Raw genomic sequence first — 117,369 nt, 5'->3', positions numbered from 1 at the left:
CCCCTGCCCCTCATTTATTTCTTTTTTTTTATTTTTAAATGATGTTTGCTGAATGACAACACTGTTGGAATGCTAAACGTGCTGTTAACCTTTAAATATACAGTATTGTTCTTGTAAAACTGTGACATTCCACAGAGCTACTGCCATGCTCCTGTCTTTGGGTATCATGATGTTTAAGCACTTAAACCTGCTGTCTTCAGTTATTCATTGCCATGATCTGTTGTTATGATTTCATGATTAGACAATGTGGAATTATATTACTATAACAAGCATTGCACTAAAAAGTGATGTGATTTATGCATTTATGCATGAGGAATAAATAGACTTTTAGACTCCTACTTAAACAAGACTTCTCCCATGGCAGTAGCACACCAACAATGACAACAAAAGCATGCTCAGTATTCGGACTCTTTTGGGACTATGTTATACCAGCAAGTTTGCAGTCGTGCCACTTTTTTCTTGTTGATATATATATAGTTATTAATCATGTTCATTTTTTTTTTAATTATTAAAAAAAAGAGGGATTTGGCACTCACCATTTAGCCATTGCCAGCAAAATAAAAGCTTGGCTGAAAATATGTCAAAGACAAAAAGAAATAAGTGTAATATATTGGGTTTGTCTGCTGCTTTTGAAGACTATCTTTTGGAGGAAACGACTACCATATGAAATGGTGCAAAGAAATGTAATTTTTATAAGGCTCTCTCTTACTAGTCGCTATCCCCATGTGGTTTGTTAATCGGTACAGTTCTCTGTTGCTTACCTAGAGCTATGCACACCAAATCGCTGAGATGTTTAGTAGCTGACTTAAATAAAAAAATAATAAAAAAACCTAAATGAATGAAACTCTAGATAAACTGTGAGATAAATATCATTTACAGCATGTAATATGAAATTCCTTATGTCTCCTGTCAGTTTGTGAAGTGATTGACATTTTGTAGCTAGTTTAAAAATTATTAAAAATTATAGATCTCAGAATCCATGCTTGCTTTATCCATTTGTCATCCTCCGTGTCAGTGACAACTAGTTATTTGCCACTTACCTGGGGAAAGGAGAAGTGCAAAGACATAATCACAAGGTTGGAACAGACCTTTAAGATCATCAAGTCCAACCATTCCTGTCCTCTACTAAACCATATTCCTGAGTACCTCATCTACCTGTCTGTTAAACACACCCAGGGATGGTGACTCAACCCCCTCTCTGGGCAGCCTATTCCACATCCCCACAATTCTTCCAGTGAATTTTTTCCTAACATCTAATCTGACCCTGCCCTGGTGCAGCTTAGTGCCATTTCTCCTTGTCCTATCTCCTGTCACCTGGCTGAAGAGACCATCGCCCACCTCTCTGCACCCTCCTGTCAGGTAGTTGTAGGTAGTCGTAAGGTCTCCTCTCAGCCTCCTCTTCTCCAGGCTGAACATCCCCAGACATCTAAAGACTCTTTACAAACCGATTCTGTATTACACATGGGAAACAGAAGATTCCTGTTTGCAAGACTGTGTAAAAATAACTACTCCAAAAATAGCATCTTAAACTCGGCACATTTCAAGTGAGTATTATTTGAAATAATCTGGCTTGGATTGCCAAACACTGAATGAGTCTTTATTCTCTCGTTCAAGTGAAAGAAAGAGAAATTAAGTGATTGTTATGGTCTGGAAGGATACAGTTCTTTAGTCAATAAAATCTATTCCTGTGGTGGATCTAGCCACATACCTCTTTTCAGGGAACGCTTTGAACTACAGAGTTTGTACAGCCTGCTAAAAATACTTTTCTCAAATGACTAACAACAACTAGTGTTTACTGCCAGTGAAAAGTGTTATCATATTTTCCCAGTTTGGGGGGGGAGGGGGGAGGAGGTGGTGTTGTGGGTTTTTTTTCCCTATATGGACAAATTATAATTAATTCTGCATGAGTGACAGTTCACTCATGTGTCTCACATGGCCCTAAGTCAAAATACACAAAGAATATAAACACTTGCATAATTAAACTCACATGATAATGTAAGACAAGCTATATTTTCTTTAGCAGCTTTTTATTTTTAGTGTCTATTAAAAACTCATTTATGCAAATGTTTTCCCCCACTACTGCAAACCAAAGAGTAAACTTCAAGGGAATGTTTTTAATCCGCTGACCATTTCCAAGCCTGTTCATTCAGGGATTCTAGTATTTGCTGCAGGACTCTCATCCTGCAATGTCAAAGCCTACTGAAGGCAGGCCATAACCATACTGGAAATGCGTTGGTACGAGAACATGCAGATACAAGAATATTTGAGAAGCACAAGATATATGTAAGAGAGTAACAAAGAAATTAATGGAGATCTTATTCTCATCTGCTTGACAAGAATGAACCCTATCTGAAGAAGATCATGCATCCAAAAGTCATTCTAGCAGATGAAAAAAACCTCTTTCACCCACTGCTGTGAAGGAAACCACTACGTTTTGACAGCAGGTTTTGTCTTGAACAAAGATGAAAAAACCAAACTATCAGAAACTTCTGCCAAATGGAAACTTTAAAATACAGGAAAGCAATGAAATGTTTCATTGCATTTGTCTTTGTCTCCTCCTGCACCGCACCCAGGGTCTCTTAAGATTTGGATACAAATTACTTAAATAAGTTTAATATATTGCATTTCTCTGATGCTTTTTGAAAATTGACTTTTCCAGGACCAATTAATCTCAGGATAACTCAAAGCAAGGCTCAATCTCCTGCAGTTTGTTATCAGAACAATCCACTTCTGTTTGTTAAGTATTTTGCACACCAAATCCCTTATTTGCATCTGATTCTATTAAAAAAAAACCAAAAAAACCCAAAAAAAACCCACCAAAAAACCCAGCATTGCCTCAAATATGGCATTTCTCTTTTTTCCACACTTCCCCCTCTGGCCAGCCCCTGTTTCCCATGAGGAGCTGCAGGCTTCCCCTGAGGCTGAGAAAGCACAGAGCATGGTTACCCACTTGGGAGGCAAGGCTCGTGAGACAGAAAGGGACACGGCAAGGAGCTGGAATTACAACTCCCACGAGATACAATGGTCACACTGACCACAGAAATAAAACCCCTTCCATTTTTCTGAAGGCAAAACTACGCTATATTTGCTAATCAGTAATTTCTTGCACTTCAGTATGAGTATCATCTGGAAATCCCAGTTTGAGAGGAGAGAAAAAAATACAAACATGAGAGTACTCAAAGACACAAAGTTTCATGAAATACCACTTATTTATAGAACTTCAGTGTGATTTTACCATCAGTTCATAACATAGTAAGTTCCTCACATTGGTGTTGATTTGAGGTGGTCGCAGAGAAAAGGGGTTCTGCATATTCAAGTGTCACAACTGAATGAACTTCCCAGGTGGATTACTTAAAATTCTGTTTAAACACCCAAGTCCAGCTAAAAGGCAAACTTCTGTTCAGCTTTATAAATCCACAACTAATGAATTCTGTAATATCATGCGTTCTCCTCTTTTCCTAGTCTGGGCTGGAAGTGGAAATATCAAAATAATCCCAAAGAAGGCTATTTGCATGTTATTCCTCATACAGAACTAAATTCATCAGCGTAATATCTCATGCAAAATGACTTTGGTTAAATACCTGGCCTGATTTAAGCAGTGAGAAACTAACAGAGAAAACTGGAAAAGTGAAATAAAACCACGGTGGCTTATCTGAAAACAAACCTTAAAACTGGTAGGATGCTGGTTTACTCCTAAAATTAGCATAAACACACAGCTTCTAAACTCAAAGGCAACTGTTACAACTTTCTAGATTGACACAGAGGCAAGAAAGAAAACAATGAACTGTACACAGCTCTGCGTGGTTTGATAGTGCACATCTTATAAAAAGTAGATGGACTTTATGTAAAGGCCCAGGGTCAAAAACAATTGATTAATATTCCTTGAAAATTTGGAGGTATTCTAGCAGAAAATGGTAACTCTAGAAAGACAGTGATGAGTCCTTCTATTTTTTTTTTTTTTAAGAAATGTGAGTTTTTTAGCTTACATAGGTTAAATGTGATCCATCCTTCATTTCTGAAGAAAATTAAATATGCCAGAATGCACGTGGCGATCTGTAAAGCATCCCCTTAGGGAGATCCCACTACTGCATGACACACAGCTATACTTTAAAGCCTGTAGAAATATAGATGAGAATTAAACTCCAAAATATTTTGCATGCCCCTCTTACTGGTAGACACCACAGGCTGTGGACCTAAATCTGGAGAGACTGTTCAATGCTTTTGAGGGATCTAGAGGCAGACAAATCAACTCCCATGGGGTTTTTTTCCCCCCTCCTTCTTTCTTCTGCTGTGTGTACATATGTACACATAAATCTTTTATTTTAAAGGCACTGAAAAGGGAAGAGACGAGTACTTATTTATAAGGCAAATTATGTGTGTTAGAGACAGCTTAAGTATATGCACTGCTGCTGTGTGCGCCTGTGGGCGTAGGTGCGCAGGATGTGACTGCTGTCTTCTGAGCCATTTTGTTGCCTTGCCAGAGAGAGAGATGAGGACAGTTTGTTTGGAAGTTAAGAAGAACATAAATAGAGTATTTTTAAACCTGCAAATAGCTACAAGGAACACAGACACAGAAGATAAACCCTGCTGAGAAGTTAGGGTGTTGGGCTGGTTTGATGGGGGTGAAGGAGGCAAGTTCAAGGTGATTTATTTTGCCAAGAAGTGTTGGATACTCTCTGTAACAGTACTCAGAGGTTATGTTTGTGTTGTAAAACAGCAAGCCATTTTAATGTGTTTAGCTTTAAATATTATTTTGCAATTAAGCCCCACACACACACCAATCAAACCCCACACAAGATGGCAGTGAGAGAATCAGAATAAATCGATCCTGCGGGACGATGCCGATTCCCACACATTCGGGACCTGTTCCAAGATCACCGCTGCCCCTGCAAAAGCCACATGTAATGGAACAAACAATTTGGTCAAGCAGTGGGGAGCAGATGGAGGGGGTGCTCATTTGCCTGGTAGGCTTCACATCTGCTTGCTGAAAGCAAAAAGCAGCATCTAAGGTTCAGCTATTACCTTGGTTAAAGATAATGCTGTGAGGGGTCTTTCATGGGCCAGGCTGGGCCTGTCTTCCCAGTCCAAGATTGGGATCATCTTTTCTCCCCACCTACCAGACCACAGCTCTCGCCAGTGCTGCAATAAAGAATGCCAGCTTAATAGTCATCAAGGCTATCGAGTTTTGATTCCAGCTTTTCAAGGCTCCACTACTCCAGCACACCCTACACCTCTGCCCCCTCCTCCTCTGACTCCGCTCAGCTCTCCTCAGTCCCTCCTATGTCCACCAGCACATACCCAACTGCTTGTTCCCTCCCCATTTTTCTTGTGCTGCATTAGCTTGCCATCAGTCCTGTCCCTCACATCATTTTTTTCACAGCCAGGCTCTGTACTCCATGGTTTGAGCGGGAGAGGCACTGAAGAAACAAACAAGCACTGTGCCAGTGTCACCCTGAGGGACACCCACAAGAAGGTCTTGCCCAGCCCTGACAGTCCCAGCAGGCACCGTGCATGTTGCCAGAGGGATTTTTCTGGATAACATATCCAAAAAGTCTCTGTAGGTTAATGCAACCAAAAGCATTTGGACAGGCAGGCACTGTGGAGGATTTTCACAGGGAGGCAACAACTGAGAGGCCCTCCAGCATGCTAAATTTTGTGTCTCTGATCCACAGCACTAATGGGCGTCAATGCTTCTCCTCCAGACATCTGGAGGGCCTTTTCAACACAGGCAAAGCAAGTCTCCTTCCCTTCTTCCCCAAATGTCCTTCATTAAAACTATTGAGATATTTAAAATATTTTAGCTGAAGCTTTTAAAAGCTGTGTTTTTAAAAACCAGGTAAAGTACATTTTCCTTACCACACCTGGGAGAGCTCTCCAGTGCTGAGTTCTTTAATACAAAACCCAGAACAGCTCAAGTTGGTGTGAGAACGTTAAAATGAAGCACTCTATCAGAATGATTTAGTAAACTTTGCTACAGGCAGTCCTAAGTTAATTTGCTAACTTACAGCACAGTGGGTTATCCACCCAAATTCTGAGAAAAAGTTTATTAAATGGAACAAAATGGTTCTTTTCCACACTCATGGGGGTTGATTAGACCTCCAAAGCATGAATATGCATAACCTCCCCCCTGCCACTAAGGGTATTCTTGGGTATCACAACCAACAATATGCAAGCATGAGGAAAACATCTTGAAGAGCCCTCACCTAGCTTGAGTTTATCATACAGTACTCCCAGGCTTTATCAACAATAAAATACTGACATTGGCTGGACTTACTCTTAACTGTTTTTGATGTTCTGCCTAAAAGCCTAGGTGGCTCTACAGTTAGGTTTTAAACTTCATGGAAACACATGGTGAAAAGTTAATTTGGAAGAAACAGCACCTATAATTCTGAACATTCTGCCTCAAGCCCTTATCTTAAAACATATTTTCAGTGGCCACTGTGCATTTCTGTTTCTTGGATCAAATTAAAATACGGTGGGAAACTAACCAGAAACAGCAAATTTAATGAACTGCTGGTTCTTTCAGGCAATCCTTATAGCCTGACTTTCCGAAGTCAACTCATATTCACTGCCTCTTGCTGGGCCCCAAGGTGAAGAAGAGAGAAAGACTATTTGCCCTCAGACTAAAGTATAATGAAGTTTTCAACCCCTGTACACGCGCCAGAATTGCCGGTAAGTCAGACGGCAGGAGAAGAGGAAAAGGGCTGGGGCCAGGGAGCAAGAAATCAAAGCTGAAAATGGACACGATCAATCACACGCTGCAAAGCAGAGCTGCTGTGGTGGATGTGAGGACACAGCGGGAACTGAAGCCACAGCCCTCCCTGCAACAGCGTTCTGCTCCACGGTGACCTCATTTACAGACACAGAAAGCAAACAGAGGGTAAGGACTTGATAATAGAGACCACTGTAAACACAGACAGTTACTTGAACGAGCAAAGACTTCAGTTAAGATCAGGGGCTCGACTGAAACTAAGTTGGAAACCTACAGGCTATGTATTAATGCATTGTGAAATTAGAGTAGCTCTAATTATGCTTAATAGTAAAAATAAAACCAAGAAAATGAATCTGGAGGAGGGAAAAAGCTCTATTAAAGTATTTTTGTAATTTATTCAAAGTATTTGCTTATAATTCCTTTCAAAATATTGCTGTTTAAAGCAAATCAGAAGTAAAACACAACCCCCAACTTATTTCAACTTAAGTCAGTAGCAGTTTACTACAGGAGAGAGTCAGACTTGTTAGGGATTAAGTGCCAGCCAGATGTTCTCCCTGCCAATCAAATCCTCTGCACCAACAGCACTTGTGTCACAGCAGCACCTCAAGGCTCTTTCTGAGCTCAGCACCCCTTTTGGTACAGGCACACACAGCCCATCACTGCCCCAGCAAGCCTACATCCTACTCAGGCATGACAGGCACAGGTGTAGTTACAGAAGAGAAACCGTATGTAGGCAGTTTGCTCAGCAGCCAATATCCATACATGAGAGGGAGAAACAACTGGCACAGGGCTATATCTACTTTCCTTACAGTCATCTCTATGGATAAAGGTTCATCTTTGTTGAGTCAGGCTGGCAAATACATTGACAGCACAGAAGTCAGAGTGAACGCCGTTCTTTTCCATGGCTATCTAGAGACACAGCAATAATGCAAGTCATCCTACCCTAAACTAAATCTACCTGGGCCAGCACACACACAGCACATTGCTGCAGAGTCTTAAAAGTGAGGATGGCTGCTGAGAATTGATCTAATCATTAAAGGAGTAATATATATATATATATATATATATGAAAATGTATAATTGCTGTGTATCAGCTTCGATTGTCACCCTTTATTTAACTAAAACAGCTAAGCATGTTAGAGTTCCAGCCCAACAAAACACTAAGTAAAAGCTGGGAAATTATGAGTGGGGTTGCAGTCACCACAGAAATCTTTGAGCTGTACCTTGCCTCCTGCCAGCACCAGTTCTGCACTGCTTGGAATTGTTCAGTTACATAGGTCTCGCCCAAGACGAGGATCTGATTATCACGAGGGATAGGAAATACTTTAACAACATTTCAGAAGTATTTCCATAAATCCTTTGAAATACAGAAAATATTTGAATGTAGAAGATGTAAGATGAGGGTGATGGGACTAGAGATTTTATGGGGTCTTATGAAATCACAATGGAGTGAAAAGCAGAACATTCATTCTCCTTTATTTCCTGCGTCTCCTGACATCGACCACTAGTTGAATATTCCATCCTAAGCAAAGCAGCTGCACTATTAAAACTGAAATTGGGTTCCCCAACCATGTTCTACTTAAAGGGAAACACACAGCTTCATGAAGTGCCACAAGAATACAACAATAGAATTAATCTGAAAAATCAAAGGAGATGAAGGTCCATACCAGCTCTGGAGCACATGCATCTTCTCAAACAAAAACACATTAAAAAACTGTCACTGATCCACAAAACCTCTCTCGGGTTAAGAATACACTTTCTGTATGGTACAGCAGTGGGATAGAGCCAGCTTTCTATCAAGTTAGTGATTCACAAAGTGCCCGAAATCAACATATCATGGAAGTTACAAGAATTAAATATGATGGAAATGTACAAGTGAATGGTTGTGTGATACAAAAGGACACTGATTTGTTGCCAGTGAGTCACACAAACACAGAAAGAGTTATTAACTGAGGCAAGTTAAAAAAAAAAAAAAAACCAGAAAGCAAGGTGAGCAAGGGACAGCTCTCTAAATAAACCATGTGAATCCTTTCACTAAGGAATGGCTGGCAGAACTTCTGTTGGAATTGAACACTTCGGAGGCAACACAAAACCCCCAAACCTATTGGGGCTGGTATAGTTTTGGGGTTTGGCCCATCTCTTACAGAACATCCTTGCAGATATTTCCCCCTGCCATGGGTGGTACTTTCTATGTCATCTCTTTCTACTTACTTGAATGACCATACATGTTAAATCTATTTTTACACTAAAGAAATTAAGACTTTTGAGCAATTCTTTTTCTTGTAAGAAATGTTTCCCCATGAAGAATTTTCATTGTTCTATTAAAAAAACCCCACAAACCCAACAACAAAAAATAAAACACCAACACTTTATTTAGGTAAGCCTAAAAAAGTCTAGTGATTTCCAAATTTAAAGTACCACCACTGATTCTTGTTCTATTGTCTAAGCTGAATTTCAGTGCTGATGGGATATAACACAGTGTTGGTAATCATAACTAAGTACTAAGTAGTACTACGTGACAAGGAAAATAATGGTGGGAGAGTGGGTGGTGTGAGGAATGATTTAAAAAAAACCCAACCAAACAAAAAACAAACCCATCATCACCCATTCCCAACCCCACCTGAAAATCCACACCCCCACAACCTCCCCCCCCAAAAAACCCCAACCAACAAAACAACCAGAAACCTCCACAAACCTCCAAGATCAGAAAGTGCACAAAAAACCTGGACAGCAACTTTCACAGAACAAAAGGGCAGCGCTTCTGGATCAAATACTGTTGTGGGTTTGGTTTTGGGGGTTGTTCCCCCCCCTAAATTTTATCTTGGTTTCTAGCTAAATGATAAACTTTTTTTTTTTCTCTTCTTTAAAATCCAACTTTTCAGATTTTTTTAGGAAAAGAAGAAACATTTTCCAAAGTGTCCCTCTATTTTTCAACCTCCTCTTTCAAGAAACACACACCACCTGCAAAGGCATATACTGCAGCATCTGATTTTGACAGCTGAAAGTAACTTTGGCAAAAAGGTTATTTTGCAGCTCTGAGAGTAAAGAAAATATGCTGTCAAGACAAACTACAGCTGTTTAAATCGTTCCTCTCTGAAGTGATGGTTTCCCGCAGGGAGAAGTCCCAGAAGTGTATTTTTGCATCTGTAAATGCCTTAGCACAGCACAACACGGAGGAGACCATGATGATGAAGTCATGTTTCCATGGCTTGTAGTTTGGGTTGCTGGTGCTGGTGTTTTTTAACAGCTGTTTCAAAAGAGGAGAGCATTTCTCCCAGTGTCAAGTAGCCCCATGAAAATCAGTGTGGCTCTACAAGCGGTATTAAGTGTTAAACAGAGCACATACTCACTGGCTGACAGTGGTTTTCTGATATCATAACCATGCGGATGTAAGGGGAGCAAACAGCAACACTGAGAAAGCACTTAAGGATAATTCCATCTAGTTTTGTTCCAAGGGGCTTAGGTGGTTGGGTAGGGGACACCTTCAGGAGATCCCTATGGCTCTGGGACAGATGCTATTCCAAAATGCACCAAATCAAGCTGGAATTGCTCCTGACAGCAGGCAGTGTAGGATAGTGATTTCTTCTGCACATCCGTGGCACAGCTTTATGCCAAGCTATGCTCTCTTGACTCTGTGGGCATAAGATTGCACCATCATCTCCATCAGAGCAGTATCAGGACAAAAATCAGACCTATACATCTGTATTTCTCAAAAAAAAAAAAAGAGAGAAAAAATAGAAGTAGTAAGCTTCATTTTTTTCATTTTTGTACTCTGCATTGGTGAGGCTGCACCTTGAGTGCTGGGTCCAGGTCTGGGCTCCTCACCATAAGAAGGATGGCGAGGTCCTCAAGCAAGTCCAGAGAAGGGCAACCAGGCTGGGGAAGGGGCTGGATGGCAAATCATATGAGGAGCAACTGAGGGAGCTGGGGGTGTTCAGCCTGGAGAAGAGGAGGCTGAGGGGAGACCTTATCACTGCCTACAACCTGACAGGAGGGTGTAGAGAGGTGGGCGATGGCCTCCTCAGCCAGGTGACAAGAGATAGGACAAGGGGAAATGGCACTAAGCTGTGCCAGGGCAGGGTCAGATTAGATGTTAGGAAAGAATTCTTCCCTGAAAGAGTTGTGGGGATGTGGAACAGGCTGCCCAGGGAGGGAGTTGAGTCACCATCCCTGGGTGTGTTTAAAAGACAGGAAGATGAGCTACTCAGGGATCTGGTTTAGCATAGGACAGGAATGGTTGGACTTGATGATCTTAAAGGTCTGTTCCAACCTTGTTATTCTGTGATTTTGTGAGTCTTTCCAGAGAAGGACAAGATGTATAGAGCCAATGCCAGGAAAGTAGGGCCATATAAATACTTGTGTAGGAAAGAAAAAAAAAAAAAGAAAATCAGTCAGAAATACAGACTTAAGGGTAAATTTAGAAAAATACCAGCTTCAGGTCTGCAATTTTCAACAAAGAGGTGCTAAGACCTGTAATAGTGAAAGAAGGGGCTCTGAAGCAGCAGCCTGCAATTCAGCAGTTTCTGTGGGAGTACAGCCTGAGCTCTTGGCTCTTGCTGACTCCACTTGAGGAGCATATGTTCAGGTGTTCACTGCCATTTAGGAGAGCTCCCTTTCTCCAAATGCCAGGAGGCATCTCCCAACAGCAGAGATATAAAAAACCCCAAACCAAAATGCAAATAAAAATCCCCTCAACTTTCACACCCCCAAAAAAGCTATATTCTTGCAGTTTGCAGAAATTACCATGGCTCCCCACTCACCCTCAGGGAAACAAATATATATATCTCTGGATAGGCATTGGATTTGGCCATGCAGGGATGCAAGGACACATGGCATTTCTAGAAGTCACCGACACAGACTAGGGGCTCTGCTTGTCTTGGTACATCAGCTCTTTGCTTCCAGCACTGGCTCTCCCAGGCACCATGTCTACTTGTGTTGCTGTAGCCTCTGCAGACAAGAAGGCTGAGGAGCAAATCCAGCAGCTTTCTGCTGCAAGCCTTGTCCTGGAGGGCTGCGGTCATCGGGGATGAATGGAGACTGGTGGCTCTGCACACCCTGGGCTTGACCTCCTCTGAACTCTGTGCACCACATGCTGTCCAGTGGACCACTAGCCATTAAGGGCTGAGCTAAAAATGCTGAAGCAAGATTTGTTAATGCATCTCTCCAGGGAAGTGCTGGATTAGCCTGGATTAGCAGCAGTCGAGATTGTGGTTGCACATAATGAATTATGTAAAATGGTCCTGTTGGTGTAAATCTGATATACTACCACATGACTACAGCTGCAGGCACAGCTAGGAATAAAACAGGCTGGAATCAGCTGGGGGGAGGGAGGAGAGAGGGTGAAAACAACCCCCCAACAAACAAAACAGGGATTTCGTATACTTTCCCAGCATGCTCTGTACCATATCCCTTATTCCAGCGACATCTGAAAACAAAACAATACAGTGATTTCAGCGTGGGAAGCAAGACAGAGTTCACCACTTACAATTAGGGGAAACCATTTTCCTTTGCTTTTCTGTATGTGGTTACACAACCCAGGAAACACCGTATGAGATACAGCCTAATCATTTTCCATTTAAACAAAAATGCTTTCAGCTAATCAGATTAGCCAGTGCATTTTGATAACGTGCTTCCTTTCAGAGTCAGGTCTCCTATCAACTTAAATGAACCCAACTGCCAATTAAACGACAAGCACAGACATTCATCAGCCAGCAAGAATAAATATGGGAAAATTAACTACCGGGTAAAAGGAAAGAGAGGACAGCTAATGTTTTCAAAACAAACATAAGTGAGATTAATTTAGATGGAAATGTGGTCAACATCCCCTTTAGATATTACACTTAGAAACGTTAATATTTGGAGAATATAAACCCTCAGTGCAGTGATATCTGACATTGCTTACCACAAACAAGGTTCACACGAGCAAGTGCTACCTGATGTGAAGATACACAAGGAATAATTTGTCTATGGTGACTTGATAAAGCGGCAAAGGCATCTAGATATATTTTGCACAGTCAGATAAGGTAAAAAAATCATGTGATTTAAATATTCAGAGAAGACCCCTTCGCTCCCACTGACAGTTTTGCTAGGCACATCGGTCACAGGGAGCTCCCCAGTTGCTGATTACGACCAAGGTTTCCATTCCCAAGCAACCTCATAATGGATCTTGCCAAACCACAGCCACCAGTTTGCCTAAAGCATGTATTTCAGGCCTGCCACAGTCTGGGTTTAGGTTGAGGCACAGAACTGAAGAGACATTAATATCACTTATGCATGATGTGCTGTCAAAGGAGAGAAGACAGACTCCCATCTTCATCTTCTGCGATGCTGCTGCACCACCCAGCAGCAGGAACAGCGAGAACCTGCTGTGAATTTTACCAGACATAAGTGGCAGGGCTTCAGAGGGGAATGTACTAAACCAGTTCTAGCTCTTCTGGTGAGAGATTCCTTCCTGTGAAAAGGATGCACACACCTCCGCGAGGAAACTCACTCACTGATTCCACTGGACTCCAGCCTCTTCCTGCTCTTTCAGCGCTTCCATTCAGTCCCTGGATGAGATACACAGACTGAGACTCCACTGGCAGCTCACATCGTTCTCCTGTTCCTCTGCGTTATACAGTTTACTGCTAACACTAACCATTTAGATAAGATCAGCTTGTGGATGGAGAACAGACAAAATACCTGAGGCTGGTGGGAGGAACACAGAAATAAGCTCAGTGCTTGCTTTCTTCAGCCCGCACTTCATGCTAACGGGAGATACCAGTGGAGAACCCAAGGGAGGCTCCAAAGATGCATCCCAGCCCAGCTGACTTGATTTCACATACTTTGCAGTATGTTTATACACATTACCTGGCATGGTACCATGTTAGAAACAAACTAGTGGCTAACTAGCACGGGGAACAAAGCCAGCATCAGCACAGCAGTCATTAACCAGCCAGGACGCTGGTTAAAAAGCAACAACCCAATAACCCTGTATGGCACACTCACATGTCTGATAGATATGGCATACACAAAGAGCGACCAAAACAACTCCAAAACCTCAACAAAAAACCCCAAAACAAAGGGAAAGCAAAATGCTCAGCAGTCTGAGTAAGACAGTCATCGTATCTGTTTGTTAAAATAAATTGTGAGAATAACCTGTTTTTTCCATGCCTTAAAAAAATTTGGATTTATTTAATTTTTTTTTTTGCCTTTTAAATTGTTTTCAGAAGAATGTATTTTATATTTTCAAAGTGAGCATCATCCCCTGTAGGGGTATGAAAGAGGAAATAGAAAGTATTATTAACGCTGCTCAGTTCAGAACCTAGATATTCATCTGAAAAAAAAAAAAGAATAGCACTTTGATTGAGAAAAGATTTATGAACAAGCAACTCAAATGGCACGGAAGCTGCCTAGAAATGTACACTGCAGCGTTTTATATTGCAGCATTCTGAGCTGCCTGTGAGCTCTGTACATTTGGGTGATTTTCATTGAAATTCAGCACACTACGTTGCAGGCAGGGAAGGCTGCCAGTGATTTTATTTTTAAGATGCAGCAGCTACATGACCCATTTATGCCTTCAACAACTAGCAACTTTTCCCTCAAAAGAAAAAAAAGTAAATAAATCAAAACCAGTGTAGGTTTGAGTACCTGCCCCGTGCTTTCCTTTCTACCCTTGCCACATCTTCTGAGATAAAAAAACATTAAGGAATGACAGTGGACAGCTACAGAGATCTGGCTGGTTTCCTTCTTTTTTGTTTATAATCTCCTCATGTTGAAAAGAAAAAGTGAAAGACCATAAAAGAATCTACTTTTGTTAATTGCCAGATAAATTAGCATATGGCTATTATTTGATGAAGCCCTAACAAAACCAGAGCTTTTGTCTGACAGCATCAAAATAACAATGACGTTCACTGTCCCCCCTCAGAACAGCGGGGTCCTTCTCTACCCACATACCCCCAAGGTATTGCTTTGGCCACACATCAGTCAGCTGGTCCTCTCTCTCACTGCAGAGATGGCAGAGGTCTCAGGAGTCCATTATTTATATAACACTACAGAGGAGGAGAACAGACTGTTCCTTAGGCTTCCTATGGCTCCCACTTCCAGGAAGAATTGTACTCACTGCCCACAGGAAAGAAAAAGAAGGTGGCTTGTCCAATTCCTCAAGCTGGGCTAGACACGGCACAGTCAGAAAGCACAAGGGCTGGGGGAGGAATAGTTACACACGCACACTCCAGCAGCTACAGAGCCAACAGACATGACCAACTCTGTCTCTCTATGCACATCAGTGAGGAAAACAGATGTGCTTCTGGGAGAAAACACATCATGACTCTGCAGTTGAGTCCTCTAGCACATACACTAATCTCACCCACATTTTTTAAAACCAATACTAGTCATGTCAGACCTTTACTCCCCCTTCAGCGCCCACAACACTCCCCCTCTTACAATAAGGCAGCCCAAAAGATTGCTTTTACACTTACAGTTTTTCACCCACTTGGAAACTGTCAGATACATATTTTCAAGCTTCTCTGCGCTGCAAGCAGTAAACATGGATTTTTTTTTTTTATTACTTTAACTGAGAACTGGAACTCTTGAGTGTTTGTAACTGCAGGAAGAAGCCAAGCTCACTGAAGTTTTTTGCAGGAAGAGCAGGTATGCATGTTCTCCACTAATTCAAGGCAGAAATCAAGTTCAATGTTGTGTCTGCTAAGTGTAAATGGTTGATAGCTGATTTTTTAACACTGCAGTGGAAAAGTGCTTCAAGTCTCCCTAGACAAGAAAAGCAGATGCCTGCACCACGATTTACAAAGAATTAACCAGACATACAGTAAAATTCCTGTTGCCAAAGCTGGAATTGCTTGTGGCTGTTTATGCACACTCAAACTCCACTCCAGTAAATGAGCATGAATGCTTGAGTATCTTAGCGGAAATTAAGGTTACAAAGTGTCCCAAAACTAGGGATTTCTGTCAGGTTTCTTGCTGCACGATGTGGCACATACAATATCTACACAATAATTCATTAGCTGCACAAGCACACATATAAATGAAGAGCTTATTTATGACCAAGTACATCAAAAAGAAGATCGCATTTTGGAGCAGTTTAAGAACAGACTACTTATTTGATTTTCCACTGTACTTCTGTAGAGATGATTCAGACTCAGTTTGAGATTAATAATTCATGACAGCCACTTCTCTTGACTAAAGCTCCAAGCAAAAAGCCCTTGATATACATACAAATACATGCACATATATGAAATCAAATTAAAACAAAAATTAGGAAGGTCATCGCAGCGTGTAACTCCCCAGGAATGGGTTTAGCTGATGCTGTGAAAACTGACAGGACAACATGAAACAAAGCTAAAGCAAAGCAGTTCAACAGAAACAGAGGTAGCCCTCCTAACTAAAATGAATCTGAACTAACTTGTTACACCTTAGAAGTCACTTTGGATCTTTAGCATTTGTTTCTATCATTTAAGGACACAGGTGTGGATTTTAGGGGGGAGAGTGTGTGTGAGACTTTTGGTGGGGTTTTTTTAACCTTAGAGTACAGCAACCTTTTTTTATTAATCCAAAAGGAAGCTTTCTTAAACGATTTATTTTGTATAATAAAACACCAAACTCAGAAATTCACCGATTTCCTCATACAGGTCTCAGACTCAGTGTTCATCCTCTACCCAAGCTCTCAGGGCTGTCCAGAGGTGTACCAGTCCACATGCTACAGTCACAGTTGTGAAAAGTCACTTACTGCCTCATATGTTGCTATGTATTAAGTGGAAAGTGCCTGCATGCTGTTTCTCTATCAGATTTCAACCCCCTAATGTGTTTGCCACTATGATGGTTCAGAAGTAGTTTTCCTAGGATCAACACTATAGACGTGCAATGCACAACTGAGAATCCAGATAGACCAAACACATCCTGAAGCAGTTACCTAAAAAGATCAAGAGACATAAAGATCAGTACAACAGGGCTTGGACTAAGAATAGGCAATCCACTTCTGGGATGAAGTGAATCAGATCTTCAGAGAGCTCTAACAGTTTTTCAGACTTTATGAAAGACATTCAGCAGTAGAGAAAGTCAGAATAATGCAAGGTGGAAAAGGATAACACTAAATTTTGGTTCAGAATAGGAGCTACCAAAGTCCCGAAATACAGACAAAACTCCTTGGTCACTTTTAAAAAAAAAAAGGAGGGGATGTAGAAGTATGTGCCTAAATTTACAAGGTCACTGCCAGAGAGGAGTATTTTGAAAAGCTTAGATTAATCTGGATAGAAAGCAAAAGTAACAGAGGCAACCACTTGTAATAAATGAACTGAAGAATACTCAACAGCCGTCCCTCTAACAAATCAACGGGGCTGAAATCCTGGTAATTTATTCTGTTATTTCCCATGAGTTATGTCCCTTGGGATGCAAGCCAACAAATTTTGGGGTCTTTGTGCACAGCAACCTGAACAAACGATCCCCTATGTATTTTTAAGAGAGCACTTGCTCTTCTTGTTTGCTGTTTTGAAATGGAAGAAGGCAAAGAAATCTTAATGGCGCAGACTGTGGGACAAATTATTTTGGTATATTGTCTCCAGCAAACAAAATCATCCATGCTTTGGCTAGCTAAGCCTACAAAGCTCTTGATTAACTGCTGGACCAAGCATGCTAACATGTCCTGTGAACAGCAAAGCTATGACAATTCTGTGTCCTATCATCTCTGACCATTCTTTCCATTCCTGTACAATTCTGCTTTCCCCAAGTTTCTTGCTTGTTTTTAAAGAGAATTATAAAGACTTGTCATTAACTCCATATACACCTATGAAGGATGTTTTAAAAAGGAAAAACCTCGTAATTGCTAGATAATAACTTAAGACAGCCACTTAATACTCTCTTATTGAGTAACCTTTAATTTAATGAGCCCACTTCAAGTGTTTAAACACTCAAATTACAGAGCATCAGATCTCTTCCTCAAAAACTCTGCAGTAATCCTATTTTCATCATATCCTTGGGTGATCAAGTAATGTTTCATTGTATTTTTAACCTAAAATACACTCTGAAAAAGGAAGAGATCACAAATCAATAGTCTCAAATGGATTCAATGAAGTTTCTGCAGCGAAAATAATTTAGTTAATGATTAATCTTATCCATGCATGCGGTCACATTAAACGTTTATTTGCTCTATGCTACTAAAACAACAACAAAAAGGGCTTTGCTATTTTGCTTTGCTTTTTTTCTTCTTTATGCAAAACTCCCACATTTTCATTACAGGAGCTCTTCGGTAACTAAAATACATTTTATTCCCGATAGCACTTTCTTTAGGCAAGCAGATTACACCATACCATTGAATTCTGAAACCTAGTTGAAGAGTTTACCTCTATAAAGTGGACCTTTGAGATTCCCATGTTCAATTAACCAAGCAGGTGGAATGAGATATCCAGGTTAAATTTAAAGACACCTCTTTCCTTGTTTTGTAAAGAAATTCTACTGACACAACCCACTGATACAGAAGACATCCAAGCACTGGATCAGCTACAGATGTCCTGGGATCACTGGAAAATAGCAAGTCCATGCAAAGAACACATACAAGAAGTTGGAGGGTAAGAGTGTGTTTATTTTTTCCAGAGAAAACTGTTGTCTGGTCCCGCTAACTGCAAGAGATAAAAAGCAGCAGGGACAGCTCATTAGCAAGCAAAGAGGCTGGCAGAGGCCCCCTAACAACTTCATAGCCAACACCTTCCTGTTCACAGGAAGCTCAGGACAAGCACTAGCCTGTGCAGAGCTCAGAGCTGACATCAAGTAATCAAAACATATCAGAGCCAAGGCGGCTGCCTAGATGTGAACTGACAAAAATACAATGACCAGCGTAGCTCTAGGCCAACCACAGAAGTGCAGAAACACTCTTGCTGTTGAGTCACAGCAACAGGGAGTTGTGAGTAGCTGTGAAGCAGATAGAAGCCCACAGACCTCAAACAGGATGACAGTTTTCAGAGATGACTAGTGATATTTTGCTGTAAAACAGTTAAGTCACCAGTTCAAAACTCCCAGTGCTGCCATTTGTTTTAAAAAGATAATGCTTGGCACCTTTCAGAGATCAGGTCCCTTTGGCTGTGGTAGGTGACTATAAAATCTTGGTCAATCTACCTGTAAGATACAAGAGGTCAAGATGACTCAACGTGAGATGTCTTACCAGGACTTCCAGCTTGTGACCAATTGTACTATGCAAATTTTACTGTTGAACCACAGTAACAAATACCTGTCAAAGTGACCCAAGACTCCTTGTAGCATTGAAGGATCCATTTTAACTCAGAAAACAAGTTATGGAGTAGATGGATAGGATTTGCTAGAAGCATGACGAGGCCATATGTGAGATACTGCTTGCTCCATGTTACACAGCACTGCTCTGAGATCATATGACTAACAGAAGCATTGAACATCCATGTAACTTAGTCTTTGGAATGTCACAACACTCCTGGCTGTGCAGTTACAATGAGTATCAACAAGGGAAAAAAAATCTCAATTTCTCCAAGTACACAAACCACACCTTTGGCTTTTTCCTGCTGGAGATCACTCCTGCTAATCCCACCAACACTAGCACCGACTGGTAGGTGAATCTAAAAAATATATTAGAAAATAAAATAATTGGATCATAGTACAGGATGCTTTTCCTTGGATAGGGAAAGCAGCTTAAAGTTTTCTCTTAAAAACAGAAATCCTAAAACAGTCATGGACAGACATGAAGAGGAAACTGATGATTTGATGATTTTGGTAGAAGATGTTTTAGATACTGCTTTTTTAGAAGTTGAAACCATTAGATACTCATTTTAGATTTAAAGCTTGCTGTACAGACAAAAAGAAATAGTGCCTGGCATCCTAAACCAAGATGCTAGCTTAAGTTTATTAAAAAAAGAGAAAGAATAATTCTACCACACTCAGTCATTATGGAAAGAGCTATTTGCATTTATTCTGGATGCACTAGTGCAGCAGAAAATCCAAACAAACCTGGATCTCAAGATTCAGGCTTTTAAAACCACAGAAAGACAGTTCTCAGAAAAGTAGCATCTGGATACACTGTGCATGACTTTGTATCTTACTTCTACCCACTGAAAAGGCAAAGAAAAAGACTAGACATTTCATAAGATGCTTTTCAGCCATGAGGACTTGATACTAGGATTGTTGAAACATATGGCATAACAGTACCTCCTAAACAACAGTATTTATTAAAGAAAATGGTTATAAATATAGATGCAAGAAAACAGCTTTCAGTGTGAAAAACCCTCCAGCTTTAGCTCCTTTGTTTACCCCATCCAGCTCTTCCTTGGAGCACAATGTACCACACAGATTGCTAACAGCTGAATATTAATTCAGATCATTACAGAGCACCCACCATTACTTAAAACTGACTTTATACTTTCCCCTGTCTCTGACTGCTCTGGCTTCCCTTTTCCAAGGGCAATCTTTGGCTGTCTCCTCATGCCCCCAGGGTTACTTTCAGTGCACTGGCTACTCTTCTCTAACTTAAATGCATTTCACTTAAAAAAAACCCCAACAAGCAAAGCAAAAAACCACCAAACAACACAAGAACCCAAAACACTGTTTATTCCAAAGGGGTAATGAGAAAAAGGAAGGACAGACTGACTGCTGGCATGGGTAATGGCTTGAAGATACCTATTCCATGATCAGCTGTGGCACTGTGACTAAGGTTAGCTCCCCCATCTTGCTGACCAACAGCTGCTATAATATCATGGACTGAAACTGACAAATTAGCTACTGAAATACTAAATTTATAGCACATTGTGTTAGCATCATGGGCATTAAAAGGCAGTGAGTTGAATGGTGGAGTTCATAAATGAAAGGAGAAGGACAGGATAGACCGCTGGCAGTTTTGACCTCTTTGGTCTTGCTATTCCCACCCCTCCACCACAACCAAAACTTACAGACAATCCAAGTTCAACAGCTTGGTTTTTAAAAAACATTTGCCATGACTTGCATATTTCACTTGACAGTTTTGTGAAGCAAGGTAAGTAAGACTGCAGTGTTTCACTGGTGTTATTGGGAGAGGGGGAGGAACACTGCTAAAGCCCTGAACTTCTCTGGAAACAGGTATGTCCAATACCAAGGGAAATTCAAAATGCACATCTGCAACCCAACTTCATCATCATTCCAAATTTTACAAGCTAAGCTAAAGGATTGGAGTAAGGTGTCTGCCTTACCACAGCAGCCTGACTGCAGTCCCATGACAGCACTGCAGCAAGCCAGAGTAATTGATGACTTAGCCTATCATAGCAACCGATTTGATTTTATTTTTATTTTATTTTGCTAAAATGGGATTGGGTCTGGAAGGATTGGACACCTGCCACTTTCTGTGTCCTTCACTTATTGCCCATCTGCAGCTGACAAAAGTGTTAAAAGTATACAAATAGCAGAGAAAAGCAGAAAAAAGCAGAGAAGCTGATTTTTTTTTTCTGATTTGCATTTACTTCAGACAAAAAAACCCCACCACTAAACAACAAAAGGCACAGATTTCCTCTCTCATGCTTGTTTCCCTAGTTCAACTATTTGACAAACCCTACTTCTAGAAGAATGGAGCTGCTTACCCTTGGTATCAAGGGCATCTCAAAGGTTTCAACCTTTAGTGTACTGTGAACTTCAGTATTAACTTCACACACGGGTATAGGAGAAGTAATATGAGCAGAGCTGCAAAATCCCAAATGTCGAGATCAAACAAGCCCTTTTTACTTTATAAAAGATATAGAAGTAAAGCAGAAGATCTCAGGCCTTCTGTAGACAAGACATGAGTTTCGGCCTCATGAGACAAAAGATCAAATGCCACCTCTTGTGACATAACATGCGACCTACAACATCTTAAGCTGGGCCTCCTCTTCTAGTCTGTCTGGCAGCTGCATGTCTCTACACTTGCCATGTTGTAAGGATTATCTAGCAAAGCGTGCTTGGCTCTGCCCTATTTTATATACAGACAGTTCTGACAAAGTTTTTTTGGGATTTTTTTAACTAGAAACAAGAAATATACATGTTTTTTTCTTCTCAAAATACTCAACCTGGTAGTTAGGGCACTTCCATGGACTCTGGGATGCTGACTGTGGTGGTTTGACCCTGACTGGAGGCCAGATGCCCACCAAAGCCACTCTATCACTCCCTTTTTCAGCTGGTCAGGGAAGAAAATATATATTGAGAGGCTTCAGAGTCAAGATAAGGACAGGGAGAGATCATTCCCCAGTTAGTGTCATGGGCAAAACAGACTTAACTCATAATACAGGAAAGAAAACTCTAATTTATGACGCTGCACACCCATGCTTTTAACAACTCAGGGCATTGTTTTAGAAAGAACAGCATGGCCATTTCAGCATCAGGAACCTGAACCACATTAAGTACTTGCTGTTACAGAATTGCTATCCAGCCCGATATAAAACAAACTAAGCTACTATAATTTACTATAAAATAAGCTCCCTAGACATCTTCACCTGTAAATCTTTCACATTCAGCACTATGACTGTTACCATCTTATTTGGTGAGCTACAGAGGAGGTGGCAATCATTGTGGGTGGGCAGAAGAACCTTGAGAATTCAAGAATACAACAGGTAGAACTTCTATATTTCCTTCCCTGCTGTCACATAAGCCTGTTTGGCTCATAAGCTCAGCCCTCCTGCTCTGTCCCTGCCATGAGGTCACTTTTATCCCTGACTCCTATGACCAAAGCAGAGCCTTAATCTCTCATTGAAGCACAACCTGATGCCTCAGAGTACCCACGGAAATACTTCTGCATCTTTTCCTGCCCTTCGAGTAATTTCACTGTGGCTTTTAGGTACGTGTTAGTCAGAACTAGCTCAAGCCTTAGACATAGCCCTTCAACAGACCTGAACCCTCAGTTGAAGCCTTCCTTGCTTTGTCCCCTTATTTTCTTTTGAGACAGATTTTTAAATAGCTGCTCCAAGTATGGACATACCTAAAGAAACACATTTTGGCTCAACTGAGAAATAGTCCTAACAACGCTTATTAAAACTGACAATCCAGATGCAGCCTGACCCAGAAAGTCCTTAAACTGCTGACTGCTAGAAGCTAAGAGATCAGCCCAGAAGCGTTCTTGCTGTTCTTCCCTCAGCGCTCAAAGGCCACAGTAAAGAACAGAGATAATTGTACTTCATCTGAGAGCACACTTACTTTGTCTCATCTCCAGTCGTAACTTTTGAGGGCAGGGACCACCTTTTTTGTCTGTACCTTGCTTTGTGCCTTTTGTACTCAAACGGGGTCAAGGAACAGACCATGTGGTGGTAGGGAAATGACAGACCTTTCCCCACTCCGAGGAGAAAGACCAAACAGAAGTCTCCCTGACATTCCTAAGATCTGGGCCAAATTTTTAATATTTCCCTCTTAAAAAAACAGAATAAACTAGGATTTACAGTTTTTCTTACCACATAAGTCATAGTAATCCTCCTCATCTTATGCAGAAGAAAAACATGCTGGTTTTCCAAAAGGCCTGAATCTCAGCAATTCCAGCTCTTGCAAGCTAAGCTGAGTGCACAACACTAAGACAATATACTCCTTGCACATTCAGGCCTAAGTAAAGCCTGTTCACATGAGCTCTGGGAGTGCAGAAGCTCCTGCACCTACCATCTGGCTAAGACTCAGAATCTTCGGAAGAAACTCTTCAAAAAATCTCTAGGATCTCCATGAAGGTCTGCATGCAGAGCACAGCCTGTCATACTCTGATGATAACCAGAGCCACACAGAACTTCAACTGTCTTCAAATTTATCACATTGAGATAATTTCTTAAACACAATTTATTATTGATCTACCCTGAAGGATACTGCCAGGAAGAAGCAGAAGCACAGCTCTGGCTTCTGGACATCTGCTTATGACAAAAGGTTTATATCTAAATTACTTGCTCACAAAGATAAACATCACGCTCAGCTGGACTTCCACTGATAGTCAGATTTCCAGGCAGGACTAATCCTTTTTTTCCTGTGACAGCTATAAGAAGTATGTCTGTGTAGGAATTTAGACCAATTCTTGATTAAACATTACTGAATGCAAGTGACAAGCATACTGAACATAGTTTGTTGATCTTCACCAAGCAGACTTTAAGCTTGACAGAAAATATGTGTGTTTTCTGTACCAGGTTTTCTTTCCACTAAGTGCACAGTAAAGACCAAAGTGCACTTGCCACACAAAACCCTCTGGCTTTCTTACCTGGAAATATCAATCTAATTCTTCATGCAGGGAGTCTTTCTACATAATTATGATAAAATTGAGTGTGTTCTTTCCCCCCACGTACAGGAAAAGACTTCGGCCCAATTCTCTCGCTCCTCCGCATTTCTTGACTGTTTGTAGCCTTGTGCTTATTACAGCTATGGAATTGATTTTGTGCCTTACAATTCCTGCTGGGGTTGCTAGTCACTATGCCTCGTCATCATTTAGGCTGGCACACATTCTTTATCTGGAGCTACGAATATAAATAAGAAAGACTTGCAATTCTAGCAACAGCAAGCCAGTGATGAATTGAAAGCAAAACTTAAGAGTAAGCCAGGCAAGCCTTGCCACAAGGTCTCACAGCAGAACGAAGAAATACCTAACTCCCAAAGCAGATTTGCACATTTTGCTTGAATCCCTTAGTATCACCTGAGTGGCACCTTGCAACAACTAACTTTCAACAACTGACCAAATCATCATGGCAAAGGAATTCCTATTTCCTAAAACTACAATTAGTCCTTGTAAGGTTGGTAGGTATATTTCAAGAGAGGTAACATGTTACAGAGGTAACTGGTTAATATTAATTACAGGTTAACATTAGTTACAAGGGTAATCTGTGACATATTTCAGTATGCAAAGCTTCAGGCAAAATGTCACACAGAATCATGGAACATTAGGAGTTGGAAGGGACCTCAAAAGATCATCTCGTTCAAGCCCCCTGCCACAGCAGGATCATCTAGACTAAATCACACAGGAAAATGTAAACTCACCTCTGCTTTATCTCAGAGATGGAACTATTAGTGCAAATCTTGATGAAATGTTAAGCCTTGGGGTTTTTTGCTCAGTTCACATGGACACCTCTCTTGAAGACTTGGCATTTCATCACTAGCAATCCAGTCTTCAGATACTGCTCACAGGCACTTCAGGGAGCTGTCTAGAAGCACTCAGTGAATTCCCCCTCCCCAAAAATGTCTAATGCCCGAGAAAAATTTTCTTACAATTCCTTTTCTTGAAAAGGTATTTTCAGGTCTTTTTAATCACCTGTTGTTTATAAGAGGAAACAAAGAAGGGAAAAAGAACCAGAGTTATTTCCTTCCCAACCCTTTCAAAATAACCACAAGATTAAAAAATGTTTCAGGGTGGAAAGGAAGAATCAGTAATTTAAAAAATTAATACCTGTAGTAACAGAATTCAGATAGCACACTAACTGGAGCAGAGGTGGTACATGCTTGCAAAGCTTTTAAAACAGCAGACGTTAATATTTCTAAGATTCAAGTCTCAGGAGAAAATCTAGTAACTAAGGATTGAACTTGCTGGTAAACACACATACAAAAAAAATCATACTTGTATAGTGCCAAAGACTTCTATAATTCCTCAGCATTGGTCTTCTATAACAGCAAAGGCTTATTAAGTCTAATTTTCTTGAAACAGAATTATGTGGGACTATAGTGTTGTTAAAACCCCCACCAAACACTCAAAAACCAAACCATAAGACCACAGTCTCTTCCTGTAAATTACATTTTGATATTGTAAAACACCCCCTCCATCCCCACTGTAAGTGCAGTTTCACCTTGCTTCCCCTAACTCAGGCAATGGGTTCAGATGCAGTCCTGGGTGACTTGATGGCTAAGAGTTTTAAGCAACAAAGAATAACATAGACAAAAAAAAAAATCTTGCTTTTTACTCTGATGTCTTTAGAGCTTTAGCAAAGTAGCCCCTAGATCCCTTCCAGCTTACAAAACCAAACCAGCCACACACTGAAAACCATGCTGTGAAGATGACACTGAGCACTCACAGCATCTACTATAGAGTTTGTGGACACTTATTGGTCCTTTGTTTAATGAATGTGATGCAGAAACCAATTTTGCTATCTCACCATGAGGTTTTTGGCCTAGATTTTGCAGCCCCACACTACAATAAAGTCATACAAGACGTACTGCTTAAATCAGCACTACTTCAATAAACTCCAGACTTTCATTCTAGGTTTCTAGAGATAAAAATATATTACAACTTTAGCAATCGTAATGACCAAGCTAAGGACACTGAAATAAACTGCTCGTCCAAAATATTTGATTAAAATGTTAACTTCATCCTGAACTTGAGTAATGACAGAACTAAAGCAATTGCTTAGGACAATTCAGCTGTGCAACTGCATTTTTTTCTCAGTTATTAACTCCACTGTCTTAAACATACACCATGCACTAGAGAAAGGTATGTGTCACTACTCATTGCCCACAATCTCTTCATAAACTGGTTCCACCATATGCCAGCGCAGAGATCCAAATGGAGACAAGACTAGAAACAAGAATTTCTCTAGTAAGTAAAACAACAATCCATGGTTAGCCTCAGAAATTCGGTAACATCTGTTATCTGTTCCTTAGCATACACATTGAACCTAAGAAATAATGTCAGGCACAAGGTATTCTTGTACAGGAGCAAATTCTTCTGTGGCCCACAGAGAAGGACTGGAGTGACATCTGCTGTTTCACATGTTGTTTTAGGATCAGGATTTTTCATTTAGCAGCCATTTTGACTAAACAGATGCAATGGATCTTCTGAACACCTAAACCCGCGACACACACACACACTCGCGCTCCTCTCAGAACGCAGCTATACTGTTGAACACTGATATAAAGTAGTCCTTGAAGATATTTTACATTCCTATAGGCATCAAGTGCATACAGCTTTTCTTCTTTGACATTATAATACTTCAGTACTCAAAGGAGGGTTTCACACAGCAATTTGCGTTATTAAAAACCCTAATTTCTCTGCTGCTTTTCTTTGGAGATGAATACTTGATTTGGAAAAGGCCTGCGCCATACCAATAAAACAAAGATGACTGGTTTTTCAACACAGGGTTTGAGTATTTCACTTTCTCAGCATTTTACATTGTTTTCTTCTAATTACCAACACACATAAACCAGTTTATTTCAAAGATAACAGACAGCAGGGACATCTTCAACTGTCTTAGCTACTGCCTGATTAATTGTGTTTCAGCTGAGAGCAAGTTTCCATTAGCAATGTTACCAGCTGGGGATCATTAACACATTTGAGTGGCCAGACCAAACACTTTGGTGCCTGTGTATGACATTGAAAAAGCATAATTTATGGACAAATCTATGCTTGTAAGTAAAACATCACAACAGGACAGTTCAAGACCTGATTTGGTAAAGTTATCTGGGCCAAACATAAAACATGGAAGTCAGCACAGCACTGATCACAGAACTACTCAACACTTAAGCAATACAGGACAATTTATTTCAGAAGACACTTTTTAGAAGAATGATTTTAAATACCAAAAAACTTGCATGCAAATTAAAACTCTAGTTTTCCTTTTCTCACCTCTGTTGGCTGACCCCCACAAAGAAAACCAGAAGACCAGGAGCTAATGTGCATAAAACAAAAGGAATAAATTTGTCCTACCTTTGTTAGTTACAGGAGAAATATTTGCTCACTTGCTTAAAAATGGAGCAATAGAACACAAAAACAAGGAGAAACAAGTCTGGTATAGACGGCCATACCACACCTTCCCTTGCTGAGCATGCATCATGCTGGTGCAAAGTAAATACAGAAAACCTCACTTTTTGGAGTCACCTCATGGAATGCAATACTTACATGGCAACAGAATGGCTGTGGGTCAATCCGCTGTATAACATATGCACTTGTGTCCCCAGATCATGCTTTTACAGGTGCAGCAGTCTTCCCATCTGAACTCCAGCCAGGGAGCCTCACATGAAGACATTATTGGGCCACTCCCCTTCTCAAAGACACTGAGAAGCCATCCCAGCAAGCCGCCATTTCAGAAAGCTCCTCAGTCCATAAGCACACCTTTGAACCTTTGTCTCTCCACAGGTAGGAGCCTCTTAGGGGAGCATGGCACCCTGTCACAGCTGCTCTAGATAACACTAACCAGCAGCCACACCTTTACACCATCCACATCCAACAGAATTTGTGCTTTTCTTCACCCCTGGTGCCTGAGGTTTGTTTACATCAGCACTCTTGGGTAGTTGCTCTCCAGCAATTGCACACGTCCCTTCATTTTGCTCACCACACAAGCAGAAACTCTTTTTTCACCCCACAGAACTCCTTCAAGATAAGGCTTTGCTAACATCTCTCCAGAGCTCTTCCTCATCTCTTCCTCCAACACTTCCAAATTTCTTTAAAAAACCCCAATTTTTCTACATCCATCAACAATGATCAAGAGAGGCTCACAGGATGGCGCCCTGGGAGGTGCTGCTGTGAGGTGGCAGCAGCAGGGAGGACAGTCCGGTTCCAACTGGCTCTGGCAGCCGTGCCACAGGCCAGCCCCTCCGCCATGCTGGCTGCATTTCCCCATGAACAGATGTAAAAGGGAAAAAGCAAGGTGGGGAAGTGAGAGAAACACAGGAAAGTTTATCTTGACCCAGGAGGTTTCTTTGTCTTTTGATTTCTCCTTCTGTCCTGCCCAGGCAGGGAGTGAGAGCAAGCAGCTGGGTGGGCATCTGACAGCTGGCCATGGACAAACCCAGAGATTCACCTGCAAAAGCATGCTCAGAATCTAACAAAATGTACCAAAAACCCCAAGACACACTCCACTAGAGCTCAGGGTCCTGGCACATGACCACACAATAAAAAAGGTATAATAGTTTCGCTTCAGCCTCTCAAAGTCACGAAGTCTTTCAAGAACCAGAATTACCACAGGGCCTACAATTCCCTGAAAATGGTTTGGTCATCACCCTTGAGCACACCATCAGCAGAGGATCCTGCATAGTCCCTCACATAAGCCATGACTCTGAGTCTCTCAGCCATCGCTACAGACCAGGGGACTCATTTTTTTCCCTCCAACCTCCCATTTTTTCTACCCAATACAGATTAGACAAACAATATCATAAGCCTTAATGGAGAAGATCTTAAAGGGGAGCTTTTAAAGATTAAAGAGAGGCAATTCAGCTTGTTTACCCGCAGAAAGACTTTATGGTTAATGAAGCTATCAATAAGGAATAGCTGTTGATGGTGAGGCATGTTGTAACAAATTCTTAGTAGCCAACATGTAATAGCATTACTATAATAATCAGCTATTATTTAATATGTACCTGAAGAGAGCTGATGTCAGGACAGAAGATGACAGACACCTGCAATCAGTTCACAGAAGGCAGATAGGACCCAGCTGAGGCCTTCAAGGCACACACTGAAAGCTCGAATAAAAGGTTTTCATATGCAAGCAGATTTGAAAGTTCAAGTTTGTAAAGATGTTGGTATTAAAGTATGAAAATAAAATTCTGCAGGAGCTATGCCTACAGGATATTTATATACATTTCATGTAAAACTAGGTCAAGAATAACAGCAGTCAGCACAGTTAAAGACAAAAGGTGCAGAGCCCAATCCTGAAACATGTTCTGCAATTAAATTTGTTAATTTATCCATGTCTGGGTTTATGACACACTGGCTCTGTCTACACATGCTGAGAACATTTCTGCTTCCAGCATAAAGAATGAATCTGTACATACTTCTGAGCTTATAATGGGCATGACTAACTTGTACAGTGCAATGTATATAGACAAAAAGTAAAGGTATTTCTTATTTTAAAGTGACAGTGTTACTGGTCAATAAGTTATTTATTAGTACTGAGCAGCTTGTCTCTGCTGACAAGCAGGTAGAAATAACTCATTTACATTTCTGGATAAAAGCTGCTAAAGCTCTTGAAATAAACACTGTAATGTGACTAGGAACTGACAAAGCCTCTGTACAGATTATAAGCACACTGGAGGCAGGCTCTTTGCCATAAAAACAGACTGTTTCTGAATCTTTGGAGCAGTAGTAAATGCAAATCCAGTCAAAAGTTCTTCCTATGACATTGACTCATAGAGACTGATTTTTCTGAGACTGAAGAGTGTAGTACTTACATGACTCAGTTCACGCAGCACTGCTGAAGATGTAACAAATACTATGTTTTGCTACTTAACACAGCAAAACAAGGGCACAAGTAAAATTCAAGATTTCAGGTTTTGAGTAAGGTGAATTGTTTTGTACATGCTTTACTGTGCTTGTTACATTCTAAGCAGAATGTTTCTTACAAGCTTTCACAACAATACTCTCTTCCCATACCAGGACAGATTAACACTGTAACGGCTGGTTAACCTAAAAACACCCACTTCTGAGAAAAATCAGTCTTATGCTACCAGTACAGGAAGGTTCCATTTCCCAAACCCATAAATCTGTTTTTACCCTGTCTTCAAGGATTAGAATCATATGAACATCTGGTCTAAAACACATGCAGAGCAGACTCTGAAGACACACATGATACAGTAAGGATTGCTGAAGTGTCTGACAATGCTCTGCTTCAGTTCCAACCATTCCTGCACAGGGCTTTAAGGTCACATTTCTCTGGGTTGTGAATACTGAAGATGCAAGGCAATAAATCAGGTTACTGTTAGCAACAGTACTATGCTGTTGCTGAAATGTCAGAGGAAAGCAGAACGCATCTGGGCTGAATATAGAGGCAGAATGGGGGGAGTTCTCTAGCAGACATCTTTAAGTTTTCCACATAAATCCTGGTGAAAGTTAACTTAACGAAATGCCTATAATATTTTAACAAGGATTTGAGTTTGCTCTGAATTATCTTTATCTTTATTCTCAAGCAGGAAGTCATTCTTTACTTCACATCTGGATCTTAGGACTCTTGACCCACAAATGCCCATACCTTAAGAAGAGTTATTTTTGTACCAGTATTTATAGACAGGGAAATAGAAAGAGACTTGAGATATGACTCAGAGTGACTCTACAAATTCACAAATCAGTAGCAGAACCAAGTGGAAAAAGCAGGTATTCTGCAACCTTTGTCAATGCCAACACAGTAAAGTTTAATGATGTGTCTACTTGAAGTAGAACACGGTAATAGAAATACTAAAGATCTCTAAATTAATCAAGCATTTAGGTCCTTTTCACTTTGAAGTTTCAAGTATTAAATGTGAACTTAAATACCAAATGAAAACTAAAATGCTGAAGAACAATTATATTAAAGTGGCATCTTAAATATGCTGTCCTGAGTGATTACAGTATCAGTACTTTTTTTACTCCTGGTAGGGCTGGAGCACTGACACAGCTGAGAAGGCCTGCAATGAATCGTCTTCCTTCTTGTGCATTATCTGTAGAATTAAAGTTTAAATGAATAGTCCCTGAGCAATCTGTGGAATTCAGACATGACTGAGGTCATGATCAGAAAACACTTGTCTCTTAATTCTTGCATAATGTTAATTCTTCCCACTGAACAGAGTTTAAATTTCAACAGGAAAGGGAATAAAACCATAGTGACTTCTCAGAGGACCCTTACAACTGGGGATACTTTGTTTTATCAACTTCGAACACCAGGAGGAAACCCCACTATTTTTGCAGCAAAGTTTTATCAGGAAACATGAGAGTTCTAAGTTACTTCTATGTTGCTCTTGGATTGAAAGTCAAATTTCTATTTCCTTGCATTTTAAACAGTATCCAAAGTTGTATTCCTCCTACATTACCCACTAAAAGTAGGGTTAACACCAACTACTAAAAGTTCATGAACACTGTAGCATCAGTGAGAACTGAACCCAAACTGAACCCAAACTGCCTGCAAACAGCAGTGCCAGCTGCTTGCTTATTCTTTTCAGCCATAGCGGGAGACGAAAATTCATTATTATTAAAGTTATCTATAAATAAACAATCTTTGATTCAAACAATCTTTGGCTTAAATATAAATTAATTCTTACTCACAAAAAATTTAGTTTAAAAAAAAAACCCACAATTTTCTAATATGTGATTTCCTTAAAACCGAGGAGGGAGAAGGGAATAAAAATAGAATCAGATATGTGAGGGGGTGTGTGTTACAAATAGAATCAGATCTAACAAAGGTTTTATAGCTGTGAAGGAACCTTCAGACACCAAGACAAAACACCAGCAACTACTTCTACATAAATACTGTTTTAATTTTCACTTTACAGCGTAGTCACTAAACTCAACATTTTTGCACTGCATAACAAGCTGTTATTATGGGAAGTAAAATACTCCAATTCAACACTCTAGAGTTCAAGAGTCATAATGAGATGAAGCATTACCCAGTCTTCTGTCCCACCGTCATTCAGCTTCATTATTCCTAATGCTTTCATATGGTTCATGGTATGTGGGAGGATCAAGATACAAAAGCAGCCTTTTTAGTAACCAACTTTGAACAGCCTCCATCTTAACCCTTATAATATTCTTCTGCAAATTCTCAAAGGATGCCTCATAGCACTAAAGCAATCACTTAGAGTCATAAAGAGATAAAGAACTTTAAATAACTCTTCATTTGTTCCAGTGAGAAAATTATTATTTATGCTCTTAACACGAAAAGGTCTTTGTACAAAAGATCTGGAAAGATCTGTTTTTAATTACATATTTCAAAACTGAGTTATACAAGACAATTCTATGGTTCACTCAGTAAATATATTAAAAACTTAAGAGACAGGATAACAAATAAGCAGACTCGTCTATAAGTAACTTGGGTATTTTCTGGAAAAACATGTCAAACAACACGGTTGTGACAGAAGAGAGGGAGAAGAAAAGGGGCAAAGAAAGTGAGTTTAAGCAAGAGATTGTAACACCCCTTTTGATCTTGCATGCAAACTGAAAATGATAAAGTTTTGATCATTCAACAGCCTTATTTAAAGATCAAAACAAGCCTGAGCAGCTTAAAGCCTTGCTTCGTTAAAAGAAGCCACACACAAAAGAGTTAATTGAATGCTAAGTGGGATGTTCTTTCTTGCAGCTTTGCTTAAACAATATAAACATCATTTATGATCTGTCCTGTAATCCACAGAAGACAATCAAGATGCACTTTGGAGAAGGTTTTTCAACAGTCTGCCATTTATTTTCAAATCTTCCATTACCTACCTGCTCCCTTGAGATCTTCAGGTTGAGTTTCAATAAATTGCTTGTTTACACAGGAATTAAATTCTTCTGGGCATTTACAAACAGAAAGTGCATAAAACATAATGGGAACGAGATTTCAGAACAAAATTTTAAACAAGTGGCTCAAGTTATTTGCTAAAGAAAGCCTTCTTTTTACCTACAAAAACACCATAACAGACTTTTGTTGTAGAACTTTGAATGTGTAAAGCTGTTGCTGAGACTATATAAATCTCAATCTTTAGCATGTATTTTCTCAGCAAGTGAATCAATTTTCCCCTTCCTCTGAAGATGTCACAAGAGGTAACAAACATTCAAAACTTTGCTTAGCACAGAGAATATCACACAGGGTTCCTTACATTCAGCACTTGTTTCCTAAAGGAGATCATTCAAATCTCCCAGGATGCAAGAAATAAGTTTAGAAGCATTGTTTGCTCATATGTTACTATGATTGACTGTTTATTTAACCATCATAACAAAGCATTAAACATTTGAAAATCCTGGAGGCCACAGAAGATTAACAATCAGAAGAGTACTTAAGGGCTGTTTGATTTAAAATTACTGCCTGTTGTCCATATTCCAGCTTTTTAAAAGATCCTAACATCTGAATACATTACCCTCCTTTCAATTAAACATCTTGCTATGCAACACAACTCACAAAAGATCAGAGCTAATTTTGATCTTCAATTACACATGAGAGATCCAAAATCAGATTGGCTGTCTCCAGAGCTACTTGTAGGCCACTACACTTCGCAGCAAAACAGTCCAGTGTCAGAAAGTCAGCAGCCCTTACCAAGGGCGCTTTGGGACAGCCCTGTGTAAGGGGAGAGCCAAACTGGCCTTGCAAAAGCCTCCAGTTGAGATTCTCAGTGTTACCATTAATCCCACAGCCACATTTTGAAACTAAATCTGACCAATTAGAGGCCAAGGGAAAACCTGATGGCACAAACCAACAGTGTCCATAAACCATGTCTGTGAGAACTTCTCCACCATCATGATTCAGAGAGCAAGCTACAGACACCAGGGAGCGGCAAAATTCATTAGCAACCAATTGGTACTGTGTCCAGGAACAATCCATATCTTTACAGCTGCTGGTGGACAGACTACAAGTCTAAACAAAAGCAAAATCAGAACATTAGAACCCTTACAGAAGTAATTTTAAACAAACATATATAGTACTCCTGCTTTTTTTAACAGATGAGCCAGTCTTAACTAAAAAAGTGTAAATGTGACTATTCTACAATAGGAAACATCTCTACAGAAGTGAAAGCTGAACTCTTAATTATTTTTTCCCACAAAAATTCTACACATTTTTATTTTAACACTTCAAAAACACTCTAATACCTAAACATAGATTTAAAAGTACAAATATAGTATTAGCAAGTCTGAAATAAGTAATTAGCATAGTGCTTCAAGTAAACGCTTTGTTTTATATTACTAGACACCAAATAGGCAACAAATTTAGGAAAGACAAATGTTTTAACTGTAGCAATTATTCTACATGAATGACTATTCATTTCCTAAACATACCAAGCAGCTTTAGGAAACCTTATGTCTTACATACCTTGTGTCTTATGTATGAAGCCAAGTGAGTTTCTGTACAACCACCTCCTAACAATGCCAAAGGTTCCTTGATTGTTAACTGTAGCACATGTTCTGCAGTTTCACAGGCACGCTGAAAACCATATGAATTTGTCATTAGACATATCATGATTAATAGAATTTGCCTCCACTGAACTACTGGAATAAGATTTTTCCATAGTTTCTGGTAGACTTTATAAACCTCAATTACATCTGGATATAAAGCTGGTGAATGATTCCCAAAAACATGTTTGCTTGGTGAAAAATTGTCTTTATTTGTCCACACTCAGCATGGAAAAGAAGAAACAGAAGTGCTGTAGTTTATTCTCCCTCTTCATAAAATAGGGTTATATATAACAACTCAATCAGTATCAATGACATTTCTAGAGCAACTACTCACTGCAAAGATACACTTGACTACAGCTGGAGGTATTGCTGCTGCCTTTTGCTAGGCATTTTTTTTCTTTATGCTCTCATAGACCAAGAAATGAGAATGAAAATGGGTATTTTTATTCTGTTCATGAGGCCAGTGCTGGATAATGTTGCTGTCTCTAAACTTCCTGTATTAAAACAGAGGCATTAAATAAACAAAAGCACTTCAAGGACTTTGAAAAATCTTTGAAATTTGAAACAAGGGTGTTTCTGAATGGCTTTCTTGAACCTCTATGCCTCAACTCCATTTATGTACTGAAAAAAATCACTTCCTTAAACTCACCGTACCTTTCTCATGGTTTTTCCACTAAAAAATTACTTACCAAGGAAGATTCCAAAGAAATCTGCCTACCTTCAATTCATCCCATGCTGTTTCGTTTCTGTTGCAGAGTACCAAGCTGCAGACAGCTGCGTCGTTAGGAATTAGATGCACAAAACGTTTTGAAGCAAAACTCTCAACGCGTACATCTTTCAAGCTGCCATAATAGCCAGGAGACAGCAAATGCATGGAAGCTATAGGATTTGAACCTGTCAAATTAAGAAGAGCAGAGAACTCTATTACTGTCATCACAACAGCTATCTGTTGCATTTCATAAAGCATGAATTGTGTTCCTCGTGGCTTTTAAAATTAGATGTATTCTTCAACACCTAACATTTCAACCTACACAGGAAGCCACAAACAGACACCAGCATATTTTCAAAGTGCAAGACTTAGTGATAGTTTAAGATAAGAAAAACCAATTGGTTTATTCTCACTGGAGAATATGAAAATTATCTTTATTTACAAACAGTTACTATAATTGGATATTCGTCATGCAGCAATCAGCAGTCACAGGCACAGTGCATCATTAGAGCCTGCAGAAGACCAATCTCACCTTACGAATGGTTTGCAAGATAGAAGAGAACAACTCTTGCTCAGCTGCTGATAGGATACTGACATAAATAAGACTCCTTACTTCACAGTGACACCAGCCTAGATACATTTTCATTATGAGATGAACATTGAGGACAGTTCAGTATAGAAAACTCGCTTGTTACCTGTCATCCGACTCAGGGGTTCCATCAGAGATAGCCCAGCTCTGTCCACAGCTATGACATGGTTGTCTTTCAGATATTGTTTCAAGGATGGGTGGATAACTTTCTGGCACACTACAAGGCCAACTTCATCATTAACCAGCTGCTTTCCTACTTCAAGCAACTGATTCAGCTCTGACATTTCTAGAGAAATCCCATGATGGACTGTTACAGTTCCTTCCTCGGTGTTGGGGAGGTCTCCTGCCATGGACACACAGAAAACTGCTATCTTGACCAGGTGTGAAGAGGTTCTTTTGACTGTGAGTGGTTTCACCAAGTGAATTTCTGGTGCTTCTATCAATAGTCCAGGAAGAACCGTAGAATCCACAACTCTTCTACCTTTCACAGGTACTATGAGACACTTGCCTAAAATTGCATTAGCCTCAGCGTGAGAGGGAACAGTCAGCATAAAAGCCTTTAAAATCAGCATGGTGAGATGATCAACTTCTGGTTTATTAAGCATGCAAGCAGGCTTGCTTGTTAGTACACTACGTACCAAGCAAAGAAGAGTCTCTACACTGCTAAAATCCACAGATACTCGGCAACCACAGGCCTCAGATTTGAGGTAGTCCATACACAAACTCAGAAGATGCTTGCTTATCTTAATGATGGTGCAAGTTGCCACATTTAGGCTTTTAAAGTTCTCAATCAAACTACAGCAAAGAACAGCAGTAAATAAGCCACAGTCGCTGGAGCGGGATATGTGGTTCTGTACAGAGGCCGTCAGAACTCTTAGCACGGGATGACTGACAGAAAGACGACTGAGTATAGCTGAGGATTGTGAAGTTGTGCAAACACAGCCTCCCACACCGTTGTGGAGCTGTTTGAGCCTGCCAGCAGGGCCATAGCAAGATCTGAGCATCCCACTCAGCAGAGAGAGCCGCTGACTAAAGGCGTCTTTAGTTAAAGGTTCCCTAGCAAATAACGGAGGCTTTTTCGCTGCAAGACGAGACATTTTCAGAGTAAGATTTTAATTCTGGCCAACCAACCAGAGTTCATTTTGACTTGGATCTATAATTCACAGCATTTTTAAGGTTTAAAGTAGTACATTTGAATTCTGTGTAGCTAAGGATTGTTATTTTCAACGTGAAAAAGTGCATTTCTGGGCCAGCTTATGATCTAATTCTTAAAATGAGGTTTAAATCCCACTACAAAACCGATACACAGTGTCAGCAGTAAGCTATTTCATTCATGACGATCCTTTTAGCTTCTGAATGTGACCGAGCAGATTTTTTTGCAAAAAAGTTGACAAGCATGCTTCCAAAATGGACACCTATAAGTGACAGTCCTGCCACAAGCAGGAAGTTCTTCCTAGTCCAGCTGGCTTTCCTCATCTCTTCTTCTGTCAGCACTCACAGATGAAAAGCTCCAAAGCTAGTTACACCTACAATAAAACCAGAAAGGTGTTAGGATAATCTTAAGACAACATTGCATAGGCTAAACCGCTATTTTATTTTCACAAAGCACTCACATAAGGACAAATATCCAACTATAATACTTCTTAATTGAGAAAACCTATTAATGTTATATATGAAAGCTTATATTATAGAAGTTACACATTTGCTATAAACTGCAATGAAACATAACAGTCAAAACAATAGCGAAATTAAACTTTTTTAGCTTGATACACAAGAAAAACTACTCAGCACTGCTTCCCAGGCAACTCCTTCAGCAACAAAAGCTTTTAATGTTCAAACAACTTTAAGAAACCCCTGCCTCTTAAAGAAAAGTTTCTTACAATTTTTTTTAGCTCTTAAAATACTTCAAAACCAAGAGGAATATTTATTTACATTTCCATCTAATCTTTTCAGAATTTAAACTTCTCTCACACTTAAATGCTGTTTTCTGTTGCAACTACCACAGAACATGTTATTATGCAAAGTCAAAATTATTTCTGGACAGTTTAGAACCTGAAAGAACATTCTGCAGACCCAGTCACAAGAGTTTGTCTGCTGAACTGAAGCTACTTAAGTTTGCTGCTAAATATCTTTAAGACTTATCATACCATCACTTAATCGATGCTGTCATGCGGGATTTAGGAGTAGTTTGAGACTTATGATGTATTTTTTTGATTGATGCAGCTACCAGATTAAGACAGCTGCAACATAAGAATAAGACTCTAGAAGTTGGAGCAGAAATAGCTGCCTCTGTCTGAAAATTCTCATTTAACTCAATTTAACTGACTCATCTTCCACTTCAAAGACACAGATACAACTTCTTAGGCAACTTACCCACAACACATAGCACTAACGCTATTTCTCTTTATTTTTGTGACTGCTTTGCATCACGTATGTCACAATCCCAGGTTCTGGAACAAAGTCCTCTGTCTTCACAGGTTGGAAAATTGGACTGGACTTGACGTAAAACCACCCCCAGTGCACAAGCCCAAGGCCAGCTCCCATAACAATCAGAACTTTGTAGTCCTTCCAGATGGTTTTAAGACCCATTGCAAACTGGCATCTACCTAGGTAAAGATAGTTTATTATTTTAAATATATTCTAGAAATCCTTTTCCCCCCCTATAATAACAGATGAACCTGAATGTTAATATCTTTAATTACAGTGCAGCGGATGATTAAAACACAGGACAAAACAAGGAAAAGTCTTACTTTGTGAACTTCAAATTAAAAAATGCTATAAAAATAACCTCAATTCAGACATCTTGAAATGCTAATTGCTGCATTTATTTCAAGCTTTGGCATGCTGGATCTTAAAGCTTTGTTGGTTTGTCATGTTTGTCTAACTACAAATGTTACTGCTTCAGATTGTAAATATTTGAAGCCTAAACCAAAGCAGTTCCAAAACACACAGTTCCCACCCCCACCCCCCAGTTAATAAAATTCAATGACTAATCAAGCTCCTAGCAGAAATTGGAACTGTTAACTAGCAGGCCAAGCAACTTGCAATGCTTCTGGCATCACTTTATATCGCACAGAGCAGCAGCTACACTCAACTACCTCAGCCCTTGATCTTCAGAAGTCACAAGGCATCAGTAGAAGCCTAGTAAATACGTCCCTGGATAGAAAGGATGGGTAAACCTCTATTTTCCATGGGATTACACCAAGAAATACCAAATGTCGGGTGGGTGTGTGTGGGGAACAGCACGTATACTCAGGTTCTGTATCAGTTAGCTGGCGGTTTAACCAGTTACAAAGCTACAACTCAGAGTACGTGTTCCTACACCTCCTCAACTTCACCCGACTAAGAAGAGCGACGTGCCCTCCTAACCCCCTCCCCGTCGCGCTGAGGGGGTTTCACAGCTTCACACCGCTCGGCAGACCCGCAGCCGGCCGGTAACACACCTGAGGCGGGCGCGCTTCGGCTGTACACGCCCGAGGCGGTGCCGGAGCCAGCGGCCGCGACCCTGCCGGCCCGCCCCGTAACCTGCGGTAGCGGGGACCCCGCTGCCCCCGGTCACACCGCCACACGCCCCCAGCCCTCACGCCTGCCCCCGCGTCCCAGCGACCTTGCGGCGCGGACGCCTGCGGGGGGCGGAGCAGCTCGGCTCTCCTCAGGCCGGAGGTGGCCACGGAGCACCGGCACGACGGGGAAGACGGGAGTAGGGGACGGCGCGCTCGGGGCTTTCTACTCCGCTCTCCTCGCGTCCCCCGGAGGCGGCAAGCAGGGACAGACCTGCCCCACCACCCCCAGCGCTCACCTCAGCTCTCGCCCCAGCGAGACCAGGGGAAGACTGCCCCTCTCCCGCCCGTTTAAACCCCCAGCGGCCGGAAGCGGGCTGGCACATCCCGGAAGTGCTGCTCACGTCCCGCCTCCCCGGGCTTGAGGCTGTTGCGGAGGCGTCCGCGCTCGCCATTGGTTACTCTTAGCGTCACGTGAGAACGAGGCGCGTTCAAACTCTCTTTCTGTCTCTTTCTGGTGTGCGGCCATTTTGCGTTCGGGCAGGGCGGAGTAGGGCGGGGGGGGTGGCTGCAGCCGGCAGCCATTTTGGATAGGGGAGAAGAAGCTCGTGCTCAGCAGCCATCTTACTTGGGGGCAGCGGAGCCGTTAGAGCCGCGGCGCGGGGAGGAGGTACGGCTCGACTACGGCGGCGGCAGCAGCTCCGCCCGGCAGCAACCGGGAGGCTCTTGTGGGGGTGGCCGCGCCTCGGTCTTCGGTTTTACCTAAGGAGGATAAGCCCGTGAGGCGGCATCCCGCGGGAGCCGGCCGTTACGGCGGTACCGGCCGGCTCCCGCCGCTCCTCCCTCAGGCACCGCCCCTCGCGTCAGCGCCTTGCCGGCCCGCGGAGGGACGAGCCTCCGTAAGCGCCCGCCGGGCTTCGAAATGCTTCTCAGCTCTGCGTCTGTCTTCCTCGCTTCGCTCCTGGCGCGGTCAGGCCGCGTTACGTCTGCATACACCTGCCTCAGCCTTCCTGCGGGCGGGCAGGCAGCGCTGCCCCGCGCGGAACGAGCCCGAGGAAATCCCTTGCCTGACCTAAGCGCTTTTCTTGGCTCTTCCTCCGCTCTGCACCGCTCCCGTCTTCACCTTCCTCTTTCCCCTGCTCTGCAGGCGCTGCCAAGCACACCTCCTGTCATATAATTATCTGATGCAGGGGGAATCAGCCAGCCCCTTTTCAGTGGTCTGTGGGGACAGGACAAGGGGCATTGGCTGCAAGTTGGAGCACAGGAAGTTCCGCACCAACATGTGGAAGAACTTTTTCCCAGTGAGGGTGACAGAGCCCTGGGACAGGCTGCCCAGGGAGGTGGTGGAGTCTCCTTCTCTGGAGATATTCAAGACCCGTCTGGACGCCTATCTGAGTGATATGTCCTAGGGAGCTGCTTTGGCAGGGGGGTTGGACCTGATGATCTCTCGACGTCCCTTCCAACCCCTACAATTCTATGATTCTATGATTCTCTATCCATACCTCAACGTATGGGTTTAGCCTTAATTTTATGTGTAGCTGCAGAGTGTACAGCTGCAGCCCAGAGACAAGCTTTAACACCTAATGTTCATACAGAAAAGTGTATAACAATCTTCCCCCCCCCCCCCCCCTTTTCTTATGTTTTGTGAGCAGCTGAATGTTCACGGTGTTCAGCTGTTCCACAAAACTTCCAAAAAAACGACAGAGAAAAAGGACGTGCCTCTAGTAAGCATGCTGATGTTCCTCAGGTTCTCTTGTTCCTCAGGCTCTACGTGGTTGTGGGAGGAATGGGTAACATCTTTGAAAGCTAATTGCTGGGCTTGAAAAAAGAATTGGAGGTTTGTGGATGAAGGAGTACAGTGAGCAATGAGAGAAAAATACGTGGGCTTGTTAGAAGAGTAGTTTCCAAAAGTTAAGTGGAGGAACTGGGAACAATGGACCCAAAATTTCTGACACTGAAAAATAAAAATCCCTAAAGATTCTGGGATGCCTTCAGAACTAGAAATACTTTAATAAATATGTGAGTTGCTGAGTATTACATCACTCATCCTGAGTGGTGATGAATCAGCTGTTGGAAACTGGCTACAGTAGCACTGGGTGCGGGCTGGACAGCAGTTGACTCTGAAAACTAGAGGCTGGAAAGTTCAGAAAAATCCTCTTATGTTGTGATAGTTATTTTTGATCCCCCAAACTAGTTATTATTAACTTACTCTAGAGAGTTTCTTAATTAACATTTGTGGCTCTGCTTTTGCCTTTTTCAGGTGCCCACCTCTGCCCATGCATGGTAAAGGCTCCCTGAGATGGGCAGAGAGTGAATCGTTTGCAGCTACTGCATTAGAAGCTGCTGTATCTTCAAGTGGGGATGTGCAGCAGGAATTTGCAGTCTCTCATTCCTGAAGTAGAAGAAAATTACTTCTTTGCTAAGGTAAGATGCTGTTCATCAGCTGGCAGAAAATAGTTTCTTCCCATGTCTACCATTCCACTTAACATCAAATTTAGGAAAGAAAAATATTCTGCCACATTATTTTTGAAGCCTGTCTCATTCTAGCTACAGGTAATTTATGTGTTTAATTCTAGATCATGTTTACTTGTACAGTCTATTTATTAAAAATTTAGATGTTGCAATACTACAAATACCTTGTCAAACGTCTTTTAAAAAGAAATATATATAGCTTCTGAGAGAAGTTTTTCTGTCCTGTTTGCCCCTCTTCATCTTTCCTTATGTGTGGTTTTACTTTAGAGATTCTCATTAGTTTGCAACAGATTCTGTATCCCATGAAACAAATTCTTGTTGCCAAATAGTAGCAATTGGAATAGATCAATAGTTTCTTATGGTGATTTGTTCAAAGGGCAAATGGCAAGGTGTTTTAGGGCTTGCTGCCCTTGTACAATTGATGGGTGTTTTTCCTCCTTTTATGATGTCTCAGGAGTGGATATCTTTTAACCTGTGATTGTGCAGTGACTTCCCCGATCGTTCACACATTAGGTGTATTCTTTTTGGTTCTCTAAGGATTTGTATACATTTATTGTTTGCTCAGTTTCCTTTGTCTTATCTATATGTCAGTGTAAAGGATGGGGTAGCCTGAAAACTCCCAAAGTCAGTTTATTCCAATGAAGAGCAAAGTGAACCAAAGGGGTTTTTTTTTTTTCATTTTTCCCCCCTCTGTTATTTTGTGAGTTGGAGAGGACTCCTGTCTGCCTGCAGTCCTCCTCACATCAGTAGTGCCAGACTTGTTGCAGCAGCAGCATTCTGGATGGCAAATCCTTAGGAGAAAGAGGTTGGTGATGCCAAAATAAGTTCAGTTGACTCATCCCTGTGCTTCGCTCTGAAGCAGGACATGAGCATTTGAAGAAGAGGTGATCTGCAATTTTTATTCATATTATTGCTACTGCAAAGATTAATGATCAAACATTATTAGTCCAAACATTGCTTTTCAGCTGACAGGCCTGCAGCACTGTGTGAATTGTATGCCATATGCAGCTCAAAAGTGATGTACAGTCTAGGTAAGCTCCGTTCCTGGAAGCATGAGGCCAAGTACCTTGTGTTCTACCACATCCCAAGGTGCAGGTGCCTCCATGTCAGTGTTAGGTTTGCTCATCATTGTCATTGCTGCTGTAGGAGCTCTCAGCTGATGGGGTGCTCCACAGAAAATTGTGTTTGCAATTAGATGTCCTAAGTACAGGTAGCTATTCTAGCTGTTTGAAGGAGAGACTGTAGCATTTAACGCTCTCCTACTTTTTGCTGTTTCTTGCCTACTGTTTTTCCTATTTTTAGGAATAATACTCTTTTTTGGTTGGTTGGGGAAGGAAGTAGAGATCACTAGTAAAGCTCTAGATACTAGCCTTTCATTATCACCCCCCCCCCACCCCCCCCACACACACCCACACACCCTCCTCAATCCTGAGAAGCTGCTGAGACCTTTTTCCTTCTTAGGAGATTCTGATCGAGTTGTACATGCCCAAGTTTTGTTGTGTTTTGAAAGGGCTGTGATATATCTTATTATTTGGGGTGGGTAGTCCTTCCTTGGAGATCTTTAACACCAAGAATATACTCTTGTACACTGTGATAAGCAGCTGAGAAGCGCAGCTGGTTTTCACTCGGTGGCTGCCCTTTCCCTTTAGCATCTCTGGCCTAGTTCTAACAGCTGCTGTTTCAAGAATTTCTGGCTTTTATCTCCTACTTATTCTTACAGTTGTTCTTCTACATTTACTTCTATGGAGTAGCACCTTACTACATGACTGCATTGAGGTACGATGTCCCATGTGGCTCAGCACACTGCTCCTTATAGTGTGTTTCCTGAAATTCCTGTAAAGTTGACAGAATTTACTTTGGTAAGAGAGGAAAGATTCTTGTGCTGTTTGTGCCAGGGAGAATGGTAGTTCTGTGGCATGGTATTGCAGCTTCTGTCTGCATGACTGCTATCTGAACACTCCATTTCCTATATGTAGCTTTCTGCTGTTGCTGAGCAGCTGATAAAAGCTCTTTGAGGCTTTTCAGGACATAATTGAAACATTTTATTAACTTTGTTAACAGTTCTGCTCAATAGTTACTTGAAGAATGGGTCTCAGTTTCAGCTCATTTTAATCTGGTTACAGTAGCAACTGTTTTACTTGTCACTGTTCATGAGCCTTTTCCCTGTTTGTGTTTCTAACTGCTTGGATATATTATCTATGTTTTATAGGAGAAAAAGAGGGGAGGAAAAAAAAAAGAAATACCTGTGAGTTTTCCTTGAGCTGGTGTATGGAATTGTGCCCTTGTTACTTGCACATTCTGCTGTAGTTTTGCAGTCTTGGGTCTCAGCATTTGGATAATTGGAAAGGAAGCCTTGCACAGAAGTGTTTGTTTAGTTCAAAATGGTTACTGTTGAAATTTAGGATCAAAATTGTCTTTGCTATGTGATGTAGTTGGAAAGTGGGTCTTTATCTTGTTTGGCACTTTTTTGAAGTTAAATAAGGATAATGACTGCATTTTGAAATGTGTAAGTGTAGTGCCTGACAGAGACACACGTCACCAACTTGACTTGTATCCTGAAATTTTGACAGCTCTCTTGCAGTGCTTTACAGTAACCTGAAGCATGCAGTGAGAAATGGGTATGGCATTTGCATTCTTGTTATTTTCCTATACCATCTCTTACAAAACTGATCAGATATGTCTACCTTGCTAAGAGACTAATCCTTTAGGAAACTAGAGTGTAGAAAGCGGCTCTGTTCATGGTGCAGTTTCTGTTGCAGTTTGTCTGTTGCAGGCAGCAGATACTGACACTTATTTTCTTTCTTAATTTTGCACCTTAAACTATATTGTTTGGGTGCTCTATCTTCTACTGGTATGTGAGACTGACCCTTGCTCACCTGATTTTCTGTCCACTCCAAGTCTCTTCCTTGTCTGTTACTTCTGTTTCTATTCTGTATAAAACCAGAATGTATCTCTTTTTTTTTAAATTCCATTTTTGCAGATACTAATTCGGTACTGTAGGACCCATTCCCCATGTCTTCTGAATCCCAGTGTTGTGGAATTATCTGGAAAGACTTTAATAAATTTGACCTAATTTCTATCTTTGCCAAGTGAATGCTTGGCACTTGTGTGAAGAATGATGAACTTCCCCAGTAGTTTCAGTGATGTGACTCTAATTGTGGGCAGTTTGAGGGGGAAAAAAACCAACCTCTCAAGCAGCTTAAAACCTGAAATCATTGTGGAAGGTGACTAGACCTGTGGCTTGGGGCTTGCCAGCCAACTTGTAGTCATTTGAGTGTTCTACTTGGGTGGGGGAACTTAGCAATTTATTAAAGGTGTCTTCTTGCACCCAAGGGAGGGTGTGCTTAATTTTCAGCACTAATTAATGCTTCCTGAGTTACTTGAAATGGTCTGAGGGAGGGTCAGGGACTGTGCAGCTAACTGTGCTTCACTTGATATCCCAAATTAAGCAATCTAAATCCTGTTGGGGGTAAGCAAGAGAAGAGCATGTCAAAAGTTCACTTTACTTTTGTGGAAGCACACTAATGCTCAGGTCATTTTGCTTTATGTGTGTAGTAATGTACAAATTTAACTACACTTAACGTGTGTGTATATGCATATTAGGTGCACCAAAACCCCTAGTTTATTACTTTAAACAAGTGCTGCTGCTTTGTTCTTGAACTGGTTTAAACTCTGATAGTACTGATGGCCACAACAGCCGGTGATGAATGGATGTCTTAATTCTGAAGCTTGCTGCTTGGTTTGAAAGCCATTTTTGGAATTGCTTAGCATTGCTGAGCCCCTCTTAGGACAGTGTGATGGGGATGTTCTTTCTGTGGGACTGTTGGTCTATGCAGGCTCTTGGGGGCTCCCTAGCTAAAGAGAAGTGGAGTGTCCACAAGATAGGGAGGGATGAACTTCACATGGAGACATTTGAGAATTCTTTTGACTAGAGCAGGCATTGTTTCATGTATTAAGGTTGGGGTTTTTCCACTAAACCAATACATTTTAAATTTTGTATGTTTTCTTTTGCATTCTTTCTTTCTTTAAGCTTCATGAAGGGATTTTATGTGAAGCTATTACTTTAAAAGACAAACTAGGCCAGGGAGTGTACACATAGGACCCTGTGGTTGAGACAGTAGTAAAGGAATACTCCAGGTATAGTTTGCTCTTTGAAAGGCTTCTTCAGGATAAGTCCGCAGAATCATAGAATGGTGAGAGTTGGAAGGGACCTTAAAGATCATCATGTTCCAGCCCCCTGGCATGGGCAGGGACGGGACACCTCTCGCTAGACCAGGCTGCTCAAGGCCACATCCAACCTGGCCTTGAACACCTCCAGGGAGGGGGCAGCCACCTGTTGAAGAAGAGCAGTAATGAAAGAAATGAATAATTGATTTTAAAAAGGTTTCTCACTTGGTGTAGAGATCTGCGTGTTTTTCTCTAGTGCTCATCACTTTTAATTGATATTTTTATAGGACCAGCTTATACTGATCTATCATGGCATCCAACAAATTTGTCATTAAGGTAAGTGGAATGTTATAGCTTTCATTTTAAAAAGTAAATACATCTGTAAAACTGATTAGAATGTTGATTTTAAAGGTTAATTATGAAGACGTGCATCCTTCAGGCTTTGGGTCGTAGCAACATACCGTGTATCAGCTTTTCTCTCTCTTTTGAATCTGTTTGGTGATTCAGTGTGTCATGGTAGAATGTGTCTGAGGTCAGCTGAAGATGACATGTGTCGCCTAAAAGTCATTAATTATGTAATTAGAAATAGAAACTGCAAGAATTCTCAGTAAAACATTATTTTCTACCTGTAATAAAATTTAGGGTTGATTCTTCTCCTAATGTAATCTTGCAATATGATTTGTGTACTTGACAGATAATCAAAGTGCTCCTGGTTTGAGGCATAGCAATGTTCTCGAGCCATTTATCAAAGATTGTGACTCCCTATTTGCCTCTCTCTTCCCGTTTTCAGGGATTGGTTGTTTTACATCTAGTGATATAAAATGCTACTGCAGTTTGTTTTGCAGTCTGTCTTTTGGATCTGTATCTGAAGAGCATTGCTTTTCAAAACATTCTATAGTAAACATAGCACTTTGTAAATCTTCTAGTGTAACTGTATCAGCTTATAAATAAATAAAACTAATTGTCCAGTAATATTGTAAGACCTCATCTTTTGGACCATCTTTGTTGTTTCTGTGTTCTGTATGTCTGGGGTAGTTTAGACAACACATGCATTTCGAAGTGGTTAGTGTGATATTATTTTTCTATGGGAAATGTTTTTTTCCAGGAATTTTCTTAGCAGAAATGATTTTTTTCTTCTGTGGATAAGCTTGGGCTTTTTTGGAAAGCAGCTACGAAAACCTTCCTGACTGATCAGGCTGTGGAAGCTGTTGAAGCTTGGTTTTTGTGGGTAACAAACCTGTTCAACAAGCAGACCAAAACATTTTTGTGTGCTCTGTGTTCTTTTCCAAGGAAAACTGTTGTCATTTATTGGGACAGTCACTGCTTCTGAGTAGATATAGGAGTTAGGAGAAATATCTTTGATTTTGAGCACTTTTTATCTGATTGTCACAAGTCTGTATGCTGCTGATGTGCATAGCAACAGGAGCTGAGGCTGAAGGAGTTGTTTTTCTCAGCTGAGAAATCTAGATACCGTCAATAATAATGTAAGTACCCAAGAAAACATGTGGTGTGAGTTGAAATACGTTCCCTAGATAAAATGCCTCAAGAGATTTGATTACTGACTGGCATTATTACAGCTTGCTGGCTCAGCACGGGCACTTGACTGGTATTCAGCAGGTACCCTGGCAATCAGCAGGTAGTTTGACCCCACTGACTATCTGAGCGAATCGGTGGGCTCTCATTGAGCGTGTGTCTGTCGGTAAGCAGGGTCACAGATACAGCTCCTGAGGGTGCAGAGGAGGTACAGCTTTATTTTCCCTCTGATAATATTTGAGAAATTAGGATAGGTTTTTACATGCACTGAATGCTGGAAATACATTTTACTCAAAGCAAAGTTAATCAACTATATAATGTAAATATGTGGTAAGCTGCTTGGAATTCACTTTGTGCACAGATGTGTAATATTTTAATTACAGTGGGGATTTTTGGTGTGACTTTTTTTCTTCACTGAATTTGTATTTAACATGAATGAGTATTCCCTCCTTAAAGACATTGTCTTTCATATACGTTTTTCAAGGAAGATCCCTGTGCAGAACGTTCTTCATTACAAGATGAAAAATATTCTCACTCCTCTTTGCAGGGGGAGTATAGGAAATACAATGTTCTTACTTTTTGGTTCCTCATGTTTCAAATTCATAGTATTTTGCTGCATCTGCAAATGCTTCAAGCATGCCTCATCTCCTGCATAGTGTACTCTTAAGTTTTTAGATTTTTAAGCATGTTTATGTTAATCTTTTTGGTAAGAGAGCAAATGGTACAGGTTATGAGTTTTTCAAGGATAGGCTGATTGGAACTAAGAGGAAAACACAATACATTCAAATGGCTTTGCTGCTTAACACCACGTTTTATATGTGAATCTTTGTACCTCCCGTGTAATGGTCAGTTATTTTCAGTAGAGGGAGTAGTTGGCCTATTTTTGAAAGGTGATCCTAAGCTTTGTTTTATGGGCAATTAAGAATGGTTGAAATAAAATAATTGATGCAGTAAAATAGCTTTAAACATTAATACAAAAGCCACAGTTAGGTCCTAAACACATTTTCTTCACTTGGCAAAGTGACTGGATGCCATAGTAGTGTGATGTGCAATAGATAATATTTTATGCAAGTTAATTTGATCAGCAATTTTCAATTTTGGGAAATATTGATGCTGCATGGTAAAATAGCCCCAAATCTGGAAAAAAAGACACATGAATTTAATTAAGCTTTCTCTATGTGTTGCTAAAATATTTTACTGCTGTTCTGAGAAATAAATCTTAACTTTAATTGCTGAGGCTTAAAGCAAAATCATGAAGTCTATATGGATTTTAAAAATCTCACTAGGGCCTTGTTTAAGACTTTGGACAAACTAGAAAGAATTTCTCTTCCAGACTCGTGTAAATTGACTTACTTCATGCCAAACTGCAGAACTAAATATAGTCATTTTTATGGCTGTAATAGAAAAATTTCATTTACTGTTTTCTGCAATTTGTTCATTTTTCCAAACACTAAAGACTGTATTTCAATAGCTCATCTCACAGGCAGCTTTTTTTACTTTGCTGTTTCCTACTTTGAGAAATTAAGAGCTCTTTTCTGTCTCACATTTGCTATCACATACCCTAGGTTAAGATAACTATAGTTTCACTGTTCCCTCTGGTCATCCAGCACACTCTGCAATTGATTTTTCAGTGGTGTTCCTTGCTATCAATTTAAATTATTGCATGCTGGCAGGGTATATGAAACTTTTTGGTCCATCCCACTTCAATCTTTTTGTTTTGCTTTAAATTGCAAGGTCATTTGAAGCAGAAAGCATGTTTTTCTGTTTTCTTTTGGGAATGAAGACGGAAGTAGTGGCAACGTTTGAATGTAAAAATGACAGTGTGACTGTAAGGTGGTCACATTTTCCCTTCATTTTGTTCGTGTATACATCCTTTTTATGTTGATGTAACTTTGTGTTATCATTAAGGTACTGGTTTGTAACCAAAGGCATCTTAATATCTGTCTTTGCAGATCTTAAAAGTGCTCTGTGAAAGAAAGTGTGCATAGAAAGTCTATTGATTATAGGCCCTAACAGTAGGTAAAAGGGAATGGAAAGGCATCTTCCTGTCAGACAACATGCTAGTATGTATTTACTGTGTTGTCTGGGTCATTTTAGGGTCTGCTCACAGACCTGTAGAAGGTGTTGCTGTTTTTGGTCTCAAAGAATTTTGAAGTGTCCTTGTTTGATATTTCCACGTGTTTAAATATGTTAATGGATTTTTAATATTAAAGCTTCACTGTATCTTTGACCTTTCCAGGGCTGCTTTTTTTTTTTTTTTTTTTTACCTTCCAGTTGAAATGTGATACAGTGATAGTATGTTGAAGATCTTTGTGTCAAATATGTCTGTCTGGATGATACTTGGGTGGCACCTAAGTGGGCTAGACAGATTACAGTTGACATTTTTGTGAAGTGTGTCCACTGAATTAGCTGATTGATATTTCAGTAAATATTTTGTTTTGTGGGAAGGTGGCATGTTTACTGCTTCTTGTGAGTTACTTGTAGAGAGAAAAGCTAGGAGGTGGGTGGATTTTCCTATCTAAGTTTTTCATTTTCTCTGATCCCATATAGTGAGTAGTGGAGTAAAGCTGTAAATGGATTTGTCTGCTTTATAAAGTTCACGGATACATGATTGTGGTGCACAGATATGTGAGAGCAAGTATAAGGAATATACAGTGTCTGTTTTTTCACATGTTGGGGTTGGACCTGATGATCTCTCAAGGTCCCTTCCAACCCTTAAGATTCTATGATTCTATGTTGTGACTGCTTAGAGTTGCTAGACTGATACTACAGATGCTTTTTTACATGTGTAATTTTGAGCTTTTTAGAGTGGTGATTTCTAGTTGGAGAGCTAGAGTTGGGATTTTTAGAGCGCTTAATTAAAAATAACTAACGAATGTGGTATTTTCTGATGTCTGATTCTTTTCTTGATTGAATAACTAAGATGTTTATGAGTGAAATTCCTGTAGTTGAAATACAAATGTTTCAATAGAAATGAGCTAAGATTTTGTTTTCTGCCATTAAATGGAATTTGTAAAAGTATTTTAAACCTTAGAAGGAAGTTGCTGGTGTTGTCCAAACTGATTCAAGATTGTTGAATTATACATGTACTATGTGTTTTTATATTTGCTTTTGGGGCCATTAAAAATAAGAACTAGCTCTATTAACCATTAAGAATTGGCTTTCTAGAGATGGAGTTGTCCTAAAGCAGCATTGATCCAAACAATTATTAACACAGGTGTCAAATAGTGTAATACATTTCACTCAGTTGTGATGTTTGTCTAAAATATGATGCATAAAATATGATGCTTGTCTAAAAGAGCTCAAAAGTCTTAAGCAGATAAAAAGGGACCAGGGTTTAGGGGAGAATATGACTTAAAATAAGAAGCAGAAAACAACAATCATGGGTTGAGGGACATCTATTTAATTCTTTTTCCTAACTCTGCCTTTAATTCCCAACTTCATGGGGACAGATATGGAATGACTGAAGTGATGAGTAAATAAGTTCCAGAAGAAAGAAGGAAGTTGGGAGGTAGAGGGGGGGAGGAAAATTAAGTGTGCGATTTAATTCTAAACCTCCTGGAGTCGATGGAAGTTTCCTCACTGACCTCGGAGGATTAATTTTCAAGCCTAGGGAAATGATGAGTGGATGAAGAGTTGAGAGATTAAAGTGTGAGCAGAGGGAGAAAGGAATAGGATGCCAGAGGGATAAACATCAATAATGGAAACACTGCTTTCACAGGGATCGCTTCAAATAAAGAATAAAAGGATGGTTCAAGTTGCATTACATTTTTCGGTAATTCAGAGACATTTGATTGGTTTCAAAAGTACCAGTTGAGCCAGAAAGCTAGGGTTTTGTTAATTGTGAACAGTATTCTACTATAGCAGTGATAGGGGATTCTAAATACACACCATACTAAATGATTCTAGTTTTTTTAGAGGTCATTAATTCAAAGTTGTGAGCTCCATGATATTTGCCATATGCTTTATTTCTGACCAGCACTCCCCTGACTTACATCTCCACTGTTCTGCTTCTTGGAGATCTTGGTGGTACTGCTTGCTTGACCTCTGAGTCCAGCCACAAAGGAGGGATGGGAAACTTAGAAGCAGACTTCAATCTCTCTGAGTCCAACAAAACATCAGGGCTTAACAGAGATGCTACGTGGGGTCACTGAATGTCTTTAGGTCCTGGGAGAGGCTTCAGCTTGTGCTGTAGGTGAAATTCTTCAATTCTTTCCAGTGAGTTCAGATGGAGGTTACTGGGCTGGGAGGTAAAGGGATCCATGTTTCAGATAGTACCTGGTGATGTTATGTGCAAACAGTTGAATAGTGCAGTGATGCAGTTTTTGCTCTTGATGCTAGTATCATCACAATTTAATCACAATTTAATATAAAAAAATGTTCTGGGCAACATAGATGGATTCTACTATGTGGAAATCATCAGAGCATTTGATAGATGAGTGTGTTCTGACTGGACTATGGAGTAAAAGGGAGAAGAGAGACTGACGACACGTTTTTATTCTTTCCTTATGTTTCATCCATGTGGTTCATAACTTCCTTAAAAGATGTCTATTTTAAAAAGCAAAAGGATTGCTTGGTTTCAGTTCTCAAAGCTTTAGTTTCTGGACACTTTCTGTTCATGGCAGGACTTATTCAACAGTGACTTTGCAGTATTTTTCTTGACTCACTAGCCAAACTCTTCCTTAAATAATGGTACCACAGGACATGGCACCGAATTTCAGCATTCTGCCGCAGTCATTGTTAAGCACGAGCGCTGCTGATGCTCAACTATTGTGAAAACCCTCATAAACTGCTGATAAAATGATGACTCATGGTCACCTGATGAAAACAGCTCCATTACCATGACTCCAGAAACTTTAGATCCCATATAAGTGTTTCACTTCCCACACTAGTTCTTCTAAAAGGGATGATGATGCAGTTATTTTCTAACAGTTGACAGCTGCTCAATTAAGCTATGACAACGTGGTTGGCAAAAAACATACATTCCAGACTTTTTTAATAATAGTTTAAGGAACTAAAAATCTGCATGAGCTGTGAAGAAGTCACTGACATTATTCACAGTGTTACTTGGAGTGCTTTCTAATCAGATTATACATCTTAGATTTCATTTACCGCTACTGAATTAAGTTCTTTTTATAGTGGATCTGACCCAAACCTCACTGAAGTCAATGGGCTTTGGATCAGAGCCTGCAAGAGCATATTGGCAGCACACTGTAGCTTAACTAAGGACATACTAATTTATTTCATCAACAGTCTTCCTCGGTCAATTTGTCTTTTTAAAATGCAGTCTGTTTGTCTAGAATGTCAATGTCTGAAGGATTTGGTTGGAAAAGTACTGAGAAGTATTACAGTCAAACAATAAACTACAAATCAGTTTTAGCTTCAATATAAGAAGAGTGAAATGAAAACTCTTGTGTTGCCAACTTGTGATTGCCCAAACACTGTGCAAAAATAAAGTGAAAATAGAATTATGAAAAAACATGCAATTGGACTTTAGGTGTGTATGATTCCTTTTACTGGAAATATTTCTAACATTCAATGTAAGGCACCATGCTGAAGAAAATCAGAATATTAAGCTATTTCAAATATGTATGATTGAAACTTTTCTTAGAACAGATAACGTTGGGGTGTGTATAGGATCAATATAAAAATATTCTTCTTTTTAAACAGATGTTGACTAAGTAAAATTCATGCTTTATGCTTTAAAGTTGAAGATGCAGATTCTTACAGTTACATCTCCATTTCTGTTTGGTTTTTCCATTTACTTCCAATGTGGCTCATTTCAAGTGTAGATGATGAAAATAATGTATTTATTCTGTGCTACAAACAGACTCATCTTGTTTGAAAAAAGAATGGTCTGATCAAACATGAATATTAGCTTCAGATACTATGGAAAAAAAAAGTAGAATTGGGGTGTATTTCTCAGATGCTATAATATCAGTCCTACAAATTATGTCAACAAATGACATAAGGGAAAGTCATGGTTTATTTGGTTTTTTAATCCCTGAATCCCACTCCACTATTTTCATTACCCCAAGCAGTATGGTAATGAAAAGCCAAAAAGTTGCAGATTTAATAAAGAAATTTAGTAATAATGTCAGAAATATGTTTGAAAACCAAACTGTGGTATGAAATTGTATGTTAATTGATAACAATACAAAGAATTTTTACTACATAGGGTGAGTTCTGTAGTGTTTTTTAATATCCTAGCCCTTCTGCTGTTGTGTGTTGCTTTACCCTTCTGGTGTTTAACAGACTCTCTCTATTTTTCCCTTCATGTGATTTTTCTTGGCCAAATGAAGAGGAAAAAATAAACAGCTTTATGTAATAAATATCAGATCAGTTATTAAGGCTCATTTAGTCATACAAAGACATGGTAAATGAAGATGGATTTTGCCAAGCCATGGTGCCTGTACCTTTGTGTATCAATCATACCTATTTTTATTGCTCTGCTTTATAGAATGCAGCATTTTTAGTGAGGCTTATACAAAAGCCAACTCTGCCTTCGTATTACAAAACAATATTTGTAGCTGAGAGATTTTCACTTGGGAAAGTGGAAAAGAATAGTTTGTGGTCTAGATCACGTGCAGATGGTTTTGAACAAAAATCCCAACTTCAGTGATTTGAGTGCTTCAAGATGATCTTTTCCTGGACACTTTGCAGGGGAACAATTGTCTATGAAATCTTCAGCACAATTCTCACCTTTGTTGTACTTTCTTCTCTTTTTAACTCCTTTTGTTGAGGCTTCTTTGCTATTTTTTTCTAGCTGTGTTTTACAGACACATTCTCTTGCTTGAAATCCTGAATCCACAAGCTTCAGCAACACAAGATTTTACCTTATTTTTCTATGTCACTTGCCATGTACGTGTTAAATAGCACTGAAGTGAAGAATGGCTCTAAAGCTACTGCACCAAATGCATGTGCAGGAATAGTTAGTTGTTAGCCTTGAGTGAGGAAAAGAACAGAGGTAAGGAAGAATGACACAGTATCACTGACTTCCTCGCAGCAAAACATGACACAGCCACAGAACGTTTTTCTCAGCAGCTCTGTCCTGTAGGTGACTCATTTTGCTCTGGAAACCTGTGCAATCACTAAGCTAAGTTCTATCCCATGTGCAACATTCACTTTTCATGGCCCTGCTTAATTTCCAGGAAGTAGTAAGGTGCCTGGCATGTATGACACAGCTCAGCTGGTGAAACAATAGTTTATATATGATATTAAATACACCCTTTCAAGTTCAAGCCAATATTGGCCTACTTTAAACTCAGAGGGTCATCTTCATTCATTGAATATACCAGTAATTTAATAGCACTCATAATTAACCAAATATATGTGGTTGTAGTTTATCCTGCTTTCTATCATACAGATAAAGGCAGATAAAAGTGTATAGCTCCAAACATAAAATATTTGCTGAACTAAAGAGTTGGGAAAGAGCTAAATCTTGGGCCATTAAAGAGGATCTGTTCAATGCCAAGTTGCTAGGATTTGACAGTTGGTAGAGTCATGCAGTATATAACTTTCGCTTCTTTTTTTTGACTTTCCTATGGTACAAAAATAGGAAGGGTAATAATAAAAATAGTGCTGCCATACTGTGTTGTCTTGCCATAATAAGGTAATGTTCAGTAGTAGAAAACAAGCTTTTAAAGAGTTGTTCCCTTTGTGGTATTGTCTGTAAATTTTTGGTTCTTGTTTCGCTGGGTGTTGAACTGTCACGTAGTCGCAATCTGTGTCCCTGTGAATTTATGGTTTAGATGACAGGAGTAAGTCTGACACATCAAAGTTACAAATGAAGCCCACAATTTAAAAAAGCAATCAACCAGAACGTGTTCTTGCCTCCAGTGCTGAGTACTGAGTGTTTGTAGTATAATATGAAATAGGCTGAACAGTAGTGACTGGTGATTAAATCCTTGACTGCCATGGGCATCCCAGCAGAGAGAAAACTTACAGGAGGGTTTGGAGTTGAAAAACCCAACACTGGTTTATAGATATTCTCAGAAAACCGTTAGAATTAGACATTAATTTTAAATCTTCATATGTGAATGTGTGCATGTAGAGTATTTTATTTTGCTTTTATTGTTTTCTGAATGCAGAGGGTGGTGTTTAGAGATGACTTTAAAAGGCTTCAGCAAAATGTTAAGGAAAATGTTTCTTTGCCTATATCCCTTTTTCACACTGACAATTGGCAGGAATTGTGGTTTGATTTGCAGAGTGTTTGAAGGATACAACTAGGGGTACTTACTGATTATGAACTGAAAAGAGATTTAATTACAGATGCCCAGCATATTCTACATAGCTCAGAAAATGCTTGGCTAATTTGAAGGCATTTTCTGTAGGGCTGTTAGAGATGCTTCATTTGTCATCGTGGTAGAGGCCTACATTGTTAAACATGCAGGAACTGTTGGGATTTAGTCTGGTTTTGTAAATTCCTGTTTGAACTATGATACAAATTTTGGGACAGAAAAGTCCAGTGAAGAATACATGAATAAGTTCAGAAGTTAAATGATATTCTGGTATCATTAGAGCCTACCTTTTTATTAGAGTATCTTTTGCAAGCATCAAGAAATCTCACAGTACTGTACACCCAGGAAGTCCCAAAAGCTCCGTTGTTGGTTGCCAGTGATGTGACATGGTGAGGCAGCCATTATCCACACACTGTTGTGAGACAGCATCCCCACTCCAAGCAGAGAAAATGAAGGTGGCAAATTACAATCACCAGATTTGTAAGTTGGCCACGTGATTGCTTCTGTAACAGTGTGTTACAGGTACCAGTGATAATCACAGATTGTTAAAACATAATCTAAAGCTTGATCTTCACAGTGGACTACAAATTGAAGACTAATTTAGAAGGAGAAAATAGCAGAATTACCAACAGCATTGCTTGTCATGTTCCTTGGAGAGCTGTGTGTAAGCAGACCCTCACCTGAAACCCTACTGTTCTGCCAATTTTATATTCTGCCTTTACATGGAGATACTGGGAGTAGTAAATTGTCAAGCACTTTAGTTTTTTTATTTAAGAAGGAAAGATTGGTCAACTTCAGTCTCACCATTAGCTCTCATTAACTGCGGGCTCTGTTACATGAAGTTTTTTGAGATGATGCCTGAATAGTAATATGGAACCATGCCTACTCTTCAGAGAGCATGGGTGTTCCTGAAATAACTTCAGCTTATGTCCATCTCCTGAGTATTTCTGTTCTATGTAAGAGCTGGTTGTGTCCCTAACATCAGGCTCTATCTACATAGATACTCGTGCCTTTGAATGGTAGTTTCAGAATGGGCAACAAAATGGTGTTTAACAGGGCAAGTTCATACACTGTGAACTGCTTTATAGTAATGCCCACACCAACATCATCTCTGCTGCTGCTTGGTACTTGATTTTGAAATTCTGTTTCTTTTTCATTGGATTGCCACACAGATTTGGTGGTTAGACACCGAACAGCAAGTGACATGCTTCTCTAATTTGACCATCTGAGAATCAGTTCAGTGATTCTCAAGATGCTTAGATCACTTCCCATGTCTTTTCAGTAATACCTTGGACCTCTTCAAAAAGTCAGTATGCTACATGTTTAAATGCTATAGTAGTGAGAAATTAGTTCAAATAGATGAAAGTATAATGTAATTTGAGTGTGATGCTATTATACTAGCAGCATGGTGAAAAACAGCAAGGTTTTTTTCAAATGGTAGTTCCATTGTGGGCTGTGTTGGAGGCTCCCATGTATTTTAGGTGAAAATTCCAGACTTCTTCAAAGTGAAGAGGCCGTGAAAATTCTGTTCCATGACAGCTCATTCTCAGCAGCAAACATCCCCCTTGATATTATTTTCATGTTTAAAGGCACTATATAGGGACTTTAGAATATGGCAGAACTAGGAAAAGAAAGAGTGAAATGAGAAGTGGCAGGGCAGTGGAACAGGCTGTGTAGGGAAGGTCAGTGTCCTGTGAGGAGAGCAATTTTGGAGTAAGCTTTGTCATATAACTGTAGTTGAATAGTGGTGTGGGGGGTGTGTTTAACTTTTTAAATGGCAGATAAGCTGTAGACCGTAAGTATGAAAATGCAATAAAGTACTATTAATATTCCAAGGAACAGGTTGCACATGAACAGGTAACAGGGTTGGAATGATTCTACTGCCACCTCAGTGGAAAGAGAGTCTGTCACCGAATACTTGCGTGTTGTGGAGCTTCCCTCTGTGATTTCCGTAGGCGGCTTCTGCAGTCTGGCATTATACAAAATAAATTCTCAGGCCTTCCTTTGTTGTTTGCAGCTGCCTTCAGCTGGTCTGTAGCTGCTTCTGGACTAGAGTAAAAGCTGAATGTTTGCAAATAATTCAATTCCGAAGAACCACATAGTCTAAAGCTTTATTTAGCTATAAATAAACTATTTGTTAAAGTGTCCAGTCCTGGTGGGATACAATTCTTGTGCTCCTTTGATGCCAGAGAAAGCTTGGTCTGAGGAAGTTTGGTCTAGCTGGCCACTGATATAGAAGCAGCAGGCACAAAGAGTAAGGTGGTGGTGATGTTAGTGATGGAGGAAGCTGTGAGTACAACAGATGGGGACCCCCGCTGGTGAGGGTGGGGGGATGCCTTCAGCACCAGGCCCGGCTCGGACAGCGGCTCCCCGAGCTAGACATCATCAGCCTCAGACTTCATCAAGTGTGGCATGACATGGGAGTCAAGTAAGGCTGCTTGCTTTCTGCCTCCCTGGGACAACGAGTCATTCCCCCCCACCCCCCAAAGACAGAGGAGTGGAAAGCAGCATCAATTCAATTCTGCCTAGTTACAGAGCCATACTGCTTCCTTTGAGGAAACTCAGAAGGGTCCTTTTCAAGGGTCATTTATTGTTTGTTTTTGTAGTGAATTACCCTTCATATGTATTTCTTTTCTAATGGCTTCTTGATCAGTTCTCTAATTTGGGAAATATACTTTTAAAGACTTTAGGTGACATGTTTATTTTTCTTAAATGCTTGTGGAACAGAAACACAACCTCATGAGGCATGTCGGTCCCAAAGGGGATTAGAATGGTCCCCCCATTGTATCTCTGTCGTTTTCTTTTCTGTAATTTTCAAGAAACTGTTTTGAAGAACTTTGCTTTCCATAGACATATTAAAAGTATCAGTAGGGTCTAAGTGTGTGAAAAACTTAGTAAGAAATTTTTCCTCCCTTCATCTACCCACATATACAAATGAACATTATGCTGGGGTTGAGAAGGCAAACAGAGCCAGAAATGTATCTCTGACCTTTTTCACTTACATCCTTGATTATAACCTTGTACTTTCAGTATGTCTCGTTTTTCAATGAGATCTTAGAAATTTAAGATATAAGTAGTGGAGTTTACAGGTAGATATTGAAAAGGTGATGGCCTCTGCTTCTTATTGGCTGTGGAAGGAAACCTCAAGTAGCGTAAAAGTGTTGAGAATTCTCAGATTGATGGATTGAAGAAAATATTTTTTATTTCTACTGTGTACTTTCATTTTAAAATTGTATGTTTTATTGCTAGATGTGGCATGGGAGGATGGGACGTTTTGATCCACTTTAGATGTGTGTGAATTGTAAAGCTACTAATTGATCTCGATGTGTTGCAGATAATTTGCATCTGCTTTTCCCTAATGGTTTCACAGTGCTTTGCTCAGTAAACCCTGAGAGCAGTAGGGCTTTGTTTTTTATTAAAGAAAAAAAAGGAGAAACCCCACCCAGTTATTTGTAGTAGCAGAAGACTTCCTAGTGATTTCTAAGTTTCAGAATCTCTTAGTTTTATCAGTGATGATGCTTATTTTTAATTTTCTTTTATTTTTCCCCCAAATTCTTTTCCTTTCTAAACAATGTAAAGGGAAGAAAAATTAACTTTTGTGACATGAGTCCTCTGTTTACATTTAGGATAGCTTTGTTTCTCTTTATTCATTTTATTAAAGGTGGTAAAGATGTAATTAAATGTATGTTGTAATGCTGATTTTAAGAAACTTAAATCTCAATGCTTCTAATATTGGCAGTCTGGCAGTAAGTATAATAGGTTATTTCATGCTGCTTCTCTTTACGTTCCTGGTTATGATACTGAAATGTTAAGACCACACACAGACAACAAGGTCTCTAGCCACTTAAGCGTGTAAACAGTCTGGCTTTTTACAAAGTGGAAAAATATTTCTTGTGCAGTATTTTAACATGATCAGCATGTTAAGGCTCAATCTGCAACTGTGTCAACATTTCTTTGGCTGTAACCATTAATTCTGTAGCCTCTTGATAATATGTAAAATGTGAAACTGGTTTGTTTACTACTGGGATTTGTCAGCAATTACTGTCTACATTTAGCTTAGTTCTTTCAAATAGATAATAGATCAAAGAATTATTTTGCATCATCATTCTGGTTTTAATAAAACAAAGGATTTCTTTTTTTCTTCAGCTGGCTTTGGGCTCTTTAAAGCGACACTGAAACAATAAATTTCATAAATATTGTTCTTATACCTGTTTGATGTTAATAGGCAGCAGTACAGGATATAAAATAAGATTCTGTAATTTCTATTTGATGTGAACTTAGCTATAGGATGGGAACATATGTTTCTTTCTGGCCCCAGTTAGAAGACCTGTCATGGCTTCTGTCAAGCTTTTTTTAATTTTTTTTTTAATTATTGCATATTTTTGACATTTTTATTCCCATTAGGAACTGCAAGTGCAGTGGTCATGCGTAATGTTACATAAGCACCATAGCATCTTTATCACAAAGAATATCATTTCAGTGTACCTTTGAGGTTTTACAAGTAACAAAAACCTCCAAACAAATCCAAAAAACTTCATAGACTTATCTACAGAGCCTTGGTAAAGATTTTTTTGGTTTACTTAGAAGTGGGCTTTATAATCACTAACTAAAACTTGCCACTGCTTCTGAGAAGATGGCCATTAATTCTGTGATCTCAGGGCACTGTGTTAAAATATTTTACTGAGCTTTTCTTATAAGTTTGTACTTTTTTGCTAAGAGTCTTTTATTTGAGAGATAAAAATAACAGCTTAATATAGAATGCACTAAGTTAGTAAAGCTGTCAGCTTGTAGATGGCTATCTTCTCATTTTTAAGACTTAAATGTTCTTTGCTACTTAAATTCTGTTACCATTACTGACTACCACTTGGACCAAATGTTTTGTAAGTGCTAAAATTTGAATGAATCTTTTGCTCAGTATAAACCAAACGTACCATTCTCCTAAACAGCATATGAACAAAGAGATTCAAAGTGTTTCATCATTCTTGTTCAGCTGTCTGGCCCAGCTTCATTTCCTTTGATGGAAAAATGATAAATATAAATTACAAAGCAAGGCAGCACATGATTTTTATCTGCTAGTTAAAACTACATTCTTGATACCAGCCTTGTGTTTTAAGATTTAAAACTTTCAAATTGGGAATTTTCTTTAAAGAATTAGTACAGTAACTGGAACAGAATATTTTTCCCAGAACCAGTAGAGTGACATGTAGCTGCCTGTTATGCCATAGTAAAGGAGGAGCTCCTTTAAACTGTTTCTAACTATTTATTCCCCCCACCCCCATATCAACTGACAACTTGTTTGGCCTCTCCCACTTCTACGTACTGTATAGTGTTTATATGTTTCTATGTTAATGTATATATTAATACATAAATTAAAAAATAAATCTTTTTTTTGTATTTACCCTGCAAATGGTAAAATTTGGACATACCTACTAGCTATGTAAGGTAGTCTTTTGAATGGCAACAAATTGTGGGCTTTAAGAAGCAACATTAGCTGTAAGTTGAGTTTTGTGATGAAACCTTTGCCATTGGTTTGGAAATCTCCCCACCAAATTATACACATCTGGGAAAACCAGTTTACATTTATTCAGTAGATTCAGATTTAGTTAAGAAACCCTTCTATGAAGAGGGAATCTCTTGTGATCTTAGTTGCCTCTGCAGGACTGGAGATTAGAAGGGTGAAGCTAGAGTGTGTCTAATTTGAAAGTAAGGAAGAGAAAGGGTGGGATGACTTAAAGCAGAAAACCTCCACCAACCACAGAAGTCAACCCAAAACCTGCTGAAGATCCATCGATGGCTGATGTGTGAGAATAGGCTACTGGGGATTTAGTCGTTTGGGTGAGGAATGGAGACTGACTGAGAGCAGTGGAGCAAGGAGGAGAAAATTAATGATGGGCGTCAGCGTTGGAGCAGGGATGTGCTGGTGTTGTCAACCTAAATTAAAATGTTGTATGGAGTGAAGGTTGGGAACAGGGTAGGAGTTTCCCACCTGCCTTTTGTTTTGTCAAAGTATGGAGCAGGAGGAGTCAAGCAGGACTTGGTCATGGTTTGATAATGGAATGAGGATTAGGAGTAGTAAAGGATAGTCAAACTGATGGAAAATCTTGAGCATCAAAATTAATTGGTTGAAAGACTGATTTTGGCATCTCAAAGTGAGGAAGAGATTAGGAATATCCAGATGCTAAAAACTGTCATTTCAGGGAGGTGATGGCACAATTACATTGTAGTCTGTGATTTCCTTTGCACCCTGGAAGGGGGAACCTGAGGCTCCTGAAGTGAAACAAAGTTGCAATATGTTGTATTCTTCTCCAGTAGTAATCTAAAAGCAGGATGATGGTTTACTGGAGGTTAATTGTATCGGTTCAATTGGCAGAGACCTCTGCAGTGCTTCCAATCCTGCTAATTTCCCTGTGGGAGTCAATGTGTCAACATATGGTAGGTTTTACTTAATCAGTTTGCTGCCTGCCCTTACCAAGGTCATAGTCAGAAACTGTTTAATTTAACAAGTTACCTGCAGTCATCTAGGAGCACATGTGATATCCTTGGCCTGTTTTGAAGTCTTTCTGTATTATATTGAGAGTGTGGTTTTTATAATCTCTGCATCACTGTGTGCATTTTAGGAAGAGATGAACAGTATCTGAGTAAGGCTGGGGAAAAAAAAGTTCTCTTCAATGTGGTATTCTTATGGCAGCATGTCTTGAAAGGTGTATGTAACTCAAATATAGGTAAGCTATTCCAGGAGCCCACTTCTCAAGATTTTGTGAGAAAGGTCAGACCTGTTCTCGAACATTTATCTTCTAGCTATTCCTACTTTTAATCAGTTAATGGAGTATAAAATATAAGTGGATAATCTCCATATATTCAGCAGTATAGAAGGACCCTGCTGCTTTAAAAAAAAAATAAATAAAACCCATTTGAAAATAGAAAAACTATTTGAATGAATACATTTTTCAGTTTTTATTTTATTGTGGTTTTGTCATCTAAATTTATATAAAAGGTCTAACATTTTATTCCATGTATATGTCTCTTAATTGCTTTTGAACACTTGCATATTTGTCTGAATGTTTCAAAAATACTTAATTGATAAAATTGCACGTTTTTTAAGTAGTTGTTTTTCTGAAGCATCAGATATAGGATTTTGGTCTGTGAAAGGCTTTTCCTGAAAGCTAGCAATTAATAAGCTTTTTTTTCTTTATTCATGCTTATTCAGTTATTCTTGACGTATGGTATGATTTCAAGAAGATGCAATTTTTGTTAATAGATAGAAGTCATCCTAAACTTAATTTTTTTAGTGTAACTGTTTCAGAGCAGTCATCAGCCTAATGAAGGAAGGTTGAAAGCCATCATGATAAACTTTAGAGACAGCAAGATTTGGAGCATCTAGTGCTTTTATCATGTGATAATCATTAATATTAATGAATTAAAACATTTACACACCCTGGTCTCTAGTGTTCTCTTTGATGTTATTTACTTTATGGAAGATCACATAAAATCTTTCTTGGTGTCAGAAAGCTAAGGAAATATTTCCTCTTCATATAGCTGTGTCCCTTAGCAACATAGTAGGTCTTATTAGTTGATTAATGTATTTTTGCTCCGTTTGCTATATACAAATACTTGTCTTTCTGTCTTTTTAAAAAGCTCTGAGTGAACTTTTGTTACTAAGTTCAATCAAAAAATTATATAAAGATATAAATACATGGCTATATGTAAGTATAATGAAAAATGCCATTTCTGGACATGTTCTTTTTTTTTGTCTTCCTCTTACTAATGTGAATCAGAAAATGGAGAGTGCCTTCACTTGTCCCTGTCTCTGTGGTTCCCTGTTCCTGATATCCAGAAACTGTAATCTGTCATGTGCTGTCACCTCTTTCTTCATTCCTTTTGACAAAGAAAGCTGTGAGGCTACCATACACTAATTATTTTTTTAATTAAAAATTATACTGTTGCTTTGCAAGGGCTGAATCCCTCTGAATCTGTGTTATAGGGTTTTTTCGGTTGAAATCCGTGGGAAAAAAATCAGAGGCTTTTCACTTTTTCTTTCTTTAAAGTGTGCTTTTTCCTGCCTTGGCTCTTAAAAAAAGATGCAGACATGTAGGAAGTGAAAACTCAGCTGTGGCAGTCTAGCTCTGCAGATATCACTAAAGATCCTTAGTTGGCACAGTCTTATCAGCCATTGTCTTTGGGAGGTGCATTTTGCAGCATGTGAGCATTCATCTTCTCGTTCTGCCCCTCTGATTTTCACACTTGGAATTGTATGACAGCTGTAGCTTTTAGTTTAAAAGCAATGAAATCACATTATATTAGTTGTGTCTATCATCATGTGTTTTAATATAAAGTTTCTGACTACTGGTAGGCAGTGCTTAAGTACCATCAGAAATGTTATTGCTGCATACAAAGGGGCTTTTCCATCTTGTCAGTCTGTCTTTTTGAACTCTGGGGGTTTCCAATAACATGGGTACAGGTGAATATTGTAACAGGAAGAAAAGAAACTTTCTGACCTGTAATATGAGCTGTCTATTGGAAGAATGCTTCATAGATCTGTTTATCTACTGCCCACGTTGAGTGGAACTTCTACACAGGACACTACTGTTGCACTGTCTTTTGAAGAACGAGGAAGTGCATTCACTAAAAAAAGACCCCGAAATTCAGAGCTGAACATCTTGAGCAAAATGCAAGTGTGTTGATGCCATTGAAGCTGACTGCAAAGCTTTAAAAATGTTGAGTTACATGTTTGCTGGGATTATTATTCTTTTTATTCAACTGTTTAAAAAGTTAATCAGGAATGTGGAACTTACAGGATCTGCTTGTTTTTATATATTAGTAATATTGGCAAGTGTAAAGATCCTGAAGGACATATTTTGTCCTGAAGTACGACAAATTGTCTATGAGTGTCTGTAAATCTCTTCTGAATCTGGAAAGAGATATAAAGATATTACAATGACCTTGTCTTCTACAATCTATTATTTTCTGTTGCTGCTTCTATGTTTGGTATTTTTTGTCTCTGTAGCTGAGATGGATTTTTTTTTAATGTCATTTTAAAAAAATCCTTAAGCAGCTGTAGCCAGAAATATATATAGGGATCTTTATTTGGTGAAAGGGATTGTGAAAATAAAGTAATTAAACATTAAACCTGTAGTTTTAAACTGCTTCTGTATCATGTCAGATTGATCTTTAGTTCTACTGTTTCTATATGAGCAAAAGGGCTATTGGCAGACAAGGTTTATGTACATAGATTCACTAAGCAGTTATAAAACTTCCAGTACTTTCTTTCTTTACATACTGAACTGTAAGGATGTTTAAAGCACTTACTTAATTTCCTGTGCATATTGAGTGAGCCTGCTTTTTAAAAAATGCCTGGAAAGCAGAGCTAAATACAAATCTTGTAACAGTACAATGTCAATGGAAAAGATTCTGGCAGGTTACATTTCTTTCATACTTTGGAGTTTCTTTTAAAAGAAAAACTTTCCTAGGTGGTCACTGCAGGGTATTGAATGTGACCAGTAATTTTATGTAAGCATTCAAGTTCATAGCCCCTGTCAGAATTCCTTGTTTGGGTATTGGATTCTTTGAAAAGAGTTTTTAAATTTTTTTTACTGCTATCTTTACTAAATGAATGCAAGTTGAGGGTAAGATTATCTCCAGGGTCATAGTGAAACTTCAAGCATGATGGACAAAGTATACTTACTGAGGTTGGAATTAGAAATAAACACACAAAAGAAAGTCTGTGGCCATACTGATAGTTATAAATTAAGTGTCAAGGTTTCAAATCTGGGAAAGTATCATTAGAATTTATAAAGTTCTATTTAAATAGTCCATTCTCCTCACTTCAGACATCTGTTACTGGTTATTGTTTGAGTGACCACCATGTACATTATACAAAAAGGAATGTGTTTTTTGTAAGATCTCTGCTAATGTGGCAGATAAAATCCCAGTGTTTGATAGCAGTGCCAAAGGGCAAAGAGGTGCTGAACAATATTCCTCATCTTTACCATAACTTTCCTTCCTGGAAAAACACTCTTTGACAGTGGGAAAATGAGGACCGAGATAAGGAGAGGTGGAAAGAGGCTTGGGAACTGAGAGTGATATAGACCAGAACTGTACTTCAGCAAGCAGGGGTGAAAAAAAGTCTTCTCTTATGCTGATGCACCAATAATTATTTTTTTGTGGACTATAAATTTGAGTTGTATCTCCTTGATATGGTAATAAATTAAAAGGACTAGCAAGTTAAGAAACAATTGTTTTTGTTGTCACGCAGTACAAACTGGGCCAATTTTTTCAGCTCTTGCAACTCATCATTGACTTTTAAAAAGAAAAAATGCACGGATTTTATTGCAAGATATTGCATCATTCAAGAATTTCATTTTTCAGAGGAGAAAAGTCAAACCAGATGAAAATTAGTTACCCCTTGTGGAATACGAAGCAGTTTGACAGCGATGGTTTTCTTGTTTTTATTGATTCTGAGCATGAAATTGAAATGCAGAAGGTAGGGCTGTTCGTTGTGTGTAAACTGCGTTTCTTTCCCCCTTACAAAGCTAAGCAGGTAGATACAGGTTATGTAAAATTCAGCATACTGCAGACATGTTCAATAATTCAGCTGTATTTTCCATTTTAACATATTGCTAGATAGACATACATTGCAATTAAGCAGGATCTTACAGACCTACGTGATGTATTCGATGTTGTTATTAGATAGCATACCTTACTTTACCAAACTGCTTTCTTCTGTCAGTTTTACTATAGCACCCACCTGTTTAGAAGATGCATTAAGGACAAATTATTGTGACCTTGCCAGGCATGGGGAAAGTCTTGAATGATGAACTTAAATTCATGAAAAATGTCATGAAGAATCATGTCACATCACCTATGACAATATGTTTTCAATAGGCTTACTGATATACCAAGGGGAAAATCTGATAGATGTAGAAAAATTTGTATCTTTTTCTAGAAAATGGTAAAAAAATATTAAGGGACTCTTTTACACAAGATTATAATTTTATTTACAGAAGATGTTAGTGTTTTGGGTTTTTTTTTCAGCAGTTCAGTTCATTATGGGGGAAATTTAGGAGCCAAGTGAAGGAGAAATAGTCTCCTGAGGGGAAAAAGCACTAGCTTGAGCATGATTGTGTCTATTTTTACACAAGAGGAGAGGGTATTAAGATGCATTTGTAGAGTTTTTCTGTTAGCTAAGATGTCTTAAAAAAGCCAACATTTTTGAAACAGACGCTTTAACTTTGAAGACTAATTTTCCAGTCACAGTGTTCTTAGCTGCAAAGGAAACAATGGGTTTTAATATAGTTGTCTATTTTTGTTAATTGGTACCCTGCACTGGAGTAAGTACACAGAAACCCAGATTTTTAGCATATGTGTGAATAATAAACTTGGGCAAATCTTGTTCATTTTAAACTGCTGTAGTTGCGTGTATTTGCAAGTGTCTTGTATGATAGGACTAGAAAGTTGTCAGACCAATATCTGACATCTGTGGCAGGCAAATTAGCACAAACTCCATTAAGGCAGAAGAAATGGATATACAGATTTGTATAGTACATTGGGAAAAAGTCAAAACGCCCATTGTGATGAGAGGTCATGCATCACAGCCTCCTGGCTTCTATCAGAAAGTGGTGAGTGTAAGGAAGGAGGAAATCAGGTTGCTACAACCCATTTAGATTCTCCAGAAGTGATTGACAGGGTGCCTCACCAAAGTTGCTTTAAGTGAGCTGAAAAAGAAGGTCCTTACATGGATAACCTGACTGGAGGATAAAAGGAGATGGGGGCAGTACTGGAGTCAGACAGGGTACAGACAGACACTGTATTTGTCAATGACTTGGGAAGGGAGCTAAATTGCAGAGGCTTACAAGGAAGCATTGCAAAAGATCCCAGGCCATTGACTGACTGGTCAATAAAACAACAGATGAATAGGTAAATGACATGTATGTGGGGCTAAGAGAGAGCAGAGCCAAACTTACAGACACAGGTGAAGGATCCTGAATGCAGGACCACCACACAGCAGTGACTTCCTTAAATTTATAATGCTTTTCTTAAAGCATCAGTTTAACTCACAGCATCATTTTAAAAAGCCAAGTCTGTTTGGGGAATTAGAAGGAAGAGAACAAAGGAAGTGTAAGTAGTACCATCACTGCAGTACAATCTGAGAGCACAACTACTTTTAAACACTACCTATGCTTGTAATTCTCCTCAGTGGAACTTGAGGGAGTTAGTGAGAGGTGTGGCACTTCTTCAGTGTAAGGAACAGCTTAAACCCTCTTCAGCCTGGAAGAGAGAAAGCTGGAGGTGGGTGGGGAATAATAGTGGGCTATTAAATCATGGATGGTGGGAAGAGATAAACACAAAATGACTGTTCTAATTTAACAACTGAGGGTATTTAATTAAACCAACATGATGATTTGAAATGAACTAGAAGATACAATTCCTCATGTGTGTGTGATTTCTTTGTGGAACTGCCTGCTGCAGGATATGGTGGATGCAAAATTCACAGAGTTGTATTAGCCAGTTGAACAAATTCTAGGAGAAAACAATCGCTGGTGACTTCTCAATGCAGATACAGCCTATGGGATAGAAATACCCAATATCTCTCATTGCCAAATGTCTAATGCATATACTGAGGGAAGGGATCATAATTTGCTTAACTTTTTTAACCTTTTCCTATAGACATCTATTACCAGTTGCTGTCAGAGCATATGGGTCACTGTGGACCTTTGGATTGACCCAATATAACTTTTAATGTTATTTAACATGTACATTTTGTTACATAAAATCAACACTATTTATCATTTTAAATGATTTTAATGTTTTCCACGTGTGTTAGGATTGCTGTTAATTATCACTGGAACTTGACTTTTATAAACATAATTGTGGGAAATATTTCCCACATATTCCCAATTAGTAACATAATCCACAGGAAATTTGAAAAAAAAAATTGGCTTTGAAATCTAAAGCTTCAACTTTTATAAAGTACATGCGCAAGTAGCAGTTGAAATCCCAGGTACTGATAGTTCTTTTTAACCTTACTAAAATTATGTCCTTTTTTTCTTTGAGACAACAGCTTTTTTTGATCTCTGTGAAATAGATAAATATTTTTGAAGAATAATTCTGTCCTTATTGTTATTCCCTCCTTCCCACTTTTAAATGACTTCTCAAAAATTTTGGGATCATGTTGTTTCTATTAAACATGATAATAGGTAGAAAATGAGGAATGAGTTGCCTGTTCTGTCTGTACATTTTTATTAAGAAGTCTTTTCCCTTGGGTTTTCATTACCTGATTGATCTCATTGGTAATTCCCATCAATGCACTTACTGTGGAAAAGAGCTGACAAAACTGGTTCCAGATGAAACTGTTTGTGAATGTATACACAGTTTGGTTCATTCTGTGTCCATTCCAGGTTTGTTTTTGTGATTAAAAACAATGGCACTTAGTTTGGGTTTTCTTTTCCTCTAGGAGGAAAAATGGTAGGCAACACCCCCACCTGAAAAACAGAGTTGTAGAAAGAAGAATGTTTGCAGAAGCATCCACTTTTTGGGTTTTCTTACAAATTATTGATGTGTGTGTGAATGCTGGTTAAGGTGTATGATCCAATGCTATACACACCTGCCTGCCTTATAGATAGGTGATGTGTTACTGGGGGCCTCCTGAAGGCCTGATGTTAGTCCACTCTCAGATGTTCTTTTTCAGATGTGTCTAATTTAAGTTAAGATCTGGTCATCCACCACCTGCTTCTCATTGCCCTGTGCTCCTACCAGAGGATACCACTTCTTAAATTGGCTAGGAGAGATTTATGAATAATCACTCCCTATTTATTCCTCTCAAACTCAGTAGTTCTTAGTATGTGTTTTAAAACAGATGTTGTATCAAAATTGGTTTAGGTAGGGGACAGTTATACCTGTTCAGTTCTGGAAGAAGTAAAATGGAGGCAGAAGGGGCATAGCAATAGCTTCCTTTAACAGATTTGGGTTTAATCTGAACATCCTTTCTGGTAACAAACACCTCCACCTACAATCAGTGGTACATTTCACAACTTTCTTGCTTGTCACTACTCTTCAGTGTTCAACTATGTTGATACTTGACATATTTTTTAAATCAGTTGTTGCTCCTATTCCTTTTCTACCCACTTTGTATTTATGCACAAAGTTTATTATATACTCTGTTCGATGCTAAATGAAAACAATTTTTTACTTTGGTCATGAAAAAAAGAATTCCTTTGCTTTCCAGCTGGTAATTCCTGGAGGGTTTTGCTAATCTGTTTCCATTTTGAAATACCATGTATTCTCCATCCCTTTAATTCTCCTTTTTCAGCAGTAAGGTTTAAAGCTTCACTTGTTCACTTGTAAGGCTCATCTGTTCCTTCCCTTGTACCTTTGTAGATAAAGCATGATTATTTTGTTGAGCTTTTCTCTGGTTTATGTTGACTAAATATGTTACCACTTAATATAGAGGATTTCATCCAAAGGGTGTCACTTTTGTAGTACGCCTTTTTCAGAAGTGAATCACTTTTTTTCTTGTGTTATTTCTGAAAAAGCTTTCATGCAGTTCTGAAATTTTCCTGGCTTAGCTTTGTTTCAAAGACAAACTAGTTAAAATGCAGAGTTAGAAAGTACTTCTTTTACGCACTTGGAAAATGTAACATGTCAACCACTTAAGCAAATTTAACAATACTAAGAAAATTGGCTAAGAAAAAAATGCTTTTACTTTATGTATTTGTCTTAGAGGCTGTGACATGTGTAATCAACGTATCTTTAATCTGTAAAATTATTTTGGCATAAAGATTTAACATCTGCAAATATTTTGTATTGAAGCATGGGCTGCAGATGTTTGCTTTGGTTTTCTGCTGCCTCCTGCTTCCCGCCTAAGTAGCTGTGTGCTGCGGTAGGTTACATCTTTGAGAGGGAGGGAAGGAAGTAAATTTTAGGGCAGGTGAGACCTTGTCTCTTAGTATATAAAGGAATCGGAGGCTTTGTGAAATAATTGCAAAGTTGGGGAACAATTTCCTGTGTGAGACCTGCCCTCAGTTCCCTGTTCTGTTTTTGTGAGAGGGAACCCGGCCCATCCCTGCAGCTGTTGCACGATAAACTCAAGAAATATGTTACTGGATGCATCATGTGCTTGGGAAGTGCTGCTCCCTTCATCTCAGTAATGTGCACATTATCTTACCAAACAAACACTGTGGTTTATCTCTCCTTCACCTTATGAGAATTGTGTAAATTGTGTTTTCGGTGCGATCCGAGGGCTGGATTTATTTCCTCTGACAGGGTTTACATCAAAAGATACAGAGGGTGGTGTCCTTTTACCTTAATTTTTATTGCACTTTGTTTTCTAGTCATGACTAGCATATGCAGAAGCACCCAAAATCAGGTGGTACATTACTAAGCTCCTTAACTATCCCGTGTTCTTTCTGTATGCTTAGCAAATACATCAGTAGCTTGCCAATATATACTCAGTCATCTTTTGTTAAAGTTTGGCTCATTAATATTAAAATACAGCATGTAGAAGATGTGAAAACCTGTGAAAATTATTTAATGAGTTAAAGGTCTGAACAATGTCCTCAACTCTTTTTATTACTGGCTGTAATTTCCCCAGAAAATTATATTGTCTTTCTCAAGAACCCTTTGTGACTTTTAGGCTTGTTGAAAGCCTTAGTCATCCCTCCTGTTTCTTAGCAAGACTGTAGGAAAGCCTTTTTATGTATTATCAACCTCTAATAATTCTAGTTGTTTTAACCAATTGTAACACCTGCGATGGTTAGAAATAGCTAAATTTGAAATTCAGTTACTATGAGGAAGTACTGAGGAAGCTGATAGTGAACTAGGTATGTCTTTGACCTACAGTGGAAAGCTTCAAAGGAAGCAATCATTGTTAGGGTTACACGTTAGGATTACTGGTTCTTAATATTTAATATGATGATACCTATTAGTGTAGTATCTGGTGATTACAAAAGTGATTTGGATGTGCAGAGTTCTTTGCATAAGGGTGGCTGCTAGTTCCTTTGTCTTTCCCCAAGAGTAAGAGTCAAAATCCCAGTGCTGACTTGCTAGAACCACAAAGGATGTCCCAAATTCCAGTTCAGTGCAGTAGTGATAAGGCCATTCTTCTCATCATGAATCACTTTCATTACACCAATCTTTTACTGTCGATAGCTTAGGATTGGAGCTAGGTAACGGTCTTACAAAAGGTCAGGCAATACACAACAGCGTGTTACCCTGTGGCATTCTACTGGTGTGTCCAAGCCCACAGAAAAGTTCTTAAAATTTACTATTAGGGAGTAACTGCATTTAGATAGATTGTGAATATATTCAGCTAGCTAGTTAATGTGGCCTATCACCCTCCTCAACCCAAAGTCTCATAAACACAGGTTGCTGCAGAGATTGGTAGTTCTTCATGGCTTCCTAGCTATGGTTTTAAAGGTAGCATAGTTATCATAATAATATTTTACAACAAAAAGGTGAAAGAAGCTTGTTGGAATCTCAAATTATCTTTCTGTTATCTTGAACAAATACTGTGCTGCTATTTCTGTTTTTCTGGATCAGTTCTGACACAGGCAGGGACATGGTATATATCCTTTCAAAACAATGGTGAGATTGCACTGTTACTTGGAGACTTTGCCCTGAGGAAAAACTTGCTTTTTGCAATTGTTTGAGCTCCAGCTCCGTGGCTCCTTTCAATATGTAGGCTACAAATCCTCCTACGGAATTGGGATCAGACCAGCACAGATTGACAACCTAAATTAAGCTTAATTCTCTCCTGCAATTTAGCCCTTTTTTTCAACATTGTACCTGATAGAGCAGTTCTCCGAGACCAGTTCAGATGTTTAGATTAACTAATTACTGCTTAGCCTGGCTGTGGGTGATGAACTGAAGGGTTCTGTTTGCACTGAAGCATTCCTATGTTGCTAAAAACATGCAGATCCTTTACCTCAGCAGATACTTAGGGTGTTCTTGAAGGAGTTGTCTTGATTAATTTATTTTAATCTGTTGATTTGGGTGGATCTCTCGCAATTACATACTTTAACAACAGCATATTAGTCCCTAATTTGAAAGTCTCCAGTATCATACACAGCTCCATCAGATCTGAAACTACTTAGATTTCTTTACATTCTCTTAAGGGTTGAATCATTCAAAAGGGCTTCTTGTTTTCTTCTTCCTGTCATTTCTTAGGTTTAATATCCTGTCCATCTGCATCTTTTAAGAGTCTAAAATCCTGCCTTGATGTTGCCATCATCATTTCTTGTGTTCTCAGAACACATTTCTCAAAGGTGTGTGCTAAAGGCTTGCTCCCTGCTTGCACCTCTTTGCTTGGCATGGGAACATCTGAATGTGATCTTAATGCTCCTATAGTTCATTGATTGAATTTTCAGATAACTACTATTCTTCCACTAAAGCACCATAAAATTAAACACTCCTCCCTTTAGGAATTTCTCATACATAAACTATACTCCTAAAAAAGCAAGCCAAGCACTTGCAGAAGATTACTTAGATATCCCTTGTATTCAGGTTATAAAAGCGGGTATTTCCTCCCTGCTTTTGGAAAGTCTGAATGCATTTTAGGTTGTCCGATTCCTGCTCAATCTCTATATAATTTAGCACAGCTATTTTGAGGATAGATCTTCAAGTCAGATCCCTTATGCCATTGTTGTTGATCTGGTGCTCCCTTTTTAGTGATGCAGATTGACTTTTGAAAGCAGGGGACTAAAACAATCTAGAAGAAGGTAGCTGCTGGTTATAATCCTTCTTTAATGTTAAAACTGTTCTGCAACACTAATAAATCAAATAGAATCCCATTTGAGATTTCCAAAGAGCAGCCTGGTTGTTTGCTGGATGCTTATGAAACTGCCTATATATCCCGGAGACTGTAAAGTTTCCTGAAACATAGCAGAGCTCAGTCTGTTGTCATGAGTTTTGAGTTACTCTTCCAGTTCTACACATCTTCCATCATTTCCCCTTTTTGTGATCTGAGATCCTGTAGTCCCATTTTGCATCCAGTACAAGCAGCTGTGGATCATAGAATGTTTTAGGTTGGAACACTGTAAGCAGGGACATCTTTACTAGATCAGGTTGCTCAAAGCCCCATTAAGCCTGACCTTGAAGCACAGAAGGATGGGGCCCCTCTGGGCAACATGTTAGTGATCTACCACCCTCATTCCCCAATAATGTAGTGGATGTTTTTGGATGGCAGTTCATCTTAGAGCTATGCAATCTTTATAACGATCTACAAGCTTTGCATGTACTGCAGATCCAAGCAGTTCTTATTCAGGAAAGAGAAAAGGTCAAAAATGTAATGCACACACATTTGCTTCTTATTTTTTGAGTGTTCAGAAGAATGGACTTGTACCAAATTAAGGGTTCTTGCTCGTGGCTCCTTCCAGAGCCTTTTCTCTGATCTCTTCTGCTCTCTTTCTGAATCAGCTCATGAGAAATCCTTTTGTAATCACCAGTTCCTCTTGCTAAGTAACCTTTTGATTAATCTTCTGACAGTAAACCCAGAATGAACTGCTGGTTTCTAAACTCTCTCCAGAAATTCAAAGTTGGAAAACCACATTGCTTTGAGCAGTAACTAGAGAGGTACTATTTCTGTGCATCTTGACTATATGCATGGGGTGGGGGAATCTATTTTTTTATTCCACAAAATCTCTTAGCGATGCTTTTGCCACCTGGAGACTGATGATGCCTCCTATCAGTTTTGTCTTTGGAAGTCTTTTCAGCATCATGACATTTTTGAGTGGTAATCAAATCCAGTCTTATTTCTCTTTAACTATTGACATAATCTGTAAGCGGAGTAAATTTATCAGTGTAACTCAATATCACACCTTTCAGGGAAGAGGTAACGTTAGAAAGAAACAGTCCCTATATGTTACCCTGTAAAACAAGTTTCAGAGTGTAAGGCATGCTCCTCTTCCAGTGGAACTGGGAAACATGTTGTAAAATAATCTTTAACTGATATTGATTATAAATGAAACAAGTCTTATAGGGGGAAGCTATCGTTTTTCTATACACCAATTAATGTAACAAACTCCCCAAGCTTTTAGTACCACAAAGAACATTCTGATCTGAAGCATAGGCGCAGCAAACTTCAAGCTAACTATTACTGTTACCTATGTTTGCAGCTATCCTGGAAAGTGAAGGCATGTGTGACAGTTGCAGCTCGCCTCCTTCCTGCCTGCCTGCCCCCAAAAACTATCATGTGTTTCCTTTTCAACTAAGCATCAATTTATTCTGACCTTCCAGCCTGCATCCGTACAATAATCACAGACATGGGAAATGCTAATGTGTGCCTTGGGAGGCTGGCTGTCCAGTCCTGTCTGCTGTAATAATACAGCACACTCAGAGTGACATAACTGAATACAAACTCACCACGCTTATCCCCAGCATCCCAAGTATCTTTGTTTATAGTGACATGTTATGCTGTTTGAAGTGATGCAGTTTAAAGAAATGCAAGTACCCATGTAGTATGAGTGCTCTGATTGTAAAGATGAGTCCAGCAATAAAAATTATTTGTTTGAGCTTATCTGCTTATTGGGGGATTTGAGATAATAATCCACCATCTAATGCGGGCTTATCCTGGGCCAAGGTTTTAACAGGTGATGAGCAGATGACTTCCCTTGAGTGACTTACCACTTTGTGCTGGTATTTGTTCTGTTTACATTACATGTCTGGTTATCTTCTCCATTTGCAGAATCTATGAAGTGTTTGATATATTTGCATAAACAGTTGGATTCCTGAAAATATGTTCTGAATTAAAAGCGGTTACTGTACAACAATACGCTGACAACATTCTGTGATCATTTAAAGCCCTTTGTTTAATAACACAGTGAATGTTATTAGACTGTTACAGTAAGGGTGTTAACATTAAAATATAGCTTGTAAAAATGAAGTGGGTTTGAATTCTAGATTTATGGATGATATGTTTTATGGTTGATTCTTGACAGAAGTATTTCCCATCAAATCAGGTGTTTGGATTTCAGTTTTGGCAATCACATCTCAAAACCATTTTCAGTGCAAATTTTGAGGTTGAAAACATAAAATGAAAAATTTCAGTTCTTTTAGTTTGCCTTTTGGTTACAGTACTTCCCATCATGAGTAGCTTCTTGCAGCCACAGTGACTGGAAATGCTTCATTTTCTCTATCGTAAAAGCTAGTATTTTTGTGATCATCCAGCCTGTTAATGTAAACAGTGTGCATCTTTCTTCCACTCCTCTCTCTTACCTACAATTAATTGTACTGGAATTTAGTCTACAGAGAGAACTGTTCTTCTGCTGCTGGAGTCATAAAAGCTGTATTGAGCTGTTTAGTTTAAATACCCTACATAAAGCCATACCATGGGAAGGCATATGAAGTATAAATATAGGTATAGGATATACAATGTATTGTAAAATTGAGACTGCAAAGGAGCCTGCATGGGAGCTGTTGCTTATATCATGTTCAGGACTCAAGAAAAAAGAGAGGTAATAAGACCCAGAAAGATGTTGTCTTACTCCCCATACTCTTCTTTGTCTGTGACAGTTATGATTCCCTGTGTCCTGTCCAAAAGCTTTTTGAGTGGCAAAACTCTTGGCTTTTGGATGTTGGAATAGTTCCAGGTCTGCTGTCTACAAGAAGAGTGCTCTGAAACTCAGAGGGATAGAAATCTGCCATTGGGAAAGGTTGTCTACTATAAGGGTTTATGCATTATTCATATATGTTTGTTTTTATTTGAAGTAGTACAAATGTTTGGTGTGTTTGTAATATTTTAAATACATTTTGAACTGTTCCATCATATAGTTTCAAAAATGGTTTGTTATTTTCTTTTTTCCAGTTGATTCAAGATTGGCAAATGAGACAAATACTGCCAATCAAAAGAAATTAATTGCAAACATCATTTCTCCTTGGAAAACAGGTCTATACTTTGCAGCTATACCTGTGTATAAAAGCTTCTGTAGTCAATAGAAAATGATGCAAATTAACACATAGCATTCGTAATGAGAATTTTCTTGATGTATCAAATGCTTGTTCGTTGTTGTAGTGCTGACCCATGAATAATTTACTGGTTTTATAACATGCGGTGTCTGCTAACTTTGAAGTTCAGTAGTCAACTCAAAAGTTTGCTGGAGCTGACTAATGATTCACTAGAGATTTTTGAGAGATATTTTGTCATCAATTTAAAGCTTGGAGAGGTTTGCTATTGCAGCCATCTGGTAATTCTTGGCTCTCTGGAGGAAAGAGAAGCCTTTTGATAAAATAGATCAAAGCATTCTGTTGTTTCACTGACTGATACCTATAAGTAACTTAGAAGTTTCTCAAACTGATTTCACAATGCTTTGTCTCATTTGCCAAACTTTTGCATTCTAGTTACGATACAATAGTCATCATCAGTTTTATTTTTAGTATATAATTTTTAAATGCTTCTGTGCATGGATAATTTACAAATATGAGTAGTTTATAAACACTGACATTTCTAATTTCCCAAATATGCTGTCATGGTTAATAAAGTTGATGCTAAATCTTTTTTTTCTTTCTGTTAACTGTACAGGTGAGGGTACTCTCAGAGACTGTACTTACCATAAGCCTAATATACAGATGTACCTCTTAGGCTATAGGTATAGAGTAAAAACATGTATTGTACTGTTTCTAGACCTGATTCTGTTAGCAATTGGAGTTCTGGCACGGGGTTTGCAGATGTTTGGCAGTGAAAAGTGAATGTGAGGAGCAAGAGTTAGGACAGGAAGCATTGCAATGTCCACTTGAAACAAGCCCAATCTAAAGCTGGATTGTACATAAGCATTTGAGATTTGTCTGGAACCAGGATGTTATTTCTATTCTGTCAGACATTCCACATGTGAAACTGCCATGACCTGCACATGCCCAGTATTCTCAAAGAATGAGTTTATTGCATCACAAATGCGGCACAAGCAGCCAAAACAGAATGATGAAATTCACTTCTACCTTGCAAGTTGTATAGTTAAAACATGTCTGAGATTTGGTGCTGTGCTGGAGCAGAGGAAAGGGAAAGCATTAGCATTAATACACGTGAGAAAAGGTAGTGTTCTCTTGCTAGGGGTGAGTTAGTACACAGCAGACCTAAGAAGGTGTGTTTGTGCCATTCTCCCTTCCTTATAGTAGGTCATTGTAGTGACTGATGTACTGTTGAAAGAAACAAATTAAGCCTCATACGTCACACGGTCCTCAGTTAAAGCCTATCAAGGAATTTCAGCAATAATTGATGTGTCTTGGGAATGTAGCCTGTATCATCTGAACACCTACATAAGGTTTATTAATAGGGTAGCCTTGCTGTCATTTAACGATCCAAACCACATTATTGGATAAGTGACAGGTGTTAATCAATATTAAGCAGCTAAAACAAGTTCTTCAAACTTGCTGTTCTATACAATAGAAACTACATTAGGTAGTTTTGAGAGAAGAAAATACTTACAAAGAGCATTTAGAAAACTCTGAAGAGTTTTTGTGGAGTTAAAAGTAAAATGCAAACTAGATAACTGATAGGATACTAAACTGAGAAAACAGAATGATGGGAGTTTGGTGAAGGAATACCTAGCTTTTCACTTGTTAAAATTGGCTTGAACTCAGATTTATATACTCAGAGTATATAGCAGAAGAAAATGCCATGTACTTGTGCTTGTTATTGTTTAAATTTTCAGTGAGCTATCCAGGATAGGTCAGTGTGCTTTTTTCTCATTAAGCCTGAAAACAATGGTAAATTTGTAATTCCATACTTTATAAACTTCTACAGTTTTATGTTCTGCCTGCTGTATCTCTGAATCAGATGCATGTGCTTACCTGATTGTTTACCTCCTTGTCAGCTTGACATGTGCTTCCTGGAAGCTACAGTTGAACATTTATTTTCTTCCTTGTATTTTTTTTTTTTTTCAGTGTGGGAACTTTGCTGTTTTGGTAGATGTTCATATTTCGCCTCAAGGCTCCAATAAAGACACCAGCTGGTTTTCAGATCATGAGAAAGAGGTACAACAAATATCTATTCTACTTCAAAAGCATATGGTTGCAGGGAAAAAGTTGGATTGCCTTGAACTGTTTAGAATTTTTCAATATTATGAGAGTATTGTTAGTTATACCTAACTGGTTATGGTTGCTGTGGGACACCAAAGTCAACAACATGTGCTTTTTGGGTCACTAATGACCGCTTTCATTTTGCCTTTTAATTATTAAACTCTGTGTGTGTGTGTGTGTGTGTGCATACATGATGTGTGCATGCTGGTTTGATTCTTCTGAATTTTAATTTAAAAAATATATTTCTCATGAATGTGAATTATCCTGATATAAACCAGATTGTGACATTTTTGCAGAGGTTGTTGATGAAATATTTTCACAGAATCACAGAACTGTAGGGGTTGGAGGGGACCTCCAGAGATCGAGTCCAACCCTCCTGCCAAAGCAGGTTCCCTAGAGCGGGTTAATTTCTATTAATGTTTTTTTTTTTTTCCTCGTTCTGAGAAGTGTGAATGATGTTGCATTGTGGAGAGTGCGAAAAACCCCTAATGAGTATGCACGATATACTATATTTAGAAGCATTTTATCTCATGAAAAAAAAGAAAACCCTCCACAACAACAAATGAAACCTTGGAAAATCAGTGCATCAGCAGCCAGCAAAACCATGAATGTAACTTTCATCAGATTCCCTGTGGTTTCTGCTACAATCTTGTGATGAGTTACTGGCGGTAGTTTCCCCCCTCTTTCAGTCTGTGTGGGAACTTGAGAAGTTCCCTATTGCAGACGAGCGCAAGGCATGTTTCAAATGCCTGTGGACTTTCCCGCAAGTCTCCGTTACCGTCAATTTCAGCGGATAGCTTTCCTAATAATGGCATCATTAACGTGTCACTACAGAGCATCTCTGTGTCTCTCCAAGTAATATGGTTAAATAAAATTGAAAGAAAGAATAAACTAATCACCTGAGGGAGTGAAAGTGGAATATCTAACCACACGTGGTTCATCAGATTTAAGCTTTATTAAGCAGAGAAAGAAGAAAAGAGGGGAAATATTTGAGACTTCTTTTTTCTGACTAAATGAATACTCATTACCCTTTCTATTTATAACCAGCTTTACTATCCTGGTTATCTGACTTTTAAGTGTTTTCAAAATGTGTTTTGTAAGCCTGCCAAAACAAAAGATATGAATTTCAGGAAATTAGATCATGATTGATTTAATAAAGAGGCATGACAGGGCAGCATTCATTACATTTCTGTGACCGCACATTTTGAGTGAAGCGCAAAGGTTGCATATTTTTGACAACTGACAAGTGTGATTCTAATACCTTTACAATTCCCTTCCTCAAAGTCCTGTGCAGGATCTTGTTGAAGTAGGAAGAAGGGCAGTAAGGTGTTATATGCAAATTTTGCCTATATATATATTTTTATGAGAGTTTTTACGTATTCATTGCAAGTAGTTTTCTTCACATTTGTTGTTTCCAAGTTCTGGAAAATACTAATGGTGGTGCAGTCCTCTTTGCTTGTTTGTGAGGTGAAAAGGGTGCTTCTTAGACCTCTTGTAACATAAACAGTTTCTGCTGATCCCCTGCTTACCCTGGATGAAAGTCAGTGGCTCTCCGGGGACCTAGATCTGCCTGGAAGGATGTTAGGTGGGTGCGTGGGCAGAGACGCTACTGCGGAGAAGGGGTGCCGTGGAAGGGAGCCCCTTGGCAGTGCTGCTGCTGACCATGTCATCCCAGGCAGAAGGAGGGAGCGTTGCTGGCCGGTCAGCCGCCAGCTCCTGCTGGATCATGGGTGGGGTAGAGCAGGCCAGGAGCTAAATGAGTGCCCATAGACATGAGGCTGCGGCAAGGAAACATGGTGCATGTTGTCTAGCTGAGCACCCTAAAGACCACGCTTTGTGCACCGCTGTCACATGGTATATGTAGTCATCTTGGGGCTGTTGCAAGATGCACATTGAGGCATTTGGGAGCTTTTCTCTTTCTGCCCTTCAAATTTCCCTGACCTTTCTGTCCTCTTTTCCCCTGAACTAGCAAAGTCAAAGTTTTATACTGGTACCATAAGAAACATTTTATTAAACTGATTCCTATTCAAGTCATTGCTAAGATCTCTCCATATGCATTTATGAGGTCTCAGTTACAAGTTCTTTTTAGCCGTGGAAAGTACGTAGAGACAGTTCTCTTGAAGCCTGCTCTTGTTTATGCTTTCTTAAATGTTGGTCTGTATAGTTCTTTTTGGAGAACCATTTCAATAATATTTCCATAAGCATAACAACTGAAATATTTTCCATCTAAATTAAGGAAGTGCATGCTAATCTTTATTGTTGCAGAAGAAACTAAATACACACTGTGTTTCTTCTGCTTTCTCGACCTTTTCCTTCTAACCTGAACTCACAGTCCTGTGAAGGAATGTGTAACAAGATCACTTTAATGAGTTAAACAGAAGAATAAGTAGATAGAGTATTTTATAATTGTGCTCTTCTAGCAGAAAGGAAAATGTATTTCTTACCATAAGGAGAAAATAAGTGTTTGTGGTTGACCAATACATGTGCATTGCTTTCATTTAGAGCAATACTTTGTTGTTCTGCATACTTTCTAGATTAATCGAAAGTAAATTTCAAGCCAAGATATTTTAGTTTAGATGGTACTAATAGAACTTTGTCTATTGTCCAAATACTGTAAAAAAGGTAAAATGATATTTTTTTGTATGCCACAAGGTATCATTTCTGTGAGCACATAGTTAAGCACAATGGAAAATGAGAATGCTGAGGGAAGAGACTCAAATATGTGTGTATTTATTAATCTGAAACCTTATTCTGGTATTCTAGAGATTTATTTTTTTTTGTTTTTACTCCAAGTTTTGGGGTTTTTTTCTATGGTTTTTCTGGCTGAAGGGTTTGTTCTTCTTAAGATGTATGTGATTTTTTTATTGTGCTTCGCTGAAGGAAGTATGAAAGACGGGAACAATTATGTTTAGGAGCAGAAAAATTAAAATGAGCCAGTGGAGTTAGGTTGCTGTGACCTAATTAGCTCTGAGTCTTCCCCCCCAAATTACATTGAATTGAACCAAAATGTCTCATGTGGTTTATATTCTTACAGAAAAATCTAGACGCATTCTAGTGGAAGGTGTCCCTGCCCATGGCTGGGGATTTGGAACCTGATAATCTGTAAGGGCCTTTCCAACCTAAACCTTTCTGTGAAATACTGTGTTGACGAATCTTGAGAGGATTTTTATATATTTCTTTCTTAGATACCCAATGTTACAATATTTTAAAAGACGTATTTTACTTTGCATACAAATGAAACTAATTTGCTGTTCAAAAATTGTTAGTATTGTAATGTAGTTTATTTATTCTGCAAAGTTAAGAATTCCATAATATACTTTCTCTCTTGTTTTGTAGTGAAATTGATCCCCCACCTAATTCCAATTCACTTTCTAAGTTATGTGCTTCTCACATCTATGTAATACCTCAGTACTTAATGGCAGATGATGTTTTTCTGTTTTATGTGAAAGGGAGTGATTTTTATATGGATTTCTGTTGTGTGTCTGTGGACAAGACTGTAAATTTAAATAGATAAATGGTTACTCTTTCAGGAGGTTTGCATGCTGCTAGAAGAAGTTGTTGCTTCAAGGGTCAAACACTACTTGGAAGCACCCAGACGTGGTCAGTGGAAATCAATGGAACCATCTGGTCCTTTGTTTCTTACTGGTAAATTACGTTATTTAACTTTGAAATAAACTAAAATAAAGTATATAAATTGCTATTTTTTTTCCATGAGAAATTTGTTATTGGGAAATCCAGGAAGCCTGAATAGGTGGAATTTAGGTCTGAAATGACTTCAGCTACATTATTAGAAAAATTAGGAGGGTTTTAATTTTCTCTGTCTGTGAAAAATGAGCATAATGCTTGCAGTATGTTAGTATGAGAGTCTACCATTAGAATAAAAAAAGAATAAATTGTATAATCCTGGGTCTTCCACAGTTGATGAACATCTTGCCAGTTTGTTATAACTTCTCTTCTGACAATCTGTTCTGTCTTAAAAAGTTTATATGTTGTGATAAACAGCAGTTGCCATTTCACTGGCGCCACTGCAGGTTTGGCAGTAGTGTCAATCTGTACCACTACTACTACTTATAATAATAACTAATAGTAGTAGTATTTGTGTGTGAGGGTGCTGAGACTAATAGGTGCAATGTCACTGCATGCACGTTTTAAACTAAACGTAACAGTGTATTAAAGCACTCTAGCTTGTGCTTTCATGTTAGATCAGTTTTGGGGCTGACTGGCTTGCCAGTTTTTTCTTAATGCTTTTTCACTAACCATTCTGGTCATCATGGTGGGTTTTACAGTTGATAGGCTTATCTGTTGATGTTATATCACACAAGCAATTTGGTTTAAAATAGTTTATAGGAAATAATGACCTTTTTTATTACCAGCCTGGAGCTGGTTTTGAACTTCTCACAGAAAAGATAGGCTGCAATAATAAAGCCCTGTGTTGGCTATGGCTTCTCAGATTTCCTTAAATATTTTGAAATAGATCTCTACTGAAATAGTTCTGCAATTAATATAATTACATACTTATAACACACAATCTGTATACCAATACAATTTATTAATTCAGTGTCTATTGACAATTTTAATTTGGAAACCAATTCTTTGCCTCTCAAAATATTTACAGTTATTGAAAAGGTTTATTCCTATAGAATTTGATGGTTTCAGCTTTAAACGCTATTATCAATATTCATGAGTGTCTTTAATAAAGAATACATGGGTTAAATACTGCATGGTTGGCTTATTATTGCAAAATTTTAGGCATATGTAGGAACTGGATTGTTATGGCATAACAGGCAGGGTTTTTCCACTCACAAGTACACAATACTACTTAAGTAAAGACTGCTTCAGGACACAAAAGCATTTTCAAAAACTTTTTTTTTTTTTTACATTGTAAGTTGTAGTGACATGTTATCCCTTTAAAATATTATTGATGTTTATAAAGCATGTGAACTTTCAGCTCCCCATATTTTTCTGGTTGTGAGTGAAGAGAGAGAATTTTCTTAAAGTGAAAGCAGAGGAGGGTGGGATCAGAATTTCTGAGATTTGTTGAGGTTTTCCTGTGTTTTTATTTACCAAGTGGTATTTGTTATTGTTTATTTATTAAAGTTTTTAGGTTTACTGTCTCAGTAAAAATTGGGTTTTAAAAAAACATTTTTTTAAGGTAAAACTGCCAGATTTAAAATTTGGTTTTATATATAAATACAGATGCAACACTAATTTGAGAGTATTTATGAGATTTTAGGATCTTTTATCTTCTTTTATATAATGAACTTCTCAGAAAAAATACAGGTATGCTGCCCCACGGTTGTGAACCGATCTTCTGTTTGACTCTTTCCTTTATTTCCTGAAAATGAAAAACTTAAGGATATGCATTTTAGGAGGTGATCAGTAATACCTATGACAGTTTTAGATTAAAGAATATTTGCTTTGGATGAGGCAGAGTTACTGTTCCATCAGGTTTTTTTGCAGTTAATCTCACTGTCATTATTTAACACTAAAGATATAAAGGAAGAAAACAGTCTGTGATAACGAACATTCATGTTGAACTTAATTTCCAAATCTATCTCTTTCCTCTTCTCTCAGCCTGCTTTGCTCAGGGCTGTAATTTGTAAGAAAGGAGTGCTTTGTTCAAGTCCAAGAATCAAGTTTATTCAAGTTACATTCAAGTCTGTTCTTACCTGAGGAGGAAATAACAGAGTAAGTGGGTGTTCCGGAGCAAGTGGGACCTACCTTTAAGGGACTGACCCTTTTAGGTGAGCCACAAGTCTGATAGGCTTCAGTAGTTGACATTGATCAAATGTGGCTCAGAAACCTTTTATATTTTGTCTTATTCTCTAGGATTGCAGGTTTCCAGAATACAAAGATATGTTTCTGTGTTTTTTCACAAACAGATGAAATGCAAGATAGCAAGATAGCTGGCCAGCGTTTAGCTCACTGTGTTTTGTAGCATACAAAGAAACATGTAGGCTTGGGATGTGGCTGACTTCCTACACATACTGTAGGTGCTGCTGGTGAAATGTTTAAGCTTGTAGCTATCATTGTGCTAAGAGGTTATTAAAAGGTTTTGAGCCCTTCAAACTGAATGTGGTTTCTTTTGCTCAAAGTTATGCAAGTCTGTGTCTAGAGTTTCACTGCTGTAAAACCTCTGCAATTGCAAGGGAGAGTGTATCGGTAGAAGGAACATTAAGATGCTTATTAGCTGGTTATTTACTACTACAACTATCTCAGGTCAGCATTCCACCCCTATTTGAACTCACATCGTTTCAGGTTAATCTTAATTAGTTTGCTCTTTGTGTTGCAGGATGTGCTAAAAATTAGAATCAGGGTGATTAAACGAGTTATCAGTAAGATTTTTTGACAGCCGCTAATATAAATGCATGTTGCATTAGGATTTTCTTCAGAAATAGAAGCCAAGTTACCTTACTTTGAGCAGGTCTCATTCTGTGTCTCAACCTGTTGAGCAGACTGTTGTCAAGCTGACTACCATAACTATTTTGAAGAGAAAATTTCCACCTATCACATTATTTTTTTAGTATTAATATTATATTATGTTTAATATTAGTATTATTTAATAACACCTTTAGTTTTGTGGCACATAAAACAAATACCCATGTGTGTTACTTGTTAATTTACATTTCTTTTTCATTTAAGTTACACCCACACAGCAGTGTGTGGTGGGTCGCATACCATCTCATTAGGAAATCTGTGGGTGTTACACACAGGAGAAGAAAGAAAGAAAGAAAGAATGGAAAAATGAGAGAAAGTAGCCAAGACAAGCAAGTTCTTCCTATTCTTCCTTCTGTCTGAACAATTTCCCCACCCCTCCCAAATGGCCAGTATGAACAATTTGCCAAAGTAAGCTTTAATTTAGACTTTGGACATAGGGTTTGGTATAAACTTTCCATTTCCTGTGTTTAATTGATGTCCAAACGTGTTTGATTTTAGGTTGGTTTTTTTTTTTTTTTTTAAGAGAAATTTAGAATGGGGTAGATATTAAAAGCTTTAATGTTGCCTGCATCCATTCTGCATGGCCAAAATCATTCACAAAGGGCATCGATTGAGTGTGGTTCGCTTGTATTCTTTAAAGTTGAGTGAGTGGGACCCATCCAATAACAAAATCCATGTATTAGTGATCTTCTCTCATTAAAAACCACCCACTGCTTCACTTTGCAGATGTATAATCTTTAAAGTTATAACCTAGGGTTTTAATATATATTTGCACCATATGTTTCTACTTTGCACCACTTGTGCTACTCAATGACACACACTGGGTTTTGTGATGATGTCAAGCATCTTAGCGTGTCATCACGCTAACCTACTACAGACTTAAGCAAACTCAAGGCAGAGCCTGTGTGTCCCTGTTCGGCAGAACCTGGGTGGCTTTGATATGAGCAATGAGAATTAAGTAACTGAGCTGGAGATACTAAACACAGGAGAATGACGAAGGGAAGACTGTGGAAAATTTAAGGAAGAAGGCAAAGTCTACATGGGCACAGAGGAAATAAAAAGGATGATGTGAAAGGAGGGAAGAAAGTATGGCTGGTAAAAAGTCCATGTCAGAAACGGAAGGAAGGAAGGAAGAATGTGTCTTCTAAACTGACCTTCTTCCCCCTCTTGAGGGAGGAAAAATTTAACTGTGTTTATCCTACATGTAATTTTCAGATCTTTTCTTGTTGTTTCTCTTGGCTCAAGGGTGGAATATTTTTTCCTTAATTTCAGATCTTTTTATTGTATGGTCTCTTCTACAGTGAAAATAATCAGAGAGCCTGCTGTCACATGGCACAATGAGCTCCCAGCATGATTTTATCTGCTTTCTCTGGGATTGTGTATATTTTTTTAATGTTTTTAACCTAGTTTTCTAAGGAAATGGGACTTACTGTAATCATGTTTTCTCTGTGTGTGTCTGTCCATCCTTCCCCCAGTTGTTTTTTGCAAATGTGATTGAATTTTCTTGCAGGTAGAAGTCCTAGACATTAGATTTTGGGTCATTAACTTCTGATAAACTTACTGAGATGAGAAACTGGAAGAAGTACCAGCATTATTATGAATATTTCAGCCTTACAAAGATCTGGAGTCAAAGTTCACATCTTATTTAATATTTTTAAAAAATGCATAAGATGCTATTTCATAAGAAAATACATTTTTTTGCTTATGAAACTATTTTTGGCTTCTGTAAGCACACAAAAAATATACAATATATCATGATGGTAAATATTCCAAACTGTTTTGACCTTGCATTTCAATTTGATCATTTCTGATGTTTTTAAGGAAAATACCCTTGACAGACTGCCCTTGTTTGCTTCAGGAGTGTTCACTATTACAGTAGAACCTGAATTGTGTAAGATGTTTCTAGAGTATATTCCACATTATAACCCTGTAGCAGCAAAATGGATTTATTGCCACCCTCCCAGCTGCTACCTCTTACTCCTCTGCAGTGAAACAGTGTTTTGTTTGGTTTTAACTCAAATCCTTTCACCTATCTTCACAGGAATTTGATGGGTGCAACTGAAGGGGTAGTAGGCTATGGCAGATAAGCTACCGCAGGGGACTGAGAAGGACAGAAGTCTTTTAAATTAACTTTGATGTTTGCAGTTGCACATTATAATTTCTGTCTCTCAAAAGAATTATGTTGCAGCTTCTTTACAACAGACTCATTTATGATTTGTGGCCAAGTCCTGCAGATCTTTGTGAACTTTAAACTTACATTCATCTGTCTGTGACAACAGAGCCTCATAGCTCCCTGAAGTATGCAGTAACTTATGCAATAACTTATGAAAAATATTTTGATTAGTATCTTATGCTTAATATTTCCTGTATTTGCTTTAGATTACTTTTTTCATTTTTTTTTACAGCCAGATAGTGGGGAATCAAGGCATCTTTTTATCACCAATACATTTTTCTTCTAGAAGACTGAGTTTATGTATCTCAATTTTTTGTGTTGTTCTTGTCTCAGCGTAGAAGAAATTTGACAAGAACAGAGACACTCACAGAGATGCACTGTTTGGGTGATGGTTTTCTCTTTTCCTTAGATTATAATATAATAGAATTGGGAAAACCTCCAGGAAGGGGCAACAAAGTTGATCGAGAATGCAAAATATGGGAAAGAGTTAAGTGTGTTAGGATTCTTCAGCTTGGAATTTATATGATTTAGGGAGAACACCACAGACACCTACAAAATCCTTTTCTCTTGTCCCTTTTGAGAGCAAGAGGGTGTCAAAAGGGGGTATTGGAAGTGCCATAGTAGTCAGCAGAACTCTTTGCCAAAGGATAGTGGGTATGATAAAAGGTTACACTGAGTCCACAGAATGGGACAAGAACACTGGGGAGTAATTTGGAAGGAGGTACCTAATTTACAGATCCCCTCTGGTTCCATAAAAGCCAGAGCTGAGTGGGAGAGCATTGGGGAAATAACCGCACATGCTTTGCTCTTGTATTAGTGTCCCCTTGTAGCCATTGATAGGGACGTTTACTTGCAAGGCTTTTACCTATATTGAACTGTCATCTTACCCAGTGTGGCTTTCCTCATCATAGTTGGAAAATACCTTCAAGATGTCCAACCATCAACACTACACCACCGTAACCTCTAAACCATCTCCTGACGCACTACATCAGAAAAGCTTTTTTGAACAGCTCCAGGGACAGTGATTCCATCACCTACCTGTGCAGCCTGTTCCAATGGTTCACCACTCTTTCAGTTAAGAAATTTTTCCTAATAACCAATCTGAATCTCCCCTGGCATAACTTGAACCCATTCCCTCTTGTCCTGTCACTAGTTATTTGGGAGAAGAAGCCAACACCAGCCTTACTACAATGTCCTTTCAGGTGTCTATAGAGAACAATAAGGTTCTCTACAGGAGAACCCTTCAGCCTCTTCTTCTGCAGGCTGAACAGCCTAAGTTCCCTCAGCCTCTCCTCATAAAACCTGTTCTCCAGACCTGTTCTCTCTTCTCTGCACCGTCTCCAGCACCTCAATGTCCTTCCTATACCGTGGTGCCCCAAACTGCACACAGTGCCCGATGTGCGGCCTCACCAGGGCTGAGTACAGGGGTAAGATCACCTCTCTGGCCATGCTGATCATACTTTTCTGGAAAAAGCTTCACTATAAACTGAAAACTCACCAATATGTCAGCGAGGCTCAAAAATTGTCAGAGAATCTTCTGCACTTTCTAGATTGAAGGGTCCACCTTTGCTGGCTTGCTATTCCATTGGTATTTGCAGAGGCTTTAGCAACAACTGTCCCTGTTGTGTGTGGGACATGTGCAGCTGCAGTACCAGTGGGTTGAATGTATTCTTATTTTACTTCCTCCCCAGTTGCAGCTCCCATGTGAAGTTATTTGTGGTCTTGGATAGGAAATGAAATAGTGTATTTATTTTGAAGATACCTTTAATAAAGTGCTTTATATAGTTAGTGTTGTATTGAAATAAATATTTTATATTTAAAACAACAGGAGAGGTTTTCATTTGGTCTGTTTTGAGCAAAGAAAGGATTTGGTCTTGGTTTTGAAAACAGTCTTGACATCTAATGTTTAATCAATATCTGCCTTAATTCTGTTTGTTTCTCTTGCTTCCATCTTGTTTCCGTATTATTTTTTCATTTTATGAAAAGAGAAAATAGTATGAAAATTACTTTTAAGTATGTGTGTCTGTGGAAAAAAATGTGATGCATACATAAAGGTTGACAGCTGCTGTCTTATATAGGCTCTAAAGGTCTTTCTGTAGCATCCAAGTAGATCTTCATGGTAATTTTGCTGTTAGCCTTTATAAAAAGACACATATATTTATGCAAATTAAAAGTTTTTCTTTGGAGTTTTCATTATATAGTCAGGCAAAAAGTCATTATCCTTTAATCATATTTACTAATTGGAGTTATGTCTCCTCTCTTTATCAAAGCTGGCTAGAAGTTAATAGGCACTTAATATCTATCAGTGAAAACCGAAACCAGGATACTAGTTGGATGCAGATGTTGCAAGTTAGGTGAGATGTACCCAACTTTTAATATCTGGTTTGATACTCACTTGAGAATATCAAAGTGACTCTCATCTAGGCCAGGAAACACACAGCTGCCTCTTGAAAGAGCCCTTAGCATCTGTCTGTATGTTTGGAATCCACACGGAGAGATTTTGAAAATCTGTCCCTAAGCACCTGCTGGTTTTTACTTGCCTGATGCTTTTTTTTATGACTTTAGGTAATTTTTGTTGTGTGCTTTGTCTAGTATTTTTTTAAGCTTCTGTAGTCACTTGGTAGCAGGAATACAGAGGACAGGATATCAATGCACAGCTGCTCGGGACCTGTTTAAGCACCGGGCAAAATTGGACTAGGTAGCAGATGGGTTTGGGGGTTTTTCCATGCTCACAGCTTTGGTTGAAATGTTCTGAAGGATAAGCATGACTCTAAATTATCTTCTCCTGTCCTTCATGAACATGGCAAACAGGATTTCTCCTAGAAGCATTTTCTAGATTCTGTGGTCTGCATTTAACGGATGCTCAAATTCCTTGGGTTGGAATTTCTAAAATACCAGAGAAGAAATTATTTGGTTAGTATGACAGACCTGACTTTCCTTGGCTGCCTGACCTTTACAAATATGTGTGGGGGATAGCTTGAAAATGGATTTGCCTGGAATATGCTACAGATAAAGTAGTGAAGGCAGTTTAATATAATGTGTGCATTCTGCTAAAGAAAAGCATTTGCAAATAACATCTGAATCTGGTCTTTTCTGTTTGACTAAATTTTTAGTGTAGTATGAATACATGTCTAAGACTTCATCTTATCAGTTAGGGTATGTATAATTGCATTTATCACTTGCTACCATACACAGAGGGTTGTGTGTTTTTGATACATACCAGTTCTACCTCTCGTGCGTTACAAAAGCCACACATGCAGTGACCCTGTTGTGCTTGTTGTCCATGTGCAGATAATGGTGTGTCTCAGGGCAGTGGTGGATGCTGTGGGTTTGGGACATCTGAAAGAAACTCTGAAAACCTCTGTGTGTCACAGCGGTAGAGATACTATGTTTTTAGACCTAAGTAGTTTCACTGAGCAGTGATAGGAGTCATGAGATGGTTGGTATGTTTTTAAAGGCACGTAAGGGTTTACATCAGACCTTTGTCAGCAACTTAGGTTTGAGAGCTTTTAGTATTGCTGCATGTGGGGGAAATAGCTTGATTTAGTAAAAAACCCAGAAACCCCAAACCCTACTATGGAAATACTGATAATGAAAGTGGATAAAAAGGCAAATGTGATTTCTAAGGGGGGAAAAACCCCAATTTTATCTTTTTTCTTTTTTAAATTAACTGGGTTTGATAGCTTATTTTGCTTTTTTAAAATTAGTTCAAGTGTGTATTAGATGGAAAAAATAAGGATTTGCTTTTTATTTTGAGATTAAATATCAGGTTCCTTTAAAAAAAATGTAAGTACTGGTTTTATTAAATGTTGTTAAAGACAGCAATATTGTTTTGGTTACGATATAAGCAAGAAAGAATAGGGATTTGAATAAAACCTAAAAGAAATATGATTTCCCTAGAAATGTTTAGAGGAATTTACTTAATTGCAACCAGAAGTTTGACCTGGAAGTGTAACGTTTTGACCTTATAGCTGTCTGGTTTCCTAAATGTGTTGTTTTGCTCTCTTTAAACTGTGAGAAAATCTGTTTTACACTGCTTTAACCCTTGCATTGCCTAGAAGCCTTAATATAAGGCTTCTTAATATAAAAGTTCTCAAACTATCACCAGCAGTCTGAGTAAACCAAAAGTAGTCTCATTACATTTTTAAGAAAAAAATCATTGTAGGTATGTGTTGAACATTGAAGTCCTTTCTATTTATATTACCACTGGAAGTAATTGTGGGTATCATTTCATGCTTAAGTTCGAGTAGGAATTTCTTTTAAACTTTGTTATACAATAATGCTCTCCTTTGTTATTAGTTCTTAAGTTTTGTTATCATGTGACAAAGAGAGAAACACAGGTTTTTAAATTACAAACATTTTTGTGGGTTTATTTATATTTGGAAACCCTTTATAAGGTTTTACAGAAGTCTGTCCAGATAAAGATGGAAGGCCAATTCCTCAACATAGTTTTGTGCATGCTTTCTTCATGTACATAGTTCAGCAAGGGCAGTTACCTACATTTCATTGGCCATTGGGTGTACTAGATGTGTTTAATACACACTTTCTATTGACTACAATGGCATGAACCAAACTACACCAGCAGTTTTGCAGGGCCTGGACTTAAATTTCTAAAAAAATATATAGAAGTAAATAAAAATTAAGTAATGCAACAAATAATAAAGACTTGGGCTTGAAAAAGGAGAAAAGTCCAGTGCAATCTTGAATATGAGTTGTGGGCATAGTAACAGAATTTTGTTCTGACACCAATGTGAAGTGCTTGCTGGTTCAAGTCTGCACATGCCTCTTACAACTCACTCTCTTTTGAAGTGTCCTGTAGGTGATAGGGCAGAAGAGGAGTTGATGACCACCAACCTTTTAGCTCTGCTGGGCTATGCTAACAGGAGTCCTCAAAAAAGAAAGACAAGAGTGTTAATTGCAACCATACATCAGGATGAGCTTTGGGGAAACTACCTTTTCATGTTCATGCCATCTTTTTAAAGTTCTGCTGAAGATACCTGCTACAGGTTTTCCTTTCCCTGTCATTGTTTCCTATGATGCTTCCAGTGGTAGACTCTAAGGCTTTTTTCACCAAAACCATAGGTTTTAAGCACATGATGTAATATATTCCTAATGTTTTAATGACCCATGCCTAGAGACCTTCTTACTGGTAGAAAATTAAAGTCGTCAGATGTGGGAGCTATGGGGTTAAAACCCTTTCCTCACAGGGAAGGAGTTTTGCAGAAGTCGTTTCCTATTGCCAACAGAAAAAAAAAAAAATAGAACTTAGAGACCCATGAAGGGTTTGATTGACTTTATTTGAAAATCTTTCAGCATCATAGTACTGGCCCCCATGATTATGTTCTACTGAACAGTAGGGAGAACCAGTCATGTCTGTTAGATCCTGAAATGTTGAGTTCCACATTTTAATTGAGTTTTTGTCCTAGAACAGATTTTTAGGAATGTCAGGAATTTCTAGAATAAAAAAAATCCTCCATTTCAAATATTTCATGACATAAAAATAATGATGAAGCTCATGGATATTCTCAAGGAAAAAAAACAGAGACAGAGTGAAAGGACATATTTTTTGAGACATGTGCTTTCAAACTATGAATTTCCTAGTCCTTTGTACATCAAACCATCAGTTTGTTTCATTTTATCTGGAATCTACCTTAACTATTATCATTGTGAGGAATTCGGTGATGTAAGTGATATAAGCTGTGTCTGGCCAGCATTGGGGGGTGCTCAGCTTGATGTGCAAATGGGGCATCAGACAGTTTTTAACCTAAGCTCTACAGTCTCACGCAATTAATAATATGGTCATTGAGTGCCCCGTCACCATAGGGGTGAAATCAAATCTTGTCTCCTATTAGAAGACAGTTGTCTGTACCAGTGGTTCACTAACCAGCAAATACATTACTCTACACTTATCTGCTTGAATGCATTAGCAGGTGGTGCTGGCAATTACTGCTTATACATTATGGACATGTATGCAGAGACTGTATCTTCAGAGCTGTCTCCAGGACTGGGTCAGTCCCCTCTCCATCTCAAGTATTAGTAAGAGGAAGACAGGCTTTTTCCTTCAGAGCTGGTGTGTTCTCAGAACCTCCATCAGGTGCACTTCTCACCTTGCAGCCAAATGGTCTCACATATGCTTCTCTTGTCACTTCTTTCCTCCAGAATGTCCGTGACAAACAGACAAAGAAATGCCTTGTCCTGGATCCAGTTTGGCCAGTATAGTTCTTGTTTAGGAGTGAATTCTACACCTTTCCTGCTAGAGGAAAGCCCTGCAGCCCTGCTTCTGGATTTCATGAAAGGGCTTAGTGCAGTTTCACAGTTCATGAATCATATTCTGATGGTTTGAAGGTTTGAGAAAGTGTGCCATATCTAGCTATCAATGTTCTGATAGCAGAGAGGATTTTGCTAGGCATATTTCCTCCTGTCTTGATTAGATTAATTTAAAGGTTAATGTCTATCTTCCCTGTTCCCTGATGTGAACCAAATCTTGCCCCCCCCATCCTTGATGGGACAGATCTCTTACTTATTTGGATTGGCAGCTGGCCTGTGTTCAAAAGATTTAGCAGATAGAAGAATAGCACTAATACAAATAAAACTCTGAAACAGTGAGGAGAGGAAAAAAAAATAATCAGTAATCTGTTTTTGTCTATACTTAAACTGACTTTTAAGGCACCCTGGAAAAAGACACAAATTACATCACTAAATTTATTTACCAGTATAAGAGTTTGCAAGGTCAGACCCTGCAGCAATACTCAACCACCCAACGCTGCACCCAAGTTATTTTGATTTTCTTCAGTCCATAGTTTATGTATATGAATTTAATGTCCCAAATGGGGGGGGGGTTAGATATTAAACAATTTTATTTTAAGTTTGTTGGCTTTATTTTAAGTTGATCAGTTGACCTGTGTACTTGCTTGTGATTGTTACTTGAAATAATGGAAAGTTACAAAAATAATTTAAAAATTCCTTGAGCTGAAGGCAAAATGGATGGAAAAAGGGGTGCCAAACGGTGCCAAGGGGTGAAATAGTTGTGAGACCTGCTACTTGGTGTATAAAAACTTGCACTAGGTAGAGATGCTTGTTGTCTATAAAGTCTATGTAATTTGGGGTGTACAAGATGCAATGGAAATTCTGCACCCGTTCTGAACGAGATTTAGACTTACGCTTACATGGTGGCCTACTCTGGACCACAAACTCTGGACATGGCTGTTTGTTTTGGGGAATAAAAGCTTCAGGATTACCAGCAGGTTTAGAATAAAAAATTCCTTTTTTGTTTTGTTTACAAACGATCAGGAATTTGAATTCTGTGGTGAATAATTTTAAGAGAAGAAATAAGACTGCTAAAAAGCAGCATAATAATATGTCTCTAGAGCACTTTGAAGATGAAAAGCTCGACATGCTGTAAACATTATTACTAGTATAGTTTAATCTGTGTGGAAAAATTAATCTAGCATAAGCAATATGTAGATTCTTTTTTAAAATGTGCAATATAATATTTCAGAAAAATCTAATGCACCTGTGTATTTACTTTCACATTGTAACATATGAAATTCATCCTCTTGGTTTTTTTTTTTTTTAATCTATGTGTTGCAATAGTTTATTTGCTGCCTCCCAAAGGTAGAGGCAGTCCTAATCCAGAAAAGCCTGTCAGAAATGTGGAATGGCTAAACTGGGAGGAAAAATAGGTGGGTTTTTTGCTTGTCTTTTTTTTTTATTATTTTGAAGACAGTATAAAAATGTGATGAAAAATAGGTGTCTGTCAGATATGGAAACGTTTGAGGGGCACTTGGCCTTCTTAGGCATGTCCCGTGGCTTTGGAGAAGACTCCAGTAAATTGAGTTAGAGCCATGCAGGTGCCAGATTGTGCTGGCAAGTGAACACCTGCCAGGCTGCTCCAGATAACTCAGCAGCTCAGAGGCATTTTCCCAGGCTCCCAGATGAATGGTCCATAATAGCCGTGGGAGAGGGCTTCCCACTGCTCCACGCTCTACCACAGCCTCTTCTTGGCAGCCTTGGGGAAGCACAAGACAGCTTGGCTGTGACTCCTTTGGAAAACAAGTGCTGCTGGATAGTCTTACAGTAAAGAGTCAGCGTCTGATACTTCCTCTTGGTGTCCTGGGACTATGAAATAGAACAAGCAGGACAAATCACTGTTCCCTTAAAAGGCAGCACTCACCGCTACGCGCTTCAGCTGAACCTGAAGGGTGTCTTATCTAGAACCACTTTTATTCAGTCACATTTTGGGTTTCAGGGTCTGTGTATTTTGTTGGGTTTGGGTTTTTTTTTCTGGTTTGTTTTTGGAACCTGATGATTTTTGGTGCAGAGTTTTGAAATAACAAAAACAAAATTCCAAATCACTAACAGTTTTATTTCTGCTTCTGTGTTGGTAATCTACACGTGGACCTTTGTCTATGTAGCATGATGAAGAGGAGAGGGAAGAAAGATTGGGCAGAGTGGGTTTACTGAGCCTCAAATCAGTGAAACTGCTCTCTGTATTATGGGCTTCAGAAACAGTGTTTGTAGTTCAAGGTTCAAACTTACATGGTGTTCTTAAACTGTATCACTTGGTCTGACCTTCCAGATGTCATGACCAGCAGCTTTGGGTCCTTGGTGAATATACACTGGCCATCTTCCCCGGAGCACAATTCACAGCTTGCCCAAAGCCAACAGGAGTATATACTCATATATAGGGAGTACTGATCGTGGATCAGTCTGGAAGTGAAAACAGCCTTAGAATCCTGCTGAGCAAGGATGTAGACATTTCAAAAAGCTGCAATGGTATGAGCTTGTCAGATGAGGTTTTTTGTGGGGCTTGTATTTTAGTTTCTTATTTCATGAAGCCAAATAGTTAATTAAATAATGTATTTCTCTTGAAGGAAGCAGAAGAATAATATCACAGTTTTTATAGTTCTGCAGTAACTCTGGCAACTTTCAAACTAGGGAAGATTTGCTAATTCCAGCTGAGTATGGGTTAGATCAGCTGTCATATACAAGAGTATTTCAAAACATCAGATGAGTGTAGCTGTGTGATACTTTCAAAATATAGGTATCTTGAATGTAATACATCTTAAAATTTTCTCAGAGGTAGCACTAAGTAACAGCAAATCATCTCTTCGGGCTTTTTTAGCAAGTAGTAAATAATCATGGAAGCTAAAATGATTTCCTAGTGTTAGTCCCTCTGGGCAGAGCTTATTAGACCTGTGAAAGCTTTACAAGATGAGCTGACACTGCAGTAACAGTGTAGAGGTATCTTGATCTCTTATGCAATTATTTATTTTGCTGGATTTGAGGTAGGTGTTCTCTTCCAGCTGCCAGTAGCTAGCTGAACCAAGGGCCTTTAAGAGGAATTTGAAACTTTGGTCAGGCCACTAGTCAATCAAATATGATTAAACACTTACCCTCTTAGAGAATACCAAGATAGCAAGAAAAATAGAGAGATCTACATGTCACTGATTCATAAAAGAATTTCAGGAATGAAGTATTTTCCCTGTGAAAAGCAAGATTCACACTTTATCATTTTAACTTTCTCATAAGAAAAACACATTTGGAATATCCCAGGGAAAGGGAAGTGAAAAGACTCTTCATATTTACTCTCTGCTTGAAGATTTGTTTGCAGAGTTGTACTTTTAGGAATGCTGCTTCTTCAGTATCACAGAGGTCACAGTGGAAGATGCTATTACCACACTAATAACTAACTTATATGCAGGGCAAATTCTTTGATTTGGCTAATCCTACTAACAATGTTAAAGAATTGTGGATGCCAAACTGGAAATAGCTAAAAGTAATTTTCTTTAATTGTGCTCGTAAATATACAGTTAATGAAGCTGGTGGATTGCATCCAACTTTTTCTCTAGTGCTCATCATTTTTAAGGGATGGTTCAACTTGTCACATCTTGACTTGATCTCTAAAGGGAAGTCAAATTTTAGGTATCTTCCCGAGGGGAAGGAAAAAGATGGCTGATAAATTTCAAAGGGATTGATTGTGATCAATAAGTGTAGTTCTTAATGGGAGGGGATGCTGAACAGTGCACGTTGGTGAGCTCCAGGAGATATTCTGCAAGTAGAAGAGCTGTAAACTGTACAGGAGAGGGCATTCATTTTGGGGCTCATACTTAAAAATAAGGCATGGCTTGGCACTTGCTCAGTGGAGACTGAGACTGGAAGAAACAAACTTTCCTTACTTCTTTCTAAATGGGTAGATTAAAGAACAGCATTTCTAACTTTTTTGTGGTAATTGCACCTCAGGTATCTGACTGTCTTGGAAGCAGCAGTATTTGAAATCTTGCTAAACCCATCAGAGTCAGGGGAAATACCACTGACCCTCTTTTGCACATTCCTTTTAGTGAGGTGTACAGAGAGGCGATGGAGGAGTTGTCAGAGAAGCTAACATTTCCCAGTTTCAGTGGGAGTTAAGTTGCTAAATACCTTTATGAATCAAGTCCTAACTGATCTACTCAGGGTCATTTGGGAATTCAAACAGAACAAAAGTAAAAGCTGATTTCTTTAGCTGTAGCCTAGTAGTCTCTTTGATGTAACACAATCCTTTCTGTCCTTTTCTTATGCTCCTGGTGCACAGGGATTTATTTCTGTCATTGTCAGGAACAGAAACTGAAGCCTCTGTGTGTGTTACAGGTATCTGTAGGGTCATCCAGCCTAGACCTGTCTACTTATAGATACTTTGGAGTTTAAATGTAGGCATTTCTCACTTAATTTAGTGGAATCATAGATTATTAATAATTTATCAAGACTCCAGTATGAGCAATTTCTCTCTAGAAATGTTACATTAAAGTTACAATTTCTTTTTTATTCTGGAGCTGCTGCTGCTTTCTCTCAACCCTTTCTTTGCAGATGTGCAAGACTTTGAAACCAGAATGCCCAAGGTACCCTTATGCTTATTATTATCCCTTTGTTTTATGTTGCAGCCAAGAGCTTTCACATTACTGCCTACTTCATGAAGAGATGGGTTAATCTCCGTTGTGCTGTAGGGAAACATTATCGTGGTAAGAAATCAGTTTCTCATAGTGTTACTTAGAGTTTGGCATTTGGAGGAGGGAAAAAAGGAAAATACACCAATATTTTGTCAGATTTTGGTCTAATTAATCAAAATTTCTTTCAGAGTCTGGTTTTGTTTTGGGTTTTTTTTCAGAGGATGGTTCCTACAAAAACAGAAGTGTTTCTTAACATATGATGGATTTATTTATTTATTTTTTAAACTTAGCTTTAAATTTGTGTATGCCTTGCCCCAGGGTAATCAGCTAAGCCACACCAAATTCTGTGAGTACGATGAGACTCAGCATTTTACTGAGTCTCTGCAGGGTGAATCAACCAGAGGTTGCAGCATGAATCACTTCATTATTGTTCGAGTGTCTTGTGACATCAACTGTACAGTACAAGTGTATGCAAGAAAAAGCTTTCATTCACCTCAGTGCTATAAAATCTTTCCATAGGAGATATCATTGGACCAGATATTTTTTCATGTTTTCTCAACCCAAGATGCTCTGGAAGGAACTGGCATCACTCCTGTCCCACCAACAGCAATTAAAAGGAGCTAAAATGATCACTGCTTTTTGTGTTGAGCTTTTTGTATTCAAAAAAAAAGCAATCTAAATCAATTAAGTGCCCTCCTAAATTCTGAATACTTGGATGGATATTCTTACAGAATTCCTTGTTTTTATAGGAATTCATTGTGTTTATAAATGTTTAAATCTCTCTTCAAAGGCCAACTCATTGTTTTCTCAGTCTGTATTGGTTGAAGAGTTTGAAGTGTTGATTTTAAATATGTCATCAAGCTTGAACTTCCAGCCTCCCAGAAGAAAAGTTAGACTAGAATAGCAGAGTGTCTGCATTGGTGTCTCAAGACTGGTTTCTGTCTATTAAATTTGAACCTTTTTAAGCCTCAGTGAATACCTAAAGATGCTTTCATTTTGTTAGCCAGCAAGTGAGGTAGTTATAAAATAGAACAATAAAAATGTCTGACTGGAATGAACTTGCCCTACTAGTGCTGCCAAAAAGAGAGGCTCGGATGCTGCAGTCAAAACCTTACTTCCACATGAAGTTCCTAACAAGTAATGAACTTATTTTTGCTCAGTTTCACTCCAAATAAATAGCAAAATAAGCATGTATCCTCAAATAAGAAATTATTTGATGCTATTGTTTCCTCTCTGTAAGATGCACTTAGTACTTCACAATCAAAAACAGATGTTAAGCCTAATACTAGAAGAGTCTTGCATACTTTAATGCTCGATATCTGAAGCAAACTTACCTAAAAGGCTATTACTGGACCTGCACATAACAAATTCAGTCCTTGCAACAGCGGCCTTCTTTTGTAGCCCATTCGAAAGATGTCTGTAGGCTGCTTGCAGTTTGAAAGCCATTGTACAAGGCCTTTGCAGGTGCCTTTGCAGGTCTTGAGGATACAAGCAGAGAAAAAATAGTCTGGACATAAGGCACAGCATGAATGCTTCTTCACATGCAGTTCTGCTAACAGAATTGGTGTTTCTGAAAGAATTATGAAAGGCTCGTTTTCAAGTTGTAGTATGCAAATCTTAGAGAGATTTGTGAGATACTAACAGAGACGTGCTGCTGCTCCTGAAGAAACAATACCTGTTAGAGAGGTGGTCAGCCATGTGTATGACCTGAGAGTCACTGCAAATCAGGCACATCGTGCCTATGCTCAACCTGTTGTGAGGAGATGCTCTACCAAAAATATCTGAGATCATCCTCGTGTTTTTTCTGCAAGCCTTGTCTCTTTCTTGTCCTAGAAAATGGGGTGATACAGCTTGTTTTGAAATATAACTAACTTTAAAAGTTAGTAACTGTTTTTATAACACCAATTTAAAATACAACAAAAAAGATAGTAATCTGGCAATAATCTGACATGTAAAATAACAGAATATCTAGCTGTGCTCTTCTGGCATTGCAAGGCACTGCATAAAGCTTTGTCTGGTCTACTCTAACCTGGGAACTCTTCAGTTTTTAATTCTTTGTAAATAGCAACTTTGTTGTGTTCACAACAAACCATGTGATCTTGAGAAAAATACATAATTCAGTAGTAGTTAACCAATTTGTTTAATGACTTAAAAAATCACTACAGCCAGTTTGAAACACATAGCCTTATGCTGAGTTTTTATGGCAAATCCTGATTGAATATATTGTACTGTATTACAAACATGATTTACAGCTTTTGTGATGAAGAGACTCCTCAGCAGAGTAGCACAAAAGAAATCATCGTTAAGTGGTTTGTCTGTTGGGTCTGTCTGGTACATTTGTCCAGAAGTGCAGGTGGACTAATTTTCAGCCATGACTATCCCTTGGGAACTAAACTTACTCTGACTTTTACAGATTTTTATTAGTTTTTTAATGGTTCGAAAAGAATCAAAACAAAAGGAGGGATGAGATGTTGAAGAGAGTAGTTAAGAAACTAGTGTGCAATTCAAAAAATAAATTATTTTGTTTACTAAAACATGTCTAGATGTTGTCATTATGTGTGGTTTTGAATATGACTTTAATTCTTGTGACTTTATTTTCAATTCTTTTTAGAGCTACGTGTGTTTCCAGACAGATTTATAGTTTGCGTCAGTAAATTTGACTCTGATCTAGAGGCCTGGGCACGTGAGGATGGTGTATTGGTAGGTACAAAATCATTCTCTACATTTTTCTTGTTTAATTTATAGTGACAAAATTAACATCTATCTACAGATGTAGTTATTCATGTATTTGTGACTGTCGTCTTGGAACTAGAAAGTCACATCAACCATTGGGCCAAACCGTTCAATAGGACATCGTGAAACAAACAAAAACGAGGATTTTTGGAAGCTCAGCATTTTTTGAGCCTTATGAGGCTCGGAGAGAAAGGACCGTGTATTTAGAAAGCTAGGTATGACTTAAGCACCTTAAGGATCTTCGTTTGTTTCTTTCATATTTTGTCCTCATAATATTTTACTTGCTGCAACTATAATGGGGAAGTTTTTAAAGTTCATGGCTTTGTTGTATGTTTTTCTTAGCACTTGTTCTGCAAAACAATTCAAATGGATCAGTGCTAGCCCTGTTGGGAGAAAAAAAAATAAATCCCCAAACATTTATGGGGGAAAAAATAGATACTGGTGGGTAGTTAAATACTATAAACAACTGTACTTAAATATTTCACCCTGAAGGCTTTATCAGGGTCAAAGGCTTATGAATTTTATGCCACAGTTAACTGCTGGTTGTCTCAGGAGTGCTCCCATTGACCCAGAGGGCCTGCTGTACAGCAGGCAGTCACAGTGTCAGTGCTACATGCTGGGGTCTATGTACATTATAGTAGTTTGTCTTAGATGTATTAAAGTCTATTTGACCCTTGGAAAAAAAAAAAAAAAACCACAACAAATTTTTCTTCTACTCATTCAACTTAGTATTTTTTTAATCTCAAGCAGGGTGTTTTTATTATGCTAAATGGAGATTTTATTATCTTGATTCCTAGATTGGTGAGTATCCTTAAGTGTCAAAGGATCAAGCAAATGTTTTTCTCTCTCTCTCAGTAAAGAAAAAAATCTAATTGGTTTAGAAGTACTTTTCTATTTTGAAAATTATTACTTTCTCAGTATTGTCTTGAAAAATACTTAGGTGCTTTAAGTAGAAAATCCTGCCTCTGCATTTTCACTGAGAAGAAACTGTATTTTTTTATTGCTTAAGTATCTCTTGTGAGATATCCGATTCCCCCATACAGTATTTTTAATCTTTCTACAAAATAAAAGATGAAAATGTTACATTCAGATGATTCTGCTTAGTAAGGAAAAGGCAAATAAAAAATATGTTATGGACTTTATCTTGACTAGTTCAAAATTTCATAGATCTTGATCTACGAAACTCCTTGTTGTTTAAAAGGGAATTTAAACACATTTGTGTTTTAAAACATCAACCAAAAAAATCTCTTGGAGGGATCATAACCTCATTGATCATAAAGCCTTCGGAGTGTGTTTTACAGATGCGGTAGGTATGTGTAGAGCAGCCCGGAACAGTCAGTGTATGTTGGTAGGAGAGACTAAAATAATATTGTCACTAAGCCATCTTTTGCAATTTGAAGAACCAACAAGATGTGACCAGACCCACAGCAAATGTTTTGGAGTATCTTTTTCATTCTTGCCACTCTAACGTAAAGGGTCAACTCTGAACTGTTGATCCAGAATTTCCACTGCACAACAGGACTGAATTTGTCATACACTCAGCTCAGTTCTTTGCCAAACTGGGGGAGGGTTTGATTGCCACTGAGAGGTAATTTCAAGTTTTTGGCACTGCAGAAGCAAAGGCTCAGGATCTGCACTTTGTGTGTGTGCTTTTCTCTATGCAATTTAGCAGTGAGTATGCTTGAACTCCAAACCAGGCTACAGGAGACCACCCAGAAGACCTTTCCGTTGATATACTCCAGTGTATTCTCTCATGGGCTAAAAATGAGGCATATGTTTTGTTTTCCTCTGTATGTTGTTTGGGTTTGAATAATTTCATAATGTTGCATGCAAGCTCTTTGAAAGGCTCGATCAGCTCACGCCCTTGGTTTCCAGGACCTCTCTGAGGTTTCTAAAAGTAGTTGGCTATATGTTAATGGAGACGTTGTTGCTTTTCAGTATTGCTTAATGTCATTGTGATTGACTTAGTCAAGACCGTCTCTCTCTTTTTTTTCTTTTAACTGCTTTTATGATGTTTTATGGTTTGGGTCAAACTTTCATTCCTCAGCTGTCAAGACAAGTCAGTCTCAGTGCTCTGCTTTCCCATTATTGGAACCAGTTTTAATTCAGCTCAGTACAGACACATTTCTTTCACTCATCGCAATTCTTTCTTCACCTATGTTCAGCACTTCATTCTTTGCATTTTCCCTGCCTTTTAGGCTATCCTCTGTATCTCTGAAACACGCTGTGATTAAACCAAGGGACTTAGCCAGGTATGAAATGAAATTCTTGTGTCCTGCCTATTGGCAAAGATCATAAATAGATGGTTTGTGAGATATTTACAAGCACCTTAGCATCAGCTGCTGAAAGGAGCAGTTTGAAGCCTTCTGTGATGCATCTTGTAAGAAAAAGGTGGCTCAGGCAGCATCTGTCAAATTAGCTTTGAGCAGTAAAAGATTTGAGAGCACTTCTAAGGATTGGAGCTGCAATAAAATAGAAGAAAATCTATTGATATATACTTTTCTAACATATGTTTAGAAACAGGTGTTCCTGTGGTCATTTCTAAAAATCAGGCTACGGGCAGTAATAATCACTTTGGAAGAAATCTCTATTAAATAAACAATGCAACAGGTTATTGGGGGGGTCGGGGGGGAAAAGAGCAAATAGGTAGTCTCAAGGAAAAAAATGGAAGAATAGCCTAACTGATTAATGCTAAGTTTAAACATAAACTCATTGTTTCCTGTTTTGCCAAACTACATTGGTAATCTTGAATAGTTTTATCTTGAAAAAGACGTGAGTTTTGGGAACATTGCAAAAGAGGAAACCCAGGGAAATACATAAGAGCTCTGGAGAGATTAGTCATCTTTGTCAATGACGACATTTTCTTGATGATTATTATGTAGAGAGCTAAAATGGAAAGTTGGAAAAGGGTTATCAGAAGAAACAGTGGAAATGGAAATGGGTGGAAGACTTATTGGAGGCTTGTGAGCATTTGAAAATGTGCTAACAATGGAGTATTCATTGATAATCACATCGACTTTATACTAGAATCTATGAGAGGAAGTGGTCGTAGGGAAAGCACGAAAGAGGTTGAACTACTGGTGATGTTAAAGTGGAAGTTTGAAATTATGGTTCAGGTGAAATCAGAAAAGAAAGTGGGGAATAGGAGATCTCGGGGTTTCCACTGATGGGGCCTTGTTAAGTTACAGGGAATATTATAGAAAAAGGAAGAGTCTTTTCCAAACAGAATATAACTCTTAAAAAAAGCCTGCACAGGTACACAAGGAGAAGAAAAGTGCTAAAGATATGCCTGGTGCTTTTTAAATGCCCAACAGAGAAATAAAAGCAAACTATTGAACCTTCTTCATATCTTCTTCATAACCTTCTTCTGATTTTATAAGTTGGGTCATTGTAACACACTTCAGGTACACCAGAGAATTATCTTTCTTCAGACTCATAAGAGTGTACATGACACAGTTTTCTTGGATTTTGATTATGCTGGGAAGATGCTTCTGGTTCTTTCATGAAAACACATTGCAGCTGTAGTCAACAGGAGGCTTTATAGTATATGCTACTGGAATAACATGTCAGTTGGAAGGAAAGATGAAAACTTTTCTCAGAAAGCAACTATTTGTAAAGGTTAGTAAAGATTTTATGTGGAATTTAATTATCCTAAATACTTTAAAGACTAATTTATTGTTAAGTGGTATCACATTGGGTAGGGGACGAAGGAAACACTGTGAAATGGCACAATTTACCCTGAATAAGTACTAATCTTGGCATGTAACAGCCTTTGTGTGCATGTGTGTGTATATATATGTATATAAGAAATATCACAGTTAAATTGCTGTAATGGTGGGCTACTACTGAAAAGGTCAGTTCACATCCCCTCTAGTTCCAGCTACGTATTCCTTTCCTTTCTGGTTACAATGGACCAAGTGATTCTCCATGAATTAGTTCATTGACTTGATCCAGCAGAAAATGATTTATTTGTGAAGCTTTTCTGCTTTTTATTGGAGTATTCATTTCCCATCATGTCAGTTCACTGAACCAACTCATCCTGTACTCACACAGTTGCCTATTGTGACACAAAAAATGTTGCAGGAGCACGCAGACAGTATTTGGATGAAGAGAGCAGGATATCCCCTTTAGGAGGTAGAAGTTGAGTTACCCTGGTTTGGAAGTAACACCCAAAACACACATTAATGTCTCAATACTTGTCTTGGTGATATTTTCTTTATTGCATTATTCTTTTTTAAATTTCCTAAAATCTCCATTTCATGTGTTTTCACATAATATGCTTAATATTTTTCAGTCACTGTAGGAAGCAGAGCTAGAGGAAAACAGCAGTATTAAGCTGTAGTTTGGTAACTTATCAACAAGGTTCACTACTTCTTCCAGAAAGATAGAGTGTGGCAGGGGAAAAGTGCAGCCTAATGAACCCTTTCTATAAAAGGCATTATGGAACACATTAAGGAACCCCTTTCCTCTGTGGTGAGTTTTCTCTTTGGACACAGAATCACTTACAGCTTTATCACTTTTTTCTACTCATCCTTCATATTCTGCTCAAGCTGATGCCAGGCTGATGCCACTGAAACACGCAGTCCCTCCTGCCTTCTCTTGGCTGTGTGTTCTCATCTGCAGTGTCTGGCAGTGTGGGGAGCAGGATTAATTCATTGATCTCTTTGAAAACACGGGTCTGGGGTTTTTTTTTGTTGGGGGTGTGTGTGCTTGCATGGTTAGCTTCTGGCTGGATTGCTTAGGTCAGACTCTCACTGCGTGGCTGAGTAAATGCTAACACTGATAAAGAGACTTGGCAGGGCTGTGTGTTGGGTAAGGGTGAGGTTTCCCTTTCAGTGTCAGGACAGCTTTAAATTAGCTTGAATCGTAAGACTGCTCTCACTGAAAAACTACATCACAAAGCAATGATACTAATGTCTTTGACATCATTATAAAGAAGAACACTTTGGCAGTTTTACAATATTCCCTTTTGTCCCAGCTGTCTGCCTCTTCTCCTTGGAGATTACCACTCCTACAGCAGCGTTTGCCAAAAGGGCTGTGTGCCTGCATCTCATCTTGCTGCCTATCACGGTCTTGTGGATTCATGCAAACCAAACTTCTCTGGTTTTTCAGCTAGCCCATTGAATTTCAGGTGGGAGCAGCTGGGGTGTGTGTCTATGTGTGTGTGCTCCCTTCGGCCAGCCCTGCAGTAGGGTAGGAGCCTCCTGCAGAAGGGAAGGGAGGACACCTGAGACCGGTAATGCTGTGAATTGCCTCAGTGAGATTTGTCTGAACTTGTCTTAGTTTCTTCTTATAGCTTAGAAACCGATTTACTTTCTGCATGGCAACAGCCTGTTTTCTCTCTGCTGTTTGTTATATTAATGACCTGGAGAAGTGGACAAATGATGGAATGAAATCAGATGCAATTATTTCAATTAGTCAAGGCTGGAGAAACCTCATAGAGATGGGTAGAGGGCCATTAGAACTGTAAATGAAAGTCACCTGTTGACAAATGCACACTATTTTTACTGTAAAGAGCAATGACAGTGTTCATGCATACTGCTGAGTGAATTAACTGTTCCATCTCTGGAGAAAGGCCAAGATACTGCTGCAAGGAACTGATTTGAAAATCTTTCTCCCATAGCATTATTTATCTGAAGAGCAGACAGAATATTAGAGTATATATGGAATGAAAGAAAAAGTGAGACTTAAATTATCTTAAAACCAATAGTTGAATACATCTTCAATAAGTGATAACGTACCTCTCACTGGGCAGAATCCAGGTGAAGGAGGACAGAAATACAGAAGGTCCTGTAGCTGCAGTGTGAATGATTAAGGGCATAAAATGATTTCCATATGAAGCAATCTTCAAAAAGTAGTGACAAATTGAATAAGATTTTACTGAGTTTAGTAGTTGCTGCTTATATGAACGCTCCAGTTGATTTAAATGTAACTACTTAGCAGTGTTCACAAGATCTCATTTGTCAAAGCCTTGTGGTTATTTAAGATATTATCATCTGTCATCATCCTTTCACCTCCCTGTTTTCCTCTCCCTTCTTGCTCTCTGGCTGTCACAGCTCGTGCTGGTAGTTAGTGCAGATTTGAGCTGAGGTTCTGGGTTTTACACTGAAGGATGTTCTTTCCTCTCTGCAGACTTTGAGAGGATGGGCACCTCCAGTGAGGGTGCAGGGTGGTGGATGGCTGGCACTGATAGTGTTTAAAGCTGCAGTGAGCTAGCTAAAGGTTTTATTTAGCTGCCATGCATCTGCAAGGTTTTGATCGCTCTAGAACTTCAAAAGGTTTAATGTACTTATGGTTTTGATAATAATTCTCTGTATTCCTATTGAGCAAAAAAATATTTGATGGGCTTTCTTTTGTAAAAATTATTTTAAAGAGCAATTGGTTCCTTAGCCTTGGGCAGAGATGTGTTACGACTAATAGGAATTTCATAACTTGGTTCAACAGTAAGCTGAAATATAGGATGGTAAAGTTCACGGAAGGATTTTTGAACAATTTGTAATGATTTGAAATTATTTAGAGGGACAAATCCTCAGTGTGAGCTCAGAAATCCTGGGGGCTTTGGTGGTGGTGGTGGTGTTTGCTTTGGAAACTAGAGTAAAACATTGACTAAATTGTTGAACGGTAATTATCTTCTGAGCTGTGCAGTTCTGCCTGTTTTACATATTTTGCTTCTACATATCCAGCAAGATCAAGGGTATTAGTTATTCTTTCCAAGATCTCCTACTGTTGTTAAACACTAAGGGTATGAAGAGAACAGTTGGGTTTTGATGTATTCTTTTCCAGATTATTTTTTTTCCAGGAAAAATTGAAGCTTTAAGTGTATCAATCATGTTGTTGTATACATCATGTATTCTGAGGAATATTCATTTATGTCATGTAGCCCATGCTGTATCTGGAAGGACAAATACCAAGTTGACTTGAATTATGACTGTTCACTGTTTAGACATCTGTACAGGCTGACTCTGAGATACCATTTAAGCTGGGTAGGTGGATAGAGGATCTTTATGTCAGACTGCTAGAAGCTGTAGTAGAGGCTTACAGGAGTGCCTTGCTTTTCCAGATACTCATGACGACTGAGTAGTAGATTCTTTCCCTCATGGTTTATAGGCTGGGGAAAGGGGTCAAGCCCCACATAAAATTGCCGTTGTCTTATTTCATTTTTAAAAATCCTTAAAGCATAAAACATGTATCTTGTGTGCATGTCCTTCATAACTTCTGGAGGCAGGAATCTTAAAATTGATTGGAAAGGCCAGCTATGAAGACACATTCTTTTTAGATATTGGTTTCCATAAAAAAATATATCAGCATGAATATGCTTTACATTTTTCTCCAGTGTCACTGAGAGAAGTTATTTTGGTTGAAAAGCTATCGTCTATTCCTCTGTTTCTTATCAGTGGACACTTCCTGTGAAGATAGAATCTGAGTCTTGTAGCATCAGTATATAAAATCAGAATGATTAATAGCTCAATTACTTAACATTCATTTTAACGCATTTTGCCTTCCAGCAAACACGGCACCTACCACGTGCTGCTCAGGACATAAAGAGGTCGTTTGGTTCAGGAGCACCTTCTGTGGCTTTCCAAAGTGTTATGTACGTTCTTGCTAGCTGTTACAGATGTGTATCAATATTTTTAAAGGCCTCCCTGCAACTTTAGGGGATTTATGAAGTATCTCACTTTGATTTGGCTTATGCCATTTACAGCTTGATGGGACTTTTTTCTGGTTTTCCCTCCTGCAAGTATTCAAATGCAAATCTAGAAAACCTTCAGAATAGTCTGGGATTCCTGCTCTATGTGAAATACTCTTAAAATCCAGACAAAAGGCTTCAAAAGCAAGAAGGCATTTTCTTCATAGAAGTCATACACTTTGAGCTGATCTGATGATGCTTTGGGGACCTTTGGAGTGTTTGGAATTGCCAGGACCTAAGCATTGAGTGAGAAACGTGGGCTCACATCTTGTGTTTTGAGCAAGTGGAATGTATCACAGGGGCTTGTAATGGTTTGAGCCAGCTCTTGGACTAATTTGTGCAGACCACAGGGACACTTGACAGGGAAAATCTTAACTGTTAAGATCCATGGCATCAAATCAAAGTGAATTTTGGTAGTAGATAATGAAGACTCTGTTGATGTAATTCAGCTCCTCACTGGAGAGATGCAGTTTTCTCTGTTTTTTTCTCCAGTTTCAGTCTTGAAAAGAATACTTTTTTTTTTTTAAACCACCAGCATTCCTTAAAAATACCTATTTCACATGAAAAATCAGTACTCCCATGTGTAACATGGAATGATCCTTGATGTTTTTTTACTGGAACTTAACTTACACACAGAGCAGGACAGATAAGTTTAAAAAGTAGAGTAATATTCTCTATTTCAGGTTGAGAATAATACCCATACTGTGCTGTTTTATGATGTGGTTGGAGTTCATAAGCAGGATTGCTAGGACAGATGCATCACTACGTTGGGAACACTGAAAAATTTGCATCATGAAATTGTGGGAAGCTTTTCCTTCATGTGGGATGGGAGAGGGAAGAAGACTAGACCCAAAGTCCTGTCTCTGTCAGTTTTCTATCAGTTAGGTTATCTGATTCATCCTTCACTGATAATCCTCCTTGCTTGCTTTAGGAACCCTTTTCTGTTTTATCCTGCCTGACCTCTCTGATCTGCCAATCATATTAGCACAGCTCTGAAACCCAAAGCTTATCTTAAGTGGTTGAGCTCATGATACTGCTTAGAGGGACATTAGGAGAAGTCATGCAATTGCAAGCTTGCATAAAGCACCCTTAAATTAAGTGTTTCTGTCTGATTCAGTTTATTAATTTTAATTTTATGCACTTGTGTGTGCCTGGGATGATGCTTTTATGTCATTGCTTTGTCTACATTCCTATATTGAGAGTCCCTTCCCCTATGCCAGTCTGATACTAAATTTGATTTATTGGACACACTGATGGTTTCTATTAAGTATTTTTGATGAGCAAGTTGAGCCACATTGATAAATGCAATTCAGAAATGGTGCCTGGTTTTAATTGTGTGGGTTTTGTTAACCAGGCACAAAATTTAATTATCCCTTCATGTTACTTTATTGATACATAAGCATGTGCAACTGTTATACTGAGCATAGTAAGAGACAAGTAGAAAGTATGAAACCAAAGGAGAGGTGGAAAGGGGGGACAGCATTGCTCACTTGGGTATTTTTCAATTGGGGTTTTTCTATTGTACCCCAAACCTTAGACTGAAGAAAATAAAAGCAAAACTTAGTATTTATGAGTATTGTCAGGCTCAAAAGGCCAAACCTTTTAGTCTTCTTCACGATGCTGAGTTGGAAGGATTCTTCACAAGTGCATGTACACCAGTAGTTCTTTTACAGGTATTTAATGCTGTGGTGTTGAATTTGGCTGTCCTGGGGAGAGCTGCACGTAGCAGCCACCTTTGAAGGTATCTTTTTCATTTTGAGCAAGATAGTAAGTTGAGTCAGGTAATAAAAGAATGAGTTTTCAGTTTGATAAGCCTTAAAGCAAGAATATTGTGTGCTTAACAGACGTGTTTCTTTGTAGGACTTTATAGAGTTGTGTGTGGGGTTTTTTCCCCCCTGACATCTCTCTGGATAAGAACTAAAGAACTTAAGATCAGGTTTGGAGAGGCAAGTGTTAGGAGCAGGTAGGGTAGTAAGACTCTGTAAGCTTTGCTTCTGCAGGCCTGTCCTCCTTTGCTGAGTTTCAGCGATGAAAAGGAGCGAGCTTACCCCAGGATTTTAAGAGCACATATTTCTAATAGAACTTGGCAGTTCAAGGGCTAAAGAAGCATTTTAATCTTTTGTGCCCACCCAGTCTCTATACAAATGTAAATACGTCTGTCTTTAACAATTTGCCAAGAAATGTGGTTTTAATTTGTTAGCAGCAATCCCACTCCCTGCAGCTCTTTCAGAGTCAAGTCACAAGTCTGGCGGTGCTTTGACGTTTTTCTCTGTCATGGTGTCATTGTTTATATGATGTCTGCTTCTGCTGTCCTCCTTTTTATGCCTGGAATATTTTTCTTTAATTATTTCAGTGCCTAAAAGGAATTTGGGATTACTAGACAGGATGAGAGCAGATTAGCTTTTTTTCTTTCTTTAACAAGTCCTGAAGTTCCCATAGGAAATAAGGAGCATTCTCAAAACAGGCAGTGTTTTTTATTTTTTTTAATTAACTAAAATTATTAAGTCTAATAAAGAAAATAAAGGAAGTATCACCAATAATGGCTGAGTGTCTTAGTAGTATATGGAATGCCCATTGTTGTTATTTATGACTCTCTCTGACTTCTATTGTGGACTTATTCCAGCCTTAGGGAGTTTACATCACTCCTAACAGCAAAAGGCTCTCTGGTTCCCACAGAGTCTTTCAAAGACTGACTCATATGCCTTATGTTAATTGTTCAGCTCTCAAAATACAGCACTTACAGGGTGTGGTTCCAAGGGGAAAATCTACTGTACTTAGAGGGCATGTTCAGAAGTGTTTCACATATAAATCATTTTTATTTTTAATTTTTTTTTAATGCCTTAACCCTTTTCTGTCACTGATTTATGTGATAAGTGATTAGAACACCAAGCAAAAGGGTGACAACGCTGGAGTGAGGGAATGTCTTTAGCTCTTCCACTCTGGACCAGTAAGCACAGTCTGATTCAACTCATGAGCAACGTGGCTTCATCATCTTTGCCCCTCTCCAGGGTCTGCTCTTCACACCCTGGCACAAGGGTACACACCAGCAAAGGGTTGTGCACCATTCACAATCAGAGGCAAGTTAGAACTCGGGGTTATTGTTTCTCTGCAGTAGTGAGTACGTGTGGACAGGAACTGTCCCCAGTCCTCCTTGGGACTGTGTCCAAAGCTCTACTTTCCACCCGTTGTTTACCACATCTACAAGATATCTTTAGCGATCCTCCCCTGGTGTGCCATGTTGATGTCCTCAGCAGAGGACTGAAGAACATTTGATAGAATTAACCTTAAATGTAAAGCAGAATAAGGAAAGTTGAAATGCTGCTGCTTGAGCTTCTCTTCTCTGGCTAAGTAAGAGTGCTGTCTGGCTGCTTCGATGCAGGATGATTGTGCAAGATCCTTCAGTCTGAGCTGTGTGAATGTTTCTGCAAATCAGAGGACTTTCTTTTACAGTTCAGAGTATGTGTCCTCCCTTAAAATTAGCAACACTCTTGGAGTATCTTAATAACATTCCCTTCTGTAATAGTTTACAAAATATGAAAACGTATTTAGTCAAATTAGGGGAGTCCGTAACTCTAACAAGAATAGAAACAGCAATTAATCCCTCAGATTAAACGAGTTAGGCTTGATTTCTGAGGTTTAACTCATGTTGCACATACGTCCCATGTGTTTTCTGCCTGCTGTAAACACACATGTTGCAGCATTAGTGGACAGAACTTTGTACGTCTGTCAAAAGCACACAAACATGTTTGCGTAATTTGCCTCCACAAGGAAGGCTCCAAACAGCTGTAGCTATTTAAACTACCAAAATGGCTTTATTTCTTTGCCTGACCACCCTTTTTCTGCTTACAAAACAGGAAGTTGTTTTCTCACTGCCTTTATTCTTCTGGAAAGCGCTGTGAGGTTTACCCCCCTCTCCTTTCAAATCAAAATAAAACTAAAACTGGGTAGGGCTTAATGCCTTTTAAAGGACAGGTTCCTGAGGGGTGTTCCAGGCAGTGGTCAGGTACATGCTTTGGCCTTGCACCTCCACTGTCTTTCTCTGCTTCCTCCCTTCTTTTGTACTCCTGGGTGCTAGCTTTACCATGCAGAGCAAGAGACAGTCTAAACAAGCACTCCCTACGCATGGTGAGCCCCAGTCGGAAGTTGCATCAATCAGGCTGATGAAGAAAAATGATATAAAAGAAAAGGCAATGCACAAAGCCTCTTCTCTTCTTGACTCTGCCATGTTGGGGTTTTTTTTTTTTTATTCCTCTTTTCTCCATAGCCTCAGAGATAATACTTTTTTTGAAGTATGTGGTAGTTAATAGTGAAGTCAGCAAATGGCCCTTCTCTCATTGAGATTGTTTCGTTCTGAAAGGAAATGCTCACAGCTTGAAGAAAAAGAGCATTTTCCTTCCCTCCCTCTTGTCCCAACCTCATATTATATAAAACCATGGTGCTGCTGTTAGCTGAGACCAGAAAGAATTCCCCTGTTGTCCTGTAGTAGCCAACCACTACAAGCTGCTAGCGTTTGAACGTTAGCATTAAAAAAAGCTTTAACCCTTCCCTCCTTAAGTGAGCAAATAACACTTTTTGTATATTTTTTTCCAAAGTATGGAAAATTATAGGAATTCTTCCCAGAATAAGTGTATGAGACCACTGCGCCAGTCAGTCTCTTCAGGAAAAAAAAGACTGACAAACATGCTCCTGTCTGCAAGAGACATTCCTGGCATTTGTCACAGTTTGAGCCACAAAGATGTCAAATATTTGCCAACAGTTTCCTCAGAGGGTTTGGAAAGCTCCATCCTTTAAGTTGCAGGCTTGTTTGTTTGCGGGATATTTTAGCATATGAAATACGTTCGCTGGGAGTCTGAAAGGGGAGGGTGCTGACTAGACTACCAAATATTAAGAGATTAAAAATGATTCTTGTTTCTCATAGACTGCAGAGTTCAAAATAATAAGGAACATGTGTAAGTCTTAACATTCAAAATGGAGTTTTGAGTTGAATAATCATGGCTTGATGTGTCATGTTTTTAAACCTGTGTTTTCTTTTTGGAGCAGGAAGAAGAACTTTCCAGTGCAACGTCTGAATATTTTACTGGATCTGCTGAGAACAAGAAGCTTAAGATTAGTCTGAATGAGCAGATAAAGCAAGACATCTTGAAAAAAATGTATGTTGCTGGGTTTTGTAAGGCATTAAACTTATGAGCTGGTAAAGTTTGGATGTAAACAGAACCTAACCTGTGTAATAGAATTTCAAGGAATACAAGCTCCTTTACAAAAGATGATTTAAATTGCTAAGAGATTACTACTCTGGTGTGGATGAGCACATAAAACGACCGTTGTTGTTTTGTACGGCATGAGAAAAGCTCTTACAACCCACATAGATATCTCACATAGCACTAGGCAGAATCAAAACAGGGTGTTTTTTCCTTGAATGAAGCTCTGAGCCAAAATAAATATTGGATGCTCGAAACTGGTGAAAAACACTTTGCAAAAGTTTTTGGTTTGTTTTTCACTTTGAGAAGCTGCAGTGTACTGCAATGTTAGTCTGGATCTTTGGTCACAGATGGAGACTGTCCCTGGTGCAGCGGGTGGGGCGGGTTAGTTGGTCAGCTGAACATTTTACTGGCCATCCTTTGCTATACCAGAATGCTGTTCTTAATTGTGCAAGCTGCTGGTAGTCCCAAACCAGCTGTGGAATCAGGGATTTGCTGTGAAACCTGACAAGTTTTCTTTTTACCTGTGTTGTGTCATCTGTGTTGCCTTTAGAAATGAGATTAGATTTGGAGGTATGCCAGCTCTGCCTATTTTGGAAGATCCCTCTTGCTGAAGAGTTAGATATGCCAATCTGGGAACTGCTCGGCATTAGCAGAGCAGCAGAAAGTGGTCCCAGCATGGGACAATCTCTAATAATACCTTTAAACTCAGCATCTGTGGCAGGGGGGTTGGAACTCTATGATCCTTGGGGTCCCTTCCAACTCATACTATTCTATGATTGTATCTTACATAGGCAGCTTCAGTACTTATGCATAAAGTTCATCTCACAGCCTGTGTGAAATCCAGGTTTGTAGGTGAGGAGTGTTTACGTACTGACACTCCATCATGTCCCTTGTGATCCCATTTTCCTGTATAATTCCTTTTAGAATATCATCTACTTGCATTACCTCCGTCCTTCCCAGATGAATGGGCTTGATACTAGATGAGTAGTGGTTAACTTTAAAGTAATGCTTTGAAATGTCCTGGGAAAAATTCCAGAGAAACATTTTAAAACAGAGATTAGAAACTCTCACACAGAGATGTGCACGCTGCCTCTCCCTGCCTGCCCCCCCTTCTCCCCCCCCGCTATTCTTCAGATATACATTATGCATGTGAATAGATGGGAATGGTTTGAAATCATTTAGGAACTGATGAAATAACTATTTTATCTAGCCAGTTTGGGAAGGAATTTAATATACTTATTCAATGTTGACCTTTCACATTTGTAATGAATCCAGTTCTGCCTCCTGGAATAGAATGTGAACTCCTTCATGGCTTAGTCATTAATAAGTCGTGTTCCCCTAGTGCAGTGGAAAATCAGATGGATAACACTTGATATTATCCACACCAGACAAACATTTCTGCTTGTCAAAATGATATGCAGGGGTTTTTTTACTGTATCCCAAGAGATGGCTGCCCTCGTGGCATTTCAGACTTTGTAAGAGGGGCACATTGAGGCAGTAAAGATCTTTTCTTAATTTAAAACCAAATTTCCTTCTTATTGCAGTGTGAAAAGGAAAAAAACAAAGAAAAATAGCACAAGCAAACCTCAAGTCAGCAAGGACTCAAAGAAAGTGTGTCTTGGCTCCGTGGACTCGCAGAGAGGGAACAGAAAGAATGACTGTCGGACTTCTCTCAGTTCTCAGTCTGAAGGGGAATGCAGGAGCACAGGACAGCTAAAGGACTGCATAAACACAGCTGAGAGCAGCTTGGAGCTTCCTGTTTTAGAGCTGGAAAATTATGTTAATCGGAGACAGCCAGATGATGTTAGCAGCCAGCAAAAACCTCCTGCTGCGGAGTGGTTGAAATCGAGTCTTCTGAGTGAGAACCTTCCTTGGAGCTCTGAGTCAGCACCACAAAGTCCAAAAGAAAATCAAAAGGTGACCAAAACACGGCCTCAACAAGAGAGCTGTAGCTCAGAAGAAAACTTAGAGCATTTCAGAAAAGTGTCCTCTGAAGGGACTGCTCTAATTCCTGGCAGTTCAGAAATGAGTAAGCATGATGATGGTTGTTTAGGTCTCTTCCTGGAAGAGAAGACCCCACTGAATTCCGGGTTGTTTACAGAACAAGACATGCTGAAGACTCTGTCTGATGAGAACTCGCTGACTTTGAGAACAAGGCACTCCAGGCCTCTTTCTGTGAGGAACAATATCATGCAGACAAGCCAAAATGAGCCTGTGATGCCACCAGCTTGTCCTGAACTGCAGCCAGGGTCTTCAGAGAAACTTACCCAAAAAAGAAAAAAAGAAGTTGAAAGTGGTCTCAGGAAGTTAAAACTTCGAAGGCTTAAGAAGTCATAAAGTCTGAAAGATTACTGTGATGGCATTAGTGAACAGCCAAATCTGTCCCCAGAAACCATATGCAAAAAGTAGGAAACAATTTCAAATAATGAGCAGGAATGAAAAAGCAAAGTCAAAATCAGGTAAAACTTTCAAAGAAAATTTAGTTAACAAAGTATCTTAGTCATTTAGAACTGTGATGGAGGTAATTCTTATGAGTCTTTATGAATTAGCATAAATATTGGACAAATATTGTAAAAGAATGGTGTCTTGGAATATTTGCTAAGAAAAACTTTAGGTTTATGTCCAGTTTAATACTGTTAAAGTCATATCAGCTGGTGACAGCAAAAGTTAAAACCACTGCAGCTGCTATTATTTAGTGGTTTGCTTGTTTCTGAACACATAGCTTAGTTTAGTAAAAATTAATCCTTTGAGTTAAGAAGTTTTGGGCTTCTTCAGATGATCTTTACAACAGTAAAGCAAACTGAGGTTATTTCAAATAAATCCTGAACCGGGGTTTAATGCTGCTGATAATTTAAGGCTCACTTTTATAATTTGCACTCAAGCTTTGATGTGAACACATATTTCTAATCAGTTGGGGAAAGAACTGATGGAGTGTTCTGGCTATGGAAAAATAAAGGTTGGTTTTGTACACACAGTCACCTGGATTTGCAAACATTGCTGCTGGGAAAAGTTTGTACATACATATACATACACATCTTCATGCATTCCTGGTTCAAAATCAGGCCTTGTTTGTCCCTGTGAGGATGAGGTGCTGGTTTTCAGCTGTTAGCAATACCAAGGTCATTTGTTATTTTAAGCTAGAGGTATTTTTTAATCTTATGGTGCTTTTTAATACTGCTTTTGTAACTTGTATACTCATGTGCTAAAGGAAATGTAACATTATTTCATGCTTTTTTAAATGGTTAAAATAAAATTAGCAGCTGTTTCCTTTCATCACTCTCAGAATCAGTGTGGCCACGGGCATTTTATGTGGAGCAATTTTGAAAAAAACAACCTTACTGACATGTACTTAGGACTGTGGATGCCCTCATTTAGGTTAATAAGACAACTCACAGTAGAGTTGGTGGCATAATGTGGGTCTGTCCTTGGGACAGTTAGTGACTGGGCAGTTGCCAGCATGACACTGTCGATCAACCAGCATTTTTCTGCTATAAACAACTGCTTCTGCCATAAATCAAAAAGATCCTGCTAGAAGAACCTTTCCCTTTTTCTCTTTCAGCCCATTTGTGTGATGTTTCTC

The 117,369-nt window shown here is 38.9% G+C and overlaps 2 protein-coding genes across 4 annotated transcripts; one reads left to right on the top strand and one right to left on the bottom strand.

The window, feature by feature from the left end:
• Positions 1–31,800: 31,800 nt before the first annotated feature.
• Positions 31,801–39,597, bottom strand: MKKS (MKKS centrosomal shuttling protein). Of its 3 annotated transcripts, none has more exons than XM_084262266.1 (6): positions 39,519–39,597; positions 38,093–38,325; positions 35,826–37,245; positions 35,140–35,315; positions 34,339–34,449; positions 31,801–33,885 (listed from the first exon to the last, which is right to left on the bottom strand). In XM_084262266.1, the coding sequence occupies exons 3-6, from the start codon at positions 36,814–36,816 to the stop codon at positions 33,445–33,447; spliced, it is 1,719 nt and encodes a 572-aa protein (XP_084118392.1). In that variant the 5' UTR covers positions 36,817–37,245; positions 38,093–38,325; positions 39,519–39,597; the 3' UTR covers positions 31,801–33,444. The 3 variants fall into 3 exon arrangements, with proteins under 3 accessions (XP_084118392.1, XP_084118393.1, XP_084118394.1); XM_084262267.1 differs by having other exon boundaries at positions 38,093–38,321; positions 39,519–39,566; XM_084262268.1 differs by lacking the exons at positions 38,093–38,325; positions 39,519–39,597 and having other exon boundaries at positions 35,826–37,437.
• A 1,983-nt stretch (positions 39,598–41,580) lies between these two features.
• SLX4IP (SLX4 interacting protein) lies at positions 41,581–116,243 on the top strand (the record flags this gene model as incomplete). Its single annotated transcript, XM_084261134.1, has 7 exons — positions 41,581–41,643; positions 78,498–78,587; positions 82,163–82,277; positions 98,163–98,240; positions 100,780–100,868; positions 113,629–113,738; positions 115,334–116,243. 7 exons carry the CDS (start codon positions 41,581–41,583, stop codon positions 116,124–116,126), a joined length of 1,338 nt encoding a protein of 445 aa, XP_084117260.1. The 3' UTR covers positions 116,127–116,243.
• Positions 116,244–117,369: the final 1,126 nt, after the last annotated feature.

Source organism: Gallinula chloropus, assembly GCF_964237585.1.
Source record: "Gallinula chloropus genome assembly, chromosome: 3".
Taxonomy (NCBI): Eukaryota; Metazoa; Chordata; class Aves; order Gruiformes; family Rallidae; genus Gallinula; species Gallinula chloropus.
Note: the sequence above shows the minus strand (reverse complement) of the source record. Positions and strands in the feature narration are given on the sequence as shown.

What these genes read in the sequence shown, in the direction of transcription:
- MKKS (XM_084262266.1), bottom strand. Translation starts at nt 36,816, where the DNA reads ATGTCTCGTCTTGCAGCGAAAAAGCCTCCGTTATTTGCTAGGGAACCT. An exon ending in ACCCCTGAGTCGGATGACAG is followed by an intron (nt 35,316 to 35,825) that starts GTAACAAGCGAG and finishes TTAATTTGACAG; the next exon opens with GTTCAAATCCTATAGCTTCC. An exon ending in CAGCATGGGATGAATTGAAG is followed by an intron (nt 34,450 to 35,139) that starts GTAGGCAGATTT and finishes TATGGTTTTCAG; the next exon opens with CGTGCCTGTGAAACTGCAGA.